We start from the raw sequence: 144,179 nt of genomic DNA, 5'->3' as shown, positions 1-144,179 counted from the left end.
CGCTCCACGGCTACTGCTAGTTGTGTGGTTAGGATCAGGGTTCTGCAATCCGCTTAGTTACCAACCCCTCTGGTTTTCTGTGGCTTAGCTTGGTCTTGCTTTCCTCCTCGGTGAACCAATCATAACATTTGGGGTGGCTCAGCTTTGCCAGAAGTGTAAGGCCGATAGGAAACGTTTGGCGGATTCCACTTTCAAAGCTGGGGATAAAGTTTGGTTATTGTCCAAGAATATTAGGCTAAAAGTACCTTTGGCAAAGTTGGGTCTGAAATTCTTTGGCCCCTATGAGATTCTGGAGGTAGTAAATAGAGATGAGCGAATATTTCAATGTTTGGTACGGATTACGATCGCCGACTTTGCAATATTCGCCAATTAAGTTGTTGAATATTTGCCGAATGTCACAGATGTGGTTTGTGGAACCACTGTGCCACGGACCGTTGGTAGCCTGGAGGGGGATGACTAAGCAAGCACCTGTTAACTAGAGCCTCTGATGGGGAGGCTAGACTTGGCTCCTGATGAACACCAGGTGACACTCCAGGACAGACCAACAGACGCACAGCAACTGGACTCAGAAGGACAAGACTGGAGGGAGCAGCTGGCAGAGTTTGTATTAGAATGCAGCAGACAGAGTTCGCATCAGAGTTCGCATCAGAGTGCAGCAGACAGGACCTGCACCAGAGTGCAGCAGGCACGACCTGCACCAGAGTGCAGCAGGCAGGACTTGCACCAGAGTGCAGCAGGCAGGACCTGCACCAGAGTGCAGCAGGCAGGACTTGCACCAGAGTGCAGCAGGCAGGACTTGCACCAGAGAGCAGCAGGCAGGACTTGCACCAGAGTGCAGCCGGGACTGGTACACAACTTAGACTGCAAAACAGGAAGGTTGCTCAGGCACCTCCCCAGTGGAGAGGAAGCAATATATACATAATGCCTCTCAACCATTGGCTGGGGAGGAAATAGCAAGTGCAGGCGCTGGCCCTTTAAGAGGGCGGGAGCGCGTGCGTGCCCTAAGGAAGCCCGGCTGGAAGTGCTGCTGGGAGCATGCAGAGCATGAGGAAGAGAGGAACCGACCTGTCAGAGCGGAGCTCCGGCATGGTGCTAACGCCAAACATAACCAAAAGCCATTCAGGTCAATAGGAGGCAAAGACAAACGCATGCACAGCACCTTATAATGGCCCGAAATGCTGCCAAAACACATCAAATGAGGGGCAGACACCAGGAAAGTGGCCTCAGTTCACCCGCAGTACAGATTGCAGCATGGCACTGCAGCCATCAGCCAGGAATGAGGTATCGGTGTGTGGGACAGCATTTACAGATTTCAATAGAGGGATCGGTGTAGGCCTCCTGTGCTGGGAGCCCTGATACCACATGCAACACCTCGACCTGCTTTCATGCTGAGTCACACTCAGGTGGCACAAATATCAGTTTTATAGACTACCATTGTCAGAAAAATTTAAGGAATAGTAACACGGGTAGTTGAGTACAAGAGGGTGGAGGCCTGACGGTCTCGGAGGCCTACTGCCTAATGGCAGACACCACCAAAGTGGCATCAATTTCACCTCAGTAGAAATAGCAGAATAGAGACCGACAGGTCCTCCACTACACCCAGTCCAGCAGGTGGACACCCAACCTGTAGTTTTCACATTTTAAAAAATGAGAAATGAGAGCCTGAGGCTGGTTTCACATTTGCGTTTTTTTTCGCGGTAATTTAGCGCTAAATAGCGCATGCGTTTTTTTTTCCTATACTTTGCATGGGATGCGCTTATGTGCGCATACACATGCGTTTTACCGCGTTTTACCGCGCATGCGTTTTTTTGCGGTATGCGCTCGGGCGCACAAAATGCAACTTGTTGCATTTTTTGTGCGTCCGATTTGCCTCAAAAAAACGCATGCGCGCGCAATGCGTTTTTTTACAGCAAGACACCCATTATAAGTCTATGGTGAGCATATGTGCGCATTGGCATGCTTATGCGTTTTTTTGCACATGCGTTTTTTTTTTTACCATTAGTTTAGACAATGGAATTTAGGGGTTTGGGTAAAGTTAGGGTTAGTTAAGGGGGTTTAGGGTTAGGGTTAGGGTCAGGGTTAGGGTCAGGGTTAAGTATGGTTTGGTTAAGGGTTAGGGTCAGGGTTAGGGTCAGGGTTAGGGTTAAGTATGATTTGGTTAAGGGTTAGGGTCAGGGTTAGGGTTAGGGTCAGGGTTAGGGTTAAGTATGGTTTGGTTAAGGGTTAGGGTAAGGGTTAGGGTTAAGTATGGTTTGGTTAAGGGTTAGGGTCAGGGTTAGGGTCAGGGTTAGGGTTAAGGTTAAGTATGGTTTGGTTAAGGGTTAGGGTCAGGGTTAGGGTTAAGTATGGTTTGGTTAAGGGTTAGGGTTAGGGTTAGGGTTAAGTATGGTTTTGTTAAGGGTCAGGGTTAGGGTTAGGGTCAGGGTTAGGGTTAAGTATGGTTTGGTTAAGGGTTAGGGTCAGGGTTAGGGTTAAGTATGGTTTGGTTAAGGGTTAGGGTCAGGGTTAGGGTTAAGTATGGTTTGGTTAAGGGTCAGGGTTAGGGTTAGGGTCAGGGTTAAGTATGGTTTGGTTAAGGGTCAGGGTTAGGGTTAGGGTCAGGGTTAGGGTCAGGGTTAGGGTTAAGTATGGTTTGGTTAAGGGTCAGGGTGAGGGTTAGGGTCAGGGTTAGGGTCAGGGTTAGGGTTAAGTATGGTTTGGTTAAGGGTCAGGGTTAGGGTTAGGGTCAGGGTTAGGGTCAGGGTTAGGGTTAGTAAAGTCATGGTTTGGGTTAGTGTGAGTGGCCACCTAATGTTGGAAAAAACCGCAAACGCGGTAAAAACGCACTAAAAACGCATACAAACGCTTAAAAACGCTGCGTTTTTTTCATGCATGCTCATAAAAATGCTTGAAAAAAACGCAGCAGTTGTATGCTTTTGTATGCGTTTTTCAATGCTTTTTTTGCGGGAAAAACGCGCTGCAAAAAAAAGCAAGTGTGAAACAGGCCTGACACCACCGAAGTGGATTACCTGTCACGAGAATAGAAATAGTATAATTGGGACCGAGACGTCTCCACTACAGCTAACCCAGCAGATGTAGACCAACCAGGACTGGTCACATTTCCACAAATGTGTGTTAACATCAGCAGCCACCACAGAAGCCACTCTAGAGATACCACAGAGCGCAGTTACGTGACATTAATGCATCACACTAAAAAACGCAATATCACCTAGTCTGTGATTGGGGGCAAAAGTCCTTGGAGATCCATGACTTGTTCATCTTGATGAAAGTTAGGCGGTCTACACGTTCAGGGGACAGCCGGCTGGGCTTATCTGTCAGGACACCACCAGCAGCGTTGAAGACACATTCTGAGAGAACGCTGGCTGCCGGGCACAATGAAACCTCCAAGGCGTGTGAGGCGAGCTCAGGCTGCTCATTCATTTTGGGAGACCAAAATGTGAAAGGGTCCAAACCCACCCTGATGGTATTGATATTCAGTTCTAGATACTCCTGCACCATCCTCTCCATTCATTCACTATGTGTCAGACAAGGACTGTGTTGTGCTGGTGCATGAGTTGGTCTAGAAAAAATTGTCAACAGGCTCACAGAAATTGCTTCTTCCACTTTCAACACTGCTGCTGCTGCTAATGTTTTGGTGTTGATGAATTGACGTGCCGGGAGTTGGAAGTCTACAGCTGCGATGCGAGCTGTGTGCTTCACTGCTGTCTTGGGGAAAAGCTCTCTTAAGGTTGTGTAAAAGCGTGTTTTGATAATCCAGCATTCGCGGATTTCTTTCTAGGGCGGGAAGCATCTGGCAAAATCTAGTTTTATAATGAGGATCTAACAGAGTGGCAACCCAGTAGTCAGCAGTATTCCTAATCATAGCTATACGGGGATCATATTGTAGGATGAATTACACCCCAGGGTACTGAAGGAGATAGCAGAAGAAATTTTTGAACCCCTCTCCATAATCTTTGAAAATTCTTGGAGAACAGGAGAAGTCCCAGAAGACTGGAGAAGAGCAAATGTTGTCCCTATCTTCAAAAAGGGGAAGAAGGTGGACCCAGGCAACTATAGGCCGGTGAGTCTGACTTCTATACCAGGAAAGATCTTTGAACAAATTATTAAACAACATGTATGTCAGTACCTGGATAAGAATGAAGTGATTAAACAGAGTCAGCATGGGTTTGTAACTAATAAGTCATGTCAGACTAACTTAATTTCCTTCTATGATGGAATCACTGACTGGGTGGATCAGGGAAATGCTGTAGATATAGTATATCTTGACTTCAGCAAAGCATTTGACAAAGTCTCTCATACAATCCTTATTGGAAAAATGACTAAGTATGGAATGGACAAGGCAACTGTTAGGTGGATTCATAACTGGCTTAGTGATCGGACCCAAAGAGAGGTCGTAAATGGCTGCACATCCAGTTGGAAGAATGTCTCAAGTGGGGTACCACAGGGCTCTGTCCTGGGCCCTGTATTGTTCAACATCTTTATCAACGATTTAGATGAAGGAATTGAGGGTAAACTGATTAAATTTGCTGATGACACAAAGCTAGGAGGGATAGCTAATACTAGAGAAGAGAGAGAGAGAGGATTCAAAAAGATATAAATAAACTGGAGAAGTGGGCAGCAACTAACAGAATGGTTTTTAACAGGGAAAAATGCAAAGTACTACATCTGGGCAATAAAAATGAAAAAAGCATATACAGAATGGGAGGAATAGGGCTAAGCAACAGCACACGTGAAAAACACTTGGGTATACTAATAGATCACAGACTGAATATGAGTCAACAGTGTGATGCAGCAGCAAAAAAGGCAAATGCAATTCTAGGATGTATTAACAGAAGCATACAGTCTAGATCACGTGAAGTCATTATTTCCCTCTACTCCTCTTTGGTCAGACCTCATCTAGAATATTGTGTCCAGTTTTGGGCACCACATTTTAAAAAAGACATCAACAAACTGGAGCAAGTTCAGAAAAGAGCGACCAGAATGGTGACCGGTCTGCAAACCCTGTCTTATGAGGAAAGGTTGCAGGATCTGGGAATGTTTAGCTTGCAGAAGAGAAGACTGAGAGGAGACTTAATAGCTGTCTACAAATATCTAAAGGGCTGTCACATTGTAGAAGGATCAACTTTATTCTCATTTGTACAAGGAAAGACTAGAAGCAATGGGATGAAACTGAATGGGAGGAGACACAGATTAGATATTAGAAAAAACTTTTTGACAGTTAAAGTGATCAAAGAGTGGAACAGGCTGCCACGAGAAGTGGTGAGTTCTCCTTCAATGGAAGTCTTCAGAGGCTGGACAGACATCTGACTGGGATAATTTAGCGAATCCTGCTTTGAGCAGGGGGTTGGACCAGATGGCCCAGGAGGTCCCTTCCAACTCTACGATTCTATGATTCTATGATTCTAGGTAGTGCAGGAAGAAGGCGTTCATATGTCAGGCTCTACCGTGAGATTCAAGACCATGCTGTGTTGGTGGCTGGGTAACAATGAGGCTCGCTTCCTCCGTCCCCTCCCGCCAACCACGAACAGCAGAGAGGGGAGGATTGTCCTCTTCATCTGACAGTTGCTCGCCCATCACCTCGTCCTCCTCCATTTGTTCCTCGGATCTTGCACCTTTGATAATAGTTTGTCTGTTATCACCAGCCCCCCTTGATCGCAGTAATCCACGCTCTCTTTGTGACGACAGTCTTGAACTTAGAGACAATGTTATCCCTTCCGTATCCTCCTCTGCTTCCTCCTCTTCTTCTGGGTCCACCATCTCTTCCCGCAGACTATTCAAAGTCTGCTCCAGCATATAAATGACCGGAATAGCGATGCTGATGACGGCGGCGTCAGCGCTAACCACCTTAGCAGCCATTTCAAAACTGTGCAGAAGGGTGCAGAGGTCCTTAATCTGAGCCCACTCCATAAACATGATATGCGCCATGTCTGTACTGCGTTTGCCCAGGCTATTCGATGACAGGACATACTGCGTCAGAGCTCGTTGCTGCTGCCACAGTCGCTGCAACATGTGTAGAGTGGAATTCTACCGTGTCGACACATCACATGCCAATCTGTTAAATGGCATGGGCAAAGACCTCTGTATTGATGCAAGTCGATGACCAGGTAGTGGAGTAGCCTGTCCAGTAACAGTGGTGCTTTCACCAACATTACCACCTACCCCATGTACACCTTGAACACCAAACTAATTCCCCTTCCACCACGGCCTCGCTTTTTCCCAGTCATGTTGCTGAGATAGTGTGGTAGGAGCACAGTATGAACAACCAAAAATCAGATATTAAACTCTGCACCGCCTCTGCACACAGCTGAACTTCAGTGACAGTAAATTCCAAGGTGAAATATGGCGTGCTGCATCGTGTCAGTCACAGAAGAAAGAATTGTTGCTCCAAACAATCTGAAAGTCAGGTCCCCGACTGTATGACACTAGGAGCAGGAGGATGTTTGGTGGCCTCTGGATCAGGCCTTATTACAACCCAACCGAATGACAAAGTGTGATACGGCGGGCTGTCTAACGTTCTGCAACTGAAAAATTATAATTTTACCTACTGATAGAATATTACTTAGAATGCTAAACTCGTGCAAGGAGCAGTATAGGAGCAGTGCACACAGGTAGGACATGTGCCCTGCCGGCTTTGTCTGGAAACACGGTAATAGCCCAAAAAAAAAAAGCTTGAAGGTAAATTTTACAGCCACACTGGACACTATCCAGCTCTGCCCCCCCCCATCATACACGTGTCCCCCGCTCATCACACACCACCATTATCATTGCTACAGTGCTGGAAATACTTTTGTGGCAACGCAAATATTTTCCCACAAACTGTTTCCGATCACGAATCCAAGTGAGCCATACTGGGGCCGAATTTATGTTTGGCGATCGTTTTCAGAACAAATTCGCCCCTCCCTAGTAGTGAATCCAGCTGCCTTGAGATAGCGTCTGCACTGCCGTTTTTGTTTCCATAGGATATTATGCTACTGTACACCGCAGCAGAATCCACAGCGTGTGCACACAGCCTTAGCGTACAAGGTGCAGAGGATCGAGGATTCTTGAAGGGTCTAAAATTCCCTCCAACGTCTTGCTCACTGGAGGAGAGATCCGGGGTTCCGGCTCACTCGGTGACGGCTGATCGTTTGATTGGAGCTTTCCATCATAGGTTTTCTAGGAAACCTTGGGGTCTGCTGGCAAGAAGAGGGGGTACTGTCCCAATTCCTCTGCTCAGAGTGTCTGGGTCTCGGTGATGGACAGCTCTGTCATCCTATCCTGTGCTGGGCGTGCGGAGCAGTCGGTGCTCTGATTGACAGGTCGGTGGACCTATGTGAGACAGGAAGGTGCAGAGGTCCCCACAGCTGCTCCCTGTTCTTCGTGATTGCCCTGCTATGTAGGTGAGCTCTCTGCCCCAGATCACTGCAGTCAACGCTTGTTCTAAGCCGGTGCTCTCTGGTGTGTGGTCGCCTGATCCCGGCGCTGTAAGTGATGTTCTTCTGCTGACCTTTGGACCGAGTTCTGACTGCTCGTTTGTTATCCCCCTTGGTTTGTCCTCTGGTTCTCTGACCCCGGCCTGTGACCGGACTCAGGACTTCGTATTTTCCCTTGGTTTAACACATGATCTTTAGGTATTGACCCCGAAAGGTCCAACGTCACTGATTCACCGCCTGGCTGTGGGTTGTGACTAGTGACGAGCAAAGGAGCCTCCATAACATTACACACCGGGCACAGGAGCCTCCATAACATTATACACCGAGCACAGGAGCCTTCATAACATTACACACCGGGCACAGGAGCCTCCATAACATTATACACCGGGCACAGGAGCCTCCATAACATTACACACCAGGCATAGGAGCCTCCATAACATTATACACCGGGCACAGGAGCCTCCATAACATTATACACCGGGCACAGGAGCCTCCATAACATTACACACCAGGCATAGGAGCCTCCATAACATTACACACCGGGCACAGGAGCCTCCATAACATTATACACCGGGCACAGGAGCCTCCATAACATTATACACCGGGCACAGGAGCCTCCATAACATTATACACCGGGCACAGGAGCCTCCATAACATTATACACCGGGCATAGGAGCCTCCATAACATTATACACCGGGCACAGGAGCCTCCATAACATTATACACCGGGCACAGGAGCCTCCATAACATTATACACCGGGCACAGGAGCCTCCATAACATTATACACCGAGCACAGGAGCCTCCATAACATTATACACCGAGCACAGGAGCCTCCATAACATTATACACCGGGCACAGGAGCCTCCACAACATTATACACCGGGCACAGGAGCCTCCATAACATTATACACCGGGCACAGGAGCCTCCATAACATTATACACCGGGCACAGGAGCCTCCACAACATTATACACCGGGCACAGGAGCCTCCATAACATTATACAACGAGCACAGGAGCCTCCATAACATTATACACCGGGCACAGGAGCCTCCATAACATTATACACCGGGCATAGGAGCCTCCATAACATTATACACCGGGCACAGGAGCCTCCATAACATTATACACCGAGCACAGGAGCCTCCATAACATTATACACCGGGCACAGGAGCCTCCATAACATTACACACCGGGCACAGGAGCCTGCATAACATTATACACCGAGCACAGGAGCCTCCATAACATTACACACCGGGCACAGGAGCCTCCATAACATTACACACCGGGCACAGGAGCCTCCATAACATTATACACCGGGCACAGGAGCCTCCATAACATTATACACCGCGAACAGGGGCCTCCATAACATTATACACCGAGCACAGGAGCCTCCATAACATTATACACCGGGCACAGGAGCCTCCATAACATTATACACCGGGCACAGGAGCCTCCATAACATTATACACCGGGCACAGGAGCCTCCATAACATTATACACCGAGCACAGGAGCCTCCGTAACATTATACACCGGGCACAGGAGCCTCCATAACATTACACACCGGGCACAGGAGCCTCCATAACATTATACACCGAGCACAGGAGCCTCCATAACATTACACACCGGGCACAGGAGCCTCCATAACATTACACACCGGGCACAGGAGCCTCCATAACATTATACACCGGGCACAGGAGCCTCCATAACATTACACACCGAGCACAGGAGCCTCCATAACATTACACACCGGGCACAGGAGCCTCCATAACATTATACACCGGGCACAGGGGCCTCCGTAACATTATACACCGGGCACAGGAGCCTCCAAAACATTACACACCGGGCACAGGAGCCTCCATAACATTATACACCGGGCACAGGAGCCTCCATAACATTATACAACGAGCACAGGAGCCTCCATAACATTATACACCGGGCACAGGAGCCTCCATAACATTATACACCGGGCACAGGGGCCTCCATAACATTACACACCGGGCACAGGAGCCTCCGTAACATTATACACCGGGCATAGGAGCCTCCATAACATTATACACCGGGCACAGGAGCCTCCATAACATTATACACCGAGCACAGGAGCCTCCATAACATTATACACCGGGCACAGGAGCCTCCATAACATTACACACCGGGCACAGGAGCCTCCATAACATTATACACCGAGCACAGGAGCCTCCATAACATTACACACCGGGCACAGGAGCCTCCATAACATTACACACCGGGCATAGGAGCCTCCATAACAATATACACCGGGCACAGGAGCCTCCATAACATTATACACCGAGCACAGGAGCCTCCATAACATTACACACCGGGCACAGGAGCCTCCATAACATTATACAACGAGCACAGGAGCCTCCATAACATTATACACCGGGCACAGGAGCCTCCATAACATTACACACCGGGCACAGGAGCCTCCATAACATTACACACCGGGCACAGGAGCCTCCATAACATTACACACCGGGCACAGGAGCTTCCACAACATTATACACCGGGCACAGGGGCCTCCATAACATTATACACCGGGCACAGGAGCCTCCACAACATTATACACCGGGCACAGGAGCCTCCATAACATTACACACCGGGCACAGGAGCCTCCATAACATTATACACCGAGCACAGGAGCCTCCATAACATTACACACCGGGCACAGGAGCCTCCATAACATTATACACCGGGCACAGGAGCCTGCATAACATTATACACCGGGCACAGGAGCCTCCATAACATTACACACCGGGCACAGGAGCCATAACATTACACACCGGGCACAGGAGCCTCCATAACATTACACACCGGGCACAGGGGCCTCCATAACATTATACACCGGGCACAGGGGCCTCCATAACATTATACACCGGGTACAGGAGCCTCCATAACATTATACACCGGGCACAGGAGCCTCCATAACATTACACACCGAGCACAGGAGCCTCCATAACATTATACACCGGGCACAGGGGCCTCCATAACATTATACACCGGGCACAGGAGCCTCCATAACATTACACACCAGGTACAGGAGCCTCCATAACATTATACACCGGGCACAGGAGCCTCCATAACATTACACACCGAGCACAGGAGCCTCCATAACATTACACACCGGGCACAGGAGCCTCCATAACATTATACACCGGGCACAGGAGCCTCCATAACATTACACACCGGCACAGGAGCCTCCATAACATTATACACCGGGCACAGGAGCCTCCATAACATTACACACCGGGCACAGGAGCCTCCATAACATTACACACCGGGCACAGGAGCCTCCATAACATTATACACCGGGCACAGGAGCCTGCATAACATTATACACCGGGTACAGGAGCCTCCATAACATTATACACCGGGCACAGGAGCCTCCAAAACATTATACACCGGGCACAGGAGCCTCCATAACATTACACACCGGGCACATGAGCCTCCATAACATTATACACCGGGCACAGGAGCCTCCATAACATTATACACCGGGCACAGGAGCCTCCATAACATTACACACCGGGCACATGAGCCTCCATAACATTATACACCGGGCACAGGAGCCTCCGTAACATTATACACCGGGCACAGGAGCCTCCATAACATTACACACCGGGCACAGGAGCCTCCATAACATTATACACCGAGCACAGGAGCCTCCATAACATTACACACCGGGCACAGGAGCCTCCATAACATTACACACCGGGCACAGGAGCCTCCATAACATTATACACCGGGCACAGGAGCCTCCATAACATTACACACCGAGCACAGGAGCCTCCATAACATTACACACCGGGCACAGGAGCCTCCATAACATTATACACCGGGCACAGGAGCCTCCATAACATTATACACCGGGCACAGGGGCCTCCGTAACATTATACACCGGGCACAGGAGCCTCCAAAACATTACACACCGGGCACAGGAGCCTCCATAACATTATACACCGGGCACAGGAGCCTCCATAACATTATACAACGAGCACAGGAGCCTCCATAACATTATACACCGGGCACAGGAGCCTCCATAACATTATACACCGGGCATAGGAGCCTCCATAACATTATACACCGGGCACAGGAGCCTCCATAACATTATACACCGAGCACAGGAGCCTCCATAACATTATACACCGGGCACAGGAGCCTCCATAACATTACACACCGGGCACAGGAGCCTCCATAACATTATACACCGAGCACAGGAGCCTCCATAACATTACACACCGGGCACAGGAGCCTCCATAACATTACACACCGGGCATAGGAGCCTCCATAACAATATACACCGGGCACAGGAGCCTCCATAACATTATACACCGAGCACAGGAGCCTCCATAACATTACACACCGGGCACAGGAGCCTCCATAACATTATACAACGAGCACAGGAGCCTCCATAACATTATACACCGGGCACAGGAGCCTCCATAACATTACACACCGGGCACAGGAGCCTCCATAACATTACACACCGGGCACAGGAGCCTCCATAACATTACACACCGGGCACAGGAGCTTCCACAACATTATACACCGGGCACAGGGGCCTCCATAACATTATACACCGGGCACAGGAGCCTCCACAACATTATACACCGGGCACAGGAGCCTCCATAACATTACACACCGGGCACAGGAGCCTCCATAACATTATACACCGAGCACAGGAGCCTCCATAACATTACACACCGGGCACAGGAGCCTCCATAACATTATACACCGGGCACAGGAGCCTGCATAACATTATACACCGGGCACAGGAGCCTCCATAACATTACACACCGGGCACAGGAGCCATAACATTACACACCGGGCACAGGGGCCTCCATAACATTATACACCGGGCACAGGGGCCTCCATAACATTATACACCGGGTACAGGAGCCTCCATAACATTATACACCGGGCACAGGAGCCTCCATAACATTACACACCGAGCACAGGAGCCTCCATAACATTATACACCGGGCACAGGGGCCTCCATAACATTATACACCGGGCACAGGAGCCTCCATAACATTACACACCGGGTACAGGAGCCTCCATAACATTATACACCGGGCACAGGAGCCTCCATAACATTACACACCGAGCACAGGAGCCTCCATAACATTACACACCGGGCACAGGAGCCTCCATAACATTATACACCGGGCACAGGAGCCTCCATAACATTACACACCGGCACAGGAGCCTCCATAACATTATACACCGGGCACAGGAGCCTCCATAACATTACACACCGGGCACAGGAGCCTCCATAACATTACACACCGGGCACAGGAGCCTCCATAACATTATACACCGGGCACAGGAGCCTGCATAACATTATACACCGGGTACAGGAGCCTCCATAACATTATACACCGGGCACAGGAGCCTCCAAAACATTATACACCGGGCACAGGAGCCTCCATAACATTACACACCGGGCACATGAGCCTCCATAACATTATACACCGGGCACAGGAGCCTCCATAACATTATACACCGGGCACAGGAGCCTCCATAACATTACACACCGGGTACAGGAGCCTCCATAACATTACACACCGGGCACAGGAGCCTCCATAACATTACACACCGGGCACAGGAGCCTCCATAACATTATACACCGGGCACAGGAGCCTCCATAACATTACACACCGGGCACAGGAGCCTCCATAACATTATACACCGGGCACAGGGGCCTCCATAACATTATACACCGAGCACAGGAGCCTCCATAACATTATACACCGGGCACAGGGGCCTCCATAACATTACACACCGGGCACAGGAGCCTCCATAACATTATACACCGGGCACAGGAGCCTCCATAACATTACACACCGGGCACAGGAGCCTCCATAACATTATACACCGGGCACAGGAGCCTCCATAACATTACACACCGGGCACAGGAGCCTCCATAACATTACACACCGAGCACAGGAGCCTCCATAACATTACACACCGGGCACAGGAGCCTCCATAACATTACATACCGGGCACAGGAGCCTCCGTAACATTATACACCGGGCAAAGGAGCCTCTGTAACATTATACACCGGGCACAGGAGCCTCCGTAACATTACACACCGAGCACAGGAGCCTCCGTAACATTATACACCGGGCACAGGAGCCTCCGTAACATTATACACCGGGCAAAGGAGCCTCCGTAACATTATACACCGGGCACAGGAGCCTCCTTAACATTATACACCGGGCACAGGAGCCTCCATAACATTATACACCGGGCACAGGAGCCTCCATAACATTACACACCGGGCACAGGAGCCTCCATAACATTATACACCGGGCACAGGAGCCTCCATAACATTACACACCGGGCAAAGGAGCCTCCGTAACATTATACACCGGGCACAGGAGCCTCCTTAACATTATACACCGGGCAAAGGAGCCTCCGTAACATTATACACCGGGCACAGGAGCCTCCGTAACATTATACACCGGGCAAAGGAGCCTCCGTAACATTATACACCGGGCACAGGAGCCTCCTTAACATTATACACCGGGCACAGGAGCCTCCGTAACATTACACACCGGGCAAAGGAGCCTCCGTAACATTATACACCGGGCACAGGAGCCTCCGTAACATTATACACCGGGCACAGGAGCCTCCATAACATTACACACCGGGCAAAGGAGCCTCCGTAACATTATACACCGGGCACAGGAGCATCCTTAACATTATACACCGGGCAAAGGAGCCTCCGTAACATTATACACCGGGCACAGGAGCCTCCGTAACATTATACACCGGGCAAAGGAGCCTCCGTAACATTATACACCGGGCACAGGAGCCTCCTTAACATTATACACCGGGCAAAGGAGCCTCCGTAACATTACACACCGGGCAAAGGAGCCTCCGTAACATTATACACCGGGCACAGGAGCCTCCGTAACATTATACACCGGGCAAAGGAGCCTCCGTAACATTATACACCGGGCACAGGAGCCTCCTTAACATTATACACCGGGCACAGGAGCCTCCATAACATTATACACCGGGCACAGGAGCCTCCATAACATTACACACCGGGCACAGGAGCCTCCATAACATTATACACCGGGCACAGGAGCCTCCATAACATTACACACCGGGCACAGGAGCCTCCATAACATTACACACCGGGCACAGGAGCCTCCATAACATTATACACCGGGCACAGGAGCCTGCATAACATTATACACCGGGTACAGGAGCCTCCATAACATTATACACCGGGCACAGGAGCCTCCAAAACATTATACACCGGGCACAGGAGCCTCCATAACATTACACACCGGGTACAGGAGCCTCCATAACATTATACACCGGGCACAGGAGCCTCCATAACATTATACACCGGGCACAGGAGCCTCCATAACATTACACACCGGGTACAGGAGCCTCCATAACATTACACACCGGGTACAGGAGCCTCCATAACATTACACACCGGGCACAGGAGCCTCCATAACATTACACACCGGGCACAGGAACCTCCATAACATTATACACCGGGCACAGGAGCCTCCATAACATTACACACCGGGCACAGGAGCCTCCATAACATTATACACCGGGCACAGCGGCCTCCATAACATTATACACCGGGCACAGGAGCCTCCATAACATTATACACCGGGCACAGGGGCCTCCATAACATTACACACCGGGCACAGGAGCCTCCATAACATTATACACCGGGCACAGGAGCCTCCATAACATTACACACCGGGCACAGGAGCCTCCATAACATTATACACCGGGCACAGGAGCCTCCATAACATTACACACCGGGCACAGGAGCCTCCATAACATTACACACCGGGCACAGGAGCCTCCATAACATTACACACCGAGCACAGGAGCCTCCATAACATTACACACCGGGCACAGGAGCCTCCATAACATTACATACCGGGCACAGGAGCCTCCGTAACATTATACACCGGGCAAAGGAGCCTCCGTAACATTATACACCGGGCACAGGAGCCTCCGTAACATTACACACCGGGCACAGGAGCCTCCGTAACATTACACACCGAGCACAGGAGCCTCCATAACATTATACACCGGGCACAGGAGCCTCCATAACATTATACACCGGGCAAAGGAGCCTCCGTAACATTATACACCGGGCACAGGAGCCTCCTTAACATTATACACCGGGCACAGGAGCCTCCATAACATTACACACCGGGCACAGGAGCCTCCATAACATTATACACCGGGCACAGGAGCCTCCATAACATTACACACCGGGCACAGGAGCCTCCATAACATTACACACCGAGCACAGGAGCCTCCATAACATTACACACCGTGCACAGGAGCCTCCATAACATTTTACACCGGGTACAGGAGCCTCCATAACATTATACACCGGGCACAGGAACCTCCATAACATTATACACCGGGCACAGGAGCCTCCATAACATTACACACCGAGCACAAGAGCCTCCATAACATTATACACCGGGCACAGGAGCCTCCATAACATTATACACCGGGCACAGGAGCCTCCATAACATTACACACCGGGCACAGGAGCCTCCATAACATTACACATCGAGCACAGGAGCCTCCATAACATTACACACCGGGCACAGGAGCCTCCATAACATTACACACCGGGCACAGGAGCCTCCATAACATTTTACACCGGGTACAGGAGCCTCCATAACATTATACACCGGGCACAGGAGCCTCCATAACATTATACACCGGGCACAGGAGCCTCCATAACATTACACACCGGGCACAGGAGCCTCCATAACATTACACACCGAGCACAGGAGCCTCCATAACATTAGACACCGGGCACAGGAGCCTCCATAATATTATACACCGGGCACAGGAGCCTCCATAACATTATACACCGGGTACAGGAGCCTCCATAACATTACACACCGAGCACAGGAGCCTCCATAACATTACACACCGGGCACAGGGGCCTCCATAACATTATACACCGGGCACAGGAGCCTCCATAACATTATACACCGGGTACAGGAGCCTCCATAACATTACACACCGGGCACAGGAGCCTCCATAATATTATACACCGAGCACAGGAGCCTCCATAACATTATAAACCGGGCACAGGAGCCTCCACAACATTATACACAGGGCACAGGAGCCTCCATAACATTATAGACCGGGCACAGGAGCCTCCATAACATTATACACCGGGCACAGGAGCCTCCATAACATTATACACCGGGTACAGGAGCCTCCATAACATTACACACCGGGCACAGGAGCCTCCATAATATTATACACCGAGCACAGGAGCCTCCATAACATTATAAACCGGGCACAGGAGCCTCCACAACATTATACACAGGGCACAGGAGCCTCCATAACATTATACACCGGGCACAGGAGCCTCCATAACATTATACAACGGGCACAGGAGCCTCCATAACATTATACACCGGGCACAGGAGCCTCCATAACATTATACACCGGGCACAGGAGCCTCCATAACATTATACACCGGGCACAGGAGCCTCCATAACATTATACACCAAGCACAGGAGCCTCCATAACATTATACACCGAGCACAGGAGCCTCCGTAACATTATAAACCGGGCACAGGAGCCTCCATAACATTACACACCGGGCACAGGAGCCTCCATAATATTATACACCGAGCACAGGAGCCTCCATAACATTATAAACCGGGCACAGGAGCCTCCACAACATTATACACAGGGCACAGGAGCCTCCATAACATTATACACCGGGCACAGGAGCCTCCATAACATTATACAACGGGCACAGGAGCCTCCATAACATTATACACCGGGCACAGGAGCCTCCATAACATTATACACCGGGCACAGGAGCCTCCATAACATTATACACCGGGCACAGGAGCCTCCATAACATTATACACCAAGCACAGGAGCCTCCATAACATTACACACCGGGCACAGGAGCCTCCGTAACATTATACACCGGGCACAGGAGCCTCCATAACATTATACACCGGGCACAGGAGCCTCCATAACATTTTACACCGGGCACAGGAGCCTCCATAACATTATACACCAAGCACAGGAGCCTCCATAACATTATACACCGGGCACAGGAGCCTCCGTAACATTATACACCGGGCACAGGAGCCTCCATAACATTATACACCGGGCACAGGAGCCTCCATAACATTATACATCGGGCACAGGGGCCCCCATAACATTATACACCGGGCACAGGAGCCTCCACAACATTATACACCGAGCACAGGAGCCTCCATAACATTATACACCGGGCACAGGGGCCTCCACAACATTATACACCGAGCACAGGAGCCTCCATAACATTATACACCGGGCACAGGGGCCTCCATAACATTATACATCGGGCACAGGGGCCCCCATAACATTATACACCGGGCACAGGAGCCTCCACAACATTATACACCGAGCACAGGAGCCTCCATAACATTATACACCGGGCACAGGGGCCTCCACAACATTATACACCGGGCACAGGAGCCTCCATAACATTATACACCGAGCACAGGAGCCTCCACAACATTATACACCGAGCACAGGAGCCTCCATAACATTATACACCGGGCACAGGAGCCTCCATAACATTATACACCGGGCACAGGAGCCTCCATAACATTATACACCAAGCACAGGAGCCTCCATAACATTATACACCGGGCACAGGAGCCTCCATAACATTATACACCGGGCACAGGAGCCTCCATAACATTATACACCGGGCACAGGAGCCTCCATAACATTACACACCGGGCAAAGGAGCCTCCATAACATTATACACCGGGCACAGGAGCCTCCATAACATTATACACCGGGCACAGGAGCCTCCATAACATTATACACCGGGCACAGGAGCCTCCATAACATTACACACCGGGCAAAGGAGCCTCCATAACATTATACACCGGGCACAGGAGCCTCCATAACATTATACACCGGGCACAGGGGCCTCCATAACATTATACACCGGGCACAGGGGCCTCCACAACATTATACACCGGGCACAGGGGCCTCCATAACATTATACACCGGGCACAGGAGCCTCCATAACATTATACACCGGGCACAGGGGCCTCCATAACATTATACACCGGGCACATGAGCCTCCATAACATTATACACCGGGCACAGGAGCCTCCATAACATTATACACCGGGCACAGGAGCCTCCATAACATTATACAACGAGCACAGGAGCCTCCATAACATTATACACCGGGCACAGGAGCCTCCATAACATTATACACCGGGCACAGGAGCCTCCATAACATTACACACCAGGCACAGGAGCCTCCATAACATTACACACCGGGCACAGGAGCCTCCATAACATTATACACCGGGCACAGGAGCCTCCATAACAATATACACCGGGCACAGGAGCCTCCATAACATTATACATCGGGCACAGGGGCCCCCATAACATTATACACCGTGCACAGGAGCCTCCATAATATTATACCCCGGGCACAGGAGCCTCCGTAACATTACACACCGTGCACATGAGCCTCCGTAACATTATACACCGAGCACAGGAGCCTCCACAACATTATACACCGGGCACAGGAGCCTCCATAACATTATACACCGAGCACAGGAGCCTCCACAACATTATACACCGGGCACAGGAGCCTCCACAACATTACACACCGGGCACAGGAGCCTCCATAACATTACACACCGGGCACAGGAGCCTCCACAACATTACACACCGGGCACAGGAGCCTCCACAACATTATACACCGGGCACAGGAGCCTCCACAACATTATACACCGGGCACAGGAGCCTCCATAACATTATACACCGGGCACAGGAGCCTCCATAACATTATACACCGGGCACAGGAGCCTCCACAACATTACACACCGAGCACAGGAGCCTCCAGAACATTACACACCGGGCACAGGAGCCTCCATAACATTACACACCGGGCACAGGAGCCTCCATAACATTATACACCGGGCACAGGAGCCTCCATAACATTATACACCGGGCACAGGAGCCTCCACAACATTATACACCGGGCACAGGAGCCTCCATAACATTATACACCGGGCACAGGAGCCTCCACAACATTACACACCGGGCACAGGAGCCTCCACAACATTATACACCGGGCACAGGAGCCTCCACAACATTATACACCGGGCACAGGAGCCTCCATAACATTATACACCGGGCACAGGAGCCTCCATAACATTATACACGGTGCAAAGGAGCCTCCATAACATTATACACCGGGCACAGGAGCCTCCATAACATTATACACCGGGCACAGGAGCCTCCATAACATTACACACCGGGCACAGGAGCCTCCACAACATTACACACCGGGCACAGGAGCCTCCATAACATTATACACCGGGCACAGGAGCCTCCATAACATTATACACCAAGCACAGGAGCCTCCATAACATTATACACCGGGCACAGGAGCCTCCATAACATTATACACCGGGCACAGGAGCCTCCATAACATTATACACCGGGCACAGGAGCCTCCATAACATTACACACCGGGCAAAGGAGCCTCCATAACATTATACACCGGGCACAGGAGCCTCCATAACATTATACACCGGGCACAGGAGCCTCCATAACATTATACACCGGGCACAGGAGCCTCCATAACATTACACACCGGGCAAAGGAGCCTCCATAACATTATACACCGGGCACAGGAGCCTCCATAACATTATACACCGGGCACAGGGGCCTCCATAACATTATACACCGGGCACAGGGGCCTCCACAACATTATACACCGGGCACAGGGGCCTCCATAACATTATACACCGGGCACAGGAGCCTCCATAACATTATACACCGGGCACAGGGGCCTCCATAACATTATACACCGGGCACATGAGCCTCCATAACATTATACACCGGGCACAGGAGCCTCCATAACATTATACACCGGGCACAGGAGCCTCCATAACATTATACAACGAGCACAGGAGCCTCCATAACATTATACACCGGGCACAGGAGCCTCCATAACATTATACACCGGGCACAGGAGCCTCCATAACATTACACACCAGGCACAGGAGCCTCCATAACATTACACACCGGGCACAGGAGCCTCCATAACATTATACACCGGGCACAGGAGCCTCCATAACAATATACACCGGGCACAGGAGCCTCCATAACATTATACATCGGGCACAGGGGCCCCCATAACATTATACACCGTGCACAGGAGCCTCCATAATATTATACCCCGGGCACAGGAGCCTCCGTAACATTACACACCGTGCACATGAGCCTCCGTAACATTATACACCGAGCACAGGAGCCTCCACAACATTATACACCGGGCACAGGAGCCTCCATAACATTATACACCGAGCACAGGAGCCTCCACAACATTATACACCGGGCACAGGAGCCTCCACAACATTACACACCGGGCACAGGAGCCTCCATAACATTATACACCGGGCACAGGAGCCTCCACAACATTATACACCGGGCACAGGAGCCTCCACAACATTATACACCGGGCACAGGAGCCTCCATAACATTATACACCGGGCACAGGAGCCTCCATAACATTATACACCGGGCACAGGAGCCTCCACAACATTACACACCGAGCACAGGAGCCTCCATAACATTACACACCGGGCACAGGAGCCTCCATAACATTACACACCGGGCACAGGAGCCTCCATAACATTATACACCGGGCACAGGAGCCTCCATAACATTATACACCGGGCACAGGAGCCTCCACAACATTATACACCGGGCACAGGAGCCTCCATAACATTATACACCGGGCACAGGAGCCTCCACAACATTACACACCGGGCACAGGAGCCTCCACAACATTATACACCGGGCACAGGAGCCTCCACAACATTATACACCGGGCACAGGAGCCTCCATAACATTATACACCGGGCACAGGAGCCTCCATAACATTATACACGGTGCAAAGGAGCCTCCATAACATTATACACCGGGCACAGGAGCCTCCATAACATTATACACCGGGCACAGGAGCCTCCATAACATTACACACCGGGCACAGGAGCCTCCACAACATTACACACCGGGCACAGGAGCCTCCACAACATTATACACCGGGCACAGGAGCCTCCACAACATTATACACCGGGCACAGGAGCCTCCATAACATTATACACCGGGCACAGGAGCCTCCATAACATTATACACCGGGCACAGGAGCCTCCATAACATTATACACCGGGCACAGGCGCCTCCAAAACATTATACACCGGGCACAGGCGCCTCCACAACATTATACACCGGGCACAGGAGCCTCCACAACATTATACACCGGGCACAGGAGCCTCCACAACATTATACACCGGGCACAGGAGCCTCCATAACATTATACACCGGGCACAGGAGCCTCCATAACATTATACACCGGGCACAGGAGCCTCCATAACATTATACACCGGGCACAGGAGCCTCCATAACATTATACACCGGGCACAGGAGCCTCCATAACATTATACACCGGGCACAGAAGCCTCCGTAACATTATACACCGGGCACAGGAGCCTCCATAACATTATACACCGAGCACAGGAGCCTCCACAACATTATACACCGAGCACAGGAGCCTCCATAACATTATACACCGGGCACAGGAGCCTCCATAACATTATACACCGGGCACAGGAGCCTCCATAACATTATACACCGGGCACAGGAGCCTCCATAACATTATACACCGGGCACAGGCGCCTCCAAAACATTATACACCGGGCACAGGAGCCTCCATAACATTACACACCGCGCACAGGAGCCTCCATAGCATTACACACCGGGCACAGGAGCCTCCATAACATTATACACCGGGCACAGGAGCCTCCAAAACATTATACACCGGGCACAGGAGCCTCCATAACATTACACACCGCGCACAGGAGCCTCCATAACATTACACACCGGGCACAGGAGCCTCCATAACATTATACACCGGGCACAGGCGCCTCCAAAACATTATACACCGGGCACAGGAGCCTCCATAACATTACACACCGCGCACAGGAGCCTCCATAACATTACACACCGGGCACAGGAGCCTCCATAACATTACACACCGGGCACAGGAGCCTCCATAACATTATACACCGGGCACAGGAGCCTCCGTAACATTATACACCGAGCACAGGAGCCTCCATAACATTATACACCGAGCACAGGAGCCTCCATAACATTATACACCGGGCACAGGAGCCTCCATAACATTATACACCGGGCACAGGAGCCTCCATAACATTACACACCGGGCACAGGAGCCTCCATAACATTATACACCGGGCACAGGAGCCTCCATAACATTACACACCGGGCACAGGAGCCTCCATAACATTATACACAGGGCACAGGAGCCTCCGTAACATTATACACCGGGCACAGGAGCCTCCACAACATTATACACCGGGCACAGGAGCCTCCATAACATTATACACCGAGCACAGGAGCCTCCATAACATTATACACCGGGCACAGGAGCCTCCATAACATTATACACCGGGCACAGGAGCCTCCATAACATTATACACCGGGCACAGGAGCCTCCATAACATTATACACCGGGCACAGGAGCCTCCATAACATTATACACCGGGCACAGGAGCCTCCACAACATTATACACCGGGCACAGGAGCCTCCACAACATTATACACCGGGCACAGGGGCCTCCATAACATTATACACCGGGCACAGGGGCCCCCATAACATTATACACAGGGCACAGGAGCCTCCATAACATTACACACCGGGCACAGGAGCCTCCATAACATTACACACCGGGCACAGGGGCCCCCATAACATTATACACAGGGCACAGGAGCCTCCATAACATTATACACCGGGCACTGGAGCCTCCATAACATTATACACCGGGCACAGGAGCCTCCATAACATTATACACCGGGCACAGGAGCCTCCATAACATTATACACCGAGCACAGGAGCCTCCATAACATTACACACCGGGCACAGGAGCCTCCATAACATTACACACCGGGCACAGGAGCCTCCATAACATTATACACCGGGCACAGGCGCCTCCAAAACATTATACACCGAGCACAGGAGCCTCCATAACATTACACACCGAGCACAGGAGCCTCCATAACATTACACACCGTGCACAGGAGCCTCCACAACATTATACACCGAGCACAGGAGCCTCCACAACATTATACACCGAGCACAGGAGCCTCCATAACATTATACACCGGGCACAGGAGCCTCCATAACATTATACACCGGGCACAGGAGCCTCCATAACATTATACACCGGGCACAGGAGCCTCCATAACATTATACACCGGGCACAGGCGCCTCCAAAACATTATACACCGGGCACAGGAGCCTCCATAACATTACACACCGCGCACAGGAGCCTCCATAACATTATACACCGGGCACAGGAGCCTCCATAACATTACACACCGGGCACAGGAGCCTCCACAACATTATACACCGAGCACAGGAGCCTCCATAACATTATACACAGGGCACAGGAGCCTCCACAACATTATACACCGGGCACAGGAGCCTCCATAACATTATACACAGGGCACAGGAGCCTCCACAACATTATACACCGGGCACAGGAGCCTCCTCAACATTATACACCGGGCACAGGAGCCTCCATAACATTACACACCGGGCACAGGAGCCTCCATAACATTATACACCGAGCACAGGAGCCTCCATAACATTACACACCGGGCACAGGAGCCTCCGTAACATTATACACCGGGCACAGGAGCCTCCTCAACATTATACACCGGGCACAGGAGCCTCCTCAACATTATACACCGGGCACAGGAGCCTCCATAACATTACACACCGGGCACAGGAGCCTCCATAACATTATACACCGAGCACAGGAGCCTCCATAACATTACACACCGGGCACAGGAGCCTCCGTAACATTATACACCGAGCACAGGAGCCTCCATAACATTACACACCGGGCACAGGAGCCTCCATAACATTACACACCGGGCACAGGAGCCTCCATAACATTATACACCGGGCACAGGGGCCTCCATAACATTATACACCGAGCACAGGAGCCTCCGTAACATTATACACCGAGCACAGGAGCCTCCATAACATTATACACCGAGCACAGGAGCCTCCATAACATTATACACAGGGCACAGGAGCCTCCGTAACATTATACACCGGGCACAGGAGCCTCCACAACATTATACACCGGGCACAGGAGCCTCCATAACATTATACACCGAGCACAGGAGCCTCCATAACATTATACACCGGGCACAGGAGCCTCCATAACATTATACACCGGGCACAGGAGCCTCCATAACATTATACACCGGGCACAGGAGCCTCCATAACATTATACACCGGGCACAGGAGCCTCCATAACATTATACACCGGGCACAGGAGCCTCCACAACATTATACACCGGGCACAGGAGCCTCCACAACATTATACACCGGGCACAGGGGCCTCCATAACATTATACACCGGGCACAGGGGCCCCCATAACATTATACACAGGGCACAGGAGCCTCCATAACATTACACACCGGGCACAGGAGCCTCCATAACATTACACACCGGGCACAGGGGCCCCCATAACATTATACACAGGGCACAGGAGCCTCCATAACATTATACACCGGGCACAGGAGCCTCCATAACATTATACACCGAGCACAGGAGCCTCCATAACATTATACACCGGGCACAGGAGCCTCCATAACATTATACACCGGGCACAGGAGCCTCCATAACATTATACACCGGGCACAGGAGCCTCCATAACATTATACACCGGGCACAGGAGCCTCCACAACATTATACACCGGGCACAGGAGCCTCCACAACATTATACACCGGGCACAGGGGCCTCCATAACATTATACACCGGGCACAGGGGCCCCCATAACATTATACACAGGGCACAGGAGCCTCCATAACATTACACACCGGGCACAGGAGCCTCCATAACATTACACACCGGGCACAGGGGCCCCCATAACATTATACACAGGGCACAGGAGCCTCCATAACATTATACACCGGGCACAGGAGCCTCCATAACATTATACACCGGGCACAGGAGCCTCCACAACATTATACACCGGGCACAGAAGCCTCCATAACATTACACACCGGGCACAGGAGCCTCCATAACATTATACACCGGGCACAGGAGCCTCCATAACATTATACACCGGGCACAGGAGCCTCCATAACATTATACACCGGGCACAGGAGCCTCCATAACATTATACACCGAGCACAGGAGCCTCCATAACATTACACACCGGGCACAGGAGCCTCCATAACATTATACACCGGGCACAGGAGCCTCCGTAACATTATACACCGGGAACAGGAGCCTCCGTAACATTATACACGGTGCAAAGGAGCCTCCACAACATTATTCACCGGGCACAGGAGCCTCCATAACATTACACACCGGGAACAGGAGCCTCCGTAACATTATACACGGTGCAAAGGAGCCTCCATAACATTATACACCGGGCACAGGAGCCTCCATAACATTACACACCGGGAACAGGAGCCTCCGTAACATTATACACGGTGCAAAGGAGCCTCCACAACATTATACACCGGGCACAAGAGCCTCCATAACATTATACACCGGGCACAAGAGCCTCCACAACATTATACACCGGGCACAGAAGCCTCCATAACATTACACACCGGGCACAGGAGCCTCCATAACATTATACACCGGGCACAGGAGCCTCCATAACATTATACACCGGGCACAGGAGCCTCCATAACATTATACACCGGGCACAGGAGCCTCCATAACATTATACACCGAGCACAGGAGCCTCCATAACATTACACACCGGGCACAGGAGCCTCCATAACATTATACACCGGGCACAGGAGCCTCCATAACATTATACACCGGGCACAGGAGCCTCCATAACATTATACACCGGGCACAGGAGCCTCCATAACATTATACACCGGGCACAGGAGCCTCCGTAACATTATACACGGTGCAAAGGAGCCTCCACAACATTATACACCGGGCACAGGAGCCTCCATAACATTACACACCGGGAACAGGAGCCTCCGTAACATTATACACGGTGCAAAGGAGCCTCCATAACATTATACACCGGGCACAGGAGCCTCCATAACATTACACACCGGGAACAGGAGCCTCCGTAACATTATACACGGTGCAAAGGAGCCTCCACAACATTATACACCGGGCACAAGAGCCTCCATAACATTACACACCGGGCACAGGGGCCTCCATAACATTATACACCGGGCACAGGAGCCTCCATAACATTATACACCGGGCACAGGAGCCTCCATAACATTATACACCGGGCACAGGAGCCTCCATAACATTATACACGGTGCAAAGGAGCCTCCATAACATTACACACCGGGCACAGGAGCCTCCATAACATTATACACCGGGCACAGGAGCCTCCATAACATTATACACCGGGCACAGGAGCCTCCGTAACATTATACACGGTGCAAAGGAGCCTCCATAACATTACACACCGGGCACAGGAGCCTCCATAACATTATACACCGGGCACAGGAGCCTCCACAACATTACACACCGGGCACAGGAGCCTCCACAACATTATACACCGGGAACAGGAGCCTCCACAACATTATACACCGGGCACAGGGGCCTCCACAACATTATACACCGGGCACAGGCGCCTCCAAAACATTATACACCGAGCACAGGAGCCTCCATAACATTATACACCGGGCACAGGAGCCTCCATAACATTATACACCGGGCACAGGAGCCTCCATAACATTATACACCGGGCACAGGAGCCTCCATAACATTATACACCGGGCACAGGAGCCTCCATAATATTATACACCGAGCACAGGAGCCTCCATAACATTACACACCGGGCACAGGAGCCTCCATAACATTATACACCGGGCACAGGGGCCTCCACAACATTACACACCGGGCACAGGAGCCTCCATAACATTATACACCGGGCACAGGAGCCTCCATAACATTATACACCGAGCACAGGAGCCTCCATAACATTACACACCGGGCACAGGGGCCTCCACAACATTACACACCGGGCACAGGAGCCTCCACAACATTATACACCGAGCACAGGAGCCTCCATAACATTATACACCGAGCACAGGAGCCTCCATAACATTACACACCGGGCACAGGAGCCTCCATAACATTACACACCGGGCACAGGAGCCTCCACAACATTATACACCGGGCACAGGAGCCTCCATAACATTATACACCGGGCACAGGAGCCTCCATAACATTACACACCGGGCACAGGAGCCTCCATAACATTACACACCGGGCACAGGAGCCTCCACAACATTATACACCGGGCACAGGAGCCTCCATAACATTATACACCGGGCACAGGAGCCTCCATAACATTATACACCGGGCACAGGAGCCTCCATAACATTACACACCGGGCACAGGAGCCTCCACAACATTATACACCGGGCACAGGAGCCTCCATAACATTACACACCGGGCACAGGAGCCTCCATAACATTATACACCGGGCACAGGAGCCTCCATAACATTACACACCGGGCACAGGAGCCTCCACAACATTATACACAGGGCACAGGAGCCTCCATAACATTATACACCGGGCACAGGCGCCTCCATAACATTATACACCGGGCACAGGAGCCTCCACAACATTATACACAGGGTACAGGAGCCTCCATAACATTATACACCGGGCACAGGCGCCTCCATAACATTATACACCGGGCACAGGCGCCTCCATAACATTATACACCGGGCACAGGCGCCTCCATAACATTACACACCGGGCACAGGAGCCTCCACAACATTATACACCGGGCATAGGAGCCTCCATAACATTATACACCGGGCACAGGAGCCTCCATAACATTACACACCGGGCACAGGAGCCTCCATAACATTATACACCGGGCACAGGCGCCTCCATAACATTACACACCGGGCACAGGAGCCTCCACAACATTACACACCGAGCACAGGAGCCTCCATAACATTACACACCGGGCACAGGAGCCTCCATAACATTATACACCGGGCACAGGAGCCTCCACAACATTACACACCGAGCACAGGCGCCTCCATAACATTACACACCGGGCATAGGAGCCTCCACAACATTATACACCGGGCACAGGCGCCTCCATAACATTATACACCGGGCACAGGAGCCTCCATAACATTATACACCGGGCACAGGAGCCTCCATAACATTATACACCGGGCACAGGAGCCTCCATAACATTACACACCGGGCACAGGAGCCTCCATAACATTATACACCGGGCACAGGCGCCTCCATAACATTACACACCGGGCACAGGAGCCTCCACAACATTACACACCGAGCACAGGAGCCTCCATAACATTATACACCGGGCACAGGAGCCTCCATAACATTACACACCGGGCACAGGAGCCTCCACAACATTATACACCGGGCACAGGCGCCTCCATAACATTATACACCGGGCACAGGAGCCTCCATAACATTATACACCGGGCACAGGAGCCTCCATAACATTATACACCGGGCACAGGAGCCTCCACAACATTATACACCGGGCACAGGCGCCTCCATAACATTATACACCGGGCACAGGAGCCTCCATAACATTATACACCGGGCACAGGAGCCTCCATAACATTACACACCGGGCACAGGAGCCTCCACAACATTACACACCGAGCACAGGAGCCTCCATAACATTATACACCGGGCACAGGCGCCTCCATAACATTACACATCGGGCACAGGAGCCTCCACAACATTATACACCGGGCACAGGCGCCTCCATAACATTATACACCGGGCACAGGAGCCTCCATAACATTATACACCGGGCACAGGAGCCTCCATAACATTATACACCGGGCACAGGAGCCTCCACAACATTATACACCGGGCACAGGAGCCTCCATAACATTACACACCGGGCACAGGAGCCTCCACAACATTACACACCGGGCACAGGAGCCTCCATAACATTATACACCGAGCACAGGAGCCTCCATAACATTACACACCGGGCACAGGAGCCTCCATAACATTACACACCGGGTAAACCCTTTTTTCACTCTTTTCTTCTTAGTTTTCCCATAGATGACTCATGTCTGAGGTGACCATTATTTGTGCAGTATTGGGGGTCCCGCAGGAGGAGGCTGTGCCGGCTCCATCATGTGCCCCTTACTCCATGAAGTGATGGTGACCCCAGGAAGCCTGCGCTCTGCCCCATCCTCCCAGTGTCCGGACTGTCACATTCCTGATCCTGAGATTTCCTATCACACCACCCTGTGACTTCCTGTAGAGACACCCGGGGAAGAGACAGCACAGACGACACAGGGATCATAGGAAAGAGACGAGAGACAGCAGCAGAGATCTGAGGAGACTCACAGCCCGCACTACACCACATGACCACCAGGGGGCTCCAAACACTAACACTGCCCGGTGTATCTAATCCTCTCCTGTGTGATACTGACTGCTGAGCTGTGTATCTAATCCTCTCCTGTGTGATACTGACTGCTGAGCCGTGTATCTAATCCTCTCCTGTGTGATACTGACTGCTGAGCCGTGTATCTAATCCTATCCTCTGTGATACTGACTGCTGAGCCGTGTATCTAATCCTCTCCTGTGTGATACTGACTGCTGAGCCGTGTATCTGATCCTATCCTGTGTGATACTGACTGCTGAGCCGTGTATCTAATCCTCTCCTGTGTGATACTGACTGCTGAGCCGTGTATCTAATCCTCTCCTGTGTGATACTGACTGCTGAGCCGTGTATCTAATCCTATCCTGTGTGATACTGACTGCTGAGCCGTGTATCTAATCCTCCCCTGTGTGATACTGACTGCTGAGCCGTGTATCTAATCCTCCCCTGTGTGATACTGACTGCTGAGCCGTGTATCTAATCCTCTCCTGTGTGATACTGACTGCTGAGCCGTGTATCTAATCCTCTCCTGTGTGATACTGACTACTGAGCCGTGTATCTAATCCTCCCCCGTGTGATACTGACTGCTGAGCCGTGTATCTAATCCTCTCCTGTGTGATACTGACTGCTGAGCCGTGTATCTAATCCTATCCTGTGTGATACTGACTGCTGAGCCGTGTATCTAATCCTCTCCTGTGTGATACTGACTGCTGAGCCGTGTATCTAATCCTCTCCTGTGTGATACTGACTGCTGAGCCGTGTATCTAATCCTCTCCTGTGTGACACTGACTGCTGAGCCGTGTATCTAATCCTCTCCTGTGTGATACTGACTGCTGAGCCGTGTATCTAATCCTCTCCTGTGTGATACTGACTACTGAGCCGTGTATCTAATCCTCCCCCGTGTGATACTGACTGCAGAGCCGTGTATCTAATCCTATCCTGTGTTATGCTGACTGCTGAGCTGTGTATCTAATCCTCTCCTGTGTGATACTGACTCCTGAGCCGTGTATCTAATCCTCTCCTGTGATACTGACTGCTGAGCCGTGTATCTAATCCTATCCTGTGTGATACTGACTGCTGAGCCGTGTATCTAATCCTCTCCTGTGTGATACTGACTGCTGAGCTGTGTATCTAATCCTCTCCTGTGTGATACTGACTGCTGAGCCGTGTATCTAATCCTCTCCTGTGTGATACTGACTGCTGAGCAGTGTATCTAATTCTCTCCTGTGTGACACTGACTGCTGAGCCGTGTATCTAATCCTCTCTTGTGTGATACTTACTTCTGAGCCGTGTATCTAATCCTCCCGTGTGATACTGACTGCTGAGCCGTGTATCTAATCCTCTCCTGTGTGATACTGTCTGCTGAGCCGTGTATCTAATCCTATCCTGTGTGATACTGACTGCTGAGCCGTGTATCTAATCCTATCCTGTGTGATACTGACTGCTGAGCCGTGTATCTAATCCTCTCCTGTGTGATACTGACTGCTGAGCCGTGTATCTAATCCTATCCTGTGTGATACTGACTGCTGAGCTGTGTATCTAATCCTATCCTGTGTGATACTGACTGCTGAGCCGTGTATCTAATCCTCTCCTGTGTGATACTGACTGCTGAGCCGTGTATCTAATCCTATCCTGTATGATACTGACTGCTGAACCGTGTATCTAATCCTCCCCCGTATGATACTGATGGCTGAGCCGTGTATCTAATCCTATCCTGTATGATACTGACTGCTGAGCTGTGTATCTAATCCTATCCTGTGTGATACTGACTGCTGAGTCGTGTATCTAATCCTATCCTGTGTGATACTGACTGCTGAGCCGTGTATCTAATCCTCTCCTGTGTGATACTGACTGCTGAGCCGTGTATCTAATCCTCTCCTGTGTGATACTTACTGCTGAGCCGTGTATCTAATCCTATCCTGTATGATACTGACTGCTGATCCGTGTATCTAATCCTATCCTGTATGATACTGAGTGCTGAGCAGTGTACCTAATCCTCTCCTGTGTGATACTGACTGCTGAGCCGTGTATCTAATCCTCTCCTGTGTGATACTGACTGCTGAGCCGTGTATCTAATCCTATCCTGTGTGATACTGACTGCTGAGCCGTGTATCTAATCCTATCCTGTGTGATACTGACTGCTGAGCCGTGTATCTAATCCTCTCCTGTGTGATACTGACTGCTGAGCTGTGTATCTAATCCTATCCTTTGTGATACTGACTGCTGATCTGTGTATCTAATCCTATCCTGTGTGATACTGACTGCTGAGTTGTGTATCTAATCCTCTCCTGTGTGATACTGACTGCTGAGCCGTGTATCTAATCCTCTCCTGTGTGATACTGACTGCTGAGCCGTGTATCTAATCCTCTCCTGTGTGATACTGACTGCTGAGCCGTGTATCTAATCCTATCCTGTGTGATACTGACTGCTGAGCCGTGTATCTAATCCTCTCCTGTGTGATACTGACTGCTGAGCCGTGTATCTAATCCTATCCTGTGTGATACTGACTGCTGAGCAGTGTATCTAATCCTCTCCTGTGTGATACTGACTGCTGAGCCGTGTATCTAATCCTATCCTGTGTGATACTGACTGCTGAGCCGTGTATCTAATCCTCTCCTGTGTGATACTGACTGCTGAGCCGTGTATCTAATCCTCTCCTGTGTGATACTTACTGCTGAGCCGTGTATCTAATCCTATCCTGTATGATACTGACTGCTGATCCGTGTATCTAATCCTATCCTGTATGATACTGAGTGCTGAGCAGTGTACCTAATCCTCTCCTGTGTGATACTGACTGCTGAGCCGTGTATCTAATCCTCTCCTGTGTGATACTGACTGCTGAGTCGTGTATCTAATCCTATCCTGTGTGATACTGACTGCTGAGCCGTGTATCTAATCCTATCCTGTGTGATACTGACTGCTGAGCCGTGTATCTAATCCTATCCTGTGTGATACTGACTGCTGAGCCGTGTATCTAATCCTCTCCTGTGTGATACTGACTGCTGAGCTGTGTATCTAATCCTATCCTTTGTGATACTGACTGCTGAGCTGTGTATCTAATCCTATTCTGTGTGATACTGACTGCTGAGTTGTGTATCTAATCCTCTCCTGTGTGATACTGACTGCTGAGCCGTGTATCTAATCCTCTCCTGTGTGATACTGACTGCTGAGCCGTGTATCTAATCCTCTCCTGTGTTATACTGACTGCTGAGCCGTGTATCTAATCCTCTCCTGTGTGATAGTGACTGCTGAGCCGTGTATCTAATCCTCTCCTGTGTGATACTGACTGCTGAGCCGTGTATCTAATCCTCTCCTGTGTGATTCTGACTGCTGAGCCGTGTATCTAATCCTCTCCTGTGTGATACTGACTGCTGAGCCGTGTATCTAATCCTCTCCTGTGTGACACTGACTGCTGAGCCGTGTATCTAATCCTCTCCTGTGTGATACTTACTGCTGAGCCGTGTATCTAATCCTCTCCTGTGTGGCACTGACTGCTGAGCTGTGTATCTAATCCTCTCCTGTGTGATACTGACTGCTGAGCAGTGTATCTAATCCTCTCCTGTGTGAAACTGACTGCTGAGCCGTGTATCTAATCCTCTCCTGTGTGATACTTACTGCTGAGCCGTGCATCTAATCCTCCCCTGTGTGATACTGACTGCTGAGCAGTGTATCTAATCCTCTCCTGTGTGATACTTACTGCTGAGCCGTGTATCTAATCCTATCCTGTATGATACTGACTGCTGAGCCGTGTATCTAATCCTCTCCTGCGTGATACTGACTGCTGAGCCGTGTATCTAATCCTCTCCTGTGTGATACTGACTGCTGAGCCGTGTATCTAATCCTGTCCTGTGATACTGACTGCTGAGCTGTGTATCTAATCCTATCCTGTGTGATACTGACTGCTGAGCCGTGTATCTAATCCTCTCCTGTGTGATACTGACTGCTGAGCCTTGTATCTAATCCTATCCTGTATGATACTGACTGCTGAGCCGTGTATCTAATCCTCCCCCGTATGATACTGACTGCTGAGCCGTGTATCTAATCCTATCCTGTATGATACTGACTGCTGAGCTGTGTATCTAATCCTATCCTGTTTGATACTGACTGCTGAGTCGTGTATCTAATCCTATCCTGTGTGATACTGACTGCTGAGCCGTGTATCTAATCCTATCCTGTGTGATACTGACTGCTGAGCCGTGTATCTAATCCTATCCTGTGTGATACTGACTGCTGAGCCGTGTATATAATCCTCTCCTGTGTGATACTGACTGCTGAGCCGTGTATCTAATCCTATCCTGTGTGATACTGACTGCTGAGCCGTGTATCTAATCCTATCCTGTGTGATACTGACTGCTGAGCCGTGTATCTAATCCTCTCCTGTGTGATACTGACTGCTGAGCCGTGTATCTAATCCTCTCCTGTGTGATACTGACTGCTGAGCCGTGTATCTAATCCTATCCTGTATGATACTGACTGCTGAGCTGTGTATCTAATCCTATCCTGTGTGATACTGACTGCTGAGCCGTTTATCTAATCCTATCCTGTGTGATACTGACTGCTGAGCCGTGTATCTAATCCTCTCCTGTGTGATACTGACTGCTGAGCTGTGTATCTAATCCTCTCCTGTGTGATACTGACTGCTGAGCCGTGTATCTAATCCTATCCTGTATGATACTGACTGCTGAGCTGTGTATCTAATCCTATCCTGTGTGATACTGACTGCTGAGCCATGTATCTAATCCTCTCCTGTGTGATACTGACTGCTGAGCCGTGTATCTAATCCTATCCTGTGTGATACTGACTGCTGAGCCGTGTATCTAATCCTATCCTGTGTGATACTGACTGCTGAGTTGTGTATCTAATCCTCTCCTGTGTGATACTGACTGCTGAGCCGTGTATCTAATCCTCTCCTGTGTGATACTGACTGCTGAGTCGTGTATCTAATCCTCTCCTGTGTTATACTGACTGCTGAGCCGTGTATCTAATCCTCTCCTGTGTGATACTTACTGCTGAGCCGTGTATCTAATCCTCCCCTGTGTGATACTGACTGCTGAGTCGTGTATCTAATCCTCTCCTGTGTGATACTTACTGCTGAGCCGTGTATCTAATCCTCCCCTGTGTGATACTGACTGCTGAGTCGTGTATCTAATCCTCTCCTGTGTGATACTTACTGCTGAGCAGTGTATCTAATCCTCTCCTGTGTGACACTGACTGCTGAGCCGTGTATCTAATCCTCTCCTGTGTGATACTTACTGCTGAGCCGTGTATCTAATCCTCCCCTGTGTGATACTGACTGCTGAGTCGTGTATCTAATCCTCTCCTGTGTGATACTTACTGCTGAGCCGTGTATCTAATCCTCCCCTGTGTGATACTGACTGCTGAGCCGTGTATCTAATCCTCTCCTGTGTGATACTGACTGCTGAGCCGTGTATCTAATCCTATCCTGTGTGATACTGACTGCTGAGCCGTGTATCTAATCCTATCCTGTGTGATACTGACTGCTGAGTTGTGTATCTAATCCTCTCCTGTGTGATACTGACTGCTGAGCCGTGTATCTAATCCTCTCCTGTGTGATACTTACTGCTGAGCCGTGTATCTAATCCTCTCCTGTGTGATACTGACTGCTGAGCCGTGTATCTAATCCTCTCCTGTGTGATACTGACTGCTGAGCCGTGTATCTAATCCTCTGTGTGATACTGACTGCTGAGTCGTGTATCTAATCCTCTCCTGTGTGATACTGACTGCTGAGCCGTGTATCTAATCCTCCCCTGTGTGATACTGACTGCTGAGCCGTGTATCTAATCCTCTCCTGTGTGATACTGACTGCTGAGCAGTGTATCTAATCCTCTCCTGTGTGATACTTACTGCTGAGCAGTGTATCTAATCCTCTCCTGTGTGATACTTACTGCTGAGCCTTGTATCTAATCCTATCCTGCATGATACTGACTGCTGAGCCGTGTATCTAATCCTCTCCTGCGTGATACTGACTGCTGAGCCGTGTATCTAATCCTCTCCTGTGTGATACTGACTGCTGAGCAGTGTATCTAATCCTCTCCTGTGTGATACTGACTGCTGAGCCGTGTTTCTAATCCTCTCCTGTGTGATACTGACTGCTGAGTCGTGTATCTAATCCTCTCCTGTGTGATACTGACTGCTGAGCCGTGTATCTAATCCTATCCTGTGTGATTCTGACTGTTGAGCCGTGTATCTAATCCTGTCCTGTGTGATTCTGACTGCTGAGCAGTGTATCTAATCCTCTCCTGTGTGATACTTACTGCTGAGCCGTGTATCTAATCCTCCCCTGTGTGATACTGACTGCTGAGCCGTGTATCTAATCCTCTCCTGTGTGATACTGACTGCTGAGCTGTGTATCTAATCCTCTCCTGTGTGATACTGACTGCTGAGCCGTGTATCTAATCCTCTCCTATGTGATTCTGACTGCTGAGCCGTGTATCTAATCCTCTCCTGTGTGATACTGACTGCTGAGCAGTGTATCTAATCCTCTCCTGTTTGACACTGACTGCTGAGCCGTGTATCTAATCCTCTCCTGTGTGATACTTACTGCTGAGCCGTGTATCTAATCCTCCCCTGTGTGATACTGACTGCTGAGCCGTGTATCTAATCCTATCCTGTGTGATACTGACTGCTGAGCCGTGTATCTAATCCTCTCCTGTGTGATACTGACTGCTGAGCCGTGTATCTAATCCTCTCCTGTGTGATACTGACTGCTGAGCAGTGTATCTAATCCTCTCCTGTGTGATACTTACTGCTGAGCCGTGTATCTAATCCTATCCTGCATGATACTGACTGCTGAGCCATGTATCTAATCCTCTCCTGTGTGATACTGACTGCTGAGCCATGTATCTAATCCTCTCCTGTGTGATACTGACTGCTGAGCCGTGTATCTAATCCTCTCCTGTGTGATACTGACTGCTGAGTTGTGTATCTAATCCTCTCCTGTGTGATACTGACTGCTGAGCCGTGTATCTAATCCTCCCCTGTGTGATACTGACTGCTGAGCCGTGTATCTAATCCTCTCCTGTGTGATACTGACTGCTGAGCAGTGTATCTAATCCTCACCTGCGTGATACTTACTGCTGAGCCGTGTATCTAATCCTATCCTGCATGATACTGACTGCTGAGCCGTGTATCTAATCCTCTCCTGCGTGATACTGACTGCTGAGCCGTGTATCTAATCCTCTCCTGTGTGATACTGACTGCTGAGCAGTGTATCTAATCCTCTCCTGTGTGACACTGACTGCTGAGCCGTGTATCTAATCCTCTCCTGTGTGATACTTACTGCTGAGCCGTGTATCTAATCCTCCCCTGTGTGATACTGACTGCTGAGTCGTGTATCTAATCCTCTCCTGTGTGATACTTACTGCTGAGCCGTGTATCTAATCCTCCCCTTTGTGATACTGACTGCTGAGCCGTGTATCTAATCCTCTCCTGTGTGATACTTACTGCTGAGCCGTGTATCTAATCCTCTCCTGTGTGATACTGACTGCTGAGCCGTGTATCTAATCCTCTCCTGTGTGATACTGACTGCTGAGTCGTGTATCTAATCCTCTCCTGTGTGATACTGACTCCTGAGCCGTGTATCTAATCCTCTCCTGTGTGATTCTGACTGCTGAGCCGTGTATCTAATCCTCTCCTGTGTGATTCTGACTGCTGAGCAGTGTATCTAATCCTCTCCTGTGTGACACTGACTGCTGAGCCGTGTATCTAATCCTCTCCTGTGTGATACTTACTGCTGAGCAGTGTATCTAATCCTCCCCTGTGTGATACTGACTGCTGAGCCGTGTATCTAATCCTCTCCTGTGTGATACTGACTGCTGAGCCGTGTATCTAATCCTCTCCTGTGTGATTCTGACTGCTGAGCCGTGTATCTAATCCTCTCCTGTGTGATACTGACTGCTGAGCAGTGTATCTAATCCTCTCCTGCCTGACACTGACTGCTGAGCCGTGTATCTAATCCTCTCCTGTGTGATACTTACTGCTGAGCCGTGTATCTAATCCTCCCCTGTGTGATACTGACTGCTGAGCCGTGTATCTAATCCTATCCTGTGTGATACTGACTGCTGAGCCGTGTATCTAATCCTCTCCTGTGTGATACTGACTGCTGAGCCGTGTATCTAATCCTCTCCTGTGTGATACTGACTGCTGAGCAGTGTATCTAATCCTCTCCTGTGTGATACTGACTGCTGAGCCGTGTATCTAATCCTCTCCTGTGTGATACTGACTGCTGAGCCGTGTATCTAATCCTATCCTGTATGATATTGACTGCTGAGCCGTGTATCTAATCCTCCCCCGTATGATACTGACTGCTGAGCCGTGTATCTAATCCTATCCTGTATGATACTGACTGCTGAGCCGTGTATCTAATCCTATCCTGTGTGATACTGACTGCTGAGCCGTGTATCTAATCCTATCCTGTGTGATACTGACTGCTGAGCTGTGTATCTAATTCTCTCCTGTGTGATACTGACTGCTGAGCCGTGTATCTAATCCTCTCCTGTGTGATACTGACTGCTGAGTCGTGTATCTAATCCTATCCTGTGTGATACTGACTGCTGAGCCGTGTATCTAATCCTATCCTGTGTGATACTGACTGCTGAGCCGTGTATCTAATCCTCTCCGGTGTGATACTGACTGCTGAGCCGTGTATCTAATCCTGCGGTCGGGTGGGCCTGGTCATATTAGACCGCTCTTGCTTGATGGGTGAAATCAGTGAGGCTGTGAGGGTCCTGATTCTGTGTGATGTAGATCACGTCCCCTCCACTGCACCCCGCCGTCCGTGACCCCTGTGCACGGCATGTTCTCAGCCGTCACTGCCTGCGACCCCCTGTGGGTGCAGTGGTAATGTGACGCCTCTACAGAGAGTGCAGCGAGGAGCTGTGGAGCCAGGACAAGTCCGTGTAGATCGGCGTCCTGCCGCGTACGGGCTGAAAATACAGACAAAAAATCATCTCCAATATCTCACTAAACACAAGTGACCTATGGACCCCGGGCTCTGCGTCCGGCCCCCCCCGTCCCCGGGCTCTGCGTCCGTCCCCCCCCCCGTCCCCGGGCTCTGCGTCCGGGCCCCCGTCCCCGGGCTCTGCGTCCGGCCCCCCCGTCCCCGAGCTCTGCGTTCGGCCCCCCGTCCTCGGGCTCTGCGTCCGGCCCCCCATCCCCGAGCTCTGCGTCCGGCCCCCCGTCCTCGGGCTCTGCGTCCGGCCCCCCATCCCCGGGCTCTGCGTCCGGCCCCTCGTTCTCGGGCTCTGCGTCCGGCCGCCCCATCTTCGGACTCTGCGTCCGGCCCCTCGTCCTCGGGCTCTGCGTCCGGCCGCCCCATCCTCGGACTCTGCGTCCGGCCCCCCCGTCCCTAGGCTATGCATCCGGCCCCCCCGTCCCTAGGGTATGCGTCTGGCCCCCCCATCGCCATGCTCTGCGTCTGGCCCCCCGTCCCCAGGCTCTTCGTCCGGCCCCAGGCTCTGCGTCTGGTTCGAAACTCACAGTGAGCATATAGTAAAAACCCCTCCGATTCCAACACATGGAATATAGGTGTATACCTCCGATTCAGTCGCTGCAAACTCCAGGACAATCCCAGAAAGTCTATTCGCTGCCACCACCTGTCATTTTTTTATATTCAGGCTGACTGGAGGCCTGGTTCTGGTAGCGTATGACTTTGTAGTGCGGTTTATAGAACAAAAAGAACAGAACTATTACATTTTATATTTAATCCAAAAGGAGGCCGGGTTTATAAAAAATATAGAAAACATTTTACAAAGGGGACAAAACAAAACGGCATATACAATTATTGACACTAAAAAGGAATAATGGAAGAAACTTACCACGCCACTCACAGAGATGAGTCAGTTTATCCAGAGGAGAGTACTTCGATTTTGGGGACGTTCAGTGAAAGGGATTCATGCATACATGATGTGTATCTCTCTACAGGATCACATCCTAATTCAACTTGACCTTTTATCAGCACCTGAGCTACACCCACATAAACCCCTTTGATGTCCTAGCGTGGGCCGTGTTGTGGATTGTTCTCAGCCCCATAGGATGTTATGAAATTCTCAACTTATGCGATAACTTCTCTCTGGATAAGCACGGAAGTTTGAGATCACCGCCAAGCGTGACATGGGTTGTGTCACTTATCTGACCAATATTGATTTGGGGCTTATAGACAGGTGTCACAGTTATGAAGAAATAAGCATTTTCTTCCCCCATTCTCCCTGAAGCTGAAAATGTATCCCATGACCATTGGATATATACATACTCCAATATTCATAATTTTCTTTTGGAGACATACGTCTATTGTAGCATTTCCCTTGCAATAAAGCACAGTGTCTCTTGAATTCAAAATGCATTTCATGCAAAGAACCTTTCATTTTGCTATTTAGGTGTAAACGGAGGTTCCCTATTGTTGTTCAGCAACTCTTCAAAAAGAGTTCTCTTGTCTTAACCATTTGTCCAATGGTTCAATTCACACTATATGTAATAACCTACCTCCTTTATGTCCATTGTACAATTTATTCAAGAGGCTCAGACTGTCAGCTGTCTACCTCCTCACTGGAAATCTGTATGAGCGAGGGAGGAGAATGCATCTTCACTACAGTGGCTTTAGAAGTCTTAACATTTTCTATTACACTCTGGTTGGAGCTATGGGGCCTTGCCTACTGTCATGTAGAGTCTTTAAATCTGTATTACTGCATTTGGAGCCATGGTTCCCTGACTGCTATTCTGTGGAGTCTTTTTGCAGAAGGATAGAGGTCCCTTTTTATACCCACAACTGTCCTCCAGGCCATCTTCCACAGGTCAGGGAGGAACATGGGATGAGGTCAACTTATTGTTTGAGCATTCAATCAATCTGCATAATTTGTCCTTCAAAACAAACTGCATGGACTGATACAATGGATAATCAACATATTGGCAAATATCGATTGTTCAATAACCCTGCGTCCCTGTCCTCCAAGGATAGCAGCACAAAGCAGCAAAGAGCCCAAAAGCGGCAAATAAGGATTTGGGGGGGGATATGTCAAAAGCAAAAGAAAAGTCAGATGCTATAGGATTCTTACAGGATAAAAATGGTGAAGTGGTCAGAAATGGTGCTGAGAAGCCGAACTTCTAAATTCCTATTTTACATCTGTGTTCTCTAAGAAAGGAAATGTAACATCAACTGATCTTCATGGTGATGATGAGGGAACACTCAGCTAAAATACATGAATTTACATCTCCTGGTCCAGATGAATGACATCCTAGGGTACTGAAAGAGTTAGGACAGGTTCACATAGCGTTATGGCAGTCCGTTTAACGGATGCGTCCCAAAGTGGCACTAACGTGATGTAACGCATCTGTTAGCGCACCCATAGATTGCCATAACCTAGTGCATCACTAACGCATGTCAAAATCGGCATGCACTAGCGAAGTGCCGTTATGTTGTGACGAACCTCGGACGTGGTCTACAGCGTTCAAGGGTCCATCACGGCTAGCGCAGAAGGAGCACAAACACGATCAAAAGAAGAGTAGTGTTCGTGCTGTCTAACGCATGCAGTAAACGGACTGCCATAGCGCTATGTGAACCGAGCCTTTGAGGAAGTTGCAGAACCATTAGCTAGAATGTTTGAAAATTCCTGGAGAACAGAAGAAGTCCAAGAAGATTGGAGAAGAGCAGATGTCACTATGTTTAAAAATGGAAAGACGACAGAGCGAGGAAATTACAGGCCAGTGAGTCTTACTTCTATACCAGGAACGATCTGTGAAGATCTCGGTGGTATTTTGGGTGATCTCAGTGATATTTCGGGTGATCTCAGTGATATTTCGGGTGATAGCTGTGATAATATTTGGGTGATCTCGGTGATATTGGGGTGATCTCGGTGGTATTTTGGGTGATCTCGGTGGTACTGGGATGATCTTGGTGGTATTGGGGTGCTATATACCTCTCCATCCACACATTCAGCATGTGTTTCTCAGATGAAGGTATCAGAATTACTCCTTTTAGAAAAGCAATGACAGCTGACTCTACTTTGCAACATCTTGTCATTCTAACGATACAATACAGACGATCCCTACAGGTGAATTTTTGTACTAAAAGAAACACTTCTAATAATAAAACTTATCAAAATGAAGTTAAAAACCTCAGCGCCCGATTATCAGCGAGAGGTCCCCCCAGTGGATGAGTGCTGGGGCCAATTCTTCTGCAGAAACAAAAAAAAGAAATGAAATGTTGGAGCAAAAAACGATTAGGATGAATAAAGTTTCTCCCCCTGTGACGTTTGTTACCCCATATACACTAAGAATCTTATCCTTCAATCTATTCCTAGATTATATCAAGATGGAAAGTCGTTAAACCTTGAAGGGGGGGGGGGGGGAGTCATCCTAGGAAATTAATGAACAGAGAATCCTGGTGGATCTATAATTTACAAACCAGATTCCCTACAGGTGTGAATAGACGGCAGGATTTAACTTATTATATTTGATTGGAATTTTTTACTTGCGTTTTTTGAGTTATTCGATTATTTTATATTTTTTTTGTTTTAATAATTTTGTTGGTTATTTCTGATGTGTTCGGGGTCATTTTGCTAATATTATATTTATATCATTTTTGTATCATAGAATGGTAGAGTTGGAAGGGACCTCCTGGGCCATCTGGTCCAACCCCCTGCTCAAAGCAGGATTCGCTAAATCATCCCAGTCAGATGTCTGTCCAGCCTCTGTTTGAAGACTTCCATTGAAGGAGAACTCACCACTTCTCGTGGCAGCCTGTTCCACTCATTGATCACTCTGTCAAAAAGTTTTTTATAATATCTAATCTGTGTCTCCTCCCATTCAGTTTCATCCCATTGCTTCTAGTCTTTCCTTGTGCAAATGAGAATAAAGTTGATCCTTCGACAATGTGACAGCCCTTTAGATATTTGTAGACAGCTATTAAGTCTCCTCTCAGTCTTCTCTTTTGCAAACTAAACATTCCCAAATCCTGCAACCTTTCCTCATAAGACAGGGTTTGCAGACCGGTCACCATTCTGGTCACTCTTCTCTGAACTTGCTCCAGTTTGTTGATGTCTTTTTTAAAATGTGGTGCCCAAAATTGGACACAATATTCCAGATGAGGTCTGACCAAAGAGGAGTAGAGGGCAATAATGACTTCACGTGATCTAGACTGTATGCTTCTGTTAATACATCCTAGAGTTGCATTTGCCTTTTTTGCTGCTGCATCACACTGCTGACTCATATTCAGTCTGTGATCTATTAGTATACCCAAGTGTTTTTCACATGTGCTGTTGCTTAGCCCTATTCCTCCCATTCTGTATATGCTTTTTTTCATTTTTATTGCCCAGATGTAGTACTTTGCATTTCTCCCTGTTAAAAACCATTCTGTTTGTTGCTGCCCACTGCTCCAGTTTATTTATATCTTTTTGAATCCTCTCTCTCTTCTCTAGTATTAGCTATCCCTCCTAGCTTTGTGTCATCAGCAAATTTAATCAGTTTACCCTCAATTCCTTCATCTAAATCGTTGATAAAGATGTTGAACAATACAGGGCCCAGGACAGAGCCCTGTGGTACCCCACTTGAGACATTCTTCCAACTGGATGTGCAGCCATTTACGACCACTCTTTGGGTCCGATCACTAAGCCAGTTATGAATCCACCTAACAGTTGCCTTGTCCATTCCATACTTAGTCATTTTTTCAATAAGGATTGTATGAGATACTTTGTCAAATGCTTTGCTGAAGTCAAGATATACTATATCTACAGCATTTCCTTGATCCACCCAATCAGTGATTCCGTCATAGAAGGAAATTAAGTTAGTCTGACATGACTTATTAGTTACAAACCCATGCTGACTCTGTTTAATCACTTCATTCTTATCCAGGTACTGACATACATGTTGCTTAATAATTTGTTCAGAGATCTTTCCTGGTATAGAAGTCAGACTCACCGGCCTATAATTGCCTGGGTCCACCTTCTTCCCCTTTTTGAAGATAGGAATATTTGCTCTTCTCCAGTCTTCTGGCACTTCTCCTGTTTTCCAAGAATTTTCAAAGATTATGGAGAGGGGTTCAAAAATTTCTTCTGCTATCTCCTTCAGTACTCTGGGGTGTAATTCATCTGGACCTGGAGACTTGAATTCATTTAGGTTAGCTAAGTGTTTCCTCACTATCTTTCTGTTTATAGATATCCTGGATTCTTCTATTCCATTAATAGGGCAGTGAAGAACAGTTGATGTTACATTTCCTTTCTGAGAGAAAACAGATGCAAAATAGGAATTTAAAATTTCAGCCTTCTCAACATCCTGTCTTACCATTTCATCATTTTCATCCTGTAAAAATCCTATAGCATCTTTGACTTTTCTTTTACTTTTGACATCCCCAAAATCCTTTATTATTGCTTTTGACATCTCTTGCAAGCCTCAATTCATTGTCAGCTTTAGATAATCTGATTTGTGCCCTGCAGGTTCTGCAGACAGCATTATATTCTTCTTTAGATATGCCTCCCTCTTTCCATTTTATAAACATTTCTTTCTTCCTTTTTAGCATGTGCTTAAGTTCTGTGTTCATCCATCCTGGTTTCCTTAAATGCTTCCTATTCTTCCCTCTTTTTGGAATTGTTAACAATTGTGCTTTGAGAATTTCATTTTTCAAGATTTCCCATCCTTCCTGGACATTTTTGTCTTTTAGGATATCCAGCCATTGGATCCCTCCAATTCTCTTTCTGAATCCCTTAAAATCTGCCTTTCTGAAATCTAACCTTGACGTCCGAGTCTTCACAGGTCTTCCACCTCTAGTTATCCAAAATTCTAAAATAGCATGGTCGCTACCTCCTAGGGTTCCAGCCAGTTTTACCTCCTCAACCATTTCCTCCCTGTTTATAAGGATTAGATCCAAGGTAGCAGTTCCCCTTGTTTTCTCCCTTACCTTTTGGAAGATAAAGTTGTCAGCAAGAGAGGATAAGAATTTCCTTGACCTGTTAGTTTTGCCTGAGAGAGATTCCCAACAAATGTCTGGATAGTTGAAATCTCCCATGACAACTATGTCATATTTTTTGGAGAACTTGGCCATTTGATGCATAAAGAGTTCATCCATAGCTTCAGCTTGCACAGGCGGCCTGTAGTAAATGCCTACAATGGTGTCCTTTCCATTGTTCTTATCTTCTTTTGTGTGGTGCGCTATGTACATCTATGAATATGTATCGGGTTTTGACTAATTAATGAATATTGGTTTAATGATTCTCCACACCTGGTTTAGCCGCCACTAGTATAGAACATTGGCAAAATGGATAAAGTGTAGAGCAATGATTAAGAGCCGCTAAGCTCCAGACGCCTCTGTCCTGTCCCATGTTATGGGGGTGGCATAATGCTGTTATGTGAAGTTAGTTTTTAAACAATTTGTCCAATAAAGGAAATTTCTTCAGGAACAAGAAGCTGGATTTCTTCATTTCCACATTCAGCATCTCCCACTCCCACACCACCTCCTCATCCCACCCTCTCTCTGTTGGAGTCCCCCAAGGCTCTGTTCTAGGACCCCACTCTTCTCAATCTATACCCTTGGCCTGGAACAACTCATAAAGTCCCACGGATTCCAGTACCACCTTTATGCTGACGACACTCAGATCTACCTCTCTGGCCCAGACGTCACCTCTCGGCTGTCCAGAATCCCGGAGTGTCTATCAACCATATCCTCCTTCTTCTCCTCTCGCTTCCTCAACCTCAATGTGGACAAATCTGAACTCATCATCTTTCCTCCATCTCACAGATCTTCCTTACCCGACCTTTCTATAACAATTAACGACATCACGCTTTCCCCCGTACCGGAGGTCCGCTGCCTCGGAGTAACCCTTGACTCTGCCATGTCCTTCAAACTGCACATCCAACTCTTTCTACCTCCTGTCACCTCCATCTCAAAAATAGTTCCAGAATCCATTCCTTCCTCAACCCTCACTGTACTAAAATGCTTGTGCATGCCCTCATCATCTCCCGCCTCAACTATTGCAACGTCCTTTTCTGTGGCCTCCCTGCTAACACCCTCGCACCTCTCCAGTTCATCCTCAACTCTGCCGCCCGACTAATTCATCTCTCTCCTCGCTACTCCTCCGCTTCTCCCCTCTGCAAATCTCTTCACTGGCTCCCATCCCTCAGCGTATCCAGTTCAAATTACTAATACTGACCTACAAGGCCATCTATAACCTGTCTCTTCCCTATATCTCTGAACTAATCTCCCAATATCTTCCATCATGTCATCCCAAGACCTCCTTCTCTCCTCCACACTTATTCACTCCTCACCCAACCGCCTCCAAGACTTCTCCCGAATATCCCCCATCTTCTGGAATTCTTTACCCCAACATGTCCGACTATCAACCACATTTGGATCCTTCAGACGGAACCTGAAAACCCACCTCTTCAAGAAAGCCTACAGCCAGCAATGACCCCGCTGCCTCCTCACCATTACTAGAGCCACCGCCTCACCATCACCGGAGCTACCGCCTCACCATCACCGGAGCTACCGCCTCACCACCACCGGAGCTACCGCCTCACCACCACCGGAGCTACCGCCTCACCACCACAGGAGCTACCGCCTCACCAACACCGGAGCCACCGCCTCACCAACACCGGAGCTACCGCCTCACCATCACCGGAGCTACCGCCTCACCACCACCGGAGCTACCGCCTCACCACCACCGGAGCTACCGCCTCACCACCACCGGAGTTACCGCCTCACCATCACCGGAGCTACCGACTCACCACCACCGGAGCTACCGACTCACCACCACCGGAGCTACCGCCTCACCATCACCGGAGCTACCGCCTCACCACCACCGGAGCTACCGCCTCACCATCACCGGAGCTACCGCCTCACCATCGCCAGAGCTACCGCCTCATCATCGCCGGAGCTACCGCCTCATCATCGCCGGAGCTACCGCCTCATCATCGCCGGAGCTACCGCCTCACCGCCACCGGAGCCACCGCCTCACCATCGCCGGAGCTACCGCCTCACCACCACCGGAGCCACCGCCTCACCAACACCGGAGCTACCGCCTCACCATAACCGGAGCTACCGCCTCACCATCGCCGGAGCTACCGCCTCACCATCGCCGGAGCTACCGCCTCACCATCGCCGGAGCTACCGCCTCACCATCGCCGGAGCTACCGCCTCACCATCGCCGGAGCTACCGCCTCACCACCGCCGGAGCCACCGCCTCACCAACACCGGAGCTACCGCCTCACCATCGCCGGAGCTACCGCCTCACCATCGCCGGAGCTACCGCCTCACCATCGCCGGAGCTACCGCCTCACCATCGCCGGAGCTACCGCCTCACCACCCCCGGAGCTACCGCCTCACCACCGCCAGAGCTACCGCCTCACCATCGCCAGAGCTACCGCCTCACCATCGCCAGAGCTACCGCCTCACCATCGCCAGAGCTACCGCCTCACCATCGCCAGAGCTACCGCCTCACCATCGCCAGAGCTACCGCCTCACCATCACCGGAGCTACCGCCTCACCAACACCGGAGCTACCGCCTCACCATCACCGGAGCTACCGCCTCACCATCACCGGAGCTACCGCCTCACCACCACCGGAGCCACCGCCTCACCATCGCCAGAGCTACCGCCTCACCATCGCCGGAGCTACCGCCTCATCATCGCCGGAGCTACCGCCTCATCATCGCCGGAGCTACTGCCTCACCGCCACCGGAGCCACCGCCTCACCATCGCCGGAGCTACCGCCTCACCACCACCGGAGCCACCGCCTCACCACCGCCGGAGCTACCGCCTCACCATCGCCGGAGCTACCGCCTCACCATCGCCGGAGCTACCGCCTCACCATCGCCGGAGCTACCGCCTCACCATCGCCGGAGCTACCGCCTCACCATCACCGGAGCTACCGCCTCACCAACGCCGGAGCTACCGCCTCACCATCGCCGGAGCTACCGCCTCACCATCGCCGGAGCTACCGCCTCACCACCGCCGGAGCTACCGCCTCACCATCGCCAGAGCTACCGCCTCACCATCGCCGGAGCTACCGCCTCACCATCGCCGGAGCTACCGCCTCACCAACACCGGAGCTACCGCCTCACCAACACCGGAGCTACCGCCTCACCAACACCGGAGCTACCGCCTCACCATCGCTGGAGCTACCGCCTCACCATCACCGGAGCTACCGCCTCACCACCACCGGAGCCACCGCCTCACCAACACTGGAGCTACCGCCTCACCATCACCGGAGCTACCGCCTCACCATCACTGGAGCTACCGCCTCATCAACACCGGAGCCACCGCCTCACCATCACCGGAGCTACCGCCTCACCATCACCGGAGCCACCGCCTCACCGCCTGTATTGTTCAACATCTTTATCAACGATTTAGATGAAGGAATTGAGGGTAAACTGATTAAATTTGCTGATGACACAAAGCTAGGAGGGATAGCTAATACTAGAGAAGAGAGAGAGAAGATTCAAAAAGATTTAAATAAACTGGAGAAGTGGGCAGCAACTAACAGAATGGTTTTTAACAGGGAGAAATGCAAAGTACTACATCTGGGCAATAAAAATGAAAAAAGCATATACAGAATGGGAGGAATAGGGCTAAGTGACAGCACATGTGAAAAAGACTTGGGTATACTAATAGATCACAGACTGAATATGAGTCAACAGTGTGATGCAGCAGCAAAAAAGGCAAATGCAATTCTAGGATGTATTAACAGAAGCATACAGTCTAGATCACGTGAAGTCATTATTTCCCTCTACTCCTCTTTGGTCAGACCTCATCTGGAATATTGTGTCCAGTTTTGGGCACCACATTTTAAAAAAGACATCAACAAACTGGAGCAAGTTCAGAAAAGAGCGACCAGAATGGTGACCGGTCTGCAAACCCTGTCTTATGAGGAAAGGTTGCAGGAATTGGGAATGTTTAGTTTGCAGAAGAGAAGACTGAGAGGAGACTTAATAGCTGTCTACAAATATCTAAAGGGCTGTCACATTGTAGAAGGATCAACTTTATTCTCATTTGCACAAGGAAAGACTAGAAGCAATGGGATGAAACTGAATGGGAGGAGACACAGATTAGATATTAGAAAAAACTTTTTGACAGAGTGATCAATGAGTGGAACAGGCTGCCACGAGAAGTGGTGAGTTCTCCTTCAATGGAAGACTTCAAACAGAGGCTGGACAGACATCTGACTGGGATGATTTAGCGAATCCTGCTTTGAGCAGGGGGTTGGACCAGATGGCCCAGGAGGTCCCTTCCAACTCTACGGTTCTATGATTCTATGATTCTCACCACCATCGGAGCCACCGCCTCACCATCACTGGAGCTGCTGCAACCCCCAACCTGCTGTCTCCTTCCCCACCATCCTGTAGCATGTGAGCCCCCGGGGCAGGGTCCTCTCTCCTCTGTATCAGGCTGTGACTGTTTACTGTGATATCTGTAATTTGTATGTGACCCCTTCTCATGTACAGCACCATGGAACCAATGGCACTATAGAAATAATAATAATAGATCCGGTGGTATCTCGGGAGGTATCTCGGGTGGTATCTCCGGTGGTATCTCGGGAGGTATCTCGGGTGGTATCTCGGGTGGTATCTCGGGTGGTATCTCGGGTGGTATCTCGGGAGGTATCTCCGGTGGTATCTCGGGTGGTATCTCGGGTGGTATCTCGGGAGGTATCTCGGGTGGTATCTCCGGTGGTCTCGCCCCCGCTCACTCCCTTCCTCACAGTGGTGTCGGTGATTTCTCGGGTGGTATCTCCGGTGGTCTCCCCCCGCCGTGTCCCCCGCTCGGCCCCCCCCTTTCCTCACAGTTTGGGATCCTCCTCCTTCTCCCCCCTCCACTTTGGGAACTTTCTGGTCTCCGGTGAAACTTTCAGTAACTTCAGGAATAATTAAATCCGCTCGGGGGATCGGCCAATCAGGGCAGAGAGGCGGAGCATACAGGCCGGGATGCCCCAATCAGTGCAGAGGGGCGGGACGTCAGGCTGGAGATGCGCCAATCAGCGGCCGGAGGGCGGGGCGGACATCGCTGGTCGGTGCGGACGGCCCGGCGGCTTCTCACACCGCGGTTTAGTTGTCGGAGCCCCCGCTCCTCCCGCCCGCAGCCCCGGACACCGCGGACTCCCCGCCCGGCGGCTTCTTTGTCTCGTCCGCCCGGATCAGGTTTCTCGCTCCCCCCGTGCGGCCCCGGAGTCACCTGTGGAGGAGAAGCTGCCGCCGCTGTCCCCCGGCTCTGGAGCCCCCGACCCCCAGCTGAGCCCTGCGGGGGCCCCGAGGAGCGGGCGCGGAGCCCCCGAACACCGGACCATGGACCCCCGGCTGCTGCTGCTCTGGACCCCGCTCAGCCTGGCGCTGGAAGGTAAAAGCCGCGGGGTGCGAGCGAGAGGTGACGGGATGTACCGCCGTGCGTAAGTCTGCGCCCCCCTGTGTGCCGCCGTGCAGAAGTCTGCAACCCCCTGTGTGCCGCCGTGCAGAAGTCTGCAACCCCCTGTGTGCCGCCGTGCATAACCCTGTATACCACCATGCATAAGTCTGCACCCCCTGTATACCGCATGCATAAGTCCACCCACTATATACCGCCGTGCATATGTCTGCACCCCCTATATACTACCGTACATATGTCTGCACCCCTTGTATACCGCCGTGCATAAGTCTGCACCCTCTATATGCTGCAGTGCATATGTCTACATCACCTATATACCGCCGTACATAAGTCTGCACCCCCTGTATACCGCGTGCATAAGTCCACCCACTATATACCGCCGTGCATATGTCTGCACCCCCTATATACTACCGTACATATGTCTGCACCCCTTGTATACCGCCGTGCATAAGTCTGCACCCTCTATATGCTGCAGTGCATATGTCTACATCACCTATATACCGCCGTACATAAGTCTGCACCCCCTGTATACTGCCGTGCTTAGCCATTCTTGAGTGTTTTTAGCTGTGTGTTTTGGGTCATTATCCTGTTCCATCACCTGCGACTGAGACCAAGCTTTCTGACACTGGGCATTTCTCTCTAGAATCCCTTGATAGTCTTGAGATTTCATTGTACCCTGCACAGATTCTAGACACCCTGTGCCAGATGCAGCAAAGCAGCCCCAGAACATAACAGAGCCTCCTCCATGTTTCACAGTAGGGACAGTGTTCTTTTCTTGATATGCTTCGTTTTTCCGTCTGTGAACATAGAGCTGATGTGCCTTCCCAAGAAGTTCCGTTTGTGTCTCATCTGCCCATAGGACATTCTCTCAGAAGTTTTGTGGCTTGTCAACATGGAGTTTGGCAAATTCCAGTCTGGCTTTTTTATGATTTTTTTCAGCAATGGTGTCCTCCTTGGTCGTCTCCCATGAAGCCCACTTTGGCTCATACGACGGATGGTGCGATCTGACACTGATGTTCCTGGAGCTTGAAGTTCACCTTTAATCTGTTTAGAAGTTTTTCTGGGCTCTCTTGTTACCATTCGTATTATCCGTCTCTTTGATTTGTCATCAATGTTCCTCCTGCGGCCACGTCCAGGGAGGTCGGCTACAGTCCCATGGAGCTCACACTTGTCAGATTCCAGTTATTTCTGTCATTAAACGAGGGGGACCAACAATTATCACCACGTGTGTGTGTATATGCACACACCCTCTATACTACATACATACATATATATATATATATATATACTGCAGTCGCCTGGGGTCTGTCTCTCTCCTCCTTTCTCTGCAGTCGCCTGGGGTCTGTCTCTCTCCTCCTTTCTCTGCAGTCTTTTGGGGTCTGTGTCTCTCACCTTTCTCTGCAGTCTTTTGGGGTCTGTCACTCCCACGTTTCTCTGCAGTTTTTTGGGGTCTGTCTCTCACCTTTCTCTGCAGTCTTTTGGGGTCTGTCTCTCCCACCTTTCTCTGCAGTCTTTTGGGGTCTGTCTCTCCCACCTTTCTCTGCAGTCTTTTGGGGTCTGTCTCTCCCACCTTTCTCTGCAGTCTTTTGGGGTCTGTCTCTCCCACCTTTCTCTGCAGTCTTTTGGGGTCTGTCTCTCCCACCTTTCTCTGCAGTCTTTTGGGGTCTGTCTCTCTCCACCTTTCTCAGGCTCTAACACGATTGTTCTGTATTAAGCTTCATCCATCTTCCCATCGACTCAGACCAGCTTCTCTGCCCCTGCTGAAGAAAAGTCTCCGCACAGCAGGATTCTCCCACCACCATGTGTGACGGTGGGCATGGTGTTTTCCATGTGATATGCAGTGTTTAGGATTTAGTCCAAAAGAATTCTCTTCCATAGGCTCGCTGTGTCTCCTACATGGGACTTCTTACGGTATGTTCCCACGGCCAGTATCCGGCAGCGCTTTGGACGCAGCACATGTCCGTTCCATCCAGAGCGCTGCCGGCTTTTGAACGCAGGCGATTCCTCATGTGTTCATTGTACCGTGCGGAATCACTGCGTCCCATACATTGTATGAGTGACTTTATGTTTTGGAGACGGAGCGTCTCCGCAAGATATAGACACGCTGCGGTCTGGGAAGACGCACCACAGCTGCGTGTACGCAGGGAAGCCGCGGGTGGCTGTCTCTCCGCTAAGCTGTTACGTCTGGCTGCTATGGATGTACGCAGCGTCAAGCCCGCAGCGTTTACTGACCGTGGGAGCGTACCCGTACGGCTCCTCAATACCTTTCTTCTTGTCGCTCTCCTGTAAAGGGTGCACAGATCCTCGCCCTCAGCTGTGGATCTCGGTAGCTCCTCCAGTGACCAGGTTCCTCTCGGCTGCTTCTCTCATTTGTGCTCTTCTTTCTTGGGAGGTCAGGTTACGTGGACTTGTCTTGAGATGTTTGTGGTTGGGCCATGCTCCTTCCATCTTTGGATGAAGGATTGATGCTCCGTAAGATGTTCAGAGTTTGGGCTATTATTTATAACCTAACCCTGCTTTCTTCCTCTTCCCCACTTTATCCCTGACCTGTCTGGTGGGCTCCTTGATTTTCCTGATGTTATACTGAGGAGTAATCACCCCCAGGGGGACACAGTGTACTAATGACGTGACTTCTGGAGGTGATTGGTCACTCGGGATGTTGTTTAGGGGCATCAGACTAGAGGGGGCTGAACACTAATGCACGGCACAGTGCTTAGATTTCTAGAGTTATAATAATTAGTACACCGCCTATAATTTCCTTTACTCGTCAGTTACTTTCTTGCTTGTGTTATCACAGAAAATCCCAATAAATACATTGAAGTTTGTGATGTAAAATGTGGAAAAGGTGACGGGGTGTGAAGACTTCTTCAAGGCTCCGTATGTGACTGGTGCTGCACTGGTCCCGTCTCTGGGGGCCGCTCCTGCAGGACGCTGCTACATTGTTGATACGTTGTGGCACGGAGGGGACGTTACACTGGGGGGAGTCATTATGAGGGGCTTCACAGTAACGCTCCGGCCTCCTCCAGGCTTTCCTTGTCCCCCCCATTATCTGCACACATGGGACCCTCTGCCCCAGTGCTGCCCCCGTCAGTACGGAACATGAACTGCAGCGGGTCACCTGTCCCCCGGCGTGGAGTGCGAGCTCTGCGGTCCAGCCCTCCATTGTGCGTGGCTATTAATATCTGGGATGGCCGCTCTCAGGATTGTGTAGGAACAATGGCGGTGTCTGCGCTCTGCTCCTTCCTGCCTCCCCTCCCTTCCTCCCCCCTTTCCTCTCACCCCCCCTCATCTTCTCCTTTCACTTTCTCCTCCCCCCATCCCAACTTTTCTCTACTTCTTTCCTCTACTGTTCCCCGCTGCTGCCCCACTGCCCTGCCCCACTGCTCTGCCCCGCTGCTGCCCCACTGCTCTGCCCCGCTGCTGCCCCACTGCTCTGCCCCACTGCTCTGCCCCACTGCTCTGCCCCGCTGCTGCCCCACTGCTCTGCCCCGCTGCTGCCCCACTGCTCTGCCCCGCTGCTGCCCCACTGCCCTGCCCGCTGCTGCCCCACTGCCCTGCCCGCTGCTGCCCCACTGCTCTGCCCGCTGCTGCCCCGCTGCTGCCCCACTGCCCTGCCCCGCTGCTGCCCCACTGCCCTGCCCCGCTGCTGCCCCACTGCCCTGCCCCACTGCTCTGCCCCGCTGCTGCCCCACTGCTCTGCCCCGCTGCTGCCCCACTGCCCTGCCCGCTGCTGCCCCACTGCTGCCCCACTGCCCTGCCCGCTGCTGCCCCACTGCTCTGCCCCACTGCTCTGCCCCACTGCTCTGCCCCGCTGCTGCCCCACTGCTCTGCCCCACTGCTCTGCCCCACTGCTCTGCCCCGCTGCTGCCCCGCTGCTCTGCCCCGCTGCTGCCCCACTGCTCTGCCCCACTGCTCTGCCCCGCTGCTGCCCCACTGCCCTGCCCGCTGCTGCCCCACTGCCCTGCCCGCTGCTGCCCCACTGCTCTGCCCACTGCCCTGCCCCGCTGCTGCCCCACTGCCCTGCCCCGCTGCTGCCCCACTGCCCTGCCCCGCTGCTGCCCCACTGCCCTGCCCCGCTGCTGCCCCACTGCCCTGCCCCGCTGCTGCCCCACTGCCCTGCCCCGCTGCTGCCCCACTGCCCTGCCCCGCTGCTGCCCCACTGCCCTGCCCCGCTGCTGCCCCACTGCTCTGCCCCGCTGCTGCCCCACTGCTCTGCCCCGCTGCTGCCCCACTGCTCTGCCCCGCTGCTGCCCCACTGCTCTGCCCACTGCTCTGCCCTACTGCTCTGCTTTGCTGCTGCCCCACTGCTCTGCCCTCGCTACTCTGCCCGCTGCTGGCCCACTGCTCTGAAGTCTGTCTGCCCCAATAAAGTGCTCGGATGCCCACTCTTATGCATCATATTCCAGCGGTGTGTTCCCCATCAGTCACTGCCGCACAGGCGCTCCCCGCTGCTCTGCCCCCTCAACTATCTTTCCCTATTTTTGACTTCTTGTCTGATGTTTTGCTTTCTCCCCATCTTTCCTCCCTGCCATTATTCACCCTTCTGAGTGTTGGCGCTTCCCCCCCCTCCTCTTTTCCCCGGGCTGTCGAGGGTTGGAGCTGCCCCTTTTCCCTGGGCTGGCGAGGGTTGGTGCTGCCCCTTTTCCCCGGGCTGGCGAGGGTTGGTGCTGCAGTGTTGGACGGCGTGTGATGTTTTTCTCCCACACAATTTGCCCCCCCCGGTGCGGCCCCTGCACCCCGTTCACATGCATCGAGGATTAAGAGGTGCTGGAACATCTCACTCCCCTCCCCCCATGTTCACCCACTGATACACTGAACCTGCGGGGGCAAATAAGAGCGGTACTCCACCTGATGGGAGTGATTGTTCCCAGACAGCGGTACTCCACCTGATGTGAGTGATTGTTCTCCGACAGCGGTACTCCACCTGATGGGAGTGATTGTTCTCCGACAGCGGTACTCCACCTGATGGGAGTGATTGTTCTCCGACAGCGGTACTCCACCTGATGGGAGTGATTATTCTCCGACAGCGGTACTCCACCTGATGGGAGTGATTGTTCTCCGACAGAGGTGCTCCACCTGATGGGAGTGTTGTTCCCAGACAGAGGTACTCCACCTGATGGGAGTGATTGTTCCCAGACAGAGGTACTCCACCTGATGGGAGTGATTGTTCCCAGACTCCGGTACTCCACCTGATGGGAGTGATTGTTCCCAGACTCCGGTACTCCACCTGATGGGAGTGATTGTTCCCAGACTCCGGTACTCCACCTGATGGGAGTGATTGTTCCCAGACACCGGTACTCCACCTGATGGGAGTGATTGTTCCCAGACACCGGTACTCCACCTGATGGGAGTGATTGTTCCCAGACACCGGTACTCCACCTGATGGGAGTGATTGTTCCCAGACACCGGTACTCCACCTGATGGGAGTGATTGTTCCCAGACACCGGTACTCCACCTGATGGGAGTGATTGTTCCCAGACACCGGTACTCCACCTGATGGGAGTGATTGTTCCCAGACACCGGTACTCCACCTGATGGGAGTGATTGTTCCCAGACGGCGGTACTCCACCTGATGGGAGTGATTGTTCCCAGACGGCGGTACTCCACCTGATGGGAGTGATTGTCATACAGCAGTGGGGGAGGGGTGCCCAGGCCGGCGGCCACAGGTCGGACCCCAGGGATCTCCTGTTTCGGTGCAGTGACACCTGACACAGGTGGTAATGCGACTCCTGCAGTCTCAGTAACCTGACTCCGCTGCGGCTGTGATTATTTAAAGGGACAGTAACAACTCTGCCACCTGTGATTCATCCTGTGAGATGATGCCTCCGGGCGCAGGACTATCACCCTCAGTGTTGTGTGCAGATGATGAGAATGCTGATCCAATAGTGGAGGATCTAGATGTAGTCTGAGCAGATACAGTGTGCACCATGGCCCTGGGGCCCCTTGTGACTCCGCAGCTCTGGCCCTGGGGCCCCTTGTGACTCCGCAGCTCTGGCCCTGGGGCCCCTTGTGACTCCGCAGCTTTGGCCCTGGGGGCCCCTCTGATTCCGCAGCTCTGGCCCTGGGGGCCCCTCTGATTCCACAGCCCTGGGCCCGGGGGGCCCCTGTGTCTCCGCAGCCCTTGTGGCAGATGCCAGGACACGTTCCTGATTTTCGAGTCGTGGCGCGGATCCTCCTGCAGACTGGCTGGCGGTGCAGGGTGTGAGGTCCGGGCGTCTCCTCCTGATTCACATCCCTGTGCGGCTTCATGTGTGGAAATGACAGATTATTACCCGGGAACACGAGAGAGTCGCCCCGAATACTAAGAGTGCGAGTGACAGGGCGAGAGCGTGATAGAGCGCTGCAGAAGAGGTCACATTGTGGGGGAGACGGTACAGAGGAGGGGGATTACAGTGGGGCAGTAGATTATAGTGGGGGTAGACTGCCTACAACCTGCAGTAACCACTGATCGACCAAACCGCTGCACGACCAGCTCTACCCTCTCCTACTGTATTATCACCCATCCCTTGTAGATTGTGAGCCTTTGCGGGCAGGGTCCTCTCTCCTCCTGTACCAGTTATGACTTGTATTGTTTAACATTATTGTACTTGTTTTTATGTATACCGCTCCTCACATGTAAAGCGCCATGGAATAAATGGCGCTATAACAATAAATAATAATAGTGGGGGGTAGACTGCGGTGCGGGGGCAGTAGATTATAGTGGGGGGTGGACTGCGGTGCGGGGACAGTAGATTATAGTGGGGGGTGGACTGCGGTGCGGGGACAGTAGATTATAGTGGGGGGTAGACTGCGGTGCGGGGGCAGTAGATTATAGTGGGGGGTGGACTGCGGTGTGGTGACAGTAGATTATAGTGGGGGGCAGATTACGGTGCGGGGACAGTAGATTATAGTGGGGGGTAGACTGCGGTGCGGGGACAGTAGATTATAGTGGGGGGTAGACTGCGGTGCGGGGACAGTAGATTATAGTGGGGGGTAGATTATAGTGGGGGGTAGACTGTGGTGCGGGGGCAGTAGATTATAGTGGGGGGTAGACTGCGGTGCGGGGGCAGTAGATTATAGTGGGGGGGTAGACTGCGGTGTGGGGGGCAGTAGATTATAGTGGGGGGTTGACTGCGGTGCGGGGGCAGTAGATTATAGTGGGGGGTAGACTGCGGTGCGGGGGCAGTAGATTATAGTGGGGGGTGGACTGCGGTGCGGGGGCAGTAGATTATAGTGGGGGGTAGACTGTGGTGCGGGGGCAGTAGATTATAGTGGGGGGTGGACTGCAGTGCGGGGGCAGTAGATTATAGTGGGGGGCAGATTACGGTGTGGGGACAGTAGATTATAGTGGGGGGTGGACTGCGGTGTGGGGACAGTAGATTATAGTGGGGGGTGGACTGCGGTGTGGGGACAGTAGATTATAGTGGGGGGTGGACTGCGGTGTGGGGACAGTAGATTATAGTGGGGGGTAGACTGCGGTGCGGGGGCAGTGGATTATAGTGGGGGGTGGACTGCGGTGTGGGGACAGTAGATTATAGTGGGGGGCAGATTACGGTGGGGGGTAGACTGCGGTGCGGGGACAGTAGATTATAGTGGGGGGTAGACTGCGGTGCGGGGACAGTAGATTATAGTGGGGGGTAGATTATAGTGGGGGGTAGACTGTGGTGCGGGGGCAGTAGATTATAGTGGGGGGTAGACTGCGGTGTGGGGGCAGTAGATTATAGAGGGGGGTAGACTGCGGTGTGGGGGCAGTAGATTATTGTGGGGGTAGACTGTGGTGTGGGGGCAGTAGATTATAGTGGGGGTAGACTGGTGAGGGGGCAGTAGATTATAGTGGGGGGCAGATTACGGTGCGAGGGCAGTAGATTATAGTGGGGGATAGACTGCGGTGTGCGGGGGTAGACTGCGGTGTGCGGGGGCAGTAGATTATAGTGGGGGGTAGACTGCGGTGTGCGGGGGCAGTAGATTATAGTGGGGGGTAGACTGCGGTGTGGGGGGCAGTAGATTATAGTGGGGGGTAGACTGCGGTGTGGGGGGCAATAGATTATAGTGGGGGGTAGACTGCGGTGCGGGGACAGTAGATTATAGTGGGGGTAGACTGCGGAGCGGGGACAGTAGATTATAGTGGGGGGGTAGACTGCGGTGCGGGGACAGTAGATTATAGTGGGGGGTAGACTGCGGTGTGGGGACAGTAGATTATAGAGGGGGGTAGACTGTGGTGCGGGGACAGTAGATTATAGTGGGGGGTAGACTGCGGTGTGGGGACAGTAGATTATAGAGGGGGGTAGACTGTGGTGTGGGGGCAGTAGAATATAGTGGGGGGTAGACTGCGGTGTGGGGGCAGTAGATTATAGTGGGGGGGTAGACTGCGGTGGGGGCAGTAGATTATAGTGGGGGGCAGATTATGGTGCGGGGGCAGTAGATTATAGTGGGGGGGGTAGACTGCGGTGGGGGGCAGGTTACGGTGTGGGGGCAGTAGATTATAGTGTGGGATCCCCATACAGGATAGCCTGATCCTGTCACGCACTGGATCCTGTGCAGAGATTCCTCCTCTCCGATCTGGTGGGAGTTTTGGGGAGCAGACCAGTGTCTTGGTGGGGTCCCCTGGGGCCATGTGTCTGAAGTGGGGGTCTTGGGGGGGGCGCTCCCTCTATTAACATGTTGGGTCCGAGCACACGGGAGTTCTGGGGGGCGCTCCCTCTGATATGTTGGGTCCGGGCAGTCGGGGGGTGCACACCTTCAGTGGGTGGCTCACAGTGCTGTGCGGGGTGAATGCCCCCTGGGGTGGGGCCCCCTGGGACGGCCGCAGGATCAGATGTGGCCCCCTCCCCCGCCTTGCGTACTCTCCCGCCGCCCCGGGCTCTCTCCTCGTCCGACCTGTTACATCAGTCGTAGACCTGTCCCATTGTCTGACTTGGGGGCCGGAAACCTTCTCTTCCTCCTGGCACCTCCACCATGGCTCCGGTTACTCGGCTGAGCTGGGACTTGTAGTGCCCAGGCAGACAGCGCCCGGGGGAAGCGTCCTAACAATGGCCTCATTTTCTGACCGGAGCGGCGCTTCCTCTGTTCCTGCACAAACAAAGTGACATTCTCCGAGCAATTCCCGGGAATCGTCACCAGGAAGAGCGAACGAGGCAGCCGCCGAAATTTCCGCATAACGTACGGCACGGAGATACATATATACACCCAGATATCATATAATGTACGGCCCGATGTGTATATACACCCAGATATCATATAATGTACGGCCCGATGTGTATATACACCCAGACATCATATAATGTACGGCCCGATGTGTATATACACCCAGATATCATATAATGTACGGCCCGATGTGTATATACACCCAGACATCATATAATGTACGGCCCGATGTGTATATACACCCAGATATCATATAATGTACGGCCCGATGTGTATATACACCCAGATATCATATAATGTACGGCCCGATGTGTATATACACCCAGATATCATATAATGTACGGCCCGATGTGTATATACACCCAGGTATCATATAATGTACGGCCCGATGTGTATATACACCCAGATATCATATAATGTACGGCCCGATGTGTATATACACCCAGATATCATATAATGTACGGCCCGATGTGTATATACACCCAGATATCATATAATGTACGGCCCGATGTGTATATACACCCAGGTATCATATAATGTACGGCCCGATGTGTATATACACCCAGATATCATATAATGTACGGCCCGATGTGTATATACACCCAGATATCATATAATGTACGGCCCGATGTGTATATACACCCAGATATCATATAATGTACGGCCCGATGTGTATATACACCCAGGTATCATATAATGTACGGCCCGATGTGTATATACACCCAGATATCATATAATGTACGGCCCGATGTGTATATACACCCAGATATCATATAATGTACGGCCCGATGTGTATATACACCCAGATATCATATAATGTACGGCCCGATGTGTATATACACCCAGGTATCATATAATGTACGGCCCGATGTGTATATACACCCAGATATCATATAATGTACGGCCCGATGTGTATATACACCCAGATATCATATAATGTACGGCCCGATGTGTATATACACCCAGGTATCATATAATGTACGGCCCGATGTGTATATACACCCAGATATCATATAATGTACGGCCCGATGTGTATATACACCCAGATATCATATAATGTACGGCCCGATGTGTATATACACCCAGATATCATATAATGTACGGCCCGATGTGTATATACACCCAGATATCATATAATGTACGGCCCGATGTGTATATACACCCAGATATCATATAATGTACGGCCCGATGTGTATATACACCCAGGTATCATATAATGTACGGCCCGATGTGTATATACACCCAGATATCATATAATGTACGGCCCGATGTGTATATACACCCAGATATCATATAATGTACGGCCCGATGTGTATATACACCCAGATATCATATAATGTACGGCCCGATGTGTATATACACCCAGACATCATATAATGTACGGCCCGATGTGTATATACACCCAGGTATCATATAATGTACGGCCCGATGTGTATATACACCCAGATATCATATAATGTACGGCCCGATGTGTATATACACCCAGATATCATATAATGTACGGCCCGATGTGTATATACACCCAGATATCATATAATGTACGGCCCGATGTGTATATACACCCAGATATCATATAATGTACGGCCCGATGTGTATATACACCCAGGTATCATATAATGTACGGCCCGATGTGTATATACACCCAGATATCATATAATGTACGGCCCGATGTGTATATACACCCAGGTATCATATAATGTACGGCCCGATGTGTATATACACCCAGATATCATATAATGTACGGCCCGATGTGTATATACACCCAGATATCATATAATGTACGGCCCGATGTGTATATACACCCAGATATCATATAATGTACGGCCCGATGTGTATATACACCCAGATATCATATAATGTACGGCCCGATGTGTATATACACCCAGATATCATATAATGTACGGCCCGATGTGTATATACACCCAGATATCATATAATGTACGGCCCGATGTGTATATACACCCAGATATCATATAATGTACGGCCCGATGTGTATATACACCCAGATATCATATAATGTACGGCCCGATGTGTATATACACCCAGATATCATATAATGTACGGCCCGATGTGTATATACACCCAGATATCATATAATGTACGGCCCGATGTGTATATACACCCAGATATCATATAATGTACGGCCCGATGTGTATATACACCCAGATATCATATAATGTACGGCCCGATGTGTATATACACCCAGGTATCATATAATGTACGGCCCGATGTGTATATACACCCAAGTATCATATAATGTACGGCCCGATGTGTATATACACCCAAGTATCATATAATGTACGGCCCGTAGATAATTTTTGCCAAGGCTGTATATAAGAGACCGCTGCACAATGTTCAGTTTCTCTGATTTTCCTCTTTATATTTCTGAGTAAAATGTAAATTGCTCTTTAATTCTATAAACTCCTGACCACATGTCTCCGAATCTCCAAGCAATAAATTTTATATTTATTGTCAGAAAATGAGAAAAGGTCAAAAGAGCAAAAAAAATGCGGCGTGCTTGTAGACCTCAAATAATGCTAAGAAAACAAGTCCATAATCATTTAGAAACAACAATACTAATGTTTTACCTCAGGAAGAGTTCAGAGATCAGTATTCTGTGGAATCCCCATGATTGTTAACCCCAGCTTTCCTGTGTCTTGGCTGCTTTCCTCCAGTCTCTCACGCTGCTTCTGGGTGACCTTATGCCGCTCCTGGTACACACATGTCAGCAGTTCTTCTTTGTCTGATGGCTTGTGACTCTCCATCTTCCTCCTGATTACATTCCAGAGGTTCTCAGTGGGGTTCAGGTCTGGAGATTGGGCGGCCATGACAGGGATTGGATGTGGTGCTCCTTCATCCACACATTGATGACCTAGCTGTGTGGCATGGCACATTGTCCTCAGAGTTGGGGAACATTGCCTGAGCAGGAGTCAGCTGTTTTTCCAGGATAACCTTGTATGCGGGTGATTCATACGTCCTTCACGAAGATTAACCTTCCCAATTCCGGCCTTGCTGAAGCCTCCCCAGATCATCACCGATCCTCCACCAAATGTCACAGTGGGTGCAAGACACTGTGGCTTGTGCGCCTCTCCAGGTCTCCGTCTAATCATTAGACGACCAGGTGTTGGGCAAAGCTGAAAATTAGACTCATCAGAGAAGGTTACCTTACTCCAGTCCTCTATGGTCCAATCCTTATGGTCTTTGGTAAACTTCAGCCTGGCTCTCCTTCTCATTGATGAAAGGCTTTTTTCTAGCTTTACATGACTTGAGCCCTGCCTCTAGGAGCCGGTTACGAACTGTTCTTGCTGTGCACTTCACCCCAGCTGCCATTTGCCATTCCTTTTGTAGGTCACTTGATGTCATCCTGAGGTTGCTGAGTGACATTAGAATAAGATGACGGTCATCCCGGTCAGTAGAGAGTAGTTTTCGCCCTCTGCCGGTCTGTAACTTTGTTGTCCCCAATGTCTGCTGCTTGACCTTGTTGTAATGGACTGTCGTCTTAGAAATTTTAAGGATGGAGGCAACATGGCGCTCACTGTATCCCTCTGCTAGTAAAGCCAGAATTGAGCCCTTCTTTCCTCACTCAAGACTTTTCTTTTCAGCTCCTTTGGCATGGTTATAAGTTATTTTTTCATTCCTATTACTTTTGGGATATTACTAGCACTTGTTTTGCTACCCAGCTTGTCCTACTGCAGGAGGATTGTGAACCCCACAGCAGGGTTTCTATACTTTCCTTCGTTAGATAAGATTTGGTTCAGGTGATCACTAATCAGAAGCACATTAAGTAGAATGAGGTGGACTCTGGATGGAATTCAACTGACACTGGAATGGAATGGCTGTCAGACATGGAGAGAAGCGGATTGTTATAAAACTGATTTTAATTAAACTCTTCATTTTTGCCAGAGCTGTATTAATGATATAATGTATGGCCTGATGTGTATACAGTGGGTATGGAAAGTATTCACACCCCTTTACATTTTTCCCTCTTTGTTTCATTGCAGCCATTTGGTAAATTCAGAAGCGTTCATTTTTTCCCATTAATGTCCACGCTGCTCCCCATCTTTTTATTGAATCAGATACATTTTTATTAATGAAATTCAAACAGAGAAGCCGAGTCCAGCCATTCCAACGTCCGACAAGGTCACATGCTGACTCGGCCATTCCAACGTCCGACAAGGTCACATACTGACTCGGCCATTCCAACGTCCGACAAGGTCACATGCTGACTCGGCCATTCCAACGTCCGACAAGGTCACATGCTGACTCGGCCATTCCAACGTCCGACAAGGTCACATGCTGACTCGGCCATTCCAACGTCCGACAAGGTCACATACTGACTCGGCCATTCCAACGTCCGACAAGGTCACATGCTGACTCGGCCATTCCAACGTCCGACAAGGTCACATGCTGACTCGGCCATTCCAACGTCCGACAAGGTCACGTGCTGACTCGGCCATTCCAACGTCCGACAAGGTCACGTGCTGACTCGGCCATTCCAACGTCCGACAAGGTCACATGCTGACTCGGCCATTCCAACGTCCGACAAGGTCACGTGCTGACTCGGCCATTCCAACGTCCGACAAGGTCACGTGCTGACTCGGCCATTCCAACGTCCGACAAGGTCACGTGCTGACTCGGCCATTCCAACGTCCGACAAGGTCACATGCTGACTCGGCCATTCCAACGTCCGACAAGGTCACGTGCTGACTCGGCCATTCCAACGTCCGACAAGGTCACGTGCTGACTCGGCCATTCCAACGTCCGACAAGGTCACGTGCTGACTCGGCCATTCCAACGTCCGACAAGGTCACGTGCTGACTCGGCCATTCCAACGTCCGACAAGGTCACGTGCTGACTCGGCCATTCCAACGTCCGACAAGGTCACGTGCTGACTCGGCCATTCCAACGTCCGACAAGGTCACGTGCTGACTCGGCCATTCCAACGTCCGACAAGGTCACGTGCTGACTCGGCCATTCCAACGTCCGACAAGGTCACGTGCTGACTCGGCCATTCCAACGTCCGACAAGGTCACGTGCTGACTCGGCCATTCCAACGTCCGACAAGGTCACGTGCTGACTCGGCCATTCCAACGTCCGACAAGGTCAGGTGCTGACTCGGCCATTCCAACGTCCGACAAGGTCACGTACTGACTCGGCCATTCCAACGTCCGACAAGGTCACATGCTGTCCATGACGGCGCGCCCCCTTATATACTCTGACGTGCGTCCTCCTCTCGGGGTCATCGTCTCTCCACCCGCAGCGTCCACAATGCATTGAACGTTTTTTTCCCTTTTTCTTTTGGCATAAACTCCTTTTCCCATATTTGCAGTAAAGTCTGTCTAAGACATCCCTGAATCGCCGGCGGTCCTTCTCTAATCCGGGGCATGGCTATGAATGTACGTGCAATGTATAACCTCGCTGTCGCCAGTGTGAACTGATTGTGAGTCTGAATCTCCTCCGCATAACCCAAAATCCAGACCCCAGGACCCCTCTCCATTCTACAGTCCTACACTCCCTCTATAGTGATGGTATCCGCTGTCCGGTCTGGAGCACTGCCACAACATGTGTAACAATCCCGGCCCCATCAAGCTGACAGCGAGGCATCCAGAAGTGTCAGTGCGGCCCTATAGTCTTCAGGGGTCCTGTGTACTCTGAGCGTCTGCCTGGCTCACTCGGTGATCACTGGGGTATTCCAGGATCGCCTCCCACTGATCCTCTCCTGTCGGCCCCGATTCATCTTCCCACGTCTCTTTAGCCTTAATCAGGTAATTGAGTAAACAGGTGCATTATAAATACCCGACACAACTGCTATTGTTCCCCCATCACGGCACACAGTCCACCAATATGGGCCCTCATAGAAACCATCTGACTCTGCGCTGTGTAAGCGCCACACTCTGCACCTCATCTGGACTGAAGAAAAAACAGAAATGTAGAAAGTTTTGCAAATTTACTAAAACCAGAAAACCTGAAATCTCACATGGCCATAAGTATTCAGCCCCTTTGCTCAGTATTGAGTAGAAGCACCTTTTGAGCTAGTACAGCCGTGAGTCTTCTAGGGAATGATGCAACAAGTCTCTCACCCCTGGATTTAGGGATCCTCGGCCATTCTTCCTTGCAGATCCTCTCCAGTTCCGTCAGGTTGGATGGTGAACGTTGGTGGACAGCCATTTTCAGGTCTCTTCAGAGATGCTCCATTGGGTTTAGGTCAGGGCTCTGGCTGGGCCAGTCAGGAATGGTCACAGAGTTGTTCTGAAGCCTCTCCTCTGTTATTTTAGCTGTTTGGGTCATTGTCTTGTTGGAAGGTGAACCTTCGGCCAAGTCTGAGGTCCAGAGCACTCTGCAAGAGGTTTTCATCCAGGATCTCTCTGTACTTGGCCGCATTCATGTTTCCTTCAATGGCAACCAGTCGTCCTGTCCCTGCAGCTGAAAAACACCCCCATAGCATGATGCTGCCACCACCATGTTTTACTGTTGGGATTGTATTGGGCTGGTGATGAGCATTGTCAGGTGTTCTCCACACATACCGCTTAGAATTATCACCAAAAACTTCTATTTTCGTCTCATCAGTCCAGAGAATCTTATTTCTCATAGTCTGCGAGTTCTTCATGTGTGTGGTTTTTTTTTTGTTTTTTTTTTAAGCAAACTCTATGTGTGCTTTCATATGTCTGGCACTGAGAGGCTTCCGTCGGGCCACTCTGCCATAAAGGTCCGATGGTGGAGGGCTGCAGTGATAGTTGACTTTGTGGAACTTTCTCCCATCTCCCTACTGCATCTGTGGAGCTCAGCCACAGTGATCTTGGGGTTCTTCTTTACCTTTCTCACCAAGGCTCTTCTCCCACGATTGCTCAGTGTGGCTGGACGGCCAGGTCTAGGAAGACTTCTGGTGGCCCCAAACTTCTTCCATTTAAGGATTATGGAGGCCACTGTGCTCTAAGGATCCTTGAGTACTGCAGAAATTCTTTTGTAACCTTGGCCAGATCTGTGCCTTGCCACAATTCTGTCTCTGAGCTCCTTGGCCAGTTCCTTTGGCCTCATGATTCTCATTTTGTGTGACATGCACTGTGAGCTCTTATATAGACAGGTGTGCGCCTTTACAAATCAAGTCCTATCAGTGTAATTGCACACAGCTGGACTCGAATGAAGGAGCAGAACCATCTCAAGGAGGATCACAAGGAAATGGACAGCATGGGACTTGCATATGAGTGTCTGAGCAAAGGGGCTGAATACTTATGACCATGTGAGATTTCAGTTTTTCTTTTTTAATAAATATGCAAAAATTTCAGTTTTTTTTTTTTAAGTCTTGGGTGCAGTGGACTTTAATGAGAAAAAATGAACTTTATTGAATTTACCAAGTGGCTGCAATGAAATAAAGAGTGAAAAATGTAAAGGGGTCTGAATACTTTCCGTATTCACTGTATATACCGGCCCCCAGGTGACGGCCGGACTGTGGCGTGTATGTCCGTAGGTGACGGCCGGACTGTGGCGTGTATGTCCGTAGGTGACGGCCGGACTGTGGCGTGTATGTCCGTAGGTGATGGCCGGACTGTGGCGTGTATGTCCGTAGGTGACGGCCGGACTGTGGCGTGTATGTCCGTAGGTGACGGCCGGACTGTGGCGTGTATGTCCGTAGGTGACGGCCGGACTGTGGCGTGTATGTCCGTAGGTGACGGCCGGACTGTGGCGTGTATGTCCGTGGGTGACGGCCGGACTGTGGCGTGTATGTCCGTGGGTGACGGCCGGACTGTGGCGTGTATGTCCGTAGGTGACGGCCGGACTGTGGCGTGTATGTCCGTAGGTGACGGCCGGACTGTGGCGTGTATGTCCGTAGGTGACGGCCGGACTGTGGCGTGTATGTCCGTAGGTGACGGCCGGACTGTGGCGTGTATGTCCGTAGGTGACGGCTGGACTGTCGCGTGTGTATATACGTAGGTGACGGCCGGACCGTGGCGTGTATGTACGTAGGTGACGGCCGGACTGTGGCGTGTATGTATGTAGGTGACGGCTGGACCGTGGGGTGTATATACGTAGGTGACGGCCGGACTGTGGCGTGTATGTACGTAGGTGATGGCCGGACTGTCGTGTGTGTGTGTGTATATATATATATGTAGGTGACAGCCGGACCGTGGCATGTATGTACGTAGGTGACGGCCGGACTGTGGCGTGTATGTATGTAGGTGACGGCCGGACCGTGGGGTGTATGTACGTAGGTGACGGCCAGACCGTGGCGTGTATGTATGTAGGTGACGGCCGGACTGTGCCTTGTATGTCCGTAGGTGATGGCCGGACTGTGCCGTGTATGTATGTAGGTGACGGCTGGACCGCGGCGTGTATGTCCGTAGGTGACGGCGGACCGTGGTGTATATGTACGTAGGTTACGTCCGGAGTGCGGTCTCAGCACCTGGGCAGTGTCATTTACAGGCCTTACCCCGTAGGAGTGACATTTTGCCGCCTGCCATCATAAATGAGCGTTTCTTGTGCCATTATTCACATCATACGCGCTCCCCGCCATCGTGCGCTTCCCCATCTGTCCCCGCTGCTGACGCTTTTAGGGCCGCACTCGCGGTGAGACATTCCCGGCATTCCCCGCCACCTGTGATGTCTGCTGCCCCTGGGCGATCGGTGTGTGACGGCTGTCATCACTTCCATCATGTCGATGTGTCAGCGTCCTCTCTCTTACAGACTTTCCGCTCCTGTCAGCAGATGATATTGGGGTTCCCGGGATCCCTTATCACCTGAGGGGGCTGTGATCAGTGTGGATCACCCCTGATCTGATCATGGACTAATTACATGGGAAGTTATATCACCAGGCGAGATGTTGTAACCTGACGATCAATATAGCTGCACAGTACAGGCCTCCAGATGTCCCCGCAGTCTGAGGGTCTTCATCGGAGAGACCCTGTTACTGTCCTCTGCAGCCCGGCCCTGTTTTTCTGATGAAGGGCCCGTCAGACCGGCCACAGAGTCTGGAGAATAAGGGGCAGCGCTGCCCGGAATATTGAGGGGGTCTCTGATAGTGGTAGTGACAAATCCATGACGTTTCTATGTGCGGAATGTTTAGAATTGTCAGTAACCGTGGAAACGGCGACTAAAAGAGCGAAAGCACTGAAGCAATGTGCGTCAGTGTCAGGACTTGTGGCCGGGACCGTAGGTTGTCCTCCTCGGGATGATTTGGGGCAGGTGCTGGTGTCTCCTGGTAAATGAGGACTCTCTTCCTGTGCAGTGAAAGCTGCGTGTCTGCCCGTCACCGCTGCAGTCATCCCCCCCCGGGGCAGCGCTCTCACCGTCTGCCAAGGCTGTAATTACCCGTCCTCCTCCCTGCTCATTCCCTGGGCACCTGGAAGCAGACACACCTAGACTGCCTCATCTCGCCTGCCTGCTGCGCCCCCAGAGGGTCACGCTGTGCCCCCTCACCCGTGACTCGTGGTGCCTCCGGCCCGAGGGTGAGGCGCTGCATAAGGGCTTCCTTGCACACAGGGTGTATACAGTAGACTGTATATATGAAATCATTCTTTTTGGTAGGATTTTTTTTTTGTCACCCATAATCTGTACAAATCCAATGAGAAACAGAAGAAAAGACTGAAAAAATTTTAGGGTGGAAGAAAAGGGAGTAAAATAACAGGGTTCCATAAGTGTGAGCACCCTCCTAAAATCTGGGCATCTGGTTGAGTTCACAATCAACCGCTCACTTTTCCCCCATGTTACACAGTAGCCAGCGCTCGTTCCCCGTCATTTACAGTGATTCTGATTAACCGCAGTGTAAGTGTCGCTGCTCTCGGAGGACTCTGGTCTGTAAACAGCTGACAACACAGCAAAGGATCTCAGTGTGGAAAGTTGTCACTCGGGAGAAAGGGCAAGAACATTCCATAGTGTCTACCATGGACACTGTGAAGAGGTCATCAAGAAGGGGCTGAATCTAGCACCCCAGTGGCATTACCGAGAAATGGACATTCCTCAAACATTGATGAAAAGACGGAAAGAAAATTGGTGCTGGAGGCCAACTGCAACATTAGAGGAACTGCAGGAATTTCTGGCTAGTCCTGGTTCTGTAAGTGTCCACAATCTCTGGTATTCTTCATATGTCCAGGCTGTGGGGTTGGGGGAACACTGAAGCCTTTTCCTACAGAGCAGCTCATTCAAGCCCGGTGATGTGATGCCAAAATCTCCCATCATGTTGGTCTGAAGCCCAAAATGTGTTCTGTCTGATGACACCAAGGGGGAACTTTCCATAAGGTGCAAATCCGACATCGGTCATCACCAGAAGATGCCCACCCCCACAATGAGGCATGGTGGGGGCAGCATTGCGCTCTTGAGCTGTCTTACTGGAACTGGGGCTTTAGTCAAGGGGGAGGGAATTATGGACAGAACAAATCAGGCAATTTCACTTCAGAGCTTTCAGGTGATAAAAAGCTGATGATAAGGAATTTAACCTTCAGCAGGTAAAGCCGCTAAGCAGCTGCCAAATCACGAAGAGAACGGCTTCACCAGGGGAAGATGGACGTTCTGGAGCTGCCGAGTTCAGACCTGAACCCAAGGGGTAATCTGTGGTGACCTGAAGAGGGCGCTGTATACAGGAGATCCCCCCGCAATCTGACAGATGTGGAAATGCTGCAGGGAGGAGCCGGCAAAGATCACCAATTCTAGGTGTGCCATGCCGAAAGACCCTGATCCAAAAAGACAGAATGGTGCCATTAGTGTAAGGGGGTGCACACTTATGCAACCACATTATTTTACTACTTTATTTTCTTTTCCACAATGAAAGATTGTTTTGTTTCTCTCGGGATTTGTTCAGAGTATGGGTGACATTAAAGGGGGGGGGGGGGGGGAGTCCTGAAATGATTCTTCTACACAGCAAAAACCTGAGATAGTAACAGAGGTGTGAAGACTTTTTGTACCCACAGTGTGTGGATAGTGGTAGAGACACTTCTGTACACAGGGTGTTTATATCAAAACGGAATAAAGTTTACTGTCCTTCATAAACTTTACAGCTCCAAAATGGAAGCAGCCTTTCCTCTCGGTAAGGCGCGGTACATCACAGCCGAGAAGCCTTGACGGAGCATCCGCATTTCATGTTGCTTACCGGTTTATGGTCTATCTAGTGGAGGAATGTTCCTCACATGCGGAAGATGGTCTGCCCACATAGACTATCTAGTGGAGGAATGTTCCTCACATGCGGAAGATGGTCTGCCCACATAGACTATCTAGTGGAGGAATGTTCCTCACATGCGGAAGATGGTCTGCCCACATAGACTATCTGATGTTCCTCCCCACTGATCTCCTGGGACATGACTGGTTCTAGCCCGACATCAGCACATCTGTCTGGACTATGAAGTCTTGAGAAGCCCGGCGGCGCTCCCCACGCTGGTGGCCTCCAGAGGGGCAGTTTCAGCTCCTGAAATGTCTTCTCAGCCTCTGGAAACCACTTAACCATAACGGATTCTGCCCTTTAGGAGATAAGGTAGAGGCGCTGCTATTATGGTAAAATGAGGGGCGAACCTGTAACAGCCTACAGTTCCCAACAATGCCCTGACCTGTTTTTCGTGAGGGACGAGGCCAGCTCAGTATCACCTCCTTTGAAATTACCTCCCCAGGGCTTCAGGAATCCTATAAGGCTTTAAATTAATCCGAGCGTGTGGCTCAGTGAGCATCTCAGGCTCGCTGCCACTAGTGAGACCTGGCAACTCCGAGAACATGTCCCTGTCTTGGTGTACCAATTTCCTGCCTTGCTGTTTTTGGGAAGATGACAAACTTTCTGCCACCTTGACACCCTCAGTGTTGGCTTCTGACTGGGCCAACAAGCAAGGGGCTTAGAGCAAGTACCTATCCTTCCAGGGTTATAGAAGATTTCCATGATATATTGGGAAGGACTTCCTTTTCCTTGGTCAGTGTATTTTATAGTTCATAGAATCATAGAATCGTAGAGTTGGAAGGGACCTCCTGGGCCATCTGGTCCAACCCCCTGCTCAAAGCAGGATTCGCTAAATCATCCCAATCAGATGTCTGTCCAGCCTCTGTTTGAAGACTTCCATTGAAGGAGAACTCACAACTTCTCTTGGCAGCCTGTTCCACTCATTGATCACTCTAACTGTCAAAAAGTTTTTTCTAATATCTAATCTGTGTCTCCTCCCATTCAGTTTCATCCCATTGCTTCTAGTCTTTCCTTGTGCAAATGAGAATAAAGTTGATCCTTCTACAATGTGACAGCCCTTTAGATATTTGTAGACAGCTATTAAGTCTCCTCTCAGTCTTCTCTTTTGCAAACTAAACATTCCCAAATCCTGCAACCTTTCCTCATAAGACAGGGTTTGCAGACCGGTCACCATTCTGGTCGCTCTTTTCTGAACTTGCTCCAGTTTGTTGATGTCTTTTTTAAAATGTGGTGCCCAAAACTGGACACAATATTCCAGATGAGGTCTGACCAAAGAGGAGTAGAGGGCAATAATGACTTCACGTGATCTAGACTGTATGCTTCTGTTAATACATCCTAGAATTGCATTTGCCATTTTTGCTGCTGCATCACACTGTTGACTCATATTCAGTCTGTGATCTATTAGTATACCCAAGTCTTTTTCACATGTGCTGTTGCTTAGCCCTATTCCTCCCATTCTGTATATGCTTTTTTCATTTTTATTGCCCAGATGTAGTACTTTGCATTTCTCCCTGTTAAAAACCATTCTGTTAGTTGCTGCCCACTTCTCCAGTTTATTTACATCTTTTTGAATCCTCTCTCTCTCTTCTCTAGTATTAGCTATCCCTCCTAGCTTTGTGTCATCAGCAAATTTAATCAGTTTACCCTCAATTCCTTCATCTAAATCGTTGATAAAGATGTTGAACAATACAGGGCCCAGGACAGAGCCCTGTGGTACCCCACTTGAGACATTCTTCCAACTGGATGTGCAGCCATTTACGACCACTCTTTGGGTCCGATCACTAAGCCAGTTATGAATCCACCTAATAGTTGCCTTGTCCATTCCACTGTAATCAATAAAGATCTGCAACTGGAATATTTCATAAAGTGATACCTAGGATGTGGGAGTTTAGTGTTCCCTTCCTATCTTTTTGAGGAGTGTATAAGGCAATATGGCCGCCTTTCTCCACAGTGATGGCCATACGCTCCATCCATGGAGTCTGTCAGCCTCTTACCCCACAGCACCAGACGTGCCTCAGAGAGGACTGTTCTCCTTCACTAGAAGCTCTGTGTAAGAAGGGTCACAAGTTCTCTCTAGGGTTTAGGTCCAGTGAGGATGAGAACGGTGATTATTCTACTTTCCATCTTTAAGGCCTTTCCTGGGCCCAGACCAGTGAAGACTTCGAAGCTACGATGGAGACTTGTCCTGCAGAACAATCCTGGTTTTCTGGAGAGATGAAGACTTGTTCCTGCTCCACTGCTGAAAGAATGTGTCTTCTCATCACCGGCAGGAGGTTTTGAAGGGGATTGTGATCCATCTTCAGACTAAAAAAGGTCCAAAAAGCTCCTCTGTAATAATCCCACTCATATCCGTGCCCACCTCCACCTCGCTGGTCTCTGAGGGAAAGTGGAGGTCTGTGTCCAGTACTGATCCAGCCACGGCTCATCCGTCTGCTCCATCCAGAGTTGTGTCTTCTAATCAGTCAATAAAACCTGTGAACAACCTTTATCATATTTCTTGGCCCAGGCCTGATTTTTCCACTTCTGTGTCTTTTTCAGTGGTGGTCGGACTCAGCCTCCTTACTTTGGCTCTGAGCACCTTGTACTGCTGAGTCTTGTTCAGTAGTGGTCTTGGGTAAAGGCAGCTACAGCTTTGCAGACAGTCTGAAAGCATTAAAGACTTTTTTTAAACAATTGGCCCGAACCATTCAGCAGCAGATGGCTTTCTGACAAACTGTCCGGGCCAGGGACACAGCACCTCCCGACAGCCACAAAGACTGTACCCATGTGAGGCAAATATTACGAGAAGGCCTTGCAGAAAATGATTCTGGAGGATGACGTTGAGGCTTTCCTGACTGAGATCATAGACAGGGAGAAATCCCCAGAACATTGGACAAAGGTCCTAGCTCCGTACCTTATTGGGGAAGGAACCGCACAAAGTGTACTACGACTTTGCCCTGCAGAATGGCAAGGAGTACCACAAGCTGAAAATTATGGCATGTTTGGGCATCACCTTAGTCAAGGAGCAACTCTGGCTCTACCAGGTCCCAGATGTTCAACCTGATGCAAAAATGGCTGCAGCCCAAGACCTGTTCTTCGATGCAGATGGTGCTAAGAGTAGTGGTGGACTCATTACGCAAAGTCCATGCAAAGCTGGGATTCCAAGGAGATCTCCAGAAAGATGACCTTGTGAGCCATGTGGAAAAATACTTGGTCATTCACAACACCCTGAGCAGTCAGTGGAACCTGAGGTCACATTTCTGGGATACCCAAAAGAGGCCCAAGGCCACGTCTAAGGGGTGCCCAAGGAACCAGGTTCAAGGGGTACATCCCATACATACCATTGTCTGTTGAAGGTGTTGTGACATATCAGCCCATCGTCCGTTGGTCTCAGAACCAATGGACTGCTCCGTAGTCAGACGTTTCTCATTTTTTGCACATCCCACTTTCAGTGCCATACCGCACCCTGGTGAGGGACCTAAGATGTGCCATATGACGAAAAACGGTGTGATTGAGACTGGACATCTGGACTTAGGGAGTTTGGTGACACTGCTAAGGGCCACATTTCCGTATGTGATCGTCTGTAGGAAGAGGGTGGGAGAGAGCTGCATTCATCGAGACACCAAGAACTATCCTATGGACGGACGCTCAGACTGTGGTTCCATGTCTACCATGTAGAATTGTCGAGGATTTGTTGCCCGCTATTGTAATCGGACGAGATTTTACGTAGTTCTGGAACTTATGGGCTGAAGCTGTAGCACCCGGTATTTCAGTATGTCGCTAAGAGTTTATAGGGTAACAACGTCACATGATGTAAATGGTGAATTTCATTGTGCTAGCTGTAGAGGAGGATGAGGAAGCATCCGCTGAAGCCAATGTCCCTGACCCGGAGGAGTTCCAGGAGAACTACGGAGGGGTCCTAGGACCACTATGAGGCCACCCAGATCAGGGACTTAATGTTGAAAGGTGCTCTGGAAAATATAATGGGACTGATGTCCCTCAAGAGCCGATAATTGATTTCGATGTTTTGCCATGACTAATGATCAGTTGTGTCGAGGGACCAAAGTGAGGGTTGACGTAAAAGGGCACCTCGTCAAGGGCCAAGAGGCAAAATCCAGTGGGTATAATAGGTCAACTCAAGTGAAACAATTTAAACCTGGGGATTGGGTACTTGTCTTAGTGGCCATAGTGGAGATTAAGTTCTTTACCCAGTGTCAGGGACCCTATGACATGGTGGTGAGAGAGGTCAACTAATGGCCAAGTTCTCCAAAAAATATGACATAGTTGGCATGGGAGATTTCAATTATCCAGACATTTGTTGGGAATCTCTCTAAGGCAAAACTAACAGGTCAAGGAAATTCTTATCCTCTCTTGCTGACAACTTTATCTTCCAAAAGGTAGGGGAGAAAACAAGGGGAATTGCTACCTTGGATCTAATCCTTATAAACAGGGAGGAAATGGTTGAGGAGGTAAAAGTGGCTGGGACCCTAGGAGGTAGCGACCATGCTATTTTAGAATTTTGGATAACTAGAGGAGGAAGACCTGTGAAGACTCAGACGTCAAGGTTAGATTTCAGAAAGGCAGATTTTAAGGGATTCAGAAAGAGAATTGGAGGGATCCAATGGCTGGATATCCTTAAAGACAAAAATGTCCAGGAAGGATGGGAAATCTTGAAAAATGAAATTCTCAAAGCACAATTGTAAACAATTCCGAAGAGAGGGAAGAATAGGAAGCATTTAAGGAAACCAGGATGGATGAACACAGAACTTAAGCACATGCTAAAAAGGAAGAAAAAAATGTGTATAAAATGGAAAGAGGGAGGCATATCTAAAGAAGAATATAATGCTGTCTGCAGAACCTGCAGGGCACAAATCAGATTATCTAAAGCTGACAATGAATTGAGGCTTGCAAGAGATGCCAAAAGTAATAATAAAGGATTTTGGGGATATGTCAAAAGTAAAAGAAAAGTCAAAGATGCTATAGTATTTTTACAGGATGAAAATGATGAAATGGTAAGCCAGGATGTTGAGAAGGCCGAACTTTTAAATTCCTATTTTGCATCTGTTTTCTCTCAGAAAGGAAATGTAACTTCAACTGTTCTTCACTGTCCAAATAAGGGAATAGAAGAATCCAGGATATCTATAAACAGAAAGATAGTGAGGAAACACTTAGCTAGCCTAAATTAATTCAAGTCTCCAGGTCCAGATGAATTACACCCCAGAGTACTGAAGGAGATAGCAGAAGAAATTTTTGAACCCCTCTCCATAATCTTTGAAAATTCTTGGAGAACAGGAGAAGTCCCAGAAGACTGGAGAAGAGCAAATGTTGTTCCTATCTTCAAAAAGGGGAAGGTGGACCCAGGCAACTATAGGCCGGTGAGTCTGACTTCTATACCAGGAAAGATCTTTGAACAAATTATTAAACAACATGTATGTCAGTACCTGGATAAGCATGAAGTGATTAAACAGAGTCAGTATGGGACTGTAACTAATAAGTCATGTCAGACTAACTTAATTTCCTTCTATGACGGAATCACTGATTGGGTGGATCAAGGAAATGCTGTAGATATAGTATATCTTGACTTCAGCAAAGCATTTGACAAAGTATCTCATACTATCCTTATTGAAAAAATGACTAAGTACTAGAGAAGAGAGAGAGAGGATTCAAAAAGATATAAATAAACTGGAGCAGTGGGCAGCAACTAACAGAATGGTTTTTAACAGGGAAAAATGCAAAGTACTACATCTGGACAATAAAAATGAGAAAAGCATATACAGAATGGGAGGAATAGGGCTAAGCAACAGCACATGTGAAAAAGACTTGGGTATTCTAATAGATCACAGACTGAATATGAGTCAACAGTGTGATGCAGCAGCAAAAAAGGCAAATGCAATTCTAGGATGTATTAACAGAAGCATACAGTCTAGATCGCGTGAAGTCATTATTGCCCTCTACTCCTCTTTGGTCAGACCTCATCTGGAATACTGCATCCAGTTTTGGGCGCCACATTTTAAAAAAGACATCAACAAACTGGAGCAAGATCAGAAAAGAGGGAACAGAATGGTGACCGGTCTGCAAACCCTGTCTTATGAGGAAAGGTTGCAGGATTTGGGAATGTTTAGCTTGCAGAAGAGAAGACTGAGAGGAGACTTAATAGCTGTCTACAAATATTTCAAGGGCTGTCTGTTGTGAGCTCATCTGTTCATTCATCTTTTGTGTCCGAGGATCTCCCTCTTCTGGTGAAGGAAGGTAGTGAGGCTGATTACCAAACACCTGATCAGGTGGGTGGTGACTGGGTGACGGGAACTTCAGACTGAATATAAGGCAGCCGACGCCCTTCTGAGTCGCTGGTGATTTCTCTGCTGGATTCTTGGAGACCAGTCTGTTTCCTGCTTCCCAAAGATAAGTTTTTGCTCTGCTATTGAACTTATTAGTTTTGGTTTTGTTTACCTTGTTTTTTGGAGTTCAGCCATCCCTGGCCGGGGGTGTGCTGGACTCTTTTTCCTTGATCAGTGTTCTCTTTTGCTATGCTTCCAGAATATTCTGAGTGCTGATATAGGGTTTGAAGTCTAGTGACTTCAGGGTCCTTTTTGCTTATCAGTTGGGTTGGTAATATTTTTAGCAGGGTTTTCTCGGATTGCAGACAGCAGCTTTTCTATCCTGTCCTGTCTAGTTAGCTTGGGCCCCATCGTTTGCTCAACCTATCTTTCTATCTGTGTTAGTGTTTTCATCTTGCTTCACCGTCATTATATGTTGGGGGCTGCCTATTGCTTTGGGGTCTGCTCTGGGGCAGTCAGTTTTTCCCTTTTCTCTCTTTAGGCTTATTTAGATCTCCGGCTGTGACGAGGTGTCTAGGATCACCGTAGGAACACTCCACGGCTACTGCTAGTTGTGTGATAGGATTAGGGGTCTGCAATCCGCTAGTTTCCAACCTCTCTGATTTTCTGGGCTGAGCTTGTGTTTTGTTTTTTCCTCCTCGGTGACTCAATCATAACAGCTGTCACATTGTAGAAGGATTATCTTTATTCTCATTTGCACAAGGAAAGACTAGAAGCAATGGGATGAAACTGAATGTGAGGAGACACAGATTAGATATTATAAAAAACTTTTTGACAGAGTGATCAATGATTGGAACAGGCTGCCATGAGAGGTGGTGAGTTCTACTCCAATGGAAGTCTTCAAACAGAGGCTGGACAAACATCTGTCTGGGATAATTTAGCGAATCCTGCTTTTGAGCAGGGGGTTGGACCAGATGGCCCAAGAGGTCCCTTCCATCTCTACGATACTATGATTCTAGCTCGCATTGATGTGCCATCCTGGATGAGCTGCACTACCTGAGCCACTTGTGTGGGTTGTAGAGTCCGTCTCATGCTACCACGAGTGTGAAAGCACAACCAGTATTCAAAAGTGACCAAAACATCAGCCAGAAAGCATTGGTACTGAGATGTGGTCTGTGGTCCCCACCTGCCAAACCACTCCTTTATTGAAGGTGTCTTGATAATTGCCAATAATTTCCATCTGTTGTCTATTCCATTTGCACAACAGCATGTGAAATTGATTGTCAGTCAGTGTTGCTTCCTAAGTGGGCAGTTTGATTTCACAAAAGTTTGAATTACTTGGAGTTATATTCTGTTGTTTAAGGCTGGGTTCACACGTAGCGGAACTCTAGCGGAAATTACCGCGAGAGTTACGGAATTCCATTCTGCGGGAAAATCGCATTTTAAATTCCTGCGATTTTCCCGCGGAAAAACTAGCATTTTCCAAGCGATCTGCAGCATCGCTTGGAGAACTGAGTGACAGGTTGGTCACACTCGTCAAACAGTGTTTGACAAGTGTGACCAACTTTTTACTACTGAGGCTGCCTATGCAGCATTAGTAGTAAAAGATAAAATGTAAAAAATAATAAAAAAAAAAAATAAAAATGGTGTTATTCTTACCTTCCGACGTCCCGCCCAGCCTTCCCGCCTCTCTCCACTCTCCCGTTCCCAGTAATCCTTTGCGAAAATGACGTACGTTCTCGCGGGATCGCGACGTCTAGCGAGTGACCGAGACTTCGCGATCCCGCGAGAACAGACGTCATCGCGGGCATTTTCGCAAAGGATTACTGGGAACGGGAGCGTGGAGAGGCGGGAAGGCTGCGTGGGACGCCGGAAGGTGAGAATAACAATAATTTTATTTTAAATTCTATTTTTTACAGGGATATGGTGCCCAAAGCCCGGAGGACAGTCTCTTCTCCTCCGGACCGTGGGTACCATCCGCAATTGTTCTGATTACTTTTCGCATGGTGTGCACAGCCACATGTGGGAAGTAAGCGGAACAATGCATTCCTATGGGTGCGGGACCGCAGCGATTCCGCTAAATTAATGAGCATGCTGCGTTTTTAACCGTGAAGCGATTCCGCCGCGGTAAAAACCGCAGCATTGCGGAATCCCATAGGAATGCATGGGATGCTTATTTTTCGCGCTTTCGTGGCAAAATCGCGCGGTTAAAACTGCCGCGGAAACGCAAAAAAAAGCCACGTGTGAACTCAGCCTAAGTGTTCCCTTTATTTTTTTGAGTAGTGTATATTATATCACCACTGAGGAGAAGGGCGGCCATATTACTATATATATTACTATATCACACTGAGGAGAAGGGCAGCCATATTACTATATATATTACTATATCACACTGAGGAGAAGGGCAGCCATATTACTATATATATTACTATATCACACTGAGGAGAAGGGCGGCCATATTACTATATATATTACTATATCACACTGAGGAGAAGGGCGGCCATATTACTATATATATTACTATATCACACTGAGGAGAAGGGCGGCCATATTACTATATATATTACAATATCACACTGAGGAGAAGGGCGGCCATATTACTATATATATTACTATATCACACTGAGGAGAAGGGCGGCCATATTACTATATATATTACTATATCACACTGAGGAGAAGGGCGGCCATATTACTATATATATTACTATATCACACTGAGGAGAAGAGCTACCATATTACTATATATATTACTATATCACACTGAGGAGAAGGGCAGCCATATTACTATATATATTACTATATCACACTGAGGATAAGGGCGGCCATATTACTATATATATTACTATATCACACTGAGGAGAAGGGCGGCAATATTACTATATATATTACTATATCACACTGAGGATAAGGGCGGCCATATTACTATATATATTACTATATCACACTGAGGAGAAGGGCGGCAATATTACTATATATATTACTATATCACACTGAGGATAAGGGCGGCCATATTACTATATATATTACTATATCACACTGAGGATAAGGGCGGCCATATTACTATATATTACTATATCACACTGAGGAGAAGGGCGGCCATATTACTATATATATTACTATATCACCACTGAGGAGAAGGGCAGCCATATTACTATATATTACTATATCACACTGAGGAGAAGGGCGGCCATATTACTATATATATTACTATATCACACTGAGGATAAGGGCGGCCATATTACTATATATATTACTATATCACACTGAGGAGAAGGGCGGCCATATTACTATATATATTACTATATCACACTGAGGAGAAGGGCGGCCATATTACTATATATATAACTATATCACACTGAGGAGAAGGGCGGCCATATTACTATATATATTACTATATCACACTGAGGATAAGGGCAGCCATATTACTATATATATTACTATATCACACTGAGGATAAGGGCGGCCATATTACTATATATATTACTATATCACACTGAGGAGAAGGGCGGCAATATTACTATATATATTACTATATCACACTGAGGATAAGGGCGGCCATATTACTATATATATTACTATATCACACTGAGGATAAGGGCGGCCATATTACTATATATTACTATATCACACTGAGGAGAAGGGCGGCCATATTACTATATATATTACTATATCACCACTGAGGAGAAGGGCAGCCATATTACTATATATTACTATATCACACTGAGGAGAAGGGCGGCCATATTACTATATATATTACTATATCACACTGAGGATAAGGGCGGCCATATTACTATATATATTACTATATCACACTGAGGAGAAGGGCGGCCATATTACTATATATATTACTATATCACACTGAGGAGAAGGGCGGCCATATTACTATATATATAACTATATCACACTGAGGAGAAGGGCGGCCATATTACTATATATATTACTACATCACACTGAGGAGAAGGGCGGCCATATTACTATGTATATTACTACATCACGCTGAGGAGAAGGGCGGCCATATTACTATATATATTACTACATCACGCTGAGGAGAAGAGCGGCCATATTACTATATATATTACTATATCACACTGAGGAGAAGGGCGGCCATATTAGTATATATATTACTATATCACACTGAGGAGAAGAGCGGCCATATTACTATATATATTACTATATCACACTGAGGAGAAGGGCGGCCATATTACTATATATATTACTATATCACACTGAGGAGAAGGGCGGCCATATTAGTATATATATTACTACATCACGCTGAGGAGAAGAGCGGCCATATTACTATATATATTACTATATCACACTGAGGAGAAGGGCGGCCATATTAGTATATATATTACTACATCACGCTGAGGAGAAGAGCGGCCATATTACTATATATATTACTATATCACACTGAGGAGAAGGGCGGCCATATTAGTATATATATTACTATATCACACTGAGGAGAAGGGCGGCCATATTACTATATATATTACTACATCACGCTGAGGAGAAGGGCGGCCATATTACTATATATATATTACTATATCACACTGAGGAGAAGGGCGGCCATATTAGTATATATATTACTATATCACACTGAGGAGAAGAGCGGCCATATTACTATATATATTACTATATCACACTGAGGAGAAGGGCGGCAATATTAGTATATATATTACTATATCACACTGAGGAGAAGGGCAGCCATATTACTATATATATTACTATATCACACTGAGGAGAAGGGCGGCCATATTAGTATATATATTACTATATCACACTGAGGAGAAGGGCAGCCATATTACTATATATATTACTATATCACACTGAGGAGAAGGGCGGCAATATTAGTATATATATTACTATATTACACTGAGGAGAAGGGTGGCCATATTACTATATATATTACTATATCACACTGAGGAGAAGGGCGGCAATATTAGTATATATATTACTATATCACACTGAGGAGAAGGGCAGCCATATTACTATATATATTACTATATCACACTGAGGAGAAGGGCGGCAATATTAGTATATATATTACTATATCACACTGAGGAGAAGGGCGGCCATATTAGTATATATATTACTATATCACACTGAGGAGAAGGGCGGCCATATTAGTATATATATTACTATATCACACTGAGGAGAAGGGCGGCCATATTACTATATATATTACTATATCACACTGAGGAGAAGGGCGGCAATATTAGTATATATACTACTATATCACACTGAGGAGAAGGGCAGCCATATTACTATATATATTACTACATCACACTGAGGAGAAGGGCGGCCATATTACTATATCACACTGAGGAGAAGGGCGGTCATATTACTATATATATTACTATATCACACTGAGGAGAAGGGCGGCCATATTACTATATATATAACTATATCACACTGAGGAGAAGGGCGGCCATATCACTATATATATTACTATATCACACTGAGGAGTAGAGCGGCCATATTACTATATCACACTGAGGAGAAGGGCGGCCATATTACTATATATATTACTATATCACACTGAGAAGGGCGGCCATATTACTATATATAATACTATATCACACTGAGGAGAAGGGCCGCCATATTACTATATCACACTGAGGATAAGGGCGGCCATATTACTATATATATTACTATATCACACTGAGGAGAGGAGCGGCCATATTACTATATATATTACTATATCACACTGAGAAGGGCGGCCATATTACTATATATATTACTACATCACACTCAGGAGAAGGGCGGCCATATTACTATATATATTACTATATCTCACTGAGGAGAGAAGGGCGGCCATATTACTATATATATTACTATATCACGCTGAGGAGAAGGGCGGCCATATTAGTATATATATTACTATATCACACTGAGGAGAAGAGCGGCCATATTAGTATATATATTACTATATCACACTGAGGAGAAGGGCGGCCATATTAGTATATATATTACTATATCACACTGAGGAGAAGGGCGGCCATATTAGTATATATATTACTATATCACACTGAGGAGAAGGGCGGCCATATTAGTATATATATTACTATATCACACTGAGGAGAAGGGCGGCCATGTTACTATATATATTACTATATCACACTGAGGAGAAGGGCGGCCATATTACTATATATATTACTATATCACACTGAGGAGAAGGGCGGCAATATTAGTATATATACTACTATATCACACTGAGGAGAAGGGCAGCCATATTACTATATATATTACTACATCACACTGAGGAGAAGGGCGGCCATATTACTATATCACACTGAGGAGAAGGGCGGTCATATTACTATATATATTACTATATCACACTGAGGAGAAGGGCGGTCATATTACTATATATATTACTATATCACACTGAGGAGAAGGGCGGCCATATCACTATATATATTACTATATCACACTGAGGAGTAGAGCGGCCATATTACTATATCACACTGAGGAGAAGGGCGGCCATATTACTATATATATTACTATATCACACTGAGAAGGGCGGCCATATTACTATATATAATACTATATCACACTGAGGAGAAGGGCCGCCATATTACTATATATATTACTATATCACACTGAGGATAAGGGCGGCCATATTACTATATATATTACTATATCACACTGAGGAGAGGAGCGGCCATATTACTATATATATTACTATATCACACTGAGAAGGGCGGCCATATTACTATATATATTACTACATCACACTCAGGAGAAGGGCGGCCATATTACTATATATATTACTATATCTCACTGAGGAGAGAAGGGCGGCCATATTACTATATATATTACTATATCACGCTGAGGAGAAGGGCGGCCATATTAGTATATATATTACTATATCACACTGAGGAGAGGAGCGGCCATATTACTATGTATATTACTACATCACGCTGAGGAGAAGAGCAGCCATATTACTATATATATTACTACATCACACTGAGGAGAAGGGCGGCCATATTACTATATATATATTACTATATCACACTGAGGAGAAGGGCGGCCATATTAGTATATATATTACTATATCACACTGAGGAGAAGGGCGGCCATATTAGTATATATATTATTATATCACACTGAGGAGAAGGGCGGCCTTGTTACTATATATATTACTATATCACACTGAGGAGAAGGGCGGCCATATTACTATATACACTCACTGGCCACTTTATTAGGTACACCTGTCCAACTGTGTGGTAAGACTTAATTTCTAATCAGCCAATCACATGGCGGCAACTCAGTGCATTTAGGCATGTAGACATGGTCAAGACAATCTCCTGCAGTTCAAAGTATGGGGAAGAAAGGTGATTTGAGTGCCTTTGAACGTGGCATGATTGTTGGTGCCAGAAGGGCTGGTCTGAGTATTTCAGAAACTGCTGATCTACTGGGATTTTCACGCACAACCATCTCTAGGGTTTACAGAGAATGGTCCGAAAAAGAAAAAAAATCCAGTGAGCGGCAGTTCTGTGGCCGGAAATGCCTTGTTGATGCCAGAGATCAGAGGAGAATGGGCAGACTGGTTCGAGCTGATAGAAAGGCAACAGTGACTCAAATTGCCACCCGTTACAACCAAGGTAGGCAGAAGAGCATCTCTGAACGCACAGTGCGTCGAACTTTGAGGCAGATGGGCTACAGCAGCAGAAGACCACACTGGGTACCACTCCTCTCAGCTAAGAACAGGAAACTGAGGCTACAATTTGCACAAGCTCATCGAAATTGGACAGTAGAAGATTGGAAAAACGTTGCCTGGTCTGATGAGTCTCGATTTCTGCTGCGACATTCGGATGGTAGGGTCAGAATTTGGCGTAAACAACATGAAAGCATGGATCCATCCTGCCTTGTATCAACGGTTCAGGCTGGTGGTGGTGGTGTCATGGTGTGTGGAATTTTTTCTGGGCACTCTTTGGGCCCCTTGGTACCAATTGAGCATCGTTGCAACGCCACAGCCTACCTGAGTATTGTTGCTGACCATGTCCATCCCTTTATGACCACAATGTACCCAACATCTGATGGCTACTTTCAGCAGGATAATGCGCCATGTCATAAAGCTCGAATCATCTCAGATTGGTTTCTTGAACATGACAATGAGTTCACTGTACTCAAATGGCCTCCTCAGTCACCAGATCTCAATCCAATAGAGCATCTTTGGGATGTGGTGGAACGGGAGATTCGCATCAGGGATGTGCAGCCGACAAATCTGCGCCAACTGTGTGATGCCATCATGTCAATATGGTCCAAAATCTCTGAGGAATGCTTCCAGCACCTTGTTGAATCTCTGCCACGAAGAATTGAGGCAGTTCTGAAGGCAAAAGGGGGTCCAACCCCTTACTAGCATGGTGTACCTAATAAAGTGGCCAGTGAGTGTATATATTACTATATCACACTGAGGAGAAGGGCGGCCATATTAGTATATATATTACTATATCACACTGAGGAGAAGGGCGGCCATATTACTATATATATTACTACATCACACTGAGGAGAAGGGCGGCCATATTACTATATATATTACTACATCACACTGAGGAGAAGGGCGGCCATATTACTATATATATTACTACATCACGCTGAGGAGAAGGGCGGCCATATTACTATATATATTACTACATCACGCTGAGGAGAAGGGCGGCCATATTACTATATATATATTACTACATCACACTGAGGAGAAGGGCGGCCATATTACTATATATATATTACTATATCACACTGAGGAGAAGGGCGGCCATATTAGTATATATATTACTATATCACACTGAGAAGAGCGGCCATATTACTATTTATATTACTATATCACACTGAGGAGAAGGGCGGCAATATTAGTATATATATTACTATATCACACTGAGGAGAAGGGCAGCCATATTACTATATATATTACAACATCACACTGAGGAGAAGGGCGGCCATATTACTATATCACACTGAGGAGAAGGGCGGTCATATTACTATATATATTACTATATCACACTGAGGAGAAGGGCGGCCATATTACTATATATATAACTATATCACACTGAGGAGAAGGGTGGCCATATCACTATATATATTACTATATCACACTGAGGAGAAGGGCGGCCATATTACTATATATATTACTATATCACACTGAGAAGGGCGGCCATATTACTATAAATAATACTATATCACACTGAGGAGAAGGGCGGCCATATTACTATATATATTACTATATCACACTGAGGAAAAGGGCGGCCATATTACTATATATATATATTACTATATCACACTGAGGAGAGGAGCGGCCATATTACTATATATATTACTATATCTCACTGAGGAGAGAAGGGGGGCCATATTACTATATATATTACTATATCACGCTGAGGAGAAGGGCGGCCATATTACTATATATACATTACTATATCACACTGAGGAGAGGAGCGGCCATATTACTATGTATATTACTACATCACGCTGAGGAGAATGGCGGCCATATTACTATATATATTACTACATCACACTGAGGAGAAGGGCGGCCATATTACTATATATATATTACTATATCACACTGAGGAGAAGGGCGGCCATATTAGTATATATATTACTATTTCACACTGAGGAGAAGGGCAGCCATATTACTATATATATATTACTATATCACACTGAGGAGAAGGGCAGCAATATTAGTATATATATTACTATATCACACCGAGGAGAAGGGCAGCCATATTACTATATATATTACTACATCACACTGAGGAGAAGGGTGGCCATATTACTATATATATATTACTATATCACACTGAGGAGAGGAGCGGCCATATTACTATATATATTACTATATCACACTGAGAAGGGCGGCCATATTACTATATATATTACTACATCACACTCAGGAGAAGGGCGGCCATATTACTATATATATTACTATATCTCACTGAGGAGAGAAGGGCGGCCATATTACTATATATATTACTATATCACACTGAGGAGAAGGGCGGCCATATTACTATATATATTACTACATCACACTCAGGAGAAGGGCGGCCATATTACTATATATATTACTATATCTCACTGAGGAGAGAAGGGCGGCCATATTACTATATATATTACTATATCACACTGAGGAGAGGAGCGGCCATATTACTATATCACACTGAGGAGAAGGGCGGCCATATTACTATGTATATTACTATATCACACTGAGGAGAAGGGCGGCTATATTACTATATATAATACTATATCACACTGAGGAGAAGGGCGGCCATATTACTATATATAATACTATATCACACTGAGAAGGGCGGCCATATTACTATATATATTACTACATCACACTGAGGAGAAGGGTGGCCATATTACTATATATATTACTATATCACACTGAGGAGAAGGGTGGCCATATTACTATATATATATTACTATATCACACTGAGGAGAAGGGCGGCCATATTACTATATATATTCCTATATCACACTGAGGAGAAGAGCGGCCATATTACTATATATATTACTATATCACACTGAGGAGAAGGGCGGCCATATTACTATATATATTACTATATCACACTGAGGAGAAGGGCGGCCATATTACTATATATATTACTATATCACACTGAGGAGAAGGGCGGCCATATTACTATATATATTACTATCACACTGAGGAGAAGGGCGGCCATATTACTATATATATTACTATATCACACTGAGGAGAAGGGCAGCCATATTACTACATATATTACTATATCACAATGAGGAGAAGTGCGGCAATATTAGTATATATATTACTATATCACACTGAGGAGAAGGGCAGCCATATTACTATATATATATATATATTACTACATCACACTGAGGAGAAGGGCGGCCATATTACTATATATATTACTATATCACACTGAGGAGAAGGGCGGTCATATTACTATATATTTTACTATATCACACTGAGGAGAGGAGCGGCCATATTACTATATATATTGCTATATCACACTGAGGAGAAGGGCGGCCATATTACTATGTATATTACTATATCACACTGAGGAGAAGGGCGGCCATATTACTATATATAATACTATATCACACTGAAGATAAGGGCGGCCATATTACTATATATATTACTATATCACACTGAGGAGTAGCGTGGCCATATTACTATATATATATTACTATATCACACTGAAGAGAAGGGCGGCCATATTACTATATATATTACTATATCACACTGAGGAGAATGGCGGCCAGATTACTATATATATTACTACATCACACGGAGAAGAGCGGCCATATTACTATATATATATTACTATATCACACTGAGGAGAAGGGCGGCCATATTAGTATATATATTACTATATCACACTGAGGAGAAGGGCGGCCATATTACTATATATATTACTACATTACACTGAGGAGAAGGGCGGCCATATTAGTATATATATTACTATATCACACTGAGGAGAAGGGCGGCCATATTACTATATATATTACTATATCACACTGAGGAGAAGGGCGGCCATATTACTATATATATTACTACATCACACTGAGGAGAAGGGCGGCCATATTACTATATATATATTACTACATCACACTGAGGAGAAGGGCGGCAATATTACTATATATACACTCACTGGCCACTTTATTAGGTACACCATGCTAGTAAGGGGTTGGACCCCCTTTTGCCTTCAGAACTGCCTCAATTCTTCGTCGCAGAGATTCAACAAGGTGCTGGAAGCATTCCTCAGAGATTTTGGACCATATTGACATGATGGCATCACACAGTTGGCGCAGATTTGTCGGCTGCACATCCCTGATGCGAATCTCCCGTTCCACCACATCCCAAAGATGCTCTATTGGATTGAGATCTGGTGACTGAGGAGGCCATTTGAGTACAGTGAACTCATTGTCCTGTTCAAGAAACCAATCTGAGATGATTCGAGCTTTATGACATGGCGCATTATCCTGCTGAAAGTAGCCATCAGATGTTGGGTACATTGTGGTCATAAAGGGATGGACATGGTCAGCAACAATACTCAGGTAGGCTGTGGCGTTGCAACGATGCTCAATTGGTACCAAGGGGCCCAAAGAGTGCCAAGAAAAAATTCCCCACACCATGACACCACCACCACCAGCCTGAACCGTTGATACAAGGCAGGATGGATCCATGCTTTCATGTTGTTTACGCCAAATTCTGACCCTACCATCCGAATGTCGCAGCAGAAATCGAGACTCATCAGACCAGGCAACGTTTTTCCAATCTTCTACTGTCCAATTTCGATGAGCTTGTGCAAATTGTAGCCTCAGTTTCCTGTTCTTAGCTGAGAGGAGTGGTACCCAGTGTGGTCTTCTGCTGCTGTAGCCCATCTGCCTCAAAGTTCGACGCACTGTGCGTTCAGAGATGCTCTTCTGGCCACCTTGGTTGTAACGGGTGGCAATTTGAGTCACTGTTGCCTTTCTATCAGCTCGAACCAGTCTGCCCATTCTCCTCTGACCTCTGGCATCAACAAGGCATTTCCGGCCACAGAACTGCCGCTCACTGGATTTTTTTTCTTTTTCGGACCATTCTCTGTAAACCCTAGAGATGGTTGTGCGTGAAAATCCCAGTAGATCAGCAGTTTCTGAAATACTCAGACCAGCCCTTCTGGCACCAACAATCATGCCACGTTCAAAGGCACTCAAATCACCTTTCTTCCCCATACTGATGCTCGGTTTGAACTGCAGGAGATTGTCTTGACCATGTCTACATGCCTAAATGCACTGAGTTGCCGCCATGTGATTGGCTGATTAGAAATTAAGTCTTACCACACAGTTGGACAGGTGTACCTAATAAAGTGGCCAGTGAGTGTATATTACTATATATATTACTATATCACACTGAGGAGAAGAGCGACCATATTACTATATATATTACTATATCACACTGAGGAGAAGGGCGACCATATTACTATATATATTACTATATCACACTGAGCAGAAGGGCGGCTATATTACTATATATATTACTATATCACACTGAGGAGAAGGGCGGCCATATTAGTATATATATTACTATATCACACTGAGGAGAAGGGCGACCATATTACTATATATATTACTATATCACACTGAGCAGAAGGGCGGCTATATTACTATATATATTACTATATCACACTGAGGAGAAGGGCGGCCATATTAGTATATATATTACTATATCACACTGAGGAGAAGGGCGGCCATATTACTATATATATTACTGTATCACACTGAGGAGAAGGGCGGCCATATTAGTATATATATTACTATATCACACTGAGCAGAAGGGCGGCCATATTAGTATATATATTACTATATCACACTGAGGAGAAGGGCGGCCATATTAGTATATATATTACTATATCACACTGAGGAGAAGGGCGGCCATATTACTATATATATTACTGTATCACACTGAGGAGAAGGGCGGCCATATTAGTATATATATTACTATATCACACTGAGGAGAAGGGCGGCCATATTGCTATATATATTACTATATCACACTGAGGAGAAGGGCGGCCATATTACTATATATATATTACTACATCACACTGAGGAGAAGGGCGGCAATATTACTATATATATATTACTATATCACACTGAGGAGAAGAGCGGCCATATTACTATATATAATACTATATCACACTGAGGAGAAGGGCGACCATATTACTATATATATTACTATATCACACTGAGCAGAAGGGCGGCCATATTACTATATATATTACTATATCACACTGAGGAGAGGAGCGGCCATATTACTATATATATTACTATATCACACTGAGCAGAAGGGCAGCTATATTACTATATATATTACTATATCACACTGAGGAGAAGGGCGGCCATATTACTATATATATTACTATATCACACTGAGGAGAAGGGCGGCCATATTACTATATATATATTACTATATCACACTGAGGAGAAGGGCGGCCATATTACTATATATATATATATATTACTATATCACACTGAGGAGAAGGGCGGCCATATTACTATATATATATATATTACTATATCACACTGAGGAGAAGGGCGGCCATATTACTATATATATATATATATTACTATATCACACTGAGGAGAAGGGCGGCCATATTACTATATATGTTACTATATGACACTGAGGAGTAGAGCGGCCATATTACTATATATATTACTATATCACACTGAAGAGAAGGGCGGCCATATTACTATATATATTACTATATCACACTGAGGAGAAGGGCGGCCATATTACTATATATATTACTACATTACACGGAGTAGAGCGGCCATATTACTATATATATATTACTATATCACACTGAGGAGAAGGGCGGCCATATTAGTATATATATTACTATATCACACTGAGGAGAAGGGCGGCCATATTAGTATATATATTACTATATCACACTGAGGAGAAGGGCGGCCATATTACTATATATATTACTACATCACACTGAGGAGAAGGGCGGCCATATTACTATATATATTACTATATCACACTGAGGAGAAGGGCGGCCATATTAGTATATATATTACTATATCACACTGAGGAGAAGGGCGGCCATATTACTATATATATTACTACATCACACTGAGGAGAAGGGCGGCCATATTACTATATATATTACTACATCACACTGAGGAGAAGGGCGGCCATATTACTATACATATATTACTATATCACACTGAGAAGGGCGGCCATATTAGTATATATATTACTATATCACACTGAGAAGGGCAGCCATATTACTATATATATTACTATATCACACTGAGGAGAAGGGCGGCAATATTAGTATATATATTACTATATCACACTGAGGAGAAGGGCAGCCATATTACTATATATATTACTACATCACACTGAGGAGAAGGGCGGCCATATTACTATATCACACTGAGGAGAAGGGCGGTCATATTACTATATATATTACTATATCACACTGAGGAGAAGGGCGGCCATATTACTATATATATAACTATATCACACTGAGGAGAAGGGCGGCCATATCACTATATATATTACTATATCACACTGAGGAGAAGAGCGGCCATATTACTATATATAATACTATATCACACTGAGGAGAAGGGCGACCATATTACTATATATATTACTATATCACACTGAGCAGAAGGGCGGCTATATTACTATATATATTACTATATATATTACTATATCACACTGAGGAGAAGGGCGGCCATATTAGTATATATATTACTATATCACACTGAGGAGAAGGGCGGCCATATTACTATATATATTACTGTATCACACTGAGGAGAAGGGCGGCCATATTAGTATATATATTACTATATCACACTGAGGAGAAGGGCGGCCATATTACTATATATATTACTATATCACACTGAGGAGAAGGGCGGCCATATTACTATATATATATTACTACATCACACTGAGGAGAAGGGCGGCAATATTACTATATATATATTACTATATCACACTGAGGAGAAGAGCGGCCATATTACTATATATAATACTATATCACACTGAGGAGAAGGGCGACCATATTACTATATATATTACTATATCACACTGAGCAGAAGGGCGGCCATATTACTATATATATTACTATATCACACTGAGGAGAGGAGCGGCCATATTACTATATATATTACTATATCACACTGAGCAGAAGGGCAGCTATATTACTATATATATTACTATATCACACTGAGGAGAAGGGCGGCCATATTACTATATATATTACTATATCACACTGAGGAGAAGGGCGGCCATATTACTATATATATATTACTATATCACACTGAGGAGAAGGGCGGCCATATTACTATATATATATATAACTATATCACACTGAGGAGAAGGGCGGCCATATTACTATATATATATATATATATATATATATATTACTATATCACACTGAGGAGAAGGGCGGCCATATTACTATATATGTTACTATATGACACTGAGGAGTAGAGCGGCCATATTACTATATATATTACTATATCACACTGAAGAGAAGGGCGGCCATATTACTATATATATTACTATATCACACTGAGGAGAAGGGCGGCCATATTACTATATATATTACTACATTACACGGAGTAGAGCGGCCATATTACTATATATATATTACTATATCACACTGAGGAGAAGGGCGGCCATATTAGTATATATATTACTATATCACACTGAGGAGAAGGGCGGCCATATTAGTATATATATTACTATATCACACTGAGGAGAAGGGCGGCCATATTACTATATATATTACTACATCACACTGAGGAGAAGGGCGGCCATATTACTATATATTACTATATCACACTGAGGAGAAGGGCGGCCATATTAGTATATATATTACTATATCACACTGAGGAGAAGGGCGGCCATATTACTATATATATTACTACATCACACTGAGGAGAAGGGCGGCCATATTACTATATATATTACTACATCACACTGAGGAGAAGGGCGGCCATATTACTATACATATATTACTATATCACACTGAGAAGGGCGGCCATATTAGTATATATATTACTATATCACACTGAGAAGGGCAGCCATATTACTATATATATTACTATATCACACTGAGGAGAAGGGCGGCAATATTAGTATATATATTACTATATCACACTGAGGAGAAGGGCAGCCATATTACTATATATATTACTACATCACACTGAGGAGAAGGGCGGCCATATTACTATATCACACTGAGGAGAAGGGCGGTCATATTACTATATATATTACTATATCACACTGAGGAGAAGGGCGGCCATATTACTATATATATAACTATATCACACTGAGGAGAAGGGCGGCCATATCACTATATATATTACTATATCACACTGAGGAGTAAAGCGGCCATATTACTATATCACACTGAGGAGAAGGGCGGCCATATTACTATATATATTACTATATCACACTGAGAAGGGTGGCCATATTACTATATATAATACTATATCACACTGAGGAGAAGGGCGGCCATATTACTATATATATTACTATATCACACTGAGGATAAGGGCGGCCATATTACTATATATATATTACTATATCACACTCAGGAGAAGGGCGGCCATATTACTATATATATTACTATATCTCACTGAGGAGAGAAGGGCGGCCATATTACTATATATATTACTATATCACGCTGAGGAGAAGGGCGGCCATATTACTATATATATATTACTATATCACACTGAGGAGAGGAGCGGCCATATTACTATGTATATTACTACATCACGCTGAGGAGAATGGCGGCCATATTACTATATATATTACTACATCACACTGAGGAGAAGGGCGGCCATATTACTATATATATATTACTATATCACACTGAGGAGAAGGGCGGCCATATTAGTATATATATTACTATTTCACACTGAGGAGAAGGGCGGCCATATTACTATATATATTACTATATCACACTGAGGAGAAGGGCGGCCATATTACTATATATATTACTATATCACTCTGAGGAGAAGGGCGGCCATATTACTATATATATTACTATATCACACTGAGGAGAAGGGCGGCCATATTACTATATATATTACTATTACACTGAGGAGAAGGGCGGCCATATTACTATATATATTACTATATCACACTGAGGAGAAGGGTGGACATATTACTATATATATTACGATATCACACTGAGGAGAAGGGCGGCCATATTACTATATATATTACTATATCACACTGAGGAGAAGAGCGGCCATATTACTATATATATTACTATATCACACTGAGGAGAAGGGCGGCCATATTACTATATATATTACTATCACACTGAGGAGAAGGGCGGCCATATTACTATATATATTACTATATCACACTGAGGAGAAGGGCAGCCATATTACTATATATATTACTATATCACAATGAGGAGAAGGGCGGCAATATTAGTATATATATTACTATATCACACTGAGAAGGGCGGCCATATTAGTATATATATTACTATATCACACTGAGGAGAAGGGCGGCCATATTAGTGTATATATATTACTATATCACACTGAGGAGAAGGGCGGCCATATTACTATATATATTACTATATCACACTGAGGAGAAGGGCGGTCATATTACTATATATATTACTATATCACACTGAGGAGAAGGGCAGCCATATTACTATATATATTACTATATCACACTGAGGAGAAGGGCAGCCATATTACTATATATATTACTACATCACACTGAGGAGAAGGGCGGTCATATTACTATATATATTACTACATCACACTGAGGAGAAGGGCGGCCATATTACTATATATATTACTATATCACACTGAGGAGAAGGGCAGCCATATTACTATATATATTACTATATCACACTGAGGAGAAGGGCGGCCATATTACTATATATATATTACTATATCACACTGAGGAGAAGGGCGGCCATATTACTATATATAATACTATATCACACTGAGGATAAGGGCGGCCATATTACTATATATATTACTATATCACACTGAGGAGTAGAGTGGCCATATTGCTATATATATTACTATATCACACTGAAGAGAAGGGCGGCCATATTACTATATATATTACTATATCACACTGAGGAGAAGGGCGGCCATATTACTATATATATTACTACATCACACGGAGAAGAGCGGCCATATTACTATATATATATTACTATATCACACTGAGAAGGGCGGCCATATTAGTATATATATTACTATATCACACTGAGGAGAAGGGCGGCCATATTACTATAAATATTACTATATCACACTGAGGAGAAGGGCGGTCATATTACTATATATATTACTATATCACACTGAGGAGAAGGGCAGCCATATTACTATATATATTACTATATCACACTGAGGAGAAGGGCAGCCATATTACTATATATATTACTATATCACACTGAGGAGAAGGGCGGTCATATTACTATATATATTACTACATCACACTGAGGAGAAGGGCGGCCATATTACTATATATAACTACATCACACTGAGGAGAAGGGCGGCCATATTACTATATATATTACTATCACACTGAGGAGAAGGGCGGCCATATTACTATATATATTACTATATCACACTGAGGAGAAGGGCGGTCATATTACTATATATATTACTATATCACACTGAGGAGAAGGGCAGCCATATTACTATATATATTACTATATCACACTGAGAAGGGCGGTCATATTACTATATATATTACTATATCACACTGAGGAGAAGGGCAGCCATATTACTATATATATTACTATATCACACTGAGGAGAAGGGCGGTCATATTACTATATATATTACTACATCACACTGAGGAGAAGGGCGGTCATATTACTATATATATTACTACATCACACTGAGGAGAAGGGCGGTCATATTACTATATATATTACTACATCACACTGAGGAGAAGGGTGGCCATATTACTATATATATTACTATATCACACTGAGGAGAAGGGCGGCCATATTACTATATATATTACTATATCACATTGAGGAGAAGGGCAGCCATATTACTATATATATTACTATATCACACTGAGGAGAAGGGCGGCCATATTACTATATATATATTACTACATCACACTGAGGAGAAGGCGGCCATATTACTATATATATTACTATATCACACTGAGGAGAAGGGCAGCCATATTACTATATATATTACTATATCATACTGAGGAGTAGAGCGGCCATATTACTATATATATTACTATATCACACTGAGGAGAAGGGCGGCCATGTTAGTATATATATTACTATATCACACTGAGGAGAAGGGCAGCCATATTACTATATATATATTACTACATCACACTGAGGAGAAGGGCGGCCATATTACTATATATATTACTATATCACACTGAGGAGAAGGGCGGCTATATTACTATATATATTACTATATCACACTAAGGAGAAAGGCAGCCATATTACTATATATATTACTATATCATACTGAGGAGTAGAGCGGCCATATTACTATATATATTACTATATCACACTGAGGAGAAGGGCGGCCATATTACTATATATATTACTATATCACACTGAGGAGAAGGGCGGCCATATTACTATATATATTACTATATCACACTGAGGAGAAGGGCGGCCATATTACTATATATAATACTATATCACACTGAGGAGAAGGGCGGCCATATTACTATATATATTACTATATCACACTGAGAAGGGCGGCCATATTACTATATATATTACTATATCACACTGAGGAGAAGGGCGGCCATATTACTATATAACTATATCACACTGAGGAGAAGGGCAGCCATATTAGTATATATATTACTATATCACACTGAGGAGAAGGGTGGCCATATTACTATATATATTACTACATCACACTGAGGGGAAGGGCGGCCATAGTACTATATATATTACTATATCACACTGAGGAGAAGGGCAGCCATATTACTATATATATTACTATATCATACTGAGGAGAAGGGCGGCCATATTACTATATATATTACTATATCACACTGAGGAGAAGGGCGGCCATATTACTATATATATTACTATATCACACTGAGGAGAAGGGCGGCCATATTACTATATCACACTGAGGAGAGGGGCGGCCTTATTACTTTATATATTACTATATCACACTGAGGAGAAGGGCGGCCATATTACTATATATATTACTATATCACACTGAGGAGAGGGGCGGCCATATTACTATATATATTACTATATCACACTGAGGAGAAGGGCGGCCATATTAGTATATATATTACTATATCACACTGAGCAGAAGGGCGGCCATATTACTATATATATTACTATATCACACTGAGGAGAAGGGCGGCCATATTACTATATATACTACTATATCACACTGAGGAGAAGGGCGGCCATATTACTATATATATTACTATATCACACTGAGGAGCAGAGCGGCCATATTACTATATATATTACTATATCACACTGAGGAGACGGGCGGCCATATTACTATATATATATTACTATATCACACTGAGGATAAGGGCCGCCATATTACTATATATATATTACTACATCACACGGAGAAGGGCGGCCATATTAGAATATATATTACTATATCACACTGAGGAGAAGGGCGGCCATAATACTATATATATTACTATATCACACTGAGGAGAAGGGCGGCCATGTTACTATATATATTACTATATCACACTGAGGAGAAGGGTGGCCATATTACTATATATATTACTATATCACACTGAGGAGAAGGGCGGCCATGTTACTATATATATTACTATATCACACTGAGGAGAAGGGCGGCCATATTACTATATATATTACTATATCACACTGAGGAGAAGGGCGGCCATATTAGTATATATATTACTATATCACACTGAGGAGAAGGGCTGCCATATTACTATATATATTAGTACATCACACTGAGGAGAAGGGCGGCCATATTACTATGTATATTACTACATCACGCTGAGGAGAAGGGCGGCCATATTACTATATATATTACTACATCACACTGAGGAGAAGGGCGGCCATATTACTATATACATTACTATATCACACTGAGGAGAAGGGCGGCCATATTACTATATATATAACTATATCACACTGAGGAGTAGAGCGGCCATATTACTATATCACACTGAGGAGAAGGGCGGCCATATTACTATATATATTACTATATCACACTGAGGAGAAGGGCGGCCATATTACTATATATAATACTATATCACACTGAGGAGAAGGGCGGCCATATTACTATATATATATTACTATATCACACTGAGGATAAGGGCGGCCATATTACTATATATATTACTATATCACACTGAGGAGAAAGGCAGCCATATTACTATATATATTACTATATCATACTGAGGAGTAGAGCGGCCATATTACTATATATATTACTATATCACACTGAGGAGAAGGGCGGCCATATTACTATATATATTACTATATCACACTGAGGAGAAGGGCGGCCATATTACTATATATATTACTATATCACACTGAGGAGAAGGGCGGCCATATTACTATATATATTACTATATCACACTGAGGAGAAGGGCTGCCATATTACTATATAACTATATCACACTGAGGACAAGGGTGGCCATATTAGTATATATATTACTATATCACACTGAGGAGAAGGGCGGCCATATTACTATATATATTACTACATCACACTGAGGAGAAGGGCGGCCATATTACTATATATATTACTATATCACACTGAGGAGAGGGGCGGCCATATTACTTTATGTATTACTATATCACACTGAGAAGGGCGGCCATATTACTATATATATTACTATATCACACTGAGGAGAAGGGCGGCCATATTACTATATATATTACTATATCACACTGAGGAGAAGGGCGGCCATATTACTATATATATTACTATATCACACTGAGGAGAAGGGCGGCCATATTACTATATATATTACTATATCACACTGAGGAGAAGGGCGGCCATATTACTATATCACACTGAGGAGAGGGGCGGCCTTATTACTTTATATATTACTATATCACACTGAGGAGAAGGGCGGCCATATCACTATATATATTACTATATCACACTGAGGAGAAGGGCGGCCATATTACTATATATATTACTATATCACACTGAGGAGAAGGGCGGCCATATTACTATATATATAACTATATCACACTGAGGAGAAGGGCAGCCATATTACTATATATATTACTATATCACACTGAGGAGAGGGGCGGCCATATTACTATATCACACTGAGGAGAGGGGCGGCCTTATTACTTTATATATTACTATATCACACTGAGGAGAAGGGCGGCCATATTACTATATATATTACTATATCACACTGAGGAGAAGGGTGGCCATATTACTATATATATTACTATATCACACTGAGGAGAAGGGCGGCCATATTACTATATATATTACTATATCACACTGAGGAAGGGCGGCCATATTACTATATATATTACTATATCACACTGAGGAGAAGGGCGGCCATATTACTATATATATTACTATATCACACTGAGGAGAAGGGCGGCAATATTACTATATATATTACTATATCACACTGAGGAGAAGGGCGGCAATATTACTATATCAAACTGAGGAGAAGGGCGGCCATATTACTATATATATTACTATATCACACTGAGGAGAAGGGCGGCCATATTACTTTCCTCCATATTAATGTCTATGGATGTAAATGAGGAAAGTGAAGCCTGAGCTGGATGTGGGGGGCACATACTTTCCTTTCAGTCTATATTGTGGCCCACACACTCCTGCCCTGTAACAGTCCTTCCTGTATAACCACTAGTTGATGGGTCAGCAGTCGCCATCTTCGGGGGTCCAGTAGGCGGAGTCACTGGATGTTACCCTGTTCTGCCTGTAAATCTGCACTACTCTGTAAGGTAGGACTATTAACCCCCTTTCTCCTGGCCATCTTTGATCACGTTTTTATAGAGCAGGGATGTCACAGTACCGTCCTCGGCACTGACTGTGCCCTTGCTATTGTACGCTCTCCCAGCCGCGCGGTGATCACAAGTCAATATTTACCCATCTGCCGTATCTCGGCTTTCCATTCCTTATCACTGTATACAGCAAGCAGCTGGCACACCGGACACGCACTGCCCCTCCGCACGTGGTCCGGGCGCGCACTGCCCCTCCGCACGTGGTCCGGGCGCGCACTGCCCCTCCGCACGTGGTCCGGGCGCGCACTGCCCCTCCGCACGTGGTCCGGGCGCGCACTGCCCCTCCGCACGTGGTCCGGGCGCGCACTGCCCCTCCGCACGTGGTCCGGGCGCGCACTGCCCCTCCGCACGTGGTCCGGGCGCGCACTGCCCCTCCGCACGTGGTCCGGGCGCGCACTGCCCCTCCGCACGTGGTCCGGGCGCCCACTGCCCCTCCGCACGTGGTCCGGGCGCGCACTGCCCCTCCGCACGTGGTCCGGGCGCGCACTGCCCCTCCGCACGTGGTCCGGGCGCGCACTGCCCCTCCGCACGTGGCCCGGGCGCGCACTGCCCCTCCGCACGTGGCCGGGCGCGCACTGCCCCTCCGCACGTGGCCCGGGCACGCACTGCCCCTCCGCACGTGGCCCGGGCGCGCACTGCCCCTCCGCACGTGGCCCGGGCGCGCACTGCCCCTCCGCACGTGGCCCGGGCGCGCACTGCCCCTCCGCACGTGGCCCGGGCGCGCACTGCCCCTCCGCACGTGGCCCGGGCGCGCACTGCCCCTCCGCACGTGGCCCGGGCGCGCACTGCCCCTCCGCACGTGGCCCGGGCGCGCACTGCCCCTCCGCACGTGGCCCGGGCGCGCACTGCCCCTCCGCACGTGGCCCGGGCGCGCACTGCCCCTCCGCACGTGGCCCGGGCGCGCACTGCCCCTCCGCACGTGGCCCGGGCGCGCACTGCCCCTCCGCACGTGGCCCGGGCGCGCACTGCCCCTCCGCACGTGGCCCGGGCGCGCACTGCCCCTCCGCACGTGGCCCGGGCGCGCACTGCCCCTCCGCACGTGGCCCGGGCGCGCACTGCCCCTCCGCACGTGGCCCGGGCGCGCACTGCCCCTCCGCACGTGGCCCGGGCGCGCACTGCCCCTCCGCACGTGGCCCGGGCGCGCACTGCCCCTCCGCACGTGGCCCGGGCGCGCACTGCCCCTCCGCACGTGGCCCGGGCGCGCACTGCCCCTCCGCACGTGGCCCGGGCGCGCACTGCCCCTCCGCACGTGGCCCGGGCGCGCACTGCCCCTCCGCACGTGGCCCGGGCGCGCACTGCCCCTCCGCACGTGGCCCGGGCGCGCACTGCCCCTCCGCACGTGGCCCGGGCGCGCACTGCCCCTCCGCACGTGGCCCGGGCGCGCACTGCCCCTCCGCACGTGGCCCGGGCGCGCACTGCCCCTCCGCACGTGGCCCGGGCGCGCACTGCCCCTCCGCACGTGGCCCGGGCGCGCACTGCCCCTCCGCACGTGGCCCGGGCGCGCACTGCCCCTCCGCACGTGGCCCGGGCGCGCACTGCCCCTCCGCACGTGGCCCGGGCGCGCACTGCCCCTCCGCACGTGGCCCGGGCGCGCACTGCCCCTCCGCACGTGGTCCGGGCGCGCACTGCCCCTCCGCACGTGGTCCGGGCGCGCACTGCCCCTCCGCACGTGGTCCGGGCGCGCACTGCCCCTCCGCACGTGGTCCGGGCGCGCACTGCCCCTCCGCACGTGGTCCGGGCGCGCACTGCCCCTCCGCACGTGGTCCGGGCGCGCACTGCCCCTCCGCACGTGGTCCGGGCGCGCACTGCCCCTCCGCACGTGGTCCGGGCGCCCACTGCCCCTCCGCACGTGGTCCGGGCGCCCACTGCCCCTCCGCACGTGTTCCGGGCGCCCACTGCCCCTCCGCACGTGGTCCGGGCGCGCACTGCCCCTCCGCACGTGGCCCGGGCGCGCACTGCCCCTCCGCACGTGGCCCGGGCGCGCACTGCCCCTCCGCACGTGGCCCGGGCGCGCACTGCCCCTCCGCACGTGGCCCGGGCGCGCACTGCCCCTCCGCACGTGGCCCGGGCGCGCACTGCCCCTCCGCACGTGGCCCGGGCGCGCACTGCCCCTCCGCACGTGGCCCGGGCGCGCACTGCCCCTCCGCACGTGGCCCGGGCGCGCACTGCCCCTCCGCACGTGGCCCGGGCGCGCACTGCCCCTCCGCACGTGGCCCGGGCGCGCACTGCCCCTCCGCACGTGGCCCGGGCGCGCACTGCCCCTCCGCACGTGGCCCGGGCGCGCACTGCCCCTCCGCACGTGGCCCGGGCGCGCACTGCCCCTCCGCACGTGGCCCGGGCGCGCACTGCCCCTCCGCACGTGGCCCGGGCGCGCACTGCCCCTCCGCACGTGGCCCGGGCGCCCACTTCCCCTCCGCACGCGGTCCGGGCGCGCAGTCCCCCTCCGCACGCGGTCCGGGCGCGCAGTCCCCCTCTGCACGCGGTCCGGGCGCGCAGTCCCCCTCCGCACGCGGTCCGGGCGCGCAGTCCCCCTCCGCACGCGGTCCGGGCGCGCAGTCCCCCTCCGCACGCGGTCCGGGCGCGCACCCCCCCTCCGCACGCGGTCCGGGCGCGCACCGCCCCTCCGCACGCGGTCCGGGCGCGCACCGCCCCTCCGCACGCGGTCCGGGCGCGCACCGCCCCTCCGCACGCGGTCCGGGCGCGCACCGCCCCTCCGCACGCGGTCCGGGCGCGCACCGCCCCTCCGCACGCGGTCCGGGCGCGCACCGCCCCTCCGCACGCGGTCCGGGCGCGCACCGCCCCTCCGCACGCGGTCCGGGCGCGCACCGCCCCTCCGTACGCGGTCCGGGCGCGCACCGCCTCTTCGCACGTGGTTCAGGCAGTACGGTCTGGGCACGCACTACCACACCATACACACACTGTCAAGAGGAAGGTATATTGGCTTCGGCTGTCGGGAGGGAGGACGGTGGTCTCTCTTTGTACTGACCTCTTCTGCTTTTTACAGTTACCCTCATGAACACCAAGCAGGAGACCTCTGACCTCCGATGGACAATATATCCCAAACTGAAAGACAAAGACCAGGTAATGTCTGCTGTCCTCATGGAGCTCTATTCTCTACCCATTCCTGTCCCCTATTTCTCCTCTCATAGAATTTGTCCCAAGTGTGCACCCCCTGATGTACCTGCCATATTCCACATAGCGAGACCTGCGTCTCCCCTGGTCTCTTCTGCGTCACCATTGTCTGTCTTGTCTTCTGCTCAGCTCTCGTCTTCTGAATCACCCTCGTTGTGTTCTCCACCCTCGTTTTCTGAATCTCCCTCATCTTGGGCGCCGCTCCCGTCTTGGGCTCCGCTCCCGTCTTGGGCTCCGCTCCCGTCTTGGGCTCCGCTCCCGTCTTGGGCTCCGCTCCCGTCTTGGGCTCCGCTCCCGTCTTGGGCGCCGCTCCCGTCTTGGGCGCCGCTCCCGTCTTGTGCGCCGCTCATGCGCCGCTCCCGTCTTGTGCGCCGCTCCCGTCTTGTGCGCCGCTCCCGTCTTGTGCGCCGCTCCCGTCTTGGGCTCCGCTCCCGTCTTGGGCTCCGCTCCCGTCTTGGGCTCCGCTCCCGTCTTGGGCTCCGCTCCCGCTCCGCTCCCGTCTTGGGCTCCGCTCCCGCTCCGCTCCCGTCTTGGGCTCCGCTCCCGCTCCGCTCCCGTCTTGGGCTCCGCTCCCGCTCCGCTCCCGTCTTGGGCTCCGCTCCCGCTCCGCTCCCGTCTTGGGCTCCGCTCCCGCTCCGCTCCCGTCTTGGGCTCCGCTCCCGCTCCGCTCCCGTCTTGGGCTCCGCTCCCGCTCCGCTCCCGTCTTGGGCTCCGCTCCCGCTCCGCTCCCGTCTTGGGCTCCGCTCCCGCTCCGCTCCCGTCTTGGGCTCCGCTCCCGCTCCGCTCCCGTCTTGGGCTCCGCTCCCGCTCCGCTCCCGTCTTGGGCTCCGCTCCCGCTCCGCTCCCGTCTTGGGCTCCGCTCCCGCTCCGCTCCCGTCTTGGGCTCCGCTCCCGCTCCGCTCCCGTCTTGGGCTCCGCTCCCGCTCCGCTCCCGTCTTGGGCTCCGCTCCCGCTCCGCTCCCGTCTTGGGCTCCGCTCCCGCTCCGCTCCCGTCTTGGGCTCCGCTCCCGCTCCGCTCCCGTCTTGGGCTCCGCTCCCGCTCCGCTCCCGTCTTGGGCTCCGCTCCCGCTCCGCTCCCGTCTTGGGCTCCGCTCCCGCTCCGCTCCCGTCTTGGGCTCCGCTCCCGCTCCGCTCCCGTCTTGGGCTCCGCTCCCGCTCCGCTCCCGTCTTGGGCTCCGCTCCCGCTCCGCTCCCGTCTTGGGCTCCGCTCCCGCTCCGCTCCCGTCTTGGGCTCCGCTCCCGCTCCGCTCCCGTCTTGGGCTCCGCTCCCGCTCCGCTCCCGTCTTGGGCTCCGCTCCCGCTCCGCTCCCGTCTTGGGCTCCGCTCCCGCTCCGCTCCCGTCTTGGGCTCCGCTCCCGCTCCGCTTTCGTCTTGAGCTCCGCTCCGCTCCCGTCTTGGGCTCTGCTCCCGTCTTGGGCTCTGCTCCCGTCTTGGGCTCCGCTCCCGTCTTGGGCTCCGCTCCCGTCTTCTGAATCACCGTAGTCTTCACAGCTCTTATTTCCTCTACTTTCATGGTTACATCGTCTTTCTCTTGCAGTGGGATGAGTCGTCAGGCATAGATGAGGAGAACATGCCCGTCCGCACCTATGAGATCTGCAACTCGCATCTTCCAGATCAAAACAACTGGCTGCGCACTGGCTTCATCCCTCGAGGCCCTGCCCACCACGTTTACATCGAGATCACGTTCACCATGATGGAGTGTGCCTCCATCGCCAGAGCGGGACGCTCCTGTAAGGAGACCTTTAATCTCTACTACTACCCAGCCAACTCTGACATCGCTGATGACCATTTCCCAAAATGGATGGAAAATCCCTGGATCAAAGTGGACACTGTGGCAGCGGACACTCTGGCACGGCAAACCGGGCGAGTGAAGGGAGCCCCCATGCGCTCCAACATCAAGACCTTACGTCTTGGTCCTCTGAAGGAGAACGGTTTCTATTTGGCGTTCTTGGATCAGGGGGCTTGCATGGCGGTGCTCGCCGTCCGGGTGTTCTATCGCAAGTGCCCGGCAGTGGTGGCCTCCTTGGCCAGTTTCCCAGAGACGGTGCCCGCAGGACTAGTGGTGCCAGCAGAGGGCAGCTGCGTGGAAGGAGCGGAGGGCTCCCTTGGAAGACGGCCCATTATGTATTGTCGAGAGGATGGAGAATGGGCCAAACCGGCAGCGGGCGAGTGCGTCTGTGAGGCCGGAAGGGAAGAGAAAGATGGTCGTACCAAGTGCACAGGTAAAAAGGAGCAGAGCGAACGTCACGTGGCACCCGTATGGTATACAGGGGACTCCCCTACAATGAGGCCCTAATCTCCATGTATGTGGGTACAGAGGCCACAATAATGCTCTGGTGCCCGGTTTGTACGACTGGAGGGGGAAGGGTGGGCACTGTCAACGCTCCTGAGGTGTCACAGACAAAAGGGGCCTGGAATGTCAGGTATGTGAGGAGGGGGAGCGAGCAGGAAGTATGGAGGGGGCTGCAATTATTCCTAACCTGAGACAACTGTTCGCTTGCTTAACCCCTCTCCCTCTACAGAATCGGAGAAAACACAGCTCGCTTAACCCTTCTTCCACCAGTATCAGAGAGACCACTGCTCGCTTAACCCTTCTTCCACCAGTATCAGAGAGACCACTGCTCGCTTAACCCTTCTTCCACCAGTATCAGAGAGACCACTGCTCGCTTAACCCTTCTTCCACCAGTATCAGAGACCACTGCTCGCTTAACCCTTCTTCCACCAGTATCAGAGAGACCACTGCTCGCTTAACCCTTCTTCCACCAGTATCAGAGAGACCACCGCTCACTTAACCCTTCCACCAGTATCAGAGAGACCACTGCTCGCTTAACCCTTCTTCCACCAGTATCAGAGAGACCACTGCTCGCTTAACCCTACTTCCACCAGTATCAGAGAGACCACTGCTCGCTTAACCCTTCCACCAGTATCAGAGAGACCACTGCTCGCTTAACCCTACTTCCACCAGTATCAGAGAGACCACCGCTCACTTAACCCTTCCACCAGTATCAGAGAGACCACCGCTCACTTAACCCTTCCACCAGTATCAGAGAGACCACTGCTCGCTTAACCCTTCTTCCACCAGTATCAGAGACCACTGCTTGCTTAACCCTTCTTCCACCAGTATCAGACCACTGCTCGCTTAACCCTTCTCCATCCGCAGAATGGGAGAGACCACCACCGCTTACCCCTTCTCCATCCGCAGAATGGGAGAGACCACCACCGCTTACCCCTTCTCCATCCGCAGAATGGGAGAGACCACCACCGCTTACCCCTTCTCCCTTCTCCATCCGCAGAATGGGAGAGACCACCACCGCTTACCCCTTCTCCATCCGCAGAATCGGAGAGACCACCACCGCTTACCCCTTCTCCATCCGCAGTATCAGAGAGACCACTGCTCGCTTAACCCTTCTTCCACCAGTATCAGAGACCACTGCTCGCTTAACCCTTCTTCCACCAGTATCAGACCACTGCTTGCTTAACCCTTCCACCAGTATCAGAGAGACCACTGCTCGCTTAACCCTTCTTCCACCAGTATCAGAGACCACTCCTCACTTAACCCTTCTTCCACCAGTATCAGAGAGACCACTGCTCGCTTAACCCTTCTTCCACCAGTATCAGAGACCACTGCTTGCTTAACCCTTCTTCCACCAGTATCAGACCACTGCTTGCTTAACCCTTCCACCAGTATCAGAGAGACCACTGCTCGCTTAACCCTTCTTCCACCAGTATCAGAGACCACTGCTCGCTTAACCCTTCTTCCACCAGTATCAGAGACCACTGCTCGCTTAACCCTTCTTCCACCAGTATCAGAGACCACTGCTCGCTTAACCCTTCTTCCACCAGTATCAGAGACCACTGCTCGCTTAACCCTTCTTCCACCAGTATCAGAGACCACTGCTCGCTTAACCCTTCTTCCACCAGTATCAGAGACCACTGCTCGCTTAACCCTTCTTCCACCAGTATCAGAGACCACTGCTCGCTTAACCCTTCTTCCACCAGTATCAGAGACCACTGCTCGCTTAACCCTTCTTCCACCAGTATCAGAGACCACTGCTCGCTTAACCCTTCTTCCACCAGTATCAGACCACTGCTCGCTTAACTCTTCTTCCACCAGTATCAGACCACTGCTCGCTTAACTCTTCTTCCACCAGTATCAGACCACTGCTCGCTTAACCCTTCTTCCACCAGTATCAGAACACCGCTCGCTTAACCCTTCTTCCACCAGTATCAGAGACCACCGCTCGCTTAACCCTTCTTCCACCAGTATCCGAGACCACCGCTCGCTTAACCCTTCTTCCACCAGTATCAGAGAGACCGCTGCTCACTTAACCCCTCTCCCTCTACAGAATCGGAGAAATCACTGCTCGATTAACCCTTCTTCCTCCAGTATCAGAGAGACCACCTCTCGCTTAACCCTTCTTTCACCAGTATCAGAGACCACCACTCATTTAACCCTTCTTCCACCAGTATCAGAGAGACCACCGCTCACTTATCCTTCCGCCAGTATCAGAGACCACCACTCATTTAACCCTTCCACCAGTATCAGAAAAACCACCGCTCACTTAACCCTTCTTCCACCAGTATCAGAGAGACTACCGCTCACTTAACCCTCCTTCCACCAGTATCAGAGAGACTAGCACTCGCTTACCCCTTAGCTCTTCAGCTGTACAAAGTGCCACCTGCTGGCTTAACACTTCTTCCTCTACCAGTATAAATTAGACCAACGCTCGCTTAATCTTTCTCCCTCCACCAGTACCAGAGAGACCACCATTTGCTTAACCACCCTCCTTCTGCAGAATCAGAGACCACTGCTCCAGATTCAGAGAGTTTACCGCTCGCTTAACCCTTCTTTCTCTGCATAATCCGAGACCACCCCCGCTTACCCCTTCTCCATCCGCAGAATCGGAGAGACCACCCCCGCTTACCCCTTCTCCATCCGCAGAATCGGAGAGACCACCCCCGCTTTCCCCTTCTCCAATCGCAGAATGGGAGAGACCACCACCGCTTTCCCCTTCTCCATCCGCAGAATGGGAGAGACCACCGCCGCTTCCCCCTTCTCCATCCGCAGAATGGGAGAGACCACCCCCGCTTTCCCCTTCTCCATCCGCAGAATGGGAGAGACCACCCCCGCTTTCCCCTTCTCCATCCGCAGAATGGGAGAGACCACCACCGCTTACCCCTTCTCCATCCGCAGAATGGGAGAGACCACCCCCGCTTTCCCCTTCTCCATCCGCAGAATCGGAGAGACCACCCCAGCTTACCCCTTCTCCATCCGCAGAATCGGAGAGACCGCCCCCGCTTACCCCTTCTCCATCCGCAGAATCGGAGAGACCGCCCCCGCTTACCCCTTCTCCATCCGCAGAATCGGAGAGACCGCCCCCGCTTACCCCTTCTCCATCCGCAGAATCGGAGAGACCGCCCCCGCTTACCCCTTCTCCATCCGCAGAATCGGAGAGACCGCCCCCGCTTACCCCTTCTCCATCCGCAGAATCAAAGAGACCGCCCCCGCTTACCCCTTCTCCATCCGCAGAATCGGAGAGACCGCCCCCGCTTACCCCTTCTCCATCTGCAGAATCAAAGAGACCGCCCCCGCTTACCCCTTCTCCATCCGCAGAATCGGAGAGACCGCCCCCGCTTACCCCTTCTCCATCTGCAGAATCAAAGAGACCACGACCGCTTACCCCTTCTCCATCCGCAGAATCAAAGAAACCACGACCGCTTACCCCTTCTCCATCCGCAGAATCAAAGAGACCACGACCGCTTACCCCTTTCAGCGGTATCGCACCAGTGAGCGGTACTCTCTTATTGAGGTGTGCAGTGAGTTGCAGTACCAGAAGCAGGCTGTAGACACGAGTGGCGCTGTTTCTGATCTTGTATTATCCTTGTAGTGAGACATGACCTGTCCTTGACTGAGGAGCTTGCACTCTTTCTCTGTGTAGTATGCCTGCCTGGATATTTTAAGCCGAATGTTGGCGAGTTATCCTGCCAGATGTGTCCTCAGAACAGCCTCTCGACCACTGCCGGCGCAACGGTGTGCATCTGTAAGGCGGGGTATTTTCGTGCCCCCGGGGACCCCGTGACTGCGACCTGCACCAGTAAGTACCCTGGTGTTCGGAGACCCTCACTCCGCGGCAGCGTGGACCCACACAGGGATGATCCGTTATTTCTCTCCCGCAGAGCCTCCATCTTCTCCTCGCAGCATTGTCTCCAGTGTGAACGGATCGGCCCTCGATCTGGATTGGAGCGAGCCCCTTGATTCTGGGGGACGCTTGGACCTGTACTATGAGGTGCAGTGTTGGGAGTACGCTGCGGGCGGGGGCTGGGTGTCCTGCAGCCGCCTCTCCTTCACACCGAGACCCCAAAAGCTGACAGAACGTAAACTGCGAGTGTCCGGCCTCCGCCCACAAGTCATCTACAACTTCCGGGTCCTGGCGTTGAATGGCGTGTCGGAACGTAATGGTGCAGCAGCGATGGGCGAGGAGCTGAACGTCACCATCGACCGTGACCGTGAGTCCTAATACTGCGGCATTTGTGTATCCAGGCCTTTCTAGAACGAGGGGTTAACCCCTTCATTCTCCGTCCTGCAGTCCCTCACGCGGTGACTGGTATCCAGCAGATGGCCGCCTCGGCGTCCTCCTTGTCCTTGAGGTGGAGCCCAGCAGCGCCCCCACAGTCTCCACACAGGGGTAACATTCTGGATTACGAGGTCAAATACTATGAAAAGGTGAGGTGGGCACTGGTGGGGGTCTCTGCCGCGCAGACGAGGCGCGGAGCCACAGTAACTGAGGTTCCCTGCATAGGATCAGGAGAAGCCGCTCATCATGTTCCTGAAGACCACCAGTAATGAGGCCAAGCTGCCGGGACTGCGCTCGGGGACCGTGTACACTGTGCAGGTGCGGGCCAGGACGGAGGCCGGATACGGGGCGTTCAGCGGAGAAAGTGTGTTCCAGACGCTGCCATTGGGTAAGTTGGGGGCAGCTGTCCGCAAAGTATTCATGATACATGGCCTGTGCAGACCCCAGTAACCTTCCCGTATACTTATAGGGGCATTTCTTCTTCCAGACCCAGAAAAGGCCCAGCCGCAGGTGGAGCTCATTGCCGGGACGGTGGGGGTAGGCGCTGTCCTGATTGTCATTGTCGTCATCATTGCCGTGGTGTGTGTGAGGTACGTGACTAGGAACATCCCCGAATTCCTGCTGACAGCCAACCTGCGCATGGAATGCCAGAGGTTGTCAGCTCCGGCCCGTCAGTCAGCTGATCATATTATGTACACTTAGCGTTACTCAGCGTGGCCCTGCGATGATTACACAGTGTGGTCATATTATGTACACTTAGCGTTACTCGGCGTGGCCCTGCGATGATTACACGGTGTGGTCGTATTATGTACACTTAGCGTTACTCGGCGTGGCCCTGTGATGATTACACAGTGTGGTCGTATTATGTACACTTAGCGTTACTCGGAGTGACCCTGTGATGATTATGGGGTGTGGTCATATTATGTACACTTAGCGTTACTCGGCGTGGCCCTGTGATGATTACATGGTGTGGTCATATTATGTACACTTAGCGTTACTCAGCGTGGCCCTGTGATGATTACGGGGTGTGGTCATATTATGTACACTTAGCGTTATTCAGCGTGGCCCTGTGATGATTACACGGTGTGGTCATATTATGTACACTTAGCGTTATTCAGCGTGGCCCTGTGATGATTACACGGTGTGGTCCTATTATGTACACTTAGCGTTACTCAGCGTGGCCCTGTGATGATTACACGGTGTGGTCCTATTATGTACACTTAGCGTTACTCAGCGTGGCCCTGTGATGATTACGGGGTGTGGTCGTATTATGTACACTTAGCGTTACTCGTCATGGCCCTGTGATTACACGGTGTGGTCGTATTATGTACACTTAGCGTTACTCAGCGTGGCCCTGTGATGATTACGGGGTGTGGTCATATTATGTACACTTAGCGTTACTCAGCGTGGCCCTGTGATGATTACGGGGTGTGGTCATATTATGTACACTTAGCGTTACTCAGCGTGGCCCTGTGATGATTACACGGTGTGGTCCTATTATGTACACTTAGCGTTACTCAGCGTGGCCCTGTGATGATTACGGGGTGTGGTCGTATTATGTACACTTAGCGTTACTCGTCATGGCCCTGTGATTACACGGTGTGGTCGTATTATGTACACTTAGCGTTACTCGGCGTGGCCCTGCGATGATTACACAGTGTGGTCCTATTATGTACACTTAGCGTTACTCAGCGTGGCCCTGTGATGATTACGGGGTGTGGTCGTATTATGTACACTTAGCGTTACTCGGAGTGACCCTGTGATGATTACGGGGTGTGGTTATATTATGTACACTTAGCGTTACTCGGCGTGGCCCTGTGATGATTACATGGTGTGGTCATATTATGTACACTTAGCGTTACTCGGCGTGGCCCTGTGATTTACGGGGTGTGGTCATATTATGTACACTTAGCGTTACTCGTCGTGGCCCTGTGATGATTACATGGTGTGGTCATATTATGTACACTTAGCGTTACTCGGAGTGACCCTGTGATTTACGGGGTGTGGTCATATTATGTACACTTAGCGTTACTCGGCGTGGCCTTGTGATGATTACATGGTGTGGTCCTATTATGTACACTTAGCGTTACTCAGCGTGGCCCTGTGATGATTACGGGGTGTGGTCGTATTATGTACACTTAGCGTTACTCAGCGTGGCCCTGTGATGATTTCACGGTGTGGTCCTATTATGTACACTTAGCGTTACTCAGCGTGGCCCTGTGATGATTACGGGGTGTGGTCGTATTATGTACACTTAGCGTTACTCGTCGTGGCCCTGTGATGATTACATGGTGTGGTCATATTATGTACACTTAGCGTTACTCAGCGTGGCCCTGTGATGATTTCACGGTGTGGTCCTATTATGTACACTTAGCGTTACTCAGCGTGGCCCTGTGATGATTACGGGGTGTGGTCGTATTATGTACACTTAGCGTTACTCGGAGTGACCCTGTGATGATTACGGGGTGTGGTTATATTATGTAAACTTAGCGTTACTCGGCGTGGCCCCATGATGATTACACGGTGTGGTCATATTATGTACACTTAGCGTTACTCGGCGTGGCCCTGTGATTACACGGTGTGGTCATATTATGTACACTTAGCGTTACTCGTCGTGGCCCTGTGATGATTACACGGTGTGGTCCTATTATGTACACTTAGCGTTACTCAGCGTGGCCCTGTGATGATTACGGGGTGTGGTCGTATTATGTACACTTAGCGTTACTCGGAGTGACCCTGTGATGATTACGGGGTGTGGTTATATTATGTAAACTTAGCGTTACTCGGCGTGGCCCCATGATGATTACACGGTGTGGTCATATTATGTACACTTAGCGTTACTCGGCGTGGCCCTGTGATTACACGGTGTGGTCATATTATGTACACTTAGCGTTACTCGTCGTGGCCCTGTGATGATTACACGGTGTGGTCCTATTATGTACACTTAGCGTTACTCAGCGTGGCCCTGTGATGATTACGGGGTGTGGTCGTATTATGTACACTTAGCGTTACTCAGCGTGGCCCTGTGATGATTACGGGGTGTGGTCGTATTATGTACACTTAGCGTTACTCGTCGTGGCCCTGTGATTACACGGTGTGGTCGTATTATGTACACTTAGCATTACTCGGCGTGGCCCTGCGATGATTACACAGTGTGGTCCTATTATGTACACTTAGCGTTACTCAGCGTGGCCCTGTGATGATTACGGGGTGTGGTCGTATTATGTACACTTAGCGTTACTCGGAGTGACCCTGTGATGATTACGGGGTGTGGTTATATTATGTACACTTAGCGTTACTCGGTGTGGCCCTGTGATGATTACGGGGTGTGGTCCTATTATGTACACTTAGCGTTACTCGGAGTGACCCTGTGATGATTACGGGGTGTGGTCCTATTATGTACACTTAGCGTTACTCGGCGTGGCCCTGTGATGATTACGGGGTGTGGTCATATTATGTACACTTAGCGTTACTCAGCGTGGCCCTGTGATTACGGGGTGTGGTCCTATTATGTACACTTAGCGTTACTCGGAGTGACCCTGTGATGATTACACGGTGTGGTCCTATTATGTACACTTAGCGTTACTCGGCGTGGCCCTGTGATGATTACGGGGTGTGGTCATATTATGTACACTTAGCGTTACTCAGCGTGGCCCTGTGATGATTACGGGGTGTGGTCGTATTATGTACACTTAGCGTTACTCAGCGTGGCCCTGTGATGATTTCACGGTGTGGTCCTATTATGTACACTTAGCGTTACTCGGCGTGGCCCTGTGATTACACGGTGTGGTCCTATTATGTACACTTAACGTTACTCGGCGTGGCCCTGTGATGATTACGGGGTGTGGTCGTATTATGTACACTTAGCGTTACTCAGCGTGGCCCTGTGATGATTACGGGGTGTGGTCGTATTATGTACACTTAGCGTTACTCAGCGTGGCCCTGTGATGATTACGGGGTGTGGTCGTATTATGTACACTTAGCGTTACTCAGCGTGGCCCTGTGATGATTACACGGTGTGGTCCTATTATGTACACTTAGCGTTACTCGGCGTGGCCCTGTGATTACACGGTGTGGTCATATTATGTACACTTAGCGTTACTCGGCGTGGCCCTGTGATTACGGGGTGTGGTTATATTATGTACACTTAGTGTTACTCGGCGTGGCCCTGTGATGATTACGGGGTGTGGTCGTATTATGTACACTTAGCGTTACTCAGCGTGGCCCTGTGATGATTACGGGGTGTGGTCGTATTATGTACACTTAGCGTTACTCAGCGTGGCCCTGTGATGATTACGGGGTGTGGTCGTATTATGTACACTTAGCGTTACTCAGCGTGGCCCTGTGATGATTACACGGTGTGGTCCTATTATGTACACTTAGCGTTACTCGGCGTGGCCCTGTGATTACACGGTGTGGTCATATTATGTACACTTAGCGTTACTCGGCGTGGCCCTGTGATTACGGGGTGTGGTTATATTATGTACACTTAGTGTTACTCGGCGTGGCCCTGTGATGATTACGGGGTGTGGTCGTATTATGTACACTTAGCGTTACTCGGCGTGGCCCTGTGATGATTACGGGGTGTGGCCCTGTGATTACACGGTGTGGTCATATTATGTACACTTAGCGTTACTCGGCGTGGCCCTGTGATTACGGGGTGTGGTTATATTATGTACACTTAGTGTTACTCGGCGTGGCCCTGTGATGATTACGGGGTGTGGTCGTATTATGTTCACTTAGTGTTACTCAGCGTGGCCCTGTGATGATTACGGGGTGTGGTCGTATTATGTACACTTAGCGTTACTCAGCGTGGCCCTGTGATGATTACGGGGTGTGGTCGTATTATGTACACTTAGTGTTACTCGGCGTGGCCCTGTGATGATTACGGGGTGTGGTCGTATTATGTACACTTAGCGTTACTCAGCGTGGCCCTGTGATGATTACAGGGTGTGGTCCTATAATGTACACTTAGCGTTACTCAGCGTGGCCCTGTGATGATTACGGGGTGTGGTCGTATTATGTACACTTAGCGTTACTCGGCGTGGCCCTGTGATTACACGGTGTGGTCCTATTATGTACACTTAGTGTTACTCGGCGTGGCCTTGTGACTACACGGTGTGGTCCTATTATGTACACTTAGTGTTACTCGGCGTGGCCCTGTGATGATTACGGGGTGTGGTCATATTATGTACACTTAGTGTTACTCGGCGTGGCCCTGTGATGATTACGGGGTGTGGCCGTATTATGTACACTTAGTGTTACTCGGCGTGGCCCTGTGATTACACGGTGTGGTCCTATTATGTACACTTAGCGTTACTCGGCGTGGCCCTGTGATGATTACACGGTGTGGTCCTATTATGTACACTTAGTGTTACTCGGCGTGGCCCTGTGATGATTACGGGGTGTGGTCGTTTTATGTACACTTAGTGTTACTCGGCGTGGCCCTGTGATTACACGGTGTGGTCCTATTATGTACACTTAGCGTTACTCGGCGTGGCCCTGTGATGATTACACGGTGTGGTCCTATTATTTACACTTAGTGTTACTCGGCGTGGCCCTGTGATGATTACGGGGTGTGGTCGTATTATGTACACTTAGTGTTACTCGGCGTGGCCCTGTGATTACACGGTGTGGTCCTATTATGTACACTTAGCGTTACTCGTCGTGTCCCTGTGATGATTACACGGTGTGGTCCAATTATGTACACTTTGCGTTACTCGTCGTGTCCCTGTGATGATTACGGGGTGTGGTCGTATTATGTACACTTAGTGTTACTCGGAGTGACCCTGTGATGATTACGGGGTGTGGTCGTATTATGTACACTTAGTGTTACTCGGCGTGGCCCTGTGATTACACGGTGTGGTCCTATTATGTACACTTAGTGTTACTCGGCGTGGCCCTGTGATGATTGCGGGGTGTGGTTATATTATGTACACTTAGCGTTACTCGGCGTGGCCCCGTGATGATCACGGGGTGTTGTCCTATTATGTACACTTAGTGTTACTCGGCGTGGCCTTGTGATGATTACGGGGTGTGGTCGTATTATGTACACTTAGCGTTACTCGGCGTGGCCCTGTGATGATTACGGGGTGTTGCCCTGTGATTACACGGTGTGGTCATATTATGTACACTTAGCGTTACTCGGCGTGGCCCTGTGATGATTACGGGGTGTGGTCGTATTATGTACACTTAGTGTTACTCGGCGTGTCCCTGTGATGATTACAGGGTGTGGTCCTATTATGTACACTTAGCGTTACTCAGCGTGGCCCTGTGATGATTACGGGGTGTGGTCGTATTATGTACACTTAGTGTTACTCGGCGTGTCCCTGTGATTACAGGGTGTGGTCGTATTATGTACACTTAGCGTTACTCGGCGTGGCCCTGTGATTACACGGTGTGGTCCTATTATGTACACTTAGTGTTACTCGGCGTGGCCCTGTGATGATTACGGGGTGTGGTCATATTATGTACACTTAGTGTTACTCGGCGTGGCCCTGTGATGATTACGGGGTGTGGCCGTATTATGTACACTTAGTGTTACTCGGCGTGGTCCTATTATGTACACTTAGTGTTACTCGGCGTGGCCCTGTGATTACACGGTGTGGTCCTATTATGTACACTTTGCGTTACTCGTCGTGTCCCTGTGATGATTACGGGGTGTGGTCGTATTATGTACACTTAGCGTTACTCGGAGTGACCCTGTGATGATTACGGGGTGTGGTCGTATTATGTACACTTAGTGTTACTCGGCGTGGCCCTGTGATTACACGGTGTGGTCCTATTATGTACACTTAGTGTTACTCGGCGTGGCACCGTGATGATCACGGGGTGTGGTCGTATTATGTACACTTAGCGTTACTCGGCGTGGCCCTGTGATGATTGCTGGGTGTGGTTATATTAAGTACACTTAGCGTTACTCGGCATGGCCCCGTGATGATCACGGGGTGTTGTCCTATTATGTACACTTAGCGTTACTCGGCGTGGCCCCGTGATGATTACGGGGTGTGGTTATATTATGTACACTTAGCGTTACTCAGAGTGGCCCTGTGATGATTACACGGTGTGGTCCTATTATGTACACTTAGTGTTACTCGGAGTGACCCTGTGATGATTACGGGGTGTTGTCCTATTATGTACACTTAGCGTTACTCGGCTTGGCCCTGTGATGATTACGGGGTGTTGTCCTATTATGTACACTTAGCGTTACTCGGAGTGACCCTGTGATGATTACGGGGTGTTGTCCTATTATGTACACTTAGTGTTACTCGGCGTGGCCCTGTGATGATTACGGGGTGTTGTCCTATTATGTACACTTAGCGTTACTCGGCGTGGCCCTGTGATGATTACGGGGTGTGGTCCTATTATGTACACTTAGTGTTACTCGGAGTGACCCTGTGATGATTACGGGGTGTTGTCCTATTATGTACACTTAGCGTTACTCGGCTTGGCCCTGTGATGATTACGGGGTGTTGTCCTATTATGTACACTTAGCGTTACTCGGAGTGACCCTGTGATGATTACGGGGTGTTGTCCTATTATGTACACTTAGCGTTACTCGGCTTGGCCCTGTGATGATTACGGGGTGTTGTCCTATTATGTACACTTAGCGTTACTCGGCGTGGCCCTGTGATGATTACGGGGTGTGGTCCTATTATGTACACTTAGTGTTACTCGGCGTGGCCCTGTGATTACACTGTGTGGTCCTATTATGTACACTTAGCGTTACTCAGCGTGGCCCTGTGATGATTACACGGTGTGGTCGTATTATGTACACTTAGCGTTACTCGGAGTGACCCTGTGATGATTACGGGGTGTGGTTATATTATGTACACTTAGTGTTACTCAGCGTGGCCCTGTGATGATTACACTGTGTGGTCCTATTATGTAAACTTAGCGTTACTCGGCGTGGCCCTGTGATGGTTACATGGTGTGGTCCTATTATGTACACTTAGCGTTACTCGGCGTGGCCCTGTGATGATTACATGGTGTGGTCCTATTATGTACACTTAGCGTTACTCGGCGTGGCCCTGTGATGATTACGGGGTGTGGTTATATTATGTACACTTAGCGTTACTCGTCATGGCCCTGTGATGATTACGGGATGTGGTCCTATTATGTACACTTAGCGTTACTCAGCGTGGCCCTGTGATGGTTACATGGTGTGGTCCTATTATGTACACTTAGCGTTACTCGGCGTGGCCCTGTGATGATTACGGGGTGTGGTCCTATTATGTACACTTAGTGTTACTCGGCGTGGCCCTGTGATTACACGGTGTGGTCCTATTATGTACACTTAGTGTTACTCGGCTTGGCCCTGTGATGATTACGGGGTGTGGTCCTATTATGTACACTTAGTGTTACTCGGCGTGGCCCTGTGATGATTACGGGGTGTGGTCGTATTATGTACACTTAGCGTTCCTCGGCGTGGCCCTGTGATGATTACGGGGTGTGGTCATATTATGTATAATTAGCGTTACTCAGCGTGGCCCTGTGATGATTACGGGGTGTGGTCATATTATGTACACTTAGCGTTACTCGGCGTGGCCCTGTGATGATTACACGGTGTGGTCCTATTATGTAAACTTAGTGTTACTCGGCGTGGCCCTGTGATTACATGGTGTGGTCATATTATGTACACTTAGCGTTACTCGGCGTGGCCCTGTGATGATTACGGGGTGTGGTCGTATTATGTACACTTAGCGTTCCTCGGCGTGTCCCTGTGATGATTACGGGGTGTGGTCATATTATATATACTTAGCGTTACTCGGCGTGGCCTTGTGATGATTACGGGGTGTGGTCCTATTATGTACACTTAGCGTTACTCAGCGTGGCCCTGTGATGATTACGGGATGTGGTCCTATTATGTACACTTAGTGTTACTCGGCGTGGCCCTGTGATGATTACGGGGTGTGGTCGTATTATGTACACTTAGTGTTACTCGGCGTGGCCCTGTGATTACATGGTGTGGTCATATTATGTACACTTAGCGTTACTCGGCGTGGCCCTGTGATGATTACATGGTGTGGTCCTATTATGTACACTTAGCGTTACTCGGCGTGGCCCTGTGATGATTACGGGGTGTGGTCCTATTATGTACACTTAGTGTTACTCGGCGTGGCCCTGTGATTACACGGTGTGGTCCTATTATGTACACTTAGTGTTACTCGGCTTGGCCCTGTGATGATTACGGGGTGTGGTCCTATTATGTACACTTAGCGTTACTCGGCGTGGCCCTGTGATGATTACGGGGTGTGGTCGTATTATGTACACTTAGCGTTCCTCGGCGTGGCCCTGTGATGATTACGGGGTGTGGTCATATTATGTATAATTAGCGTTACTCAGCGTGGCCCTGTGATGATTACGGGGTGTGGTCATATTATGTACACTTAGCGTTACTCGGCGTGGCCCTGTGATGATTACACGGTGTGGTCCTATTATGTAAACTTAGTGTTACTCGGCGTGGCCCTGTGATTACATGGTGTGGTCATATTATGTACACTTAGCGTTACTCGGCGTGGCCCTGTGATGATTACGGGGTGTGGTCGTATTATGTACACTTAGCGTTCCTCGGCGTGTCCCTGTGATGATTACGGGGTGTGGTCATATTATATATACTTAGCGTTACTCGGCGTGGCCTTGTGATGATTACGGGGTGTGGTCCTATTATGTACACTTAGCGTTACTCGGCGTGGCCCTGTGATGATTACGGGGTGTGGTCGTATTATGTACACTTAGTGTTACTCGGCGTGGCCCTGTGATTACATGGTGTGGTCATATTATGTACACTTAGCGTTACTCGGCGTGGCCCTGTGATGATTACGGGGTGTGGTCATATTATGTACACTTAGCGTTACTCGGCGTGGCCCTGTGATGATTACGGGGTGTGGTCCTATTATGTACTTAGTGTTACTCGGCGTGGCCCTATGATGATTACGGGGTGTGGTTATATTATGTACACTTAGCGTTACTCGGCGTGGCCCTATGATGATTACGGGGTGTGGTTATATTATGTACACTTAGCGTTACTCGGTGTGGCCCTGTGATGATTACGGGGTGTGGTCATATAATGTACACTTAGTGTTACTCGGCGTGGCCCTGTGATTACACGGTGTGGTCCTATTATGTACACTTAGCGTTACTCAGCGTGGCCCTGTGATGATTACACGGTGTGGTCGTATTATGTACACTTAGCGTTACTCGGAGTGACCCTGTGATGATTACGGGGTGTGGTTATATTATGTACACTTAGCGTTACTCGTCATGGCCCTGTGATTACGGGGTGTGGTCGTATTATGTACACTTAGCGTTACTCGTCATGGCCCTGTGATGATTACGGGATGTGGTCCTATTATGTACACTTAACGTTACTCAGCGTGGCCCTGTGATGATTACGGGGTGTGGTCCTATGATGTACACTTAGCGTTACTCAGCGTGGCCCTGTGATTACACGGTGGGGTCATATTATCTACACTTAGCGTTACTCGGCGTGGCCCTGTGATGATTACATGCTGTGGTCCTATTATGTAGACTTAGCGTTACTCAGCGTGGCCCTGTGATTACACAGTGGGGTCATATTATGTACACTTAGCGTTACTTGTCGTGGCCCTGTGATGATTACATGGTGTGGTCATATTATGTACACTTAGCGTTACTCGTCGTGGCCCTGTGATTACGGGGTGTGATCATATTATGTACACTTAGCATTACTCAGCGTGGCCCTGTGATGATTACCATGTGTGGTCATATTATGTACACTTAGCGTTACTCAGCGTGGCCCTGTGGTCATATTATGTACTCTTGGCGTGACCCTGTGATGATTACGGGGTGTGGTCGTATTATGTACGCTTGGCGTTACTCGGCGTGGCCCTGTGATGATTACCGGGTGTGGTCATATTATGTATACTTAGAGTTACTCGGCGTGGCCCTGTGATGATTACGGGGTGTGGTCGTATTATGTCCGCTCGGCGTGGCTCTGTGATGATTACGCGGCCTTCATAGTTCCCTCTCTCTACAGGAAGCACGGAAGCAGCAAGGAGCCGGAGTACTCGGACAAGCCCGGCCAGTACCTCATTGGACACAGTAAGTCTCCGTTGGGCATGGAGGTCTCTTCCTTCAGGGCTTCCAGCTCGTTCTTCTGGTGATATTGATGTGTCCTCTGCCGTCTTATTTGTATCTCTTTGGAGCCCTTCAATGTCCCCTCCATCCTGTTAAGTGTCCCGAAGGATTTCTGTGGCTGAGTCCGAACGTTGCCCGAGTCTCCATTAATGGTCATGGTCTTTTTCAGACACCAAACTGTACATCGATCCGTTCACCTATGAAGACCCCAATGAGGCTGTGAGAGAATTTGCTAAAGAGATCGATGCCTCCTATGTGAAGATTGAAGAGGTGATTGGTGCTGGTGAGTAGATGTGGGAGGCTTGAGGAGATCTGTACTGAGGGATGTCATAGAAGGGCTGCACGCTGACTGAGGGTCTGTTGCAGGGGAGTTTGGAGAAGTCTGTCGGGGGCGTCTAAAGGTCCCTGGGAAGAAGGAAAATTATGTGGCTATAAAGACTCTAAAGGGTGGTTACACCGAGCGCCAACGTCGGGAGTTTCTGAGCGAGGCCAGTATCATGGGACAGTTCCAGCATCCCAACATCATCCACCTAGAAGGAGTCATCACCAATAACTGTCCTGTCATGATTATCACTGAGTACATGGAAAATGGTGCCCTGGACTCCTTTCTAAGGGTGAGTGAAGGGCCTGTCAGAGAACTGTTGGGTTGTGGGAGAGGGGTCTGTCAGAAGACAATTGGGAAGTTTAAGCTTAAGCTGTCTGAGGATGCTTGGGGTAGATGGAGCGCAGACTATCTGAGGTTGGTTGGGTGAGTGAAAGTGGGTCCTGTCAGATGGCGGTTGAGGTGGGTGGAGAAGGGTCTTTCGGAGGACAGTTGTCACGAGTGGCGTTTGTCAGTGAATGATTGGGTGGTCGAAGGAGGGTCTGTCTGAGGAGGACTGTCAGACGGTGGTCGAGGACGGTCTGTCTGAGGGTGGTCAAGATGTAGGAGTGTCTGTCAGAGGACGATTGATGTGGTGGAGGGTCGTTCAGGGTAAAGTTGGTATGGTCGAGGGTCTGCCAAAGGTCTGTTAGATGGGGAGATGGTATGAGTGGGAAATGTCAGAGATTAGGTGGGCAGAGGGCAGTTGGGGTTGGTAAAAGAGGGTCTGTCGGAAAAGGGCTGGGACAGGTGCAGGAGGGTCTGTCTGAGGAAAGTTTGGTTGACGGAGAGGGGTTTGTCAGAGGGTGGGTGGAGGGGCTGTTGGAGCAGTTGAGGTGGGTTGTAAGAGTGGGATATGTCGGAGGACAGTTGGAGTGGGTGGCGGAGGGTCTGAGGACAGTTGGGGTGGGTTGCGGAGGGTTTGTTGGAGGGAAGTTGGGTTGAGGGAGAGGGGTTTGTTGGAGGGAAGGTGGAGGATGGTCTGTCAGAAGGTAGTTGTTTTGAGAGAAAGGGGTTTGTCGGAGGGTGGTTGGAGTGGGTGGAGCCGTAGCGGGTGAGGTGGGTGGTAAGCGAGGGATATGTCGTAAGACTGTCGGGGTGAGTGTCGGACGGTTGGGATGAGTGGAGGAGGGTCTGTTATGGGTAGTTGGGTTGAGAGAGGGGTTGTCGGAGAGTGTTATGGGTGGGTGGAAGTGCTGTCGGAGCAGTTGAGGTGGGTTGTAAGAGTGGAATATGTCTGGGGACGGTTGGGGTGGCGGAGGGTCTTGTCAGAGGACAGTTGGGGTTAGTAGCGAAGGTTCTGTTGGAGTACGGTTGGAGTGAGTGGTGGACGGTCTGTCTGATGACTGTTCTGGTTGGTGATGGAGAGTCTGTCGGAAGACGGTTGGGATGGGTGGAGGACGGTCTGTCGGAGGACGTTGGAGCTATGGGGCCTATTACAGGATAACCCTAAAACTTTTTGTGTTTTTGCAGCAAAATGATGGACAGTTTACCCCGATCCAGCTAGTGGGGATGCTACGAGGGATCGCCTCGGGCATGCGCTACCTGGCAGAGATGAATTATGTTCACCGAGACCTGGCAGCACGAAATATTTTGGTGAACAGTAACTTAGTTTGTAAAGTGTCAGATTTTGGATTGTCCCGATTCTTGCAAGAGGGATCGACTGACCCAACGTACACGTCCTGCCTGGTGAGAAGAGGCCGGGGGTTCGGGAGGTTGGGCTCTACACGGGTGTTCTGTATGATGGGGGTTATGGAGATTCTGGACTTGGGGTTGGGGCGAGGGATGGGACATAACATAATATGGAGCTTTCTCCACCTCTCACGCTCACGCTTTTCTCAGGGTGGTAAAATACCAATCAGATGGACGGCTCCAGAAGCCATTGCCTTCCGCAAGTTTACTTCATCCAGTGACGTCTGGGGCTACGGGATCGTCATGTGGGAGGTCATGTCCTTCGGAGAACGTCCTTACTGGGACATGTCCAATCAAGATGTGAGTCCATGAGCTGGTGTCTGTGGGTGGTGGGACTGGACCTCCAGTGTAGGGACTAATGTGCCATCTGATTCCCTCAGGTCATCAATGCTATAGAGCAGGATTACCGGCTGCCCGCTCCCCCGGATTGTCCATCCGCTCTTCACCAGCTCATGCTGGACTGCTGGCAGCGCGACCGAGCCGCCCGTCCTCGCTTTACTGAGATTGTTAGTGCGCTGGACAAACTCATCCGCAACCCAGCCAGCCTGAAGATCACGGCACGCGAGCTGCCTGGGTAAGAGGGGCTGCTGTGTAGGACGGAAATGCATCTTTTCAGGGAGCAGTGGGTTTAAGGAGACTGTTGACAAGAGTATTGCGAGAGGACAATTCCATAAGTGTAATGATAAGCAGTCAGACATTTTTGGCAGCCACGTTAAGGAGATCTGAGGTATGGGGTGATGGGAGGGCAGGAGTTAACCGGTTCCGAACAGGAAGTGAGTTCTGCTCTGCAGGTCAGGCTGGAGGTCAGTGTTCCAGGGTCAGCAGGAAGCGCAGGAAGTTTCTAGGCGTAGTGGAGATAATGGGGGGATTGTATTGTGTAACGTCAGCCTTGTCCGTCTCTCTGCATCCAGATCCTCGCAGCCCCTCCTGGACCAGCGCACGCCCCACTACTCCTCCTTCTCCTCCGTGGGCGAGTGGCTCCATGCCATCAAAATGGGAAGATATGAAGAAGGATTCCGAAATGCCGGCTTCACCACCTTCAGCCGAGTGCGACAGATGACCACAGAGTACGTGACTGTGATATTGGTTGGGGGGCGCTGGAGAGCGCAGCAGCCATGATGGAGGCAGGGGGAGGACTGATGAAATGTGACTTCTGTTTCCCTCAGGGACCTGCTGAGGATCGGGGTCACCCTGGCCGGGCACCAGAAGAAGATCCTGTCCAGTCTCCAGCAGATTGTCCCGGCTGAGAAGGTCTCGGGGGGCTCAGCGCCGTTCTACTGAGAATCTGCATCTGATCATTGGACATTGTGCATTACCATGACTGTGAACCTACAGCCACCATGACGCTGGCCCAGGTGGCCCGCTCTATGCCGCCAGGTGGCCCGCTCTGTGCCGCCCGCTGACGCTGGAGGCTGCCATGTCCAGCTGGGCACAAGACTGGAAACCTGTGCTTACAATGGGCCGTTCCAACAGCTGACCTGGGAGACCGCCGATAATAGAGCCCGGGAGACCACCTACAGTATAATAGAGCGGAGGAGACCACATGTAATAAAGCCCGGGAAAATGCCTGTAATGGAGCCTGTGAGACCGCCTGTAATAAAGCAGAAGAGGTCTCCTGTAATAGAGCCGAGGAGACCGCCTGTAATAGAGTGGAGGAAACCACCGATAATAAAGCGGAGGAGACCACCAATAATAGAGTGGAGGAGACCACCGATAATAAAGCCCAGGAGACCGCCTGTCATAGAGCGGAGGAGACCACCGATAATAAAGCCCAGGAGACCGCCTGTCATAGAGTGGAGGAGACCACCAATAATAGAACGGAGGAGACCACCGATAATAAAGCCCAGGAGACCGCCTGTCATAGAGCGGAGGAGACCACCAATAATAGAGCGGAGGAGACCACCGATAATAAAGCCCAGGAGACCGCCTGTCATAGAGCGGAGGAGACCACCAATAATAGAACGGAGGAGACCACCGATAATAAAGCCCAGGAGACCACCGATAATAGAGGAGGAACTGTAGGACTATGATGGTCCCATGACCTCCGCTCTTGTGCCAGCGAGTGGTCTTACCTCCAGCTGCCCGCCACATTGCAGCACTGACCTTTGACTCCCGGCTGACCCTGTAACCTGCAACCACAGGTGGTGGTCCGCTGTTACTGGAGACTGGTGCCCCCCGGGATCTGTACACCCCTGTATATAGCTGTATATTCTCATCTCTTCTGATGTTCCTTCATTTTTATATTAAATTATTTGATAATAAAAAACGAGTAAGGGGTTAATGGAGTGCAGCTCCTGCTGCTGGGTAATGCAGCCTGTCCAGGTGCTGCCGGCTGTCACACGTGCATTGCTTATTGTCACCTGGGTAACAGAAAACCGAGCCGCTGCCGATCCTGACACTCTGACCGCCATATTGGTTATTACCCAGCATTCCTGTACATTGTGCCTTATATATTTATATTATAGCGTGGGGCTGGCTGCCACAGACAGAAATCACCTGATTGGTCCATTCCAGAGACCACGGCTTGTGAAATATTGTGGGGTTATGGGCGGGTGAAGGGTGTTACAGGTGTGATATTACGCAGAGGAGTGTCTGTATTACACGTGTGGTATTACACGTGTGATATTACATGGGACGAGTATCTATTAACACGTTAATTATGCAAATTGTCTCTTCAGAGAGGAAGAGGACTGGAACTCTAGTGCCCCCTATTGAAAGTAGCAATCCTAGAAGTCAGTGTTGACCCTTTAACGAGCCTTGTTACCAGGGCTGTGGAGTCGGTAAGCCAAACCTGCGACTCCGACTCCTCAATTTCCCTCACTCCGACTCCACGACTCCGACTCCTCAATTTCCCTCACTCCGACTCCACGACTCCGACTCCCACATATATTGCTTATATTTAAGTGAAAAACGTATTGTAGTCCAATGTGAACATCAGACACTCAATCATTTCTATGATCCAATAATCAAGATATTTAGATAGAACAGAATATATATTTATTGGAATACAACTTTAGAACACAAAAAACTAATAAATTGTAAATATGTAATACACTGTGTAATATCGATTACATATATATATACAGTATATATAACACTATGTAAGTGGCAAAAAACTGTTTTCTACAAAAACCTACTAAATAACATTTGTGCAGTCTATGAATTTGTCCTAAGATATAGAATCGCCCCCATCAGATCCTCCTTCATAGATGACCTCACGTCTGACCTAATAACTTTAAGTCCAGAGAACAACCTCCCTACAGTAACTTGGGTTGGAGGCAAAGCCGTAACCACATGGGAACATCTCTAACAATTTCCGGGTATAAAGGAATTGCCTCGTGCACAGTCAGTTCTGATGAACGGTTGAATTTTCTTTTTCTTTGCGAGCAAGTGAAACATTTTGCTGAAATCTGGTCAATCTGCTGCTATAGGAGACGGAGTGAAATCTTTTTCCTTGCAGCAACGCTTTGCCGGCTCCATATCATCCAAATACTTGTCAAAGTCAAACTCCTCATCTGATGAGGATGAAGATATGGCAGCAGCAGCACTGTCTGGACCCGAGTCCTCTTGCGCCTGGCAGTCCTCCTGTAGCCCACTCATCCTAACTGCTACCTCAGTCAGAGCTTCTTTTCCTTTAGTAAGCTGTTGATCATCAAGCAATATACGATGACTTGGGTCCACATAAACAGCTGCCAGAAAATTTTTATTTTCCAATAGCTGTCTCTCTCCGTTTCATTGAAGCAGAAATGCCATCTGTGATTTAACCTCCTCTTTGGGACAGGCGAAATAGCAAGTTCTTCCACTCCCTTATGAAGATGCCAGGAGTTAAATCCTCAGCTTGTAATTTTTTAGTCACGGTAAATGGGTGATTAATCAATTCCTTCAATTCAGCCACCTGTGTCCATTGACCTTCATTTAGAGTTACCTGAGGGTTCGCCATATCTATAAGAAAAGGTTTTAGCCAGGATCAAAACTGGGGGGGGGGGGCAGAACCTCATAGTGTTCCGCAGAATCTCATACTGCACACCTCAGCTGCTGCAGAACCTCATACTGCACACCCCTACACTTGAAAATAAAGCCTGCACCTTAAGATGTGGTGAATGCAGTCTATTTATTCCAACTATCAGCTGATGTTGATGTGTTACTGAAGACGAGCAATGCCTGTCCTGGGCGTCCTTTTGGGCAGCTATGAGGTGTACCTGACTGGTGCTAAAAAAAGGAGTGTTAGTCTGTGTGCTACCCGGCTTTCATTCTTTTTGGTACAGATAAGATATGGATACAGATATGGATAAATGGATAGAGCAGATTTCTAATCTGCTTTTGCTATTGAAAACATTATCTATGAGCTCAAAAACCTTTCAGGTGATGCCGTTTTTTAAAAAACTGATCAGCTTTTGCAACTGAAAAACGTATACGAAAAAACGCAGGAAAAACGCTGTGTGTGAATGTAGCCTTAGATCAGGAATAGAACGGCCATTTATAGGACATTTCATAACTTTCCCAAATTCCTATGAAAAAATATTCAGCATATTCTGCATTGAATTACTGTACCCAATTTATTATATATTTTAGGAGTCGGAGTCGGTCCATTTTATTCCGACTCCACCAAAATGAGCTCCGACTCCACGACTCCGACTCCACAGCTCTTGTTACATGACTTAGGATAAAAGCCAAAACCAGAATCTCAATTTGCAGACACTGTGTTTCGGGGTACTGCCCCTCGTCAGTGCAAAGTGTGAGATCTGTTTTGGCTGTGACTTCCAATAGGTGGCACTAGAGTTCTAGTCCTCTTCCTCTCTGAAGAGACAATTTGCATAATTGGCATATTTCCCAGAGGAGCATTGCGGCTTTAAGTCTCCTCATCTCGACATGCTTAGCATGTCATTCTCCGCAAAAAGAACTGATACTTCTTGTATAACACGTGTGATATTACACGGGGTGAGTGCCTGTCTTACACGTGTGATATTACACGGGGTGAGTGCCTGTCTTACACGTGTGATATTACACGGGGTGAGTGCCTGTCTTACACGTGTGATATTACACGGGGTGAGTGCCTGTCTTACACGTGTGATATTACACGGGGTGAGTGCCTGTCTTACACGTGTGATATTACACGGGGTGAGTGCCTGTCTTACACGTGTGATATTACACGGGGTGAGTGCCTGTCTTACACGTGTGATATTACACGGGGTGAGTGCCTGTCTTACACGTGTGATATTACACGGGGTGAGTGCCTGTCTTACACGCGTGATATTACACGGGGTGAGTGCCTGTCTTACACGTGTGATATTACATGGGAGAGTGTCTGTATTATACTGGGTTTGTCAGTATTAGGCCGGTTTCACATTAGCGCATTTTCAGCGCGCGCACGGCCGGGGGTAGCTCCGCCCCCGAGCCGGCTCTCTGCCCGGCGTGCCCGCCCCTTCCTTGTAGCGCCGCCTCCTAGCGCACAGCGGCGCCTGCGATCGGCGCACCCTATCTTTAGCATAGGGTGCGCCGATCGTGCGCAGGCCGTTCGCTAGTTGCGCTTTGACCTGCGCTGCGCACTTTTGACGGTGCGCCGTGCGCGCCAAAATCGAACTTTTCGGATTTTGGCGCGCACGGCGCACCGTCATAAGTGGTGCTCACGGCCGGGCCGGTGTGTAGGGTAAGGCTGGTTTCACACTTGCGTTTTTTTTCGCGGGATTTTAGCGCTAAAAAACGCATGCGTTTTTTTTTCCTATACTTTGCATGGGATGCGCTTATGTGCGCATACACATGCGTTTTTCCGCGCATGCGTTTTTTTGCGGTATGCGCTCGGGCGCACAAAATGCATCCTGTTGCATTTTTTGGGCGTCCGACTTGCCTCAAAAAAACGCATGCGCGCGCAATGCGTTTTCTTACAGCAGGACACCCATGGGTGCGCATATGTGCGCATTGGCATGCTTATGTATGCGCACATATTTTTTTGCGCATGCGTTTTTTTTTTTACCATTAGTTTGACAATGGAATTTAGGGGTTTGGGTTAGAGTTAGGGTCAGTTAAGGGAGGTTAGGGTTAAGGTCAGGGTTAGGGTTAGTATGGTTTGGTTAAGGGTCAGGGTTAGGGTTAGTATGGTTTGGTTAAGGGTCAGGGTTAGGGTTAGTAAAGTCATGGTTTGGGTTAGTGTGAGGGGCCACCTAATGTTGGAAACAAATGCAAACGCGGTAAAAACGCACTAAAAACGCATACAAACGCATAAAAACGCTGCGTTTTTTCATGCATGCTCATAAAAATGCTTGAAAAAAACGCAGCATTTGTATGCGTTTTTTCAATGCTTTTTTTAGCTGGAAAAACGCGCTGCAAAAAAAAGCAAGTGTGAAATTAGCCTAAGACCCTCACGTGGTGCTCACGGCCGGGCCGGTGTGTAGGGTAAGACCCTCACTTGGTGCTCACAACCAGGCAGGTGTGTAGAGTAAGACCCCCATGTCCTGCTCACAACCAGGCAGGTGTGTAGGGTAAGACCCCCATGTCCTGCTCACGGCCGGGCCGGTGTGTAGGGTAAGACCCCCATGTCCTGCTCACGGCCGGGCCAGTGTGTAGGGTAAGACCCTCACGTGGTGCTCACAACCAGGCAGGTGTGTAGAGTAAGACCCCCATGTCCTGCTCACGGCCGGGCCAGTGTGTAGGGTAAGACCCTCACGTGGTGCTCACAACCAGGCAGGTGTGTAGAGTAAGACCCCCATGTCCTGCTCACGGCCGGGCCGGTGTGTAGGGTAAGGCCCTCACGTGGTGCTCACGGCCAGGCCGGTGTGTAGGGTAAGACCCTCACGTGGTGCTCACAACCAGGCAGGTGTGTAGAGTAAGACCCCCATGTCCTGCTCACGGCCGGGCCGGTGTGTAGGGTAAGGCCCTCACGTGGTGCTCACGGCCAGGCCGGTGTGTAGGGTAAGACCCTCACGTGGTGCTCACAACCAGGCAGGTGTGTAGAGTAAGACCCCCATGTCCTGCTCACGGCCGGGCCGGTGTGTAGGGTAAGGCCCTCACGTGGTGCTCACGGCCAGGCCGGTGTGTAGGGTAAGACCCTCACGTGGTGCTCACAACCAGGCAGGTGTGTAGAGTAAGACCCCCATGTCCTGCTCACGGCCGGGCCGGTGTGTAGGGTAAGGCCCTCACGTGGTGCTCACGGCCAGGCCGGTGTGTAGGGTAAGACCCTCACGTGGTGCTCACAACCAGGCAGGTGTGTAGAGTAAGACCCCCATGTCCTGCTCACGGCCGAGCCGGTGTGTAGGGTAAGACCCTCACGTGGTGCTCATGGGCCGGTGGATTCTGTGGCGGTCGGCACACGGTCCCCGGGCCGCTGCTCGCCATCTGGCCGTGGAGTTTCTCGAGCCGGCGGTAATTAGCAGAGTTTGTTTAGAGCCGTCTGCTGCTCTTGGATGTGGCGGTTGAGGAACACTCAGGAAATGGGAGCAGACATGTTTACTCTGGGGTAATGAGGGTAATTATTATAATGGAGGGGCTGTTAATGACTCCTCATCCTCTGCACCGGTTTGTGTGTGTTCTCTGGTGATGGTATTCTCCACAGGCCGATGATCCCCCTTCACCCCGGATATCTTCCCTGTGTGTCACTGCGGGGGCCATGTTCTGTGGCGGGGGGTCACATGTTTGAGTGACAATGTGGGACCCCCGGGATGTGACTGCACCGTTGAGGGGCATAGTCTCTAATGAGAGATGGGGACTGCTCCATGGGGTGACATCATAGACCACTGGCAAAAGTGTGAGACCCCTCAGACCATTTCCCCCACATCCATTGCTAACAGGTGCAATTACTAAATAGCACAGAAGATGATGACCCTGACCCCGGTGCCCCCTGACCTCTACCTCCCCTGCCACATGTCCTGCAGACTCCATGATCACCTCCTTGGATGATGTCCTGGGGGGTGAAGATCCTATTAACCCTTTAGTGGAGGTCTGCAGATGACGGGAGGGCGCAGGTCACCATTTTCATGTGTAATGCCATTACTGACAGCAATGAGAGAGGCCCCACAACATCTGAAGGCCTAAGTGGGCAGCACAATAGTGGGCCCTGCGGCTCTTCTCTCGCGCCGCCCCCCTCGCTCACCTGTCTGGTATGTTAATTATAGTTTTAACATTCCACCCAAATCCTTCCTTAATCCCACAGGTCTCAGATGCCTCCTCCCCATCTCCACTCCAGCCTGCGGGGCAGCCACACCGAGAGGACCGCAGTGATGACAATGTGTGGTGGAAAGCCTTAATGGCATGGTCCTCCGCAGTCAGTGGCAGGGTTGTCATCCTATGAAGAGTTAAATGCACCTCAGGTTCAGCAGTCTATGCTATACGTAAACTCTGTGAACCCCCAATATGGGAGGTCATCCTAAGCCTTTACACCACCCTCCTGGCGCTGAGCGCCAATCCTACATCCAACGTCACGGAGCTCTGCTAAATCCTCCATCACGGTCGTCCCTGATTATATCCCACTTTGGTCATAAGTAATATAATTACTAGGGCGATACGGAGACTTAACCTTGTATCAGTCTACACAGACTATAATCTGCACTTTCCAGGTTCAGCATTTCAATATCTTCAAATCTTTCCCTTGGGAGGAATTTTCTGCATCCGGAAGAATGTAGCGTATTCTGCACCACAAAGCCCTCGCGGGTCACATAGGTTATGTCGTATAACTTTTGTTTTTGTATCAAGAACTAAGAGGACAAAATTGAACTTAGCTTACCTAATGCACAAGGGTGAAAGTCCATTGTCATCCTCTTAATGAAGCTTCCTGTAAGTTTTTAATAACATTTCTTCATTAATTTGTATGTTGTAACCAATTAGAACAGATATATAATATTACAGGTATGCAACTTATCTAAACTGGTCTTAGGTTCCCTAATAAATGAGGGTGAAAGTCACTGTGTTAGTGACAGGCATGGTTAGATAATATCATACTTATTACATGTAAACATAACTTCATATAGTGACATAACCTGAGCTAGATTTAGCTCCCTAAGTCCTGTGGGTGAAAGTCCTAATTCATCTGTTGGAGATGCTAATTTCATTGTTTTCGGGGGTTAAGACCTGATGATGTAGCAGAAGGTCCACCATGTTGTCATCCCTCTCCTGCCAGTCTGAGTTTTGAGATTCTCCATACATATAGCAGATGTACTTGACACATGTTCAGGGTCTTTCTTTTGTGCGGCTGGTTCAGCCTCTGATCCCTGGGAGGACTTTTTCAGCTTTTCACATATTTTGATGCATTCCTTACATTTACGCAATGACCTTGCAATCCCCGAAGCCTTAGCAATGAATGGAGGGTGTTGGGCTCAGTGACCGGACTCATCAGTGATTGGAGGCCGTCCAGGAAAGTTTGGAGAATTGGAGGTTAGAGGTTAATGTGCTTTGTATGGAGGCTGCTATGGGATAATGTGCTGCAGGCTGTGCGCTGAGGGTGCGAGGTGCAGCAGAGCTCCAGTCATGTACTGACAAGTCGCCTGCAGCCCTGACATCATACTGAAATACTCTGTGCTGCTGTGAGCATTCTGTATCTTGTATGGTGGATGATGCTGTGGCTTGAGATTAGATGGAGTGCGGTTTGTTATGGCGGGGTGCAGGGTATGGAGTGTGGTAGGTTATGGTGGGTGCAGGGTATGGAGTGTGGTTTGTTATGACGGGGTGCAGGGTATGGAGTGTGGTAGGTTATGGTGGGTGCAGGATATGGAGTGTGGTTTGTTATGGCGGGGTGCAGGGTATGGAGTGTGGTTTGTTATGGCGGGGTGCAGGGTATGGAGTGTGGTTTGTTATTGGGAGAGTGCAGGGTATGGAGTGTGGTTTGTTATGGTGGGTGCAGGGTATGGAGTGTGGTTTGTTATGGTGGGTGCAGGGTATGGAGTGTGGTTTGTTATGGTGGGTGCAGGGTATGGAGTGCGGTTTGTTATTGGGGGGGTGCAGGGTATGGAGTGCGGTTATGGCGGGGTGCAGGGTATGGAGTGTGGTTTTTTTATTGGGGGGGTGCAGGGTATGGAGTGTGGTTTGTTATTGGGTGGTGCAGGGTATGGAGTGTGGTTTGCTATTGGGTGCAGGGTATGGAGTGCGATAGGTTATGGCGGGGTATGGAGTGCGGTTTGTTATTGGTGGGGTGCAGGGTATGGAGTGCGGTTATGGCGGGGTGCAGGGTATGGAGTGTGGTTTTTTATTGGGGGGTGCAGGGTATGTAGTGCGGTTTGTGATTGGGGGGGTGCAGGGTATGGAGTGTGGTTTGTTATTTGGGGGAGCAGGGTATGGAGTGTGGTTTGTTATTGGGGGGTGCAGGGTATGTAGTGCGGTTTGTTATTGGGGGAAGCAGGGTATGGAGTGTGGTTTGTTATTTGGGGGAGCAGGGTATGGAGTGTGGTTTGTTGGGGGGAGCAGGGTATAGAGTGTGGTTTGTTATTGGGGGGTGCAGGGTATGGAGTGTGGTTTGTTATTGGGGGGTTCAGGGTATGGAGTGTGGTTTGTTATGGCGGGGTTCAGGGTATGGAGTGTGGTTTGTTATGGCGGGGTTCAGGGTATGGAGTGTGGTTTGTTATGGCGGGGTGCAGCGTATGGAGTGCGGTGTTATTGGGGGGTGCAGGGTATGGAGTGTGGTTTGTTGGGGGGGGTGCAGGGTATGGAGTGTGGTTTGTTATGCCGGGGTGCAGGGTATGGAGTGTGGTGTTATTGGGGGGTGCAGGGTATGAGTGTGGTTTGTTGGGGGGTGCAGGGTATGGAGTGTGGTTTGCTATTGGGTGCAGGGTATGGGGTGCGATAGGTTATGGCGGGTGCAGGGTATGGAGTGCGGTTTGTTATTGGGGGGTGCAGGGTATGGAGTGCGGTTATGGCGGGGTGCAGGGTATGGAGTGTGGTTTGTTATTGGGGGTGCAGGGTATGGAGTGTGGTTTGCTATTGGGTGCAGGGTATGGGGTGCGATAGGTTATGGCGGGTGCAGGGTATGGAGTGCGGTTTGTTATTGGGGGGTGCAGGGTATGGAGTGCGGTTATGGCGGGGTGCAGGGTATGGAGTGTGGTTTGTTATTGGGGGGTGCAGGGTATGGAGTGCGGTTATGGCGGGGTTGCAGGGTATGTAGTGCGGTTTGTTATTGGGGGGGTGCAGGGTATGGAGTGCGGTTTTGTTATTGGGGGTGCAGGGTATGGAGTGCGGTTTGTTATGCCGGGGTGCAGGGTATGAGTGTGGTTTGTTGGGGGGTGCAGGGTATGGAGTGTGGTTTGTTATGCCGGGGTGCAGGGTATGGAGTGTGGTTTGTTATTGGGGGTGCAGGGTATGGAGTGTGGTTTGCTATTGGGTGCAGGGTATGGGGTGCGATAGGTTATGGCGGGTGCAGGGTATGGAGTGCGGTTTGTTATTGGGGGGTGCAGGGTATGGAGTGTGGTTTGTTATTGGGGGGTGCAGGGTATGGAGTGCGGTTATGGCGGGGTTGCAGGGTATCTAGTGCGGTTTGTTATTGGGGGGGTGCAGGGTATGGAGTGCGGTTTTGTTATTGGGGGTGCAGGGTATGGAGTGCGGTTTGTTATGGCGGGGTGCAGGGTATGGAGTGCAGTTTATTATTGGGGGGTGCAGGGTATGGAGTGCGATAGATTATGGCGGGGTGCAGGGCATGGAGTGTGGTTTGTTATTGGTGGGTGCAGGGTATGGAGTGTGGTTTGTTATGGCGGGGTTCAGGGTATGGAGTGTAGTTTGTTATTGGGGGGTGCAGGGTATGGAGTGCGGTTTATGGCGGGGTTCAGGGTATGGAGTGCGGTCTGTTATTGGGGGGTTGCAGGGTATGGAGTGTGGTTTGTTATTGGGGGGTGCAGGGTATGGAGTGTGGTGTTATTGGGGGGTGCAGGGTATGGAGTGTGGTAGGTTATGGCGGGTGCAGGGTATGGAGTGTGGTTTGTTATTGGGGGTGCAGGGTATGGAGTGTGGTTATGGCGGGGTGCAGCGTATGGAGTGCGGTGTTATTGGGGGGGTGCAGGGTATGGAGTGTGGTTTGTTGGGGGGGTGCAGGGTATGGAGTGTGGTTTGTTATGCCGGGGTGCAGGGTATGGAGTGTGGTGTTATTGGGGGGGTGCAGGGTATGAGTGTGGTTTGTTGGGGGGTGCAGGGTATGGAGTGTGGTTTGTTATTGGGGGGAGCAGGGTATGGAGTGTGGTTTGTTATGGCGGGGTTCAGGGTATGGAATGTGGTTTGTTGGGGGGTGCAGGGTATGGAGTGTGGTTTGTTATTGGGAGGAGCAGGGTATGGAGTGTGGTTTGTTATTGGGGGTGCAGGGTATGGAGTGTGGTTTGCTATTGGGTGCAGGGTATGGGGTGCGATAGGTTATGGCGGGTGCAGGGTATGGAGTGCGGTTTGTTATTGGGGGGTGCAGGGTATGGAGTGTGGTTTGTTATTGGGGGGTGCAGGGTATGGAGTGCGGTTATGGCGGGGTTGCAGGGTATCTAGTGCGGTTTGTTATTGGGGGGGTGCAGGGTATGGAGTGCGGTTTTGTTATTGGGGGTGCAGGGTATGGAGTGCGGTTTGTTATGGCGGGGTGCAGGGTATGGAGTGCAGTTTATTATTGGGGGGTGCAGGGTATGGAGTGCGATAGATTATGGCGGGGTGCAGGGCATGGAGTGTGGTTTGTTATTGGTGGGTGCAGGGTATGGAGTGTGGTTTGTTATGGCGGGGTTCAGGGTATGGAGTGTAGTTTGTTATTGGGGGGTGCAGGGTATGGAGTGCGGTTTATGGCGGGGTTCAGGGTATGGAGTGCGGTCTGTTATTGGGGGGTTGCAGGGTATGGAGTGTGGTTTGTTATTGGGGGGTGCAGGGTATGGAGTGTGGTGTTATTGGGGGGTGCAGGGTATGGAGTGTGGTAGGTTATGGCGGGTGCAGGGTATGGAGTGTGGTTTGTTATTGGGGGTGCAGGGTATGGAGTGTGGTTATGGCGGGGTGCAGCGTATGGAGTGCGGTGTTATTGGGGGGGTGCAGGGTATGGAGTGTGGTTTGTTGGGGGGGTGCAGGGTATGGAGTGTGGTTTGTTATGCCGGGGTGCAGGGTATGGAGTGTGGTGTTATTGGGGGGGTGCAGGGTATGAGTGTGGTTTGTTGGGGGGTGCAGGGTATGGAGTGTGGTTTGTTATTGGGGGGAGCAGGGTATGGAGTGTGGTTTGTTATGGCGGGGTTCAGGGTATGGAATGTGGTTTGTTGGGGGGTGCAGGGTATGGAGTGTGGTTTGTTATTGGGAGGAGCAGGGTATGGAGTCTGGTTTGTTATTGGGGGTGCAGGGTATGGAGTGTGGTTTGCTATTGGGTGCAGAGTATGGAGTGCGATAGGTTATGGCGGGGTGCGGGGTATGGAGTGCGGTTTGTTATTGGTGGGGTGCAGGGTATGGAGTGCGGTTATGGCGGGGTGCAGGGTATGGAGTGTGGTTTTTTATTGGGGGGTGCAGGGTATGTAGTGCGGTTTGTGATTGGGGGGGTGCAGGGTATGGAGTGTGGTTTGTTATTGGGGGAAGCAGGGTATGGAGTGTGGTTTATTTGGGGGAGCAGGGTATGGAGTGTGGTTTGTTGGGGGGAGCAGGGTATAGAGTGTGGTTTGTTATTGGGGGGTGCAGGGTATGGAGTGTGGTTTGTTATTGGGGGGAGCAGGGTATGGAGTGTGGTTTGTTATGGCGGGGTTCAGGGTATGGAGTGTGGTTTGTTATGGCGGGGTGCAGCGTATGGAGTGCGGTGTTATTGGGGGGGTGCAGGGTATGGAGTGTGGTTTGTTGGGGGGGTGCAGGGTATGGAGTGTGGTTTGTTATGCCGGGGTGCAGGGTATGGAGTGTGGTGTTATTGGGGGGTGCAGGGTATGAGTGTGGTTTGTTGGGGGGTGCAGGGTATGGAGTGTGGTTTGTTATGCCGGGGTGCAGGGTATGGAGTGTGGTTTGTTATTGGGGGTGCAGGGTATGGAGTGTGGTTTGCTATTGGGTGCAGGGTATGGAGTGCGATAGGTTATGGCGGGTGCAGGGTATGGAGTGTGGTTTGTTATTGGGGGGTGCAGGGTATGGAGTGCGGTTATGGCGGGGTGCAGGGTATGGAGTGTGGTTTGTTAATGGGGGGTGCAGGGTATGGAGTGTGGTTTTGTTATTGGGGGTGCAGGGTATGGAGTGCGGTTTGTTATGGCGGGGTGCAGGGTATGGAGTGCAGTTTATTATTGGGGAGTGCAGGGTATGGAGTGCGATAGATTATGGCGGGGTGCAGGGCATGGAGTGTGGTTTGTTATTGGGGGGTGCAGGGTATGGAGTGTGGTTTGTTATGGCGGGGTTCAGGGTATGGAGTGTAGTTTGTTATTGGGGGGTGCAGGGTATGGAGTGCGGTTTATGGCGGGGTTCAGGGTATGGAGTGCGGTCTGTTATTGGGGGGTTGCAGGGTATGGAGTGTGGTTTGTTATTGGGGGGTGCAGGGTATGGAGTGTGGTGTTATTGGGGGGTGCAGGGTATGGAGTGTGGTAGGTTATGGCGGGTGCAGGGTATGGAGTGTGGTTTGCTATTGGGTGCAGGGTATGGAGTGCGATAGGTTATGGCGGGGTGCGGGGTATGGAGTGCGGTTTGTTATTGGGGGGGTGCAGGGTATGGAGTGTGGTTTTTTATTGGGGGGTGCAGGGTATGTAGTGCGGTTTGTTATTGGGGGGAGCAGGGTATGGAGTGTGGTTTGTTATTTGGGGGAGCAGGGTATGGAGTGTGGTTTGTTATTTGGGGGAGCAGGGTATGGAGTGTGGTTTGTTATTGGGGGGTGCAGGGTATGGAGTGTGGTTATTGGGGGGTTCAGGGTATGGAGTGTGGTTTGTTGTTGGGGGGTGCAGGGTATGGAGTGCGGTTTATGGTGGGGTTCAGGGTATGGAGTGCGGTCTGTTAGTGGGGGGTTGCAGGGTATGGAGTGTGGTTTGTTATTGGGGGGTGCAGGGTATGGAGTGCGGTTTAAGGCCGGGTTCAGGGTATGGAGTGCGGTTTATGGCCGGGTTCAGGGTATGGAGTGCGGTCTGTTATTGGGGGGTTGCAGGGGTATGGAATGTGGTTTGTTAGGGGGTGCAGGGTATGGAGTGTGGTTTGTTTTTGGGGGTGCAGGGTATGGAGTGCGGTTTGATTTTGGGGGTGCAGGGTATGGAGTGTGGTTTGTTTTTGGGGGTGCAGGGTATGGAGTGTGGTTTGTTTTTGGGGGTGCAGGGTATGGAGTGCGGTTTGTTTTTGGGGGTGCAGGGTATGGAGTGTGGTTTGTTTTTGGGGGTGCAGGGTATGGAGTGCGGTTTGTTTTTGGGGGTGCAGGGTATGGAGTGTGGTTTGTTTTTGGGGGTGCAGGGTATGGAGTGTGGTTTGTTTTTGGGGGGTGCAGGGTGTGGAGTGCGGTTTGGTATGGTCGGTGCAGAGATTGTGCCCAGCTTTTACGGTCTACGGTTTCCCCTCTCCCTGCTGTGTTACAGCCACAGGTGAAGCGGTTTTCTCCGGTGTTACAATGGCGGTCATAAGCCACATTGTACTGAGTGGCATTTCTGATGCTCCTTTCCTTTTACATTCCCCGATTTGGCGGCGCAGGGGTCACATCTGGAGCCCCGTATCTGGGGAACATGACCTCTCCGGCACATACGGCCGTTTGCACACACAGGGGTTTCGCATTGCGGACGCTCCATCTTTGGGAGTTTTTGGAGCTGTTCTTTGATGTCTCAAGCAGTTTTGAAGAGTTTTTTCTTTCCAGCCCTGTGATTGGTCAGTGCCCAGAGCCTCGCGCCCCCTCTCCGGGGCAGGCGGTGTGGAGGTGCCGGGAGCCTCGCGCCCCCTCTCCGGGGCAGGCGGTGTGGAGGTGCCGGGAGCCTCGCGCCCCCTCTCCGGCGCAGGCGGTGTGGAGGTGCCGGGAGCCTCGCGCCCCCTCTCCAGGGCAGGCGGTGTGGAGGCGCCTGGAGCCTCGCGCCCCCTCTCTAGGGCAGGCGGTGTGGAGGTGAAGGGAGCCTCGCGCCCCCTCTCCAGGGCTGGCGCTGTGGAGGTGTCGGGATCCTCGCACCCCCTCTCCAGGGCAGGCGGTGTGGAGGTGCCTGGAGCCTCGCGCCCCCTCTCTAGGGCAGGCGGTGTGGAGGCGCCGGGAGCCTCGCTCCCCCTCTCTAGGGCAGGCGGTGTGGAGGTGCCTGGAGCCTCGCGCCCCCTCTCTAGGGCAGGCGGTGTGGAGGTGCCTGGAGCCTCGCTCCCCCTCTCTAGGGCAGGCGGTGTGGAGGCGCCGGGAGCCTCGCTCCCCCTCTCTAGGGCAGGTGGTGTGGAGGTGCCGGGAGCCTCGCGCCCCCTCTCTAGGGCAGGCGGTGTGGAGGTGCCGGGAGCCTCGCGCCCCCTCTCCGGCGCAGGCGGTGTGGAGGTGCCGGGAGCCTCGCGCCCCCTCTCCAGGGCAGGCGGTGTGGAGGCGCCTGGAGCCTCGCGCCCCCTCTCTAGGGCAGGCGGTGTGGAGGTGAAGGGAGCCTCGCGCCCCCTCTCCAGGGCTGGCGCTGTGGAGGTGTCGGGATCCTCGCACCCCCTCTCCAGGGCAGGCGGTGTGGAGGTGCCGGGAGCCTCGCGCCCCCTCTCTAGGGCAGGCGGTGTGGAGGTGCCTGGAGCCTCGCGCCCCCTCTCTAGGGCAGGCGGTGTGGAGGCGCCGGGAGCCTCGCTCCCCCTCTCTAGGGCAGGCGGTGTGGAGGCGCCGGGAGCCTCGCTCCCCCTCTCTAGGGCAGGCGGTGTGGAGGTGCCTGGAGCCTCGCGCCCCCTCTCTAGGGCAGGCGGTGTGGAGGCGCCGGGAGCCTCGCTCCCCCTCTCTAGGGCAGGCGGTGTGGAGGCGCCGGGAGCCTCGCTCCCCCTCTCTAGGGCAGGCGGTGTGGAGGCGCCGGGAGCCTCGCGCCCCCTCTCTAGGGCAGGCGGTGTGGAGGTGCCTGGAGCCTCGCGCCCCCTCTCCAGGGCTGGCGGTGTGGAGGTGCCTGGAGCCTCGCGCCCCCTCTCCAGGGCTGGCGGTGTGGAGGCGCCGGGAGCCTCGCGCCCCCTCTCCAGGGCTGGCGGTGTGGAGGCGCCGGGAGCCTCGCGCCCCCTCTCCAGGGCTGGCGGTGTGGAGGTGCCGGGAGCCTCGCGCCCCCTCTCCAGGGCAGGCCCTGGGCAATGTGCAAGCAGTTAGTTATCAGCCCCGCAACATGTGGGACTCGTTAGCGGCGGGAGAGGACCAGCGCTAGGAAATGAGTCATTCTGAGTAATCAGAGCGTCCACTGTGGCGGTGTTTATATCATGTATCTGGGTATAGCCACCCCTCCCCCGGCACGCTGGGTCCAAGAGCTGACACTCTGATGGCGGAGACGATCTTCAAACTGGAAACCTCTGTACATCACTGGACACGATGTATCACTGCACCGACGCACAGATTCGGGTCCCGGGGCTGAGAACACAAATTCAGTGGATGAAAAACAGAAAATAAATCCTACATTAGGCCGGGATCACACTTGTGAGTGCAATGTGAGAAACTCGCGCGAGTCTCTCGCCTCTATACCCGGCACTCAGGACCGGAGCGCTCAGCTGGGTAGAAATACCTGCGGCCGCGGTCCCGAAGGCCGGCGGCAGTGCCGTGTGACCCCGGTCATACACAAAATCGTCCAATTCCGAATACCAACCGCAGGTGGCGGGAACTCGCCAGCGCCTGCTAGTGGCGACTGCATGAAAAACACAGTTTGGACCATGTACTAAGGGCAGAAGAGTGGCAACCCCACAAATAACATCCTGTGACTGGCATTGCCCCAGCCTCAGAGACTAAGGACCTTTCACATGGGCAGTGGTCACCACCAATGGATCACACAGAGAAAAATCAGCGCTCGTTACCCTCCTACTACACGGGACTGCATATGACGACCTTCATGACGATCGAACACCAGAAAATGTGATCAGTGCTCGAACTCCCATCATCCTCACCGTAACACATCCCCCAATCAATAAACAATATGATATTCACAGCAACATTATCGTAAGTCTTAAAACTCCCAGGGAAATCCACCACAAAAAAATTCCCAGAGATTGATGTCAGCAACTGAAAAGAATCGCCCCTAAGTACACAGGGAGCTGGCAGGTGTCTGATTACCCCCCTCACCTGCACAATGGGGTAATTAGGAGATAATCACCCCCTGACCTGTGTATACTGTGCCCAAACCCCAAGGGCAATGAAGCAAAAGAACAAACCGGACCAGGAGCATCACGGTGAAAAAAAACATAGCTACACCCATCAGTCACCCCCAACGGACAACCGAGAGCAAGCAAAAGAACAGGAGAAAGACACAGTACATTAATAGTAGATATGGGACAGGATGGAGGTGTAGTATAGAGCTGTGTGTACGGTACAGGAATAGTAGATACGGGACAGGATGGAGGTGTAGTGTAAAGCTGTGTGTACAGTACAGGAATAGTAGATACAGGACAGGATGGAGGTGTAGTGTATGTGTGTACAGTACAGGAATAATAGATACGGGACAGGATGGAGGTGTAGTGTAGAGCTGTGTGTACAGTACAGGAATAGTAGATACGGGACAGGATGGAGGTGTAGTGTAGAGCTGTGTGTACAGTACAGGAATAGTAGATACGGGACAGGGTGGAGGTGTAGTGTAGAGCTGTGTATACGGTAGAGGAATAGTAGATACGGGACAGGGTGGAGGTGTAGTGTAGAGCTGTGTGTACGGTAGAGGAATAGTAGATACGGGACAGGGTGGAGGTGTAGTGTAGAGCTGTGTGTATGGTAGAGGAATAGAAGATACGGGACAGGATGGAAGTGTAGTGTAGAGCTGTGTACAGTACAGGAATAGTAGATATGGGACAGGATGGAGGTGTAGTGTAGAGCTGTGTGTACAGTACAGGAATAGTAGATACGGGACAGGATGGAGGTGTAGTGTAGAGCTGTGTGTACAGTACAGGAATTGTAGATACGGGACAGGATGGAGGTGTAGTGTAGAGCTGTGTACAGTACAGGAATAGTAGATACGGGACAGGATGGAGGTGTAGTGTAGAGCTGTGTGTACAGTACAGGAATAGTAGATACGGGACAGGATGAAGGTGTAGTGTAGAGCTGTGTACAGTACAGGAATAGTAGACACAGGACAGGATGGAGGTGTAGTGTAGAGCTGTGTGTACAGTACAGGAATAGTAGATACGGGACAGGATGGAGGTGTAGTGTAGAGCTGTGTACAGTGCAGGAATAGTAGATACAGGACAGGATGGAGGTGTAGTATAGAGCTGTGTACAGGAATAGTAGATACGGGACAGGATGGAGGTGTAGTGTAGAGCTGTGTGTACAGTACAGGAATAGTAGATACGGGACAGGATGGAGGTGTAGTGTAGAGCTGTGTACAGTGCAGGAATAGTAGATACAGGACAGGATGGAGGTGTAGTGTAGAGCTGTGTACAGTACAGGAATTGTAGATACGGGACAGGATGGAGGTGTAGTGTAGAGCTGTGTACAGTACAGGAATAGTAGACACAGGACAGGATGGAGGTGTAGTGTAGAGCTGTGTGTACAGTACAGGAATAGTAGATACGGGACAGGATGGAGGTGTAGTGTAGAGCTGTGTGTGCAGTACAGGAATAGTAGATACGGGACAGGATGGAGGTGTAGTGTAGAGCTGTGTGTGCAGTACAGGAATAGTAGATACGGGACAGGATGGAGGTGTAGTGTAGAGCTGTGTGTACAGTACAGGAATTGTAGATACAGGACAGGATGGAGGTGTAGTATAGAGCTGTGTACAGGAATAGTAGATACGGGACAGGATGGAGGTGTAGTGTAGAGCTGTGTGTACAGTACAGGAATAGTAGATACGGGACAGGATGGAGGAGTAGTGTAGAGCTGTGTGTACAGTACAGGAATAGTAGATACGGGACAAGATGGAGGTGTAGTGTAGAGCTGTGTGTACAGTACAGGAATAGTAGATACGGGACAGGATGAAGGTGTAGTGTAGAGCTGTGTGTACAGTACAGGAATAGTAGATACAGGACAGGATGGAGGTGTAGTATAGAGCTGTGTACAGGAATAGTAGATACGGGACAGGATGGAGGTGTAGTGTAGAGCTGTGTGTACAGTACAGGAATAGTAGATACGGGACAGGATGGAGGTGTAGTGTAGAGCTGTATACAGTGCAGGAATAGTAGATACAGGATGGAGGTGTAGTGTAGAGCTGTGTGTACAGTACAGGAATAGTAGATACAGGACAGGATGGAGGTGTAGTGTAGAGCTGTGTGTACAGTACAGGAATAGTAGATACGGGACAGGATGGAGGTGTAGTGTAGAGCTGTGTACAGTACAGGAATAGTAGACACAGGACAGGATGGAGGTGTAGTGTAGAGCTGTGTGTACAGTACAGGAATAGTAGATACGGGACAGGATGGAGGTGTAGTGTAGAGCTGTGTGTACAGTACAGGAATAGTAGATACGGGACAGGATGGAGGTGTAGTGTAGAGCTGTGTGTGCAGTACAGGAATAGTAGATACGGGACAGGATGGAGGTGTAGTGTAGAGCTGTGTGTACAGTACAGGAATTGTAGATACAGGACAGGATGGAGGTGTAGTATAGAGCTGTGTACAGGAATAGTAGATACGGGACAGGATGGAGGTGTAGTGTAGAGCTGTGTGTACAGTACAGGAATAGTAGATACGGGACAGGATGGAGGAGTAGTGTAGAGCTGTGTGTACAGTACAGGAATAGTAGATACGGGACAAGATGGAGGTGTAGTGTAGAGCTGTGTGTACAGTACAGGAATAGTAGATACGGGACAGGATGAAGGTGTAGTGTAGAGCTGTGTGTACAGTACAGGAATAGTAGATACAGGACAGGATGGAGGTGTAGTATAGAGCTGTGTACAGGAATAGTAGATACGGGACAGGATGGAGGTGTAGTGTAGAGCTGTGTACAGTGCAGGAATAGTAGATACAGGACAGGATGGAGGTGTAGTATAGAGCTGTGTACAGGAATAGTAGATACGGGACAGGATGGAGGTGTAGTGTAGAGCTGTGTGT

The 144,179-nt window shown here is 49.7% G+C and overlaps 2 protein-coding genes across 3 annotated transcripts; both read left to right on the top strand.

Annotated features, from left to right (window-relative positions):
• Positions 1-49,859: 49,859 nt before the first annotated feature.
• Positions 49,860-125,457, top strand: EPHB4 (EPH receptor B4). Of its 2 annotated transcripts, none has more exons than XM_073573843.1 (16): positions 49,860-50,283; positions 103,318-103,394; positions 104,983-105,667; positions 109,385-109,540; positions 109,623-109,952; positions 110,033-110,169; positions 110,246-110,408; positions 110,508-110,610; positions 121,038-121,102; positions 121,308-121,421; positions 121,505-121,752; positions 122,973-123,188; positions 123,342-123,491; positions 123,572-123,765; positions 124,103-124,258; positions 124,358-125,457. In XM_073573843.1, the coding sequence occupies exons 1-16, from the start codon at positions 49,875-49,877 to the stop codon at positions 124,470-124,472; spliced, it is 3,318 nt and encodes a 1,105-aa protein (XP_073429944.1). In that variant the 5' UTR covers positions 49,860-49,874; the 3' UTR covers positions 124,473-125,457. The 2 variants fall into 2 exon arrangements, with proteins under 2 accessions (XP_073429944.1, XP_073429910.1); XM_073573809.1 differs by having other exon boundaries at positions 110,490-110,610.
• Positions 108,240-109,363, top strand: LOC141088228 (uncharacterized; the record flags this gene model as incomplete). The annotated part of the gene is made up of 1 exon (XM_073574249.1): positions 108,240-109,363. A coding segment is annotated over one exon (1,053 nt), but the record flags the coding sequence as incomplete, so codon positions are not given.
• Positions 125,458-144,179: the final 18,722 nt, after the last annotated feature.

This window comes from Dendrobates tinctorius, unplaced genomic scaffold, assembly GCF_039654945.1.
Source record: "Dendrobates tinctorius isolate UK_male_01 unplaced genomic scaffold, ASM3965494v1 ptg000002l, whole genome shotgun sequence".
Classification (NCBI taxonomy): domain Eukaryota; kingdom Metazoa; phylum Chordata; class Amphibia; order Anura; family Dendrobatidae; genus Dendrobates; species Dendrobates tinctorius.
Note: the sequence above shows the minus strand (reverse complement) of the source record. Positions and strands in the feature narration are given on the sequence as shown.

Bases quoted from the DNA above. Each gene is read 5' to 3' on its own strand.
- EPHB4 (XM_073573809.1), top strand. From the start codon at position 49,875: ATGCCCCAATCAGTGCAGAGGGGCGGGACGTCAGGCTGGAGATGCGCC. The intron at 50,284-103,317 runs GTAAAAGCCGCG...TGCTTTTTACAG, and splicing joins GCTCAGCCTGGCGCTGGAAG to TTACCCTCATGAACACCAAG. The intron at 123,766-124,102 runs GTAAGAGGGGCT...CTCTGCATCCAG, and splicing joins ACGGCACGCGAGCTGCCTGG to ATCCTCGCAGCCCCTCCTGG.